Here is a 144179-nt window from a genome sequence, read left to right on the forward strand (position 1 = left end):
TTATCAGAACTGTGAGAAAAGCCATATGTAAGCAACTTTGTGTGTGTTGTGTGTGTGCCTGTGAGTGTGTGCAAATGTATTAACTGGGTTGCAGCCCAGTAAATACTTAAGTCAAAAGGGATAACTCTTAAAATATGCTCAGAGAAAAAAAATTACCATGCTTGTACCTTAATTGGCCAGCAGATACCATATGCAGTGTAGTGCTCACTGCAGCACTGGGGCACTCCAGTCCAGCTGCTGAGCTGGGCTCTCATGCCAGTGGCAGCCTGGAGATGGTGGACATTCAACACTCACTTTGTCTGGCGTCAACGTGAAGCTGGGAAATGATTGCTTTGCTCACCTTGATTTGGGTACACAGATGCACTCGTACTCCAGTTTGGTGGTTGTTTGTATGTATTTGGTATAGATTGCTCTGCCAAAGGAAATCACCTCGTTAGGCAAGAAGGGAAGAACAGAGATGGAAGGGTGGGGAAGAGGAGCAGTAATGTCACTGCTTGACTTGAAGCACCCTGTGCAGGAGTCTGCACTGGAAACCTCCTCTTACCAGGCTGCTCATATGTGAAGTAAAGACAGGTTGACTTTTTTAGAGGCAGCCCAAGGACACAACTTAGAATAGTGGTAATGATGTCATGCTCTTTGGTGAATTCATAATGCATTAAAGACTCTAAAATCATGTTAGGGAAGCTCAAAAACACAAGGCTTTCGAGGACTGGAAGATAAGATATGGAGTGCAAAGGCTGTGTGTTCCCATTCTCTTGCCATTAGGATAAGCACTTGTTTAGCTGTTTGTTAGTCCAGTAATAAACCCTGGATTGTTGGCCGGCCAGTGGGTTGTTATTGTTTTCTATCTTGGATTTTGACCTAGAAAGGATCCTCAGTTTTTCTGTCATCACACATTTTAAATAAATGGTGCTTGACTGCTTGTGTTTTTAGCCTTTTCCATATTCGCAGATGTTTTGCTAAGGAGATGTGTTCTCCTGATGAACAAATTTAAGCCTATTGATAACAGATTTACTTTTCCTTTTTTTAATGCAGGCCAGTCCAGATTTGGGCTTGGCCAGATGATCGAAGCGATGCCAGAGTATCCTGGCCCCATTTGAAGTATCTACCAAATGCTGGGCTTAGTATATATTGTAATGTTGACACAGACTGAATTCCAGTAATTACTCTCAGCTGAGGTAACATGGCTATAAAATGGTTAAGATGGCTGCTGTCAGAGCATATGGGGCTCTCTCCTGACTTGGAGTACATGCCGTTCAGGGCCCTCATGTACCAGTGGCAGAGAGGTACATGAGCAGGAGGTCTCAGTTTGATCAGGGCTGCAGAGCCCCTCTGGCTGAAACCTCCTGCTGTTACCTCCAGCTTGTAAAGAGCGGTTTATGGCAAAATTGGTTGCTCTGAAGTATTCTGCTTTTTGTTTTTTAAAGTGCAAATTTTAAAATTTGGTTGCCAACTCATTTGAAGAGCCCTATGGGCCCACTCACCTTGCTTTATTTTCTGTCCTTTGATATCTGCTACCTTGTTATGCCCACCGTGACTCCAAGGCCAGCAGTCTGCTGAACCATAGAACCTTGCCATATGGCATGGATTTTGGGATAGTTGACAGTGACACTCTCCATTGCAGTGGGGAATAGCTAACAGCAGCAGCTGGAGTTAATGAGTCCTACATCTCCCAGGACCAAGGACAGGAATCCCAGAGCTCAGAGGGTTTTCCTGAAGGTCTGCTGCAATCTTGATGTGTAAGTGAATGGAGGAGATGAAAGCACATCTGGATGGGCTAAGGAATATATAAACACTGGAATTCTAGTACTTATTTCAGTGCTTGTATATTTTCTGTGGGTTTTTACATATCTTTTTAAGATTTTCTTGTTTTTCAAGGTAAGGAAAGATTAGTGGTGCATATGGTTAGATGCACGTCTACTATGATTCTGTTATTGTGTGTGAGACCTTTGAAAATTAAGTGTTCCCTAGGCTGTAGTCTAGGAGGGATTGCTATGCATCAATGCAAGATGGCCCTTGCAGTGAGTTACGCTATTGTTTGTCTCTCACATAGTTGTTATTTCTCTCCTTGCTTGTTTGATTTAATTTGAAACAAAAGCTATTTTGGTTGTAGGCAATTTTGATTTAGGCATTCAGAAGATGGAACAGGATTAGATATGTGGAAAACATCACTGAGAAAATCCTACAAAAACAACATACTGCTTCACCCACCAACCCATCAAAGTCAGGTCTGGTCTCCTCTGTACCTTGACTTACCTGTTAGGAGGACAGATTCTGAACTGGATGATAACAGACACTGATTTTCTTTCCCCTTCAAAATTACTCTCTCCAAACTAAGGTCTGTATATTATAACCAGCACTCCAATCTACAAAGCTAAAGTGATTCTTAGCTGCAAAACTCGTATCTGTGTTCCTGACAATGAGATAATATGTAAGAAGTCACTAATTTCTTTCATCCAGATCTGTTGCATGAAAGCCTCAAGTATGAGGGATATATCTAAACCAGTTGTGGGTCAGATGCTTCTACTGCATATGTATTTTTGTGACAGAATTAGCTTGCTTGCATTATAGTTTGGGAATAAGAGGCTCAGCAGCCTGTAAGCTGAACTTGGCCTCATAGAGTGCCTTTCTGGGAGGCTAGTTTATTCCCTTCATTGTACCTTCCTGTCAAGTGTGATGGGAAATCAATGATGAACAGGAGGACCCTAATCTCCATGGATACTTGTCTCTGCATGGTGTCAAAATCTGAGTTGGCTGTTTATTTTCTCATATTTTACATATGACTAATTTACTTAGGAAGGCAGGGGAAAGAAGAAGGTTATTTGGAATTAAAGTAAAAAATGAGAGAGAGGAAATCTGGCAGTGGTTCTCAACTGGAGCTGCTGGGGGGCTTCCAGAAGCCTGTCCCATACCTGCATCCCCCAAGCTTGTTGTCAGCTCTCACGCTTTGTTCCGTGCTCTGAGCAGAGTCTTGAGGGAACACAGCTGCTGCAGCTGCTCGTAGACCAAAAGGTGACCTTTTGAGTAGCTGAGGAATGATGCATTATTTAGTGCATTCCTGGCTAAAATGGAAATGAAATGTTTCCATGAGCAAAATGATTTGTTTGTCCTTTCACTTGGGTGCATCCTTTTCGCATCACACAGTAGTATGGAGTGCACATCACTCCTCAGGGTTTCTTCTGGGTAAAGCTTTTGATAAGACAGGTATTGCACTTGGAAAACACACTGACTGTTAACTAGAAAGATGCTACAAACCAAATGTAATAGACTTCAGTTTAGAGGTACTAAGTCTGCAAAAAACAACTTCTATTTAAATAATGTGTAGGAGTGAAAGCTTCCTGGTGAAGTGTATGTCTTTAGACTATCAGCTGATACTGGTGAATACCATAACCAGCTGTTATTCAACATGAAGTGTTTTACTTCTTTCAATTAATCAAGAGTCTCTTGGAAGGTGCCATAGCAGGGCATTCATTACAGCGATGTTTAATGAGCAGAATATTTGTCATCTGCATAGACAGAGGCTTCTGTGATAGCCAGGTTCCTGGGCACTCTTTACATCTACTGGGTGAAGGAGGGGAGGCAGATGGGACCAATTTTTCACGATGTCCAACATTAAATTTTCTGCATAGTCTTCCAGACAGATTCAAAGAGGCTGGAACCTATCTTTCCTGCTGACTGTGAATGAAGGCTGTGGTATACTCCGGTACAAGTCCATCTGCTCTTTAACTTTATAAATACCTTTAAAAAAATCTAAGACTCATTTTTCTTTGAAGTTTCCAACACCATTCATGAAGGCTTAAAAGTGGTATTGCTCGTGTGTTTCAGACGAGGAGAGCTGAACTGTCAGAGTAACAACTGACTTGAGAATAGCCAATATTCTCCAAAATATCAGCATGTAGAAGAACCTGGGGAAATATCCTGTGTTTACCAGGCAATTTCACTGAGTTCACCAAACCCCAAAACATAGGAAGGAGAAGAAATCTGTAAAAATGAAGAGATGCCCAGCAGATCATGCTATCTCATTGGAGAACTCAGTGGTAAAAAAATCCTGTAAAATGATAGGTATCTGTTTATGTGGGATTATTTTTAGTAGTAAAAGAATACATAGCGTAAGGCAAGTGAAGAGGGATTCAGTAAATAACTGCAAATGTTTCAGTTGCCTGTTTGGCATTGTCTTAATTGTTACAACAAACAGCATAAGATGGTAAAAAATCTTTTACTCAGGAGATAAACATTTCTACTCAGGAGATAAACTGCCTTTAAAAAGAAAGGAATGAAACCCAGATCTATGATTTCTATAATCCAAATTAATTAAAAGGGACATGACTGGAAAAGAATTAACACCTGACCAGCTTTCAAGACATTTCTCTGGCATGCTCTTACTGACTCCGAGCCCTTATTTTCAACCACGGTGTCTGCTCACCCTATTGCAGCGCCCTTCCAACCAACCTTCCCTGAAGGATCCAGCAGACATGGTCTGAGTGAAGAGATGAGCACAAGCTGATAAGCACTCACTGCAGACTCACACAGTTCGAAGTGATGTGGGATTTAGTCAAACAGCAAAGTACAGGCTTCTACTATGACTCATCTGGTGTAAAACCAGTGCTAAGTATTGTACATAATTAAGACAGCATTATTACAGTGAGATACCACTTCTTTTTTTGGTATGGTTAAAGTTTTGAAAAGGTGTCATGTTTTCAGCCGTCAGAGCTGTGAAGATGAGGAGTTCTGATAGGAGTTCATTCTAAAAGATATCATGGCTACAGTGAGTTTAGACCATAATTTGCACTATTGCTGAAGCTCTACATGTATATTTCAATTCCCTCTGTGAAAAGCTGTAGTTTTTCTGAGAATAAACACAACCTTAAAGTCATGTTCATTAGATAACACTTGCAACACTGGCCTCCTTAAAGTTTTCATAATTTTTATATCCAAAAGTCTTATATTTTATTTTGAGTCACATTTCTTAAAGAGGTGCTACTGGCTTTTCAAGTAACAGACAAAAATTATATTTGCCATTTAATGCAGCAGAAAATGTTAGCAACACTAGTGTCAGTGAGCTATAGATTCAACATTTGCACACTGACTGTCAGCAGGTACAGAAGTATTAGTCAACCAGTGGCTCTACCAATGGGAAAGATTAAGCAAGTAGGTCATTACAGTTTGTGTACTTGCCCCAACTTTTTCCTTCAGAGGTCCATAAATCAACTTTGCTTTTAATGTATGCATGTTCTTGGTTAAAATTTATTGCGGTATAATGCAAACAAATTCAACTTGTTGGTCATTCAAAGGCACATTTGTTCAGGTTACTTGATTCTCATTACTTGGTTATTTGACTAGTTTTCTGTTCATTGATTAGCTGTCTGACTTGTAAGGAAGAGGTGGGAAATCAGACTGTAAGATGGTGATATGGACCATTTTAGGGGACAGAACTTTGAATGAACCCATTTCCACCTGTGTATTCCAGTGGATGCCTTTGAAGTAGGTTTATGCTTGAAAATCCACTGGCTACTTCTTCAACCTAACTTTACCACCTATTCTCTTATAATTTCCTAACATGCTGTTTGTACTCTGTTTCATGCACATCTCCAAGGAATTATCCATATTACTTACAGGAAGTACAGAGTATCAGGAGGAATCCCAGGCAAACAAGTCAGTTGGGTCAAGACGGGTCAAAACTCAAGGGTTTGAGTTAAAAAAAAACCATAATGTTTTTACAAGTCTGAAGATTAAGAATTCCAAGGGCCTTTCTGAAAAAATGATCGTTTAATATAAAACATGGATCAATTCTTGTTTTGTGTGTGCTGCTGTTTTCCGGATGAGTTTCCAATTTATTAGTGAAGCAGTAAATGCTCCTCAGCAACCAACCATTGATGTTTTGAATGGAAATCAAAAGCAGTGTAAGGTTGTTGAAGAAAATGGCTTGAAAGGGAAAGAGTGAAAGATCATACTATTCCTATGAAAGCTGCAAAAGTTTGTGAAGATTACAGCTGAGAGAAAGATGGACCAGAGAGAGGTCAAGGGGTCAAGGAGAAGATATCTGCCTGCAGAGCTTTTTCCTAGCATGGCTTCTTGCAGGCTCACAGCCCAAAACTTTCTAGGTTTGAACTGTTAGGGGCACACAAACAGAGGTGGAATTGTGCATGAGAATGTATTGGCCCCAAATGGAGAGACCCCCAGTTGACTGTGGTTATTACTTGGACTTTGTACAGCTTTGACAGGATTTACACAGCTTCTGGACATGTAAGAGAAATACTGTGCATGCCTATTCTTTGTGTAATAGGGTTTTAATATCTTCTGGGGAGCCAGGGACTTTGCTGTGGGTGCATGCTGGCGTTGCCCTTCTGATACACTGTCTTTCGGCTGATGTGACTTTTATCTTTATTCCAACCATGAACTCACCACAAGCCCAAAGAGAAAAGTATTTGTATTCCACTGTGCACATTGACAGTAATTTTGTGGATGCAGCACAACACTGTAGAAAGAGACAGGTATATGGAGCATTCAGAAGGCATTAATTTCTTCTTACTTTTTTTTTTGAGTAACACTACAAAGGTTATAGTGGGAATAGCAAATGAAAGAACTTGCAGACTTCACGAAAGTCAAAGCCTACAGCTTGTGTTGGATGGGTTTATTTGGCATACATATGTGATTATGAAATGAATTTTAAATTGCTACTGAACTTCATCCCGGATAATGATGCATCCATTCAATTTCCCTTCTCCCTCCAGAACATCCACCATTAACAAACCAACCAGTCGTGATGTTTTACAATCTGCATTTGAACCTACTTCTCAAAACATTGCACACTTCCTTAAGTAGGCAATGACTCAGCTCATTTGCACAGAGATAAGGTCAGTATTGGGACTGAAAAATGGGTCAACAACCCACTTTGGCATTCATCTTCGAAATTAATCAAGAGACAATTGCACTAAAGACTTGTTAAACTGCAACTTCATCTTGCAGAAATGCAACATCAACAGTCAGCTTAAGTGTTTCTGTACAAACAGATATTGTACAGCCTTGATTTTTTTGAGTTGAGCCCATTACAGGGTTTAGGCATATGCCTAAAGATGGAATTAAACGACTAAAGTTAACATGTGCATAAGTGTCTTGTTGTGTATGGGCCCACACACTACATCTGTGTTTGTATTAAGAAGAAAAGCTGTTCTACAAGACATTCAGTCATTTTAAAATGTATTTTTGTTCTGAACTGAAACAGGAAGTTTTACCCTGTAATAAAATTTAGGAAATTTTTAATTCCAAAAATCTTGTTATTGAGCATACTTGAAACATTGTGTGTCAGTAATGTTGAAACGCTTTCTGACATTAAAATTGAAATATTGCATGTCCACATATGTCACTAAAATAGTTAGAACCAACTGCTAACTAAGCATGCTGGGATTGCCTGTGTTGTGTATTACCGCTCCCCAGATACAGAAAAGAGCTGTGATCTGGTCTAGCTTCTTGGCTGAGGTGCAGTGTTCCATGAACACTGTTTTTCAGCCTAGCAGTAAAACGAGGATATTCATTTGTGCACAGTGTAGTGCTGGACCTACTAAACCCTGCTCAGTCCAAACAGATTTAGTTAGGGACATCAACAAGTGTCTTGTACCAAGTCTTTGTTGTGAGTGCTTCAGGAATGTAGGGCATAGACCCTGTGCTTGTGCTTGTAGGTGGTTTGGGTCTTCCTCAGCTTATTGGTTCTGGCTCAGATGTGTCCAAGATGATTCCACACTGTCCAGGAGCCATGATAATTTGGGCACTGAACCCTCATTTGCATCCGATGCTGTACATGACAACTGAGCCCCTCTGGAGCTGAGGACTGCAGCTCTGCAGAAGCCAGGCTGGGTGCAGAACTGAGCTGCAGCTACTCCAGCTTAAGTTGGGTCTTTACAAAAACCCTTAGAGTTCCCTTCCCTGAGTTCCCCAAGCCTGTCCTGCCATAGACATCCCAGTACCTGTGGACTGCAGCCTGGCTTTAAAATTAAAAGCTAAAATGACAAAATCAAAGCTAAACATGTTTTGGTAACTTCTTACTGACTGTTTTACCATAATCAATCGTCATTTTCTTGAAGAAGTTTCAGTATTGTGGAATCAGCATTCACTATAAGGAAACTGACGGATTGGAAAAAATTCAAGCAACTCTGAGAGTGTATATCAAGAATGATAGACAAAGTCTTACCAGACTGAATATATTGTTTGTTCTACCTGTCTCTAGTTACAGTGGCTGTTCAAAAGGGATTAGATAACTATGAATAGTCTCTGAAAACGAATAATACAAATCCTCTGTTTCCCCTGCTCTTCAAGTTAGTCTCTCTTCTCAGCCTCATTGCCTGATGGATTAAGGAGAGTTGATCTCCAGGCCAAGAGCTTTTTTGGGTATATGGGCTTAAGAAGACTGAAGCAATTGCTTTAGAAGGGAATATTTCCATGGCCCAAGCATATTGTACATGTGGTAAAATTTATTCAGACAAATGTTTTATCTAAAATGGCCTTTCTTGTGTAAGTCTCTAGGTACTTATGGCTTTGCTTTGATGTCCTCTCCTTTTCTTTTGGGGTTGAAACAAATGTCTGTGGTCCATAGCCTTTGTGTCCCTATCAGCTTCTGGGTCAGCTGGCCAGCAGAGAAGTTGTCCAATCCCATTTTTGAGAGATGTTCTGTCATCCTTTAAGGTCTCAACTCTAGCAAAACATAAACTAGTAAATTTAGCTGGAACCTGTGAATATCGCCTCTTAAGACAGACCCCTTTGCCCTTGCTTGGCTTCTCTCACTCTTTCTGTAGGAAATTAGGGCAACCCCTAGTACCCAACCAACAGAATTCTTTGGATTCAGATGTGCGTAAGAATAGGAGTGGGAACCTGGATCCTGTGTTCATAGCAGTCATAATGATTATTTTCTTATTTTACTGCAGTTACTACATGTACAGTCATATTTCTGTCTGAAGAAACAGAACGCCTTCACAAACGAGTACAAAAAGATGCATGTTTTCCCAAACCTGAACTTACAAGCTTGTATGTACTTTACTGTCATCTGACACTTATTGTAAGAATATATTTTACATAATTGACAGTGGCAGCCACATATTCTGAGAGAAAAAAGATTGTATTGAACTATATACTGTGTGTCACTGATAACGACTTGCAGCAGTATTTCCATAAAAGTAAAGACTAATTTAGCACTTGAAAGTCAGGCCTCAAAACAAAAATAAAATGCTTTTCTGTTTCTGTACCTTGCTTAGGATTTATCTCACCTCACTGTAGACATCGACAGTGTAGACACATATGGTAGAACCCATCACCCCAAGCTCCCTTTGCAGGCAATACAGGGAGCAGGCACTTTTAGGCCATGATTCATCTGACCTATTTACATGTCTGCTGTAGGAGGAGATGAATCATTGCCTAGACTAGATCTTTGCGGAGGATAAAGGGAGCCTAAGATGGCCAGCACAGATGTAGATGCTTGTAAAGATCTACAGTTTCAATTTAAGCTTGCAGTTTGGAACAACAATTTTCAGAGAAGAGTAAAATTTCCTAAGCCGTGTTTTCCTAGCAGAATGTGTGTATGAATATATACATATATGGTATTTTTCTTTCTGCAACAGAAACATTTGCAATAATATCTTTTGAACACTGGTCCTATATCCCCATCTCCAAATGTTCTACCATCGGAAGAGCTGCCATTTTATTTCTCTCTGCCTCTGCCCCTCTTTCACACATACAGACATGCGTACACATACCGTGTTTCAGAGCTGGACCTCCTGAATTTTCAGCATTAACAAAAAATATATTTCTCTGTATGTGGTAGCCTGTAACAGAGCTGCTGTTACACACAGACAGATATATTAACTTTTTTTTTAAAAAAAAACCAAAGCAAAATATGCAAACAAAATCACCAAATGAAGATTTCTCAAATGTGCTTCTATTTAAAAATAGCAATTTTTTTAGTTTGTTTTTTTTCCTTCTAGAATCTGCTCTACTCTACCTGCAGTCTTGGTGAGGCCGGGCATCATAGGAAGAGGAACATCAATTTTTGGGCGACAAGTACTGATGCAGAGGAAGGGGGAAGACAAGACTTGATCATCTAAGAAAGTGTGCAAGTTCCCAAGTGAAGCTCTGAGAAGACAAGAGAGAGGTAATGTTGTATTATTATGTATAGAAGATCAGAGTTGAGAGGGTCTGGTTTCTGGAGAGTAAGGATGATGTCCTCCCAGGTACTCCTGTGCACATGCTGTACTGTAATGTTCCGGTGCATCTAAACACCTGTCCAGACTGCAAATGGCACGGGGGTAATATTTTAAAAACAGAGGAAGAAATGAAGCCACCCTCTTGCAGAGCTTTACAATGCTCATCTGTTTCCAAGGAGTGCTTGGTGTAGCTAAAGTAGACAAAACATCCCTCCCATCTAAGGCTCTGGCACACAGCACAGCAATCCATTTATGTGGGCACCTGGTTGATCAGTTTGCTTCTGACAGATCTTGGCACACCCTCTCCTCTGGCTGTAAAGCTTTACTGACTTGTGCATTTTGCGGGAATTCTTTTCCCCACAAACTCTTGTCTGGCATGGAAGGACTTGGAACAGAGCTACGCTGGCTCTGGCAACAACAGGAAAGTGCATTTTAGATAACCCTTTAGAGTGCAAGCTTTGTAGCTTTAAGGGCTTTTCTGTGGGGATCGGGAGGAAGGGCTGTCCATTATCCAAAGTCTATTGCTGTGGGAAGGGTGCCCATGACTGCAAAGGTCTTTGGCACAGGCCACGAGCACCTGAAGGCTGCCTCTGAGAAATGGGTATGGGCTCACAGTTCCCCACAGGGTGCAGTGCAGAAACGGCTTCAGGAAGAGAGAGTGCTCTTTCACCGGTCATCCCAGTGCATCATTCATTAAATATAATGCCCTACAGGAAAATCAGGGTTTCGTGTTTTCCATACCCCCTCCTGCATCAACCCTGACGTCAGTAGTTTGGAACTACGGAAGTTAAATTAAGGCCAGTGCAGTCTAATAGGCAAGGGGCAGCAAATGCTAAGAAGCCAAGGTAATGAGAAAATACCTGCCATCTGGAGCTGTCATAAGCACAAATTTACATCACTCCCCACAAAATAAATAAATTACAGCCTGCAGAACATTACTCTCCCTGGGTGCACAGCCCCACTCCTGCTGCTGCCACCAAAAATTTTGGCCTCCTCACTTTCTGCATGATCATTGCTTCTGCTGAAAGCCCCAGGGAGATTTGCTTGGGTGCAGAGAGACACCTGCAACCGCTGGCTCTGCAGCGTAGTGTCTGGAGTGGGATCTGTTCTGCTGCATCCGCATGCTCCAGTCCTTGCTCTGACGGAAAGTTTTCCTCCTGGCTCTGACAGCAGCACAGCCACTTGGGGAAGCACATGACTTCCTTGGGAGACGGTGTTTCTTATTTGTGTTGCAGGCCTCCAGCAGGCATGGCACCGAGGCAATATTTATATCAGTTTTTGTAACATCATCACAGCAGCTGCAATTTTGGGAACTGAAGTGCTGGCTGGAAGTGGGAGAGAGAGGCACAAAGCACAACACACCACATAGAAATGTGGATGGAAGGGGAAAAAAAATGAAAGAAAATCAGCAACCAGTCTCCTCCACAGAAAGCTCATTGTGTTCCCGAGTGCCAGGGGTACCAGTTGCCCTTCAGATGGTTACCGCAGGGTCCATCTGTGTAAAAGTGCCTCAATGGAAATTGAAGCTCAGGATGCCTGTGATGGGACCAGATCTGTGCCCATAGGGTGCTTGTGCTCCTGGGGGAGCAGGACAGGGGAAGGGGAGTCCTTCAGCCAGGCTTGTGCTATGCTCTGAACAGTCTTTGGCAGTCACCTCCTACCCTTCAGCCATGAGAAAACACAATGCAACACTTGTGTGCAGATTCTCAGGCTGCCCCCAAAACTGCTGCAGCCTGGTGCTGCACCTTGGCAATCAGCCCTAGCAGGCTCCTTAGCCCAGCTACAAGGCCATGCTGGTGCAGCCATGCTGCTCACAGGTCCCCAGCTAGGATCTCTGCTTCATGCTCTGCAGGTATCCTGACTTATGTAAAGCTACCTTGCTGTGCCTGGGAAATCCCCAGGGAGGTAGGATGGGGGTCCTGTCTTCCACATGGTTTACTTGCTGCTTCCCATTACAGGAATGTGACCCGATTCTCTCCTTTCCAACCCTCTGGCTTGATTTCAGGTGTGTTCAGCCAATAGAGTTTTGAGGCTTCACTGATGCTATGGGGCTGGAAGTCATAGCTGCCTGAAAGAGAGTAGAGTCCTCTTCACTGTGTCTCCTGTTCCTTCATCTGCTCTGCAATCAAGGCAACTAGTGACCTTGGCAGTTCCCATGTATGTAAGAGGGCCTCTTCACTGCCCATGCATGCCCTTAGTAGGTGGTTTCTACCTCTGCTACCAAACAACAGCGGCTGGCAGAACAGTAGGCCCGAATTCTTCCCTCAACATTGTTTTTTTTCTCCATGCAGCTCCACTAGCCTGTAGACTTTTGTTTCACAGAGGAGGTGTCATACAGTCCCCAGTTACCTTAGAGCTTGGTGGAACTGAAGAAAGTTGTTATGAAGCTAAAATGCTTCCACCAGGAACTGCCCCAGACCCTGTTTGTTAAGTGATGCACATTTTATCATGGGCAAGAGCTGAAGGTAATTTGCCCCAAACACAGCTGTTTGGTGCAAAATACCTTCACTGTCCTGGACTGCACAAGGTTTCTAGAGAAAGCTGCTCCGGGCCACCAATTTGCTCTCCATGTCCATGTTTCCCGCAGTCCTCTGCAAGGGGAACCGTCACTGTGTCTGCCTGAGAGTACTCCGAAATCCAACACCTGGAGTTGCATCGCAGGCACCCTGAGGAAGAGACACCATTAAAGACTGGCGACATGGTAAGCATGGCTTCTTGGATTGTGTCCCTCAGAAAATCCCCTTCAATCTCCTCCTTCATATGCCCTAATGCCATGAGCAGTCCTACTTTGTCTCACATACTGAAACTTCAGTGCCCAAGCTTTTTCCTTAGCCTAAGCACCCTGAAATGCTCCTGCTGAGCAGAACTGGGATAAGACAGGCAGGGAGAGGGAGAGAGGAAGAAAAGACATGCCAGCAGTGGTGGCAGATCCTTGAAGGTGGTGTGGGGAGGGCTTGGCAATCATTTCAGCACTGTCCTATTGCAACAGGAAGGAGGAGGATATACAGAGGTTGCTTAAAAGCTCCCAACTTTCCCCCTGATTCTATTGCAGTGCAGAAATTCTGCAAGGGAGAAGGAAAAAAAAGACTATCTGAAAATAAGGTACTCTTGCTAACTAAAAAAACCCCTTCCTTTAAGAGGTTACTGCTATTAAATAATTGCTGTGTTTTAAATTGCTGTTTTCAGGGACTTTGGGAAGAAGTTGTCTTCTCAGTCATTAATATTTTCTTAGAAGGGTGGCATGGCTTTTTCATTGCTATATCCTTACACTGAAATAGATGTGAAAGCAGTTTTGAGTAGCTCAAAGAAAAGTCTCTGATCAGCCTACATCTAAGATTTCCCTTAAGGACGTTAGTGGGAGAGAAATAAGTGGATAAGTGCTTTTTTCTTTTCCCTTTTTTCCCTTTACCCTTCCTCTCTTCCCCCCCACCCCCCTCTCTTTTTCTCAAAAGTGGATTGTCTGGGTGCAGGAGTTAGCCCTTTAGATATTGGGTGTTGGTGTGCATAGGGACAAAAATACAATTCTCCACTAATCATCCACAGACTGCTGTAGGCTATAGTATTTGGCTTGCCTGCAGTATAACTTATAATGTCATTTTTATTAGGGAAAGGTAGTGTCTGATGCACTTTCTGGAAATATAATTTGCTGGTTTGGATTCAATAATGCTGTTACGGAGGGTGGGAGACTGAATGATTTTCCAGTTCTTTTACCTGAAACTTCCTAATATTTTTAGTGTCCTGCTTCTCCTAGGCAAATTATTCTGTGTTAGACTTCCATCTCCTTCTCCCGCCTGCCCTTCTTCTCTTATTCATGTGTTTTGACAAACACAAAATGCCTTCCAGTCCTTAGAGAGTTGTACTTCATCATTAGACCAATGTTTCTTGCCACTCAGGTTTTATTCTTGTGAGTCTAAAAACATGTAGCTCACTAGCACCCCACACTGCTTTTGGTTTCTCCCATCTTACATGTACCATGCCGGCTCATATTTGCTTTTTCCTTGCACTCTTTCTTTCTTTCATGGTATTACAACATTTTTAAAATAGGATGTCTGAAACAACGAGCACCAGAGAGGAGAAGAAACCTCCTCTGAATGGGAGAAGAGCCCTCCCACCAAACAACTCCAATGATGAAGAAAATGAGGTCCCCGAGGTGGATCCTTTTGGGTTGATACCTAGAGGATTTAATCCTAAAGGTACAGTGTACAATTAAACCACAAGTCTATTTTTATATCTTCCCTACTCACTTTAGCTCAGGTCTGTGAACTAAATCCAAACCACTTTTTTCCTTATATGTTTCTATCTCAGATAGCTTTTCTTGCTGCTCATGAATAAACTTACTAAAAACACCCATGTGCATGAGAATGTTACCACAGGTTATGGGTAGGAAACGTGAGGAGTGGAGAAGCTGAGTGAGCAGTTTTCTGCTTGAACTGTGGGATTGGTTAAAAAAAGGCAAGGGATTTCCCAGTTTGATCACAATCACAGAATCACTTTTAGAACCTGCCAGCTTCAGGCATGGTGGTGGCTGCACTGGGGTGAAGAGGCAGGAGTGTCTCCTCTTAATGGCCCTTCTCATCTATATGGCTCTAAACTGGCCGTGAAACTGCTGCAAAATGTTGTCTGGCAGGGAAAACTTTTGCTAGATGTTCAGCTCACTCACAAAAAAGAACATGAAACTAAAAGGAATACTCATATTTTTATTTGTTCTCCTATGAACTGTTTTATAATTGTTTGGATGGGGAAACAAAATAATATCGTAGTAGAGCATGGACAAACCAAAGTACGTTCTCAATGCCAACTCTTTGAAGTAAACCAGAAAAAAAAATAGGTAAGATTTGGCTCAAAAGAAATCAGGATTAACTCCTGAATGAATCCATAATGAAATGATGTTAAATTGTTTGCCTGTTTGAAATGAACAGCAGAACTTGTTGAATGTCGCAGATCAGGGTAGCCAGATGTAATAATACTTAATGCTCAGAGGGGTCTCTTGATCCAGGGTTGAAAGAGTGCTTAATAAATGTGGACAAGCATTAATTACTGCATTTTACACATTGGGAAGCAGGCAAAGAGATTTTAAGTGACAAGTTGAAAAGAATTATTTCTGTAATCCTAATCATGTGCCTTAACCACACATTCCTCTCCCTCCTCCCCTCCTCCCCCTTTTAATACACACACATTTCTTTAAAAAGCATTCATTTTTTTTTTAAATGCCTTAGCCAACCAGTGGTCATGTTAAGACTGCAGAAAATTTACTTGAACCTATTCAAACAACCCTGTAGCTCTGGGGCAAGTCTGTGTGTTTAAATTACCCCCCTGCAGTACAGGTCCTGGCTAGATGTCGTTTCAAACCAAATATGTTCCCAGAAACTGGAAAAGTGTAAGTGTGGGATACCTTAGAAGGAATGCAGCCTGTAGCTAAAGCCCACCAGTACCAGGAGAAAAATTCCTATTGCTTTTTGATGTGTTTCGCATCAGGCTTTGAATGAAGTATGGTGCTGGTGGGTGGCAGCCTCTTGCTTTTCAAAAATGCAAGTAAACTTAAAAACGTTGGGTCAAGTGAGTTGAGGCAGGAACATGTGCTTAAGGTGATGCTGCTGTTGAGGAAAACATCCCTTGTCCAAAGTGAAGGTTTGTGTGGCCATTGGGTAAACCTGGTTATGGGACTGGTTCAGCTGAAAAACAAATCTGTGCATAACAGGCAAACTCTTATTGTACAGCTGAATCCACTTTGCTGTGCAGTTCTTTCCAATGCTTGTAGCAACGACATGCAAGGAGGGACCTGAAGGGAAGGACTACAGTAGCATTCCTGTTTTGGTGCATGTCAGCTATGACCTAAACCTGGGATACCAGCTGATATAAGTGTGGTCCCTGGAAATACTGTTTGGAGTAGGATGCTTAAGTCACCTGTCAGACCACATTAAAGGTTTATAGCCCAATGGAACTCAGCCTTACATTCAGGAGCTTGGCCCAGAGCACTATCAGTGTTGTATTAGGGGGATAAAGTGTCTGTGGCAGAGTGCAGTAGGGCTCTAGAGCTGTGGACACATCTTTGGAGAGGACTGCTTACGATACCTCCTTCTCCTTCCCTTGCACACCTCTACACTTCTGGGTTGTCAAATTTTTCGGTAGTGATTCCCAGATTTTATTGCCGTAACACACTGAAAAAGCATGTAAATCCTTTTATCTCTTTTATTACAACTGAGGTGTTTTCTAGCCTTTGGACACCTGCTATAAACATCTAAACGTCTGTGTCTTCACCTGTGTCACCTTCAGAGATTGTAGTCAACAGAGAGCCATCCAGCAAGCAGAGGCGAGGGTATAGGCAGTCCAGAGAGTCAATGAATGTCAGTTCCAGGGTCATCTGTACTCTTCCCAGCTACACTGGCTGCAGCAACCAGCCACCAACTGGCCATAATAAGAGGTTACATACCAGGCTCACATCATTTAGATGCCTAAATTTAACTGAATTCTGCCCTTGATCTGTGCAGTGTAGGAGTCTACAGCTGAGCTAGTCACCCTCGTTTCCCTTGACAGCCAACAGAGAGAAACAGGCATTTTTAGGGTGTGATTCATTTGACCTATTTTAACTACTACTCTAGGATGAGGTAAAACCCTGTGCTTGCCTAGCTCTCTGCTGACACCCACTTCTACTCCGCTGAATCACAGCCGAAGAGAGCACGGAGGCTGCCGGGTATGGCTGCCTCCCCAGCCTGGTCAGTGGGCTGCCTGCTGTTGGAGCCGGCTTGCTTGCAGGAGGAGATGCTCAGTTAGGAGGACGTGCAGCCCCCGAGTGCTTCTTCAGCAAGAAGCCTGGGTCTCCTTGAACACGCTTGTGCCCGTGTCCTCCCCCTGGCTCATCCTAGCCAGCTCATCTCACTGCAATGTGTTATGAGGGCGCTCGGTGGGAGTACACAGCCCTGCAGCTCCATGGTCTGCAAGCTCCCCACGCCACCTCCTTTGCAAAGTCCGGTGACTCGCCAGGCAGCCGTGCTTCCCCTGCTAGCAGCATGATAGGCGCCTCCTTTGGAAATTCATGTTTGTTTGTTTGTTTTTGCAATTCGGAGCCCTTCCTCAGGTCCTTCAAGGAAACCAGAAGGCTATTCTTGTTATTTGAAAAACAGCTCAAGCTTGTGCTCATTTATTTCCATGCAAACCTAACATTGCAAAAGCTTTAAGAAAGCATCACATTGCTACCCCTCCTGCAGCAAACCTGCTTGCACTAAACAGTAGATCAGGCTACAGGCAAACCCTCAAATGGACTTGACTTCAAAGTAGGCCTCAATGGCCACTTGTCCCTCACAAACAGATGAGCATTTCCTGGAGCCTTCCTTTGGATCGACTTCCTTTGGATAGCACCCTGGGGATGGTGTTAGCACATCCCAGTACCCTGCTCATGTTTTGTCCTCTGTAATTTCTCTTACTTGTAATTAGCACAGGCTCAGTCACAGGTTATCTTCAGATGGCAAGCTCAACATATATTTTAACACTGAGACTGAAAATGAAAAGTGTTTTCTGCAGATGTGTATGGCTGTGTTCTGACAGGAGCCATGTAAAGTCCTGAGATAAAATAAAGCAAATGCTGAACTGACAGCCCAGGGTGACTTAGCTTTGCAGTTCCTTGAAGGGACAGTTCCCTGAAGGAGCTAAGGTAAGAGGGAAGGGCAGGGTTACTGTTGCCTTTTGTTTTAGAACAAGATGAAAACACAACAAACCCTCAACTCCATTTTTATGCCTCCTTGGAAGGAGGGATTAGCTGAGTCAAATTTTTATTCATAGCTTCACCCCTCACAGAACCCCAAGATACACAGCTTTTTACATGCAGTGCTTTCAGACTGGAAGGGACTGGGAGATGTAAGAGGAGAAACTCTCTCCTTCCCTGCCTTATCTCTGCCTGGGAAATTCCTGTCTCATGTAATTTAATTGTGAGCTTTGTCAGCATTTTTGTGAGTGAGCTTTGGTAAGTTTTGCAGGGATGGAGGCGAAGACATGACCTACTTCATGGGGGGCAATGAGAATGATTTCCGAGCAAAATACATTTAATGTTTCACACAGGTGTCTCTGTAACTTCATTCAGTGCTAAAGCCAGAGGGGTTTTACAGAAGTTACTCCAGAAGCCTCGTGAGTTGAAAAGAGAATAATAATGACATTGCCATGGGACTTTAGACCTGACTCATGATTGAACAGGGTATTCCAGCCTTTCAGCAGATTAGGGTTAGCAGAGGGCAGATGGTTTTGGGTTCAGCTATCCAGGACTTTTCCATGAAAGGTTCCTTATCTTCCTGTGTCCTCAGACATATTCCTCTCCTTCTGTTTCATGAAGGACAGGGCTAGGGAGCTGACAGTGATAATGCCAGCAGGAGCGGAACTTATTCCTATTGCCCTTACTCCTGTCTCCCATTAGCTGCTGCCCAAAGCCCAGGCTGGGTGTCTTGGCTGGGGTAGGAGAAGGACAGTGCTGGTGTCCAGGGAAGGTGCTGCCTGCAGGGCTCTGCCATTTGTCCTCAGCTGGCTGCTCTGCAGTGTCTCCCTGCCTTAAAAGACAGGCAACATGCAAAGCTGTTGTCTGAGCTTCTGTGAAAGGGGTCACATTCACACTGAGGGGCCTCAGTGACTTGAATATCCAACTCATTCAGTGAGCACATCATTCCTGATCACAGTGTACTTAGTAGTAGGTCAAATTAGCCACCATCAGAAGTATACACAGCTCCACCAGCTGCTGTAAATCTGCACCTCTTTTTGCCAGGCATGGGTTTGGCTCTGTCACTGTCACTATAAAATGCAGAAATTAGCTAGTTTCTAATTGTCAGCACCTGGAAAGACAAGCTGAGAGCTGCAAATCTAGCTTTACGTTTCTGTCTCTCTCCTGGTGGTGAGTAGTAATGGTCCTCCTCCTGGCAGAGGTTTCATGATTATGTGCCCAAGCATGTAGGCAGAAGAACGATGTCCAGTTCATTTTCATGTGGTTTCTTGTTATGTTATCCTAGAGAGGATTCCCACTGTGAAGATTCATGGTATGATAAAGTCATGTAGCTTATGGTGACTGCAAGTGCCTTTGGCTATCCCAGTGCCACTCCACACTGGTCATTAGCTGAGTAAACTACTCCTAGCAGTGTTACGCTATAAGCCTTTAGATAGCCCTAATTTGAAGGGAGCAAAGCTTTGCCTGTGCATGTTACAGATACCTACTGCTGCTTGCCTGTAACTCTATGCTGTAATTATATACTATAATGGTATATATAGTTTTCATAAGAAGACACTAATAGCAGTGGAGGTGTACGGAGAAGCTGAGTCTAGACACATCCAGTACACCCAAATCTTATTTAATACAGGCAATCCAAGCTCTCAGCTGAATGCAAGATCATTAACTGCCTCTCAGGCTCCTCAGCACTCAATACCGGTAGCATTTTGCAGACATTAATGTATTTAAGCATCACAAAACCCCTGTGAATTTGCGTTTTAAAAATGGAGGGCTGCAAGAAGGGAAACAAGAAGCCGCAACTGTCAAAGGCCTACTGATTGCACTGGTAAACTTGTGACAGCAAGGCCTAGACTTGCAGAAAGACCATTCCAAAGGACAGATGGAACCAAACTCTCCTTGGGGAAACTCAGCTTCCCATGCCTATCAACCAGTTCTTACTGCGATTGCTTTTGCTGTGCACTAGAAGACTTGTTGCCTCCGTGAAAATGGCAGGTGGACAGAGAAGTGTTAGTCCATAAGTCTCTGCTCATCCAGGGGGATGTAAGCCCCAAACAGATCCAGCGTGCTCTTGTTATGTGGTGTTCCTTCCCCAGAGATGAGGAGGACATGGCCTCTAGTGATGTTGATACCAATACTGACTTTCTAACATACTGACTCTCTAACATACTGACTCCTTCCCCCTCTGTTCATTTACATGTCTCTGCAGATTACCTGCGTGTTGTTGATATTTATATGTTCAAGGACCCCCATGAGATCAACAAGCAGCAGCACCACACTGACAAGTACTACAATCCCAAGCTGATAGTGCGTCGGGGACAGCCTTTCCAAATCCAGATTGACTTCAATCGACCTTACAGGCCAGAGACAGACCAATTCTGGCTGGAGTATTTAATGGGTAAGTGCCTGGCAAAGGCTGTGTCTTATCAGCAAAGGAAGGTTGGTGAGTCTATCATAAACAGGAACATAGCAGTACTTAACGGCTGGGTCTTTTCCTGTTATGATTGATAAACCATAAAAACAGGTTTAACCATAGGCAAGGAAGTGTTTTTCTAAACAGGGTCTGAATCCTTTCTTGAAAAAATCAGCAGAATTTCATGTAAGAGAAGAAGAAGAAGCAGTATTTGGGGGTTTCTGTATAGTAAGAAGTTGTACTTTATTGATCTTTCAAAGTTCTATCTGGTTAATGCTGTGTAGCAACATTGAAAGGTAAGTGGAACACGAAACATCTTTTATTAGTATTTAGGAGATGCAGGGAGGAGGATTCTGATGTTTGAGGTGAGAAAAGTACGAACAGGGATAGCAAAATATTGATTACAAAACAAGGGAAATTATACAGGGTGGAAGAATCTTGCAACTTTGCAGCCTGCATTTACAACCAACTTGGTAACAACAGAGAAGGTTCAAAGACTTTAGCTTTGGACCAGAATCAGAACCATAGAATCATTGAATCACTAAGGTTGTAAAAGCTCTAAGATGTTCAGTCTGACTGTTGACCCAGCACTGCCAAGTTCACCATTAAAGGATGTCCCCAAGTTCCACATCCACGTCTTTTGAATTCTTCTAGGGGTGGCAATTCCACCACTTTCCTGGGCAGCCTGTTCCAATGCCTGACAACCCTTACAGTGAAGATTTTTTCCCTAATATCCAATCTAAACCTCCCCTGGTACAACTTGAGACCACTTCCTCTTGTCCTATTTCTTGTTCCCTGTGAGAAGAGACTAACCACCCCCTCACCTTTTGAGTAGCTGTAGAGAGTGATAAGCTCAGCTCCCCGCTGAGCCTCCTTTTCTCCAGGCTAAACAACACCAGCTCACTCAGCCACTCCTCATCAGACTTGTGCTCCAACCCCTTCACAAGCTCCGTTGCTCTTCTCTGGACACACCCCAGCAACTCAATGTCTTTGGTGTAATGCGGGGCGCAGAACTGAACATAGGAATTGAGTTGCAACCTCACCAGAGCCGAGAGACTTACTCAGGACGATATCAGAAACTTTCTTCATTTGTTGCAGAAGGAGCAAGAAAGCTTTTTCTTCTCACTGTGAGGTCTTCATCAGATACCCATATCCTAATGCATCTGTTGAGTCATTGAAGGTACAGGACTAGAGAAGGGCCTGACCTTACTAGAGAAGGGGAAAAACAAGTGACAGAGTGGAGCTTCCTGATATGCTCCAAAGATGGCCCCACCAAATGCTGCTCCCTACAACACAACTCTGGGAAACCCCCAGTTTCATCTAGAGTGATCTGGTGGTTTCTGTGTTAAGACATCAGTGTTTTCCGTATACACTCTTTAAAGTAGGTTATAATTGATGTTTTAATTTACTTTCCTGTGAGAAGCAGCTCTGAAATTTGTAACATTGATTCTTTTCTGTCGTTGAATTATGATGATGTGGGCATTTATTAGATTTGTTGCTTTTTAAAGCTAGATGGGCGTTTATCTCTTAAACATATGTGCAGTGAAAATGTTACTGTCTGCACAATTTTTTTCATGGGTCTCTTCTTTCTAATTTAAATTAGGGTTGGGAGGCATGTTATGACAGTCCAGTGAATGATTGGCTGAAGAGCCACAAGTGCCTTTAAAAATTTAATATGCATAAATATCATTAGTTCTTTTGGGATTTAATTAAATTCAAGACTGTTCCCTTACTCTTTATATGTTTAAAACAAACAGTTGTATCAAGAAGAAGTGGAAAATGGAACATTTGTTTTTTATTGCACTTCATGCAGTTTGCATTAGTTTTAATCAGATATTCTATACTGGAAGAAGAAAATTAACACTTGTTTTGACACTGTACAGTCCACTTAAGAGAACACATTCATTTTTTTTTTCTGATGCTCTTTCATAATACATTCATCCACTGTTTGTACCTTGAATCTCTAAGCATGGATAAAAGTCCCCTCAGCCTCAGACAGAGTAGGGAAGGGGTTAAATGCAGCCTGAGCCAGGGGAGACTCTGCAACAAACTCATCTCTGAATGATTCCTTTGGGTCAACCCTGAGTCTGTGGTGGAATTCCTCTCCCTGTTCTTCACTGTTATTGTCCTTTCTGTGAAATGAGACCAGTGTCCATGTGTGGTGGCTGACAACTGGCTGCAGGGAAGGGCTGCATATACTGGATAGTGTACAACACTACTGCCCTCCCTCGCTTTTATGTGTTCACTTCTGTGAGCACCACTGCCCTCTTGCTACAAGGACTTTAGCTCACAAAGATTCAACTGGGAGATGTTCAGGCTCCTCTTGTAGGAACTGGTAAACACTCAGTGCTCCACAAAAGTTTCTCTCTGTGAACATGTGGTAAAAATGCAGTATATTTGTTCTCAGAGGCTAGCAACAAAAAGCAAAACAAAAACAGTCCACAATGGGGAAGGAAAATTTAGATATTACGTGCTTGATTCTTGCTACTTCTCCTTTTAGTGGCAAGTCCAATGTTTATTGCTGAGAAGAAAATATTTCTCATACTTAGTTAAGAGCACTGAGTGCTGAAGGTCTTAGTGCTGTGCTGTCAAACCTTTTGTCATGGGAAGACATGGCCATTTTCATCCAGTTTTTTTCTCTTTGTCTTCCTGAAGGGCAAGCATTCACCTCTCCTACTGCCAGCAGCCTGAACACCAGAGCCCAGTCCAAAAACTCTTGCCCAGGCTGTCCGTGAGCAGTGGAGAGAGGCAGGCACCTCCAAGCGTAGTTTAACCCTGCTGTTTTAAAATGGGATGAACTCTCTTCTGCTTCCTCTATTGACTCTCTACCATAGACTAGGCTCTGACTTTAAGAACACTAAAGGCCGGGGAGGTGAATCCTGCCCTTTGGCACTGTCAGGCAGAAGCTACTCCTAGGGAGCTGCTCAGGCAACAGCTGTACAGCAGAGGCAACTTGAGCTCAGAGAAGCTTTTTGTGCTGAAAGTATACCTCCTAAGAAAGTGCTGAGTTTGAGAGATTAAAGTGATGGACACACAGAAATATTGCCAGGTTGTTGTAAAATGACCTTTCCAAGGAGCTCTCTGTGTGTCTGAGCAGTAGATTTCAAATGGTGCAGCAGAACTGTAGAATAGAATAAACTATATTGCAGGGGCCTCCAGAGGTCTCATCTCTAGCCCTTGCTCAAAGCAGGTCCAGCTTGATCCAGTGTCTTTGGGCCTTGCCCTAGGGACAGGTTTTCAGTAGCTCCAAGGATGAGGATGTTACCCCAGGCAGTGTGGACCAGGCTGCCCAGAACTGTAGAATATTGTGAGTGGTTCGAGATTCTATTTTCATAAGGCACACAGATACTCTGTGGGGATGGCTGGCCTTGGTTCCCAGGGAATTCAGTTGGAGCTTGGAAAATTCAAAGTCCATTTTTGCAGGGCTTTTCCTACAGTGCGGGCTGTTTATACAACAGTGTTGTATGAAGCTATTCAGAAATTATTAGTTCCCAGCCCTGGGAAATTTCCTAACATTGACGCTAATCCATCATAGAATTTTTATCCATTAAATACTAATTTTGCTCCTGAAAAATGTGACAATGGTAATGAATTGATTCTCTGTGTGTGCGCAGAACTATTCTATTTCCGTTACTCTGTAAAATTTACTTTTCCTTCTCTTTTTTTTGCTCCTATTTTTGCTTCTTTTACATCATTAAAAAGATGATTAATGAAGCAAGAAAAGCAAGTAGAGACTGCTTAGATCTTCTAATTGATAATGAATCAAGGGTCCCTGGGACAAATGATTCTTGCATCATGTAAAACTAGGTCTGAAACACTCACAGAACAACCTTTAATAACAATCTTTTTTAATCCACAGTCCATTTAAACACCATTCACACAGAGGTTAGAATTCATGGGTTAAATTGTTTAAGCAAATATATATGTGTTTGTAAATATATAAATATGTTTGTAATATATATATATGTTTGTAAATATATAAATAATTCACCCAATATCTTGAAAGTCACTTTTACAGATATTCTCCTGTGATGGTTCTTTATGACTAAAGTTGTTCTTGCTTTAACAGACTGTTTTCTGTAGAGTCATCATTGGTGAAATTGACTGAAATGCTAACATGTGAATTATTATAATTCAGTTTTGCACATAATCCTTCATTAAATTAGGACCATACTTGCCTGCCAAAGTATGGAAAACAATAAATGTGCCAAAAAATCCACATGGAAAAATATCCACTTATAAAGAGTAATTGGATGTTATTCCAGTTCTTGTGCTGAACCACAGCCCTGCTGCAGTACCTATGGTTTGAGAGCTGCTCCATCACCACATAGTTCCTACCTTGCCATCCACTTCCTGGCTTTTAGAAGAGGAAAGGTGAGCATCACCACCTGGGTGATACTCATTTTATTGGTCTGGGGTTGAGATGAAAGAGCCACAAGTGTAGTTGATGTGCTTACATCTAGTTCCCCCCAGTGGGAACAATTTCAGTTTACTTGGAACCCCAGTGAGCCCAGAGCAGCCCATGGACCCCCTCACCCATCTTGGTCTCTCCAGACTACTGTCTTTGTGGTGATGGGAATACTTTGTGCTTCTCCTAGCTTTCCCTGATGCAGGCTTAGCCAGGCTGAGCATGGCTCCCTCACCTGGGGTAGCCAGTTTGTCATGAGCGCCGCAAAGTTTCCTCCAGCACTGCTGCGCTGGCAGGGATTTCTCTGAAAAGCAGATGTATTATTAGATGGGCTTATACAGCCTTCAATCTTGCTTTTAGTAGTAGTTTACAGTATGTGGCTGTAAATCTTTAAGAGGCTGATAAGTTTATACAGTGCATCCTGACTCTAATGATATATTTTCCCACATCCTCATAAATTGTTGTCTATTTGGATTTTCCTTAAATGGCTTCATAAATCTATATATGTTGGTCTAGCCCTTAATATTATTATGGACATTTTATTCATTGACATACTTCTGGAACAATCATAAATTCCAGTTCCCCAGGTTACTATCACCTTTCTACATGTGTGCATGTGTGGACACCCACACATCCATCCATATGCTCTCATCAGGCTTCAATAAATCATTGGCTTTGGGCCTGAGATGAGAGCAGAGACTTACTGCTCCTTTTTCCAAAGTCTTCCCAGGTCTGCTCCAGAAGGATAGTTATAAACACAGAAAAGCAGCTAAGAACACAAAGATGTCAGAATTGATCCTGGAGCATGGCTTGTTTAGGTGACACCAAATTCCCACTTATGGTCAGAGGGACAGCTGAGTTCAATTAAATAACCAGGGGTCAAATTCAAGATATACACACCAGTATCAGTGGAACTCTTCATACTGTCCTACAGTGTCCACAGCCTTTCCCTGTTTTCACAGCAGAGTTGGGCCAAGTGTTATTCCAGGGTTATTGAGGTTTTAATGATTTTGTCAGGCAATAATTCTGCCTTAGTGGAAAGTGTTGCTACCCCTGCTGTCACCTGTCCTCCTCAGCAGCTCTGTGGCAGGGCATGTGGTAGCGGAGGGGCTGGAACATGAGATGATCCCCAGCACCTGGAATGGGATGTCGAGCTGAGTTCTGCCTCTGGGTAAAAGTTACTCTTTGGAAAATTTTGGATCCTGACATTTTTAGGAACCTTTTTTTCACCACACAGGAGTAACTAACTGGTGCAGGAGTCAAACTGCGTTGGTGTTGATACTTAATGCTGAGAGTTTAATGAATCACTAGATCTCTGTTTCACAAAGAACTACAAAAAATTGAGCAGAGATACAGAAACACCTGATGGTCTAAACTTGAAGTCCCATTTTGTGGGAGAAAAAAATAATTTATTAGCAGTGGAACACATTTCCTAGAGATTGACTCTAGGCAGATAAGAGACCTGTTTGCCAGCTCTTAGCAAGTAACAAACCCAAACACTTTCTGAACAAAGGTATTGGGGTATTTTTTTCCTCCTCTCTGGACTTCCCAGTCAGGCCACAGAGGAGCAGAGAGGAGGGAGTCCCTCGGTGCTCTATGAATGCAGTATTTCATGCCAAGCAGTCTTTATTATGCTCACATTTGCACTGCTGCAGCAGCATCAAGTGGCACATAAAATCTAGCTGTATTTTTTAATTGTTTTAATAGCTAAGGTGCGTGACTCCAATGTCTGTTCTACAACTGTAAAGTACTAGAAATATCCACTCCTGGGACAGAGTGACCAGATGTTAAGGATTTCTAACTGGAGCTGTGAGCAAAACTTATTTCAAGATATTTGGGTTTCCTACATTTCCAAGTTTTATATAGCGTTTCTGAAGGCAATAGAATTTGAGAGTGGGAGGAACCCAGACGGGATGTTAAAACAGTGACTTAGACACTACTGTCTTTTACAAAAAGATTGTTTCTTCTTGTTGTTTGTTTTGATTGTTTGGAATTTTATTAAAGCACCCCTCCTGTTTCTTTTTTCTTTGTTTTACTTTTTGTTTCCTGTCATGGTTCCCATATACTAACACCCATCTCCAGGCTGCTTGCTACAATAAGTATTAACTCTGCTACACAGCTATTGTACTTGTGGCTTCCAGCTCAAACGTATTTGTCAACCTGTCATAATTATTATGAATTCCAGGGCTGGCATTGAAATAGATTCTTTACCCTTTATATGAAAGAGTATATTGAAACAAAAAAAATCAACCTACAGGAAAATTGTTAATTATTGTGTGCAATGTGTCCCAAAGGGAGACAGATTCCTTGACTCTATCCCAAAAGGGAGACAGATTCCTTGACTCCTTGAAAAGCTAATCTTCTAAGGGGGGTTCCTAAAAAGACTACTGAGAAATAGCTTTGTTCATCTCCCTCCCTTCTAAGGTAACCCACGTCCATCAGAGAGGAGTGCTTGTGTTTTGATAGCTGAAGTTGCTGCACCTATCTCACCATCTCTCTGTTGATGTAAATCCCTCTCTGGTGTGGCAATTTTATCCAGAATTTAACGCAGCTTACCTCCATGCCTGATGGGCCCAGAGCTGACGTGCTAGGAAGCTAAGGCATATGTTGAAAATAACTCACTTTGAATGCCTGTGTGTGACCACAGTTCTGTGTTTTAGACAGCACATTATTTTGCTGCTATATAAATAGACTTCGGCAAATTTAACAAACATTGCATTTTGTTCTTTGCCTCTGTCAATTGTCTGTGTGTGGTAGGGGACATCCCATACATGCCCACATCCACACAGGCTTCATTCATGGTCCCTTTTGCCACATAGACCTTTACTCATGTTTTTTATTTATTTTATGAGCTCCTTTAATAGTGACAGCAGCTATTTTGCTCCTCTTTTTCTGGGTGCCTGGAAACCCCAGGAAGTGTAGAGTTGAGCTGAGCTGCAACTGAAGTGAGAAGGAGCTTTAGGAGACCAGCTTGGATAGTTACAGAAACCAAGGTGGGATAAGAAAGGGTAAGAAAGAAGTATCAAAAGAGTTGCAGACCTGTGCACTGTGCGTGAGGGGAAATAGATTTGGTTGCGTTGTTAAACCTTCCATACAAGGGAGGTTTCTGTAAAAATAATATCTTCTGACAGTGTTGTGGCTCAGTACCTAGCACTGAAATGCAGAGAGTTGTAGGCCCAAGAAAGAGGGTCACTGTGAGTTCTCTCCTGTCCTCTTCTGCTTTGACAACAGGACAGTCAGCAGCCCCCGTATCAGCATGATATCTTCTAAGCTGCAAAAGGAGCCTATAAAAAAGTCAACCAGCACAGCAATCTCCAGGCTTTTTGAGTTCTCAGGCTAGATTTTCCCATTTCCATGTGCTGTTATAGCGAGCAGACAGGGGCATCCCAACAGCGTGATGTCACACAACGACTTCGTCTGTCACAGAGCAATTGGCTGTGAAATGTCCTCATGTGAGGGCCAGAGCCTCCTACACCCAAAGAAAACGTGAGCACTGGGGAGTGAGACAACCACAAAGAACTGGCTGTGGAACATAGTTCAGGCTGCCAACTCCTGGAGCAAACCAGAGCCGGAGAGATCCTGAGCCAGCTGATGCTGCTGGCAGAATGTCAGCACCCTCCTGTCAGCATAAAAACAGTTTATCTTGTCTACAAGGCTCCTGGACCTGACATGCACCCAAACACCCTCCAACCTCTCTGTGGGTTGGGTTAGCACCAGAGACCCTGCAGAGAGTAGTCTGTCAGGCATTCACAGGCTTTTGGTAATGAGTCTTTGGATAACATCGAATCTTCTGTGGAGACTAAACCAGAGAATGAAATCACCACTGCATGTTATTCCTTCAGAGAAAGGGCCAACATTACAGATATCCCAACTATGAGCCAAAGTTGGCTCTACTTTTCCACTGCAGCCAGAAATGTGTTCTCAAGATGTAGATAACAGTCAAATGCCCAGGCCAACCTGAGAATCCTTGCCTACAAAGTTGATAAATATAGTGCTGAACCTACATAAGGATTATTTTGCCAGCAACCTTACCATGTAATGCCAAAGTTACTCAGCTTTACAGCACTCTAGTGTCAAGACAGCATATGTGTGTATATGAGACTAGTGTGGCTGATGCTGTCAGATGTCTAGATGTGTGTTTACAATTCAGCTCTGTAAGCTTGTGTCAGAAGCAACAATTCCCTTACTCTTCCATTTGCAAACCATATTCTTCCATTTGCATTCTGGTTTTTGTTTCAGAAGATTAGGGAACCCGTCCTCTCTTCAAACAAAACATTGGAAATTACTCACTGTGCTCTGGAAGGCTTTGCCTGTCTTTCCAAACTTCCTTGTGAGTTCAGGATTTATGCAATCATTAGCAAGCACCAAACTCTGATCATCTGTCAGAAGCAAACAGTGTTCTCTTGTATTTACTATTTACAATATCTGTGAAGTGTCCTGACTTCTAGGATATCCCTTCCCTGGCATCTCTGCTATGCCTGTAGGGATGTAGGCAATACCCCAGAGCACCTTCTCCTCATGGGTGAGTAAGAAAATACAGTGACCTCTTACTGTGTGGGAGCAGCTCTGTGAGGCTCTGGGCTGAAAGGAACTTGCATACTCCTCAACAGCAACTACAGGTGCTTCCTTGTCAAGCAACAGGTATATGAGGGTGTCTTGTGGCTTTGCTTGCAAGAAGGACCTTTATTTGGAAGAGAAAATGGCATTTCACATGTCGAGGTTTCAGAAAAAGTGAGAATACCAGAGTCTCAGTACTTCACTGAACCTGCTTATGAGGTGACAGTGCCAGTGCTTCCATAAGGATGTCTTGAAAAGGTTTCATGGCCTCTTTGAGATCCTATCTGGTTCCTATAAGCAGATTTAATGGGGAGTGATTCTGCAGCCTCCCCATGTACGTGGTGTACACAGACATGGTGGTGCAAAGCCACCACCACAGCATGACTTCTTCTGTCCCCAGTAGGCTGCTACACTGACATGCGTTAGGAACTAACGATGTCAGTTCCTAATCACATTAAAATATTCATCTCTTCCCCCTCCCACCCTTCTGAAGGAGGTAAGGGAGGTATTTTTAAAAGTGGTACTTCTTAACGGTTTTCAAAGATATCAGCTCTACTACTTGGTTTGCTCTGCTGCTTTGTTTGCCTGGACTGTTATTTTTAGAAAAAGATTGTGTCAAAACTAGAAGCAAAATATTAACTGTAGAGGCATGATGGGTCATACCCAGTTGTGCTACAAAGAACAAGAATGTGTTCAGCTCTCAGATCGCAATTGTTAGCAGGCACAGGATTCGCATTTCTGTTACCTCTGTAGGCTCTTCTCTCTAGACTGGCTTTCCTTTGATGGCTTATATTTGAAGTGTCCAGTGCTCTATCTTCTCGTATTTTCTATTGATTTTGCTCTCTTGTTCTAGTCCTTTATTCTCCTGTGGGTCTTTTCCTTCCATTGCGTCCCTCACCAATCTGAATGAGTTTCATGTGTTACAGCATCCCTGGCCAGCAGGGCTATTTATGTGCACTGAATATCTGCAAAATGGAAATACATGTGCTCTGAATAATCTCTTGGATGAAGCACAGTAGCCCCAGATTTCTCAGAAACATAAATCTCATGGCAGCTTGCGAGCTTCAGATTCAAAGCTGGAGTTGTCCTTTCCTAAATGTACCAGTGTTCAAGTCTGGGATTATCTCTACATCAGCAGTATAAAAATAAGCAAGCAAGAAAATCAACGCCCTTGTAAGTTTAATTTTGAAGTTCTTAAATAGTAGGAATGAAAAATATAGAAGTCTGTCCCTCTGTCTGCCATCGTTGCTTTTCATTACCCTATTTTTGAATGAGAGAATCTTACTTTCAGCCTAAAATATGAAATGAAAAATAGATTTGAGAATGAGATAGGGAACTCAGCCTTCTCACAAGTGTCTCTTCTGTCTGTGCTGTTGGTTGGCTTCCAGATACAGTTTGGCTCTACCTCAGTCTGAAAGGGTGGAGCCTCACACAACTTTGAATCCTGGCAGTGTAGATGTTTGCATATAGTTGGCAGAGTAAAATAGGCTTCTCTGGGGGGTTTGTTGTCTTACTGTGAGGTAGACTATCATGTGTGTTACTTTGAAGGTCTGTCATACTTTGGGACCCATTTCTAGCAGAGAAAGTTTGGCAATTCAGCACAGATACGGTGATTTATATTCTGGTCATCCAGAGCTGATTCCCACTACGTCCATGAGGAGGGGGTGGTTGGGGGGAACTGAGTGCTGGGTGTCTGCAGGTAGACTCACTTGTGTTTCCTCTGTTTGTGTGGACTTCGTGAAAGCGTGCTTGGTCCCTGCTTGTCAGCACAGTAGTGCAGTGAGAAGAACAAGGTTTTGCTCTGCTAAAGAGCCCCAAAGTGGATGTCTGTGCCCCAGAGGGCGCTTGCATGCTAGTAACAAGGGTGCTGGGTGCATCTGAACTGGGGAAGAGGCTCTTACCTAAACTCCTAAACTTAACAGTCTGGCTGACACCAAGCTGCTGGAGGGCAGTTTGCTGCACTAGTATAAACAATGGTGAGCAAGAAAAGCCTTGGATAGCCCCTGCTCACGGTGCCAGGGCTACACTTCTGACAGTGTTTGAACCAGCAAGACTGAAGCTTGCTGGAGTGAGATGGTGTCTGCACAGGCTGCCTGTGGGGAGGTGTGGCTGTACTGCCAAGTGACCAAGCGCTGTGTTAGGCAATGAGGGAGGTAGGTGATTTCTGCCCACACAAACTTGCCAACTCCACTGAAAATAAGGACAAAGGGACAAAGGACTGCTAGGGAGTTTAGAAAAAATGTTAAAACGAGGCAAACCTCTTCACTTCTCTCCCCAGGTCGCTATCCACAACAAAACAAAGGCACCTACATCCCAATCATAGTAGGTAATGTGCTGAAACCAGGTGAGTGGGGAGCCAAGATTACTCACAGGGAGAACAACTCCATTCGCTTGTCCATCATGTCCTCTGCCACCTGCATCATTGGAAAGTTCCGCCTGTATGTTGCTGTCTGGACTCCCTTTGCCATCCTTCGGACACGCAGAAACCCTGCAACCGACACGTACATCCTGTTCAATCCCTGGTGCCAGCGTAAGTACCTTACCAAGGGTTCACACTTTCTGCTGCTGAGCTCATCAGGTTTTGGGAGGGGGTGGTCCAGGAAGGACAGCTCAGTACTAAGGAGTTTGGAGACATGACAGTTTGGGTCTGGAAATTTTACATGAACTCTGCCAAGAGTCAAGAGTTTAAGGCTGGAGAATAGCCCTGTGTGAGCAGGGCTCCAGGCTGGAGACCAGTGCCTGTGCTGTATCTGCACTCTGCAGTTTTATGAGGCCAAGCCTGTGTTTACCAGTTTGGGCTCCATTTGTTATAGTAAACATACCCCAAGGCTTCACTCTGACTTGAATAGGCAACAACATGAGCCTCCTGCCTGCCTGTGTGTGCTTTAAACTGACAAGTCAATATGGGCATATCTTTTTTGAGGATTTGGTGTAGAGCAAGATGTGGCAGCCTCCCATACTTTGTTGACTTACATCATAGATTGCCACACTTAGGACTGAACATCTGCAGCCAAATTGCAGGAATTCAATGGGAGCTGCTCCTCCTGCACAGGCTGGGTGGAGTCAACTTGCTGTGGCATCACTGATAGTACCTTCCTACTGCTACATGACATTTGCCCTTATAACTTCCCCTTTATTGGTGACTAATTAGCAACCATGGCCTCTGTGAGGAACAGAACATTTTGCAAATGAGCCATTTTTTACAGTACAGTGGGTTGAAGAACAATTAATTTTTTTGAAATCTTCCAGGATCATGGGAAAAACATCAGGCCTTATGCTGACAAGATTGTATTTTACCCAATGAACTCCATGTGTGGCTTTAAGGAGAGGGCAAGAAAGACCAGAGAGGTTTGATTCAGCCTTCTTACAGGCTGTAGCACTGTGTCTCAGCTTCTGACACTTGTAAGGCTCCAAGTCATATGTATTGCAATATATTTAGCTCACCAGCTAACTTTAATATTCTTCTGCCACCTTTCCTCCATCTTTCAATTTTTTACCAGAATATTTGCATCAAATAATCCCATACCAAACAAGGGCCATCCTACCAAGTGACAAATAAATTTAGCATTATAAATAGAGTCCATTACATGGAATGATTTGTGCTGCATTCATTACTTGCCCCTAGTCCAAGGGAATAGAAGCAATAATTAGCTTATGCATTATTTAAGAACATATATGTTAATGCTGAATAAAGAGGAGTTAGTTAAGTGGGAACAGGAGAGAAGGGCAGGGCCCAGTGTGCCATGACACTGTAAGATATTCCTGAAAGCAGTGTAGAGGTAAGATACCTTAGAGCAGCATGCTGACAGTTTGTTCTGGGAGAGGAGGGAGAGTGTGCAACAGAAAGAGAGGAATCACTGCCAAATTATGATCCACTGTGAGGAGACAAAACTGCTCAAGGTTTGTGTTGGCATCATCAGCCTCTCACAGCTTCAGCCAGGGAGGTGCAATTTTCCACCTCAATGTAGAGCATCACTTGGTTGTAGTCCCGGATGTTGTAAACAGTCAGTTTGTTAGCCTGTATGGTGATTCTGCAGTGGTTCAGCACCTCTTTGGAAAGGGATAAACCCCAAAGATAAAGCTTCTTAAATTGCCTCAGTTTGCCTCATGATTAGCAGACAACCAGCTAGGGCTGCATGCAGCCTTATATGGAGAAAAGATGTGGTGTGTGGGGGTTGGCTACCCCACTGTGGTCTGACTGAGACCACACAGGCTGATTTGAGGTGTTTGTCAGATGTAAAAAAAGGGAAAATCAATCCCTACTTCCATCTCCTTCCCCACCAGCTCTGTGTGCTGAGTGATCCACCTCTGTCCATGGCACACAGGCACTTCGCTCTCCTATGCCCTCCCTCCTTCACCTGAGCTGAATGGGGCCAAAAGCCAGCAAGGTTAAAACAAGGGAGCAAACCCAAAGGGAGCAAGATGTGCAGCAGTTGCTTCCAGCGGCAGACGTTGCCAAGGCCAGTGGAAAAACTCTGCTTTAGGAAAGCAAAACAGAGTCTCTCGGTAGCAAGGACTGCTGTGTGACCCCAGATCCAGGGGAGGCAAGTCAGGGACCACATTTTCATCTGCAGCTTACATTTTAAGGTGTGTCTCAAAGGCTTCAGGTGCTATCCCTTGCTGACTATTGTAGTTTTTATTTCCCGCATGTTTCATTTCGATTTGGATTTATTCTCATTTCTTGTTCCTACTTTTACTCCTAGGTAGTTTGGGCTAATTAGCTCCTATATCTGCCTTTTTCCCCTTTCCTTGTGTTAGAAAATCAAGGACTGTTTCTCCACGCTTTATCCTCTGGCTGGAAAAGATTTTTCAGTGTAATGACAAAAAGGTAAAAAAATTCAGGCAGTTAAAGCACAGAGAAAACAATAGTTTGAAAATCTTCTAGACTAGTTTGCTGGGTTAATAGCCAAGCAGAAAAGTCTGAGTGAAAAGCCTCATTAAAAAGAGAGAAGACTGATGCCAGAAATGAATGGGGATTGTTATAGCAGGGAGCAGAGTACAGGCTCAACTGCCTAGTGCAGCTTTCCAACTCATCATTTTGGAGAAACATCAATATGTCGGTATGAGCTTTTCTTTAAGACAGAAGCATTTGTGCCCTTTCTTATTACTTCTTTTCTCACTATAGTTCAGGTTTGACATATCTTCCCAGACAGGGATGTTGGGGTTTTTTCTGCTGTTTCAGAATAAGTTTGAATACCAAGTCAAGCTACAGAGTACTTTGCTTCCAAAACCATCAGATGCTTTTATATTTTAATCCCCTTAGCTACATTTAAGGTTGATCACCAAGAATACCTTAAAGATGCAGGGCTTGATCCTGAAAAATTAAATACACTGGCCCCAAACCTCAGTGAAATTTTCATTACTTAATAAGCAACATAAAGTCTGGGAGGAAAGGCAGCATTCTTTCTTCAGCCAACTGACATAGTTGGATAAAACAAATGTGCTTTTGGGCATGCAGAGCCCTCTTCAGTTGAGGAACAGAAGATACAAATGGCAAGTAGTTAAGAATAACTTCTTCAAGTTTAACTAAACTCTTGGCAATATCAGACTACATGAAAGCAGAGAAGAACTCCTTTGATCTGGATACTGCAAGCGCTTTCCAAGGAGATACTGAGTCCCAGCAACTTTCTGCTGGGGAACATTTAGTGCTTATCAGGAAAAGACCTTGTGTTGACTTCTGGGGCTCTTTCACAGGTGGAGATGTATAGTGTAGCTAAGTTGCAGACTCTGTGGGTCCCTCACCCAAGTCTCATGCAAAATGTATTGTATTTAAGCAATTAAATATATTGCAACTTTATTGAGTCAGTTGCACATTTCTTGTGCTTAAATGTCCTAATACTGTTTAAGGATTAGTAACATGTGGTTGACTTTTGGACTCCTCTCACGTTACTGGTCATCCAAATTTGGCCTAATAATATTTTCTTGCATTTATAGCTAAATCTTAAATTTGATCTCTTGTGTCATAGATTCCACGTGGGCAAAATTCACACAGAGCTTCATCCTTTTGCTACATTAACCTAGGCAAGCACTATCCAAGGCAGCAAAATAATCTTGATCCTGGGTAGAGTGTTTTTTTGTAGATAACTGTGTTTAGCTCTTGCAGCTCTGGGTTTGCCACAGCACTGTCCTCTTCCCGGCATGATCCCTGGCAGGTTTGTGTTTCCACTGAGGCCCAGCCTTGCATGCCTGGATTCCTATGGGAGCATGTTGAAGGGAGGCTGGGAGCCCAGGGCAAGGCTGCTGCTTTCACCTCTACCCATCTGCTGGTGCTGCTGTGCTCAGCCGTCGCTGTCTGCATGAAGAAATGGCTTTTCCAACTCCAGAGGGTTGCCGTTCTGGGATTGGTGTCCTACCATACTGGGTTGAGTCCTCTCATGTTCATTCACTTTCCCAAATTGAAAGGATTGCTCTGCATTCCTCATATCAGTAGCCAGTGTTCAGTAGGAATCCTCACCTGCAGTGATGTCTTCGTGTGAAGTGTATTTTCACCTTACCCAAGTTCAAATAGAGAAGCATAGAAGCTAATTTGCTTCTTTGTAGCATTGCTAGTGTCTTAGTAAATTCCCAGGATAAAAGAAGTGAGTAAAAAAAACTCTTAAACTTATAAAGAACAACAAACAAACCTAGCACATTTCCATGGAATTCTTCTGTTTGTCAGATGTGAGCCTCCACTTGCACAAAATAATTAGGAGTTGTACTATGTAGAGCATACTTAGCATCAAAGTAGTCACAAATGCCTCATATTTTCTTCTAAACAGTCTCAGGGGTAGTGAAAGCTGTCAAAAATCAAAGCAGCTGGCATCTCTGTGAAACACAGAAGACCTTTTTACCTTATCAAAAACACAAATATTTAAAATAATCGACAGAGAAGTTAATCAATTTTCATCTGATTTAGCAAAGATCATGCAGTCTCAAAATAACATAAGCATCTCAATTGATACCAACGAGATCAATGTTGATATTTTTAATCCCCTAAAGAAAACAACAGCTGTCAAGAAGGCATATGCACACACTCCACTGAATGTGTAACTGCATAGAAGAAGGTGTTAGCTCTAGTTCTTTAAATGCATTCTCTGTGCTATTTGTATGGACAAGTTTTAATAAAATCCAAAGCTCAGTGAGAGAATGCAAATAATCATTCAGTGAACAAATCAGGCAGATCCACCCTAATGAAACAGAACCTAGATGATCTGTAACATCTGCAATATTTGTTAGTAGGATCCTATGGAGAACTTATTGGACCAGAAAAAAGGCCATACTTGCATAAATGACTGCAGTTGTCAAGTTTTAACACTCTCTTTCACCTCATAGACTCTGAATATAATATACCCTTGATCATCCACTGGGCACCTAGGTTGACTAGGTCATGGGTAGTGACAAACCCGTAAAGAAAATTCTTAACGACCTAGCCTTTAGAAACCAGGTGAATACCACCACCCTGCCAAATATAAGAGTGGGTCTCAGACCTGCCTGCCTCAGGTAAAGCTCCATAAAACCTGCTATTCCTCTGCTTGCTCAGAGTCAGTCAGAGCCTGTACAGCAGCTGTCAAAAGCATAAAGAAAGCTGTGATCTCCTCAAACACACTAAAGGCTTCTTGTATTTAATACCTGCTTCTCTATCGCTCTTTGCCCATCGGTGAAGAGATCTTTATGTTACACATCTATGCATACTTCCTTATGTATGTATAGATATAGAAATATAAATATATCTTCAGAGAAAAAAACCCTTCCAGCAGGGTCAGGTGTGTAGATTGGCAAAGCCCTTCACCTAGCTCAAGCCTATGTGAGTTTTGCCTTTAATTTTTTTTGGAAGGCTTAGATTTTAGCTTATTTTCGGCCAAATTGCAGGTTTATGGGTAAATGAAGACGCTTTTGGGAATGACGTTTACAAGGAAGTACAAATCTGATTTGCATTTCAACAAAATACAACAAATCAATAGGCTTTTAAAAGTTAAATGATCCTCTAGTAATTTGTAGTGGGATGCTGAAGAAATCTACTATAGCAGTAGTGAGTGGTAGCTTTGTACTTGCTCATATCAAACTGTCAGAAGTTATTGCTTCCCTTTAATTTGCTATCTGGTACCACATTACTGATTTCCTCAAATTAATTAATTCCCATGCTATTAAATGTTAAGCTGTATCTCAGTCTCAAAATACAAGCATTGGCACAGGAAAGAAATCTTCAAGTATTCTAGCATCACAGAATCATGACCTGTGTGATACTTACCTGTGAATGTCTGAATAGTTTCACATCATTCAGGGTTCATTATGAATGTTAATAATGAGTCATTTATGTATGTGAATCATGTTTGCAGGTTGAAGATCCATGCATACGCTCTTGACTTTTGATATAAGTCCAATCTAGAATATACCCTTTGTATACGTGTTGATAAAGATCTCTTCCAATTACTTCCAGTTTTCATTTGGACACTTGAATTTCTCCTCATATTAGCTGGTCAGTCCAGCTACGTGGGGGAGGGATACTCCAGTCAATAACTAATGTACGGAAAAAGCAACCAAACCCTTCTGTTAATATGATACAGAAACCTAATTCTGGTTTGTTTTTTTTTTTTAGTGCACTGCAGATTTTTCTTTAGAACTCTTGACTTGAGCGGTTTTCCATTAACATTAATAAGTTTGAAATTGTTCTTTGATCTGTTTGTACAGATGCAGAATTGCGTCAAGGTGCTCCAGCTCTTAAATTAGTTGCACACAATAATCATAACATTCTTGATAAGATGTGACATTTTAACCATACTTTACAGATCCTTAGAAAGCAAGCAGGAGTTGTCAGCATTTTTCCATCTTGCACGCTTTTAAGTTGTGTATCATATTCCTAACTAGGGTCACTATCTCCTTATTCTTGTACTCTCTTGAAGCAAGTAACGCTTTGTTTGATGGAACAGGGGTACTTTTTGTCAAAGATGACTGTATGATATGCTAAGATGTTTTATCTGTCCTATATGAAAATTAAGCACCTGTGCTAACATTTATTTTTGGTAAACTGATGCAGAGGATGCCGTGTATCTGGATGATGAGAAAGAAAGGGAAGAATATGTCCTGAATGATGTTGGTATTGTTTTCCATGGAAATGTTGAAGATGTAAAATCAAGAAGCTGGAGTTATGGTCAGGTAAGCTATTTAGACCTTCTCTGGCTGCTCCCAGTAGGATATCAAGTGAGTTTAATTGACACCAGACAGTGGTTGAGACTGTGGGCTCTGGAGTGCATTACTGGTCTCTGCTTCAGAAAGATAAGGGTTATAATTTTAAAATTGTATGAAGTGTGTATATTCCTAATCCAGAAAAACAATGTTATTATTGCTGATATTTAAAGACCTTGTTTTAGGGGCCTATTTCAGATACTAAGAGGCTGCCTGTTGAAAGTTATAATCATTAGCTGAGGTTTCCACAGTACAGCAGTATTTCTGCTGGTGCATTATTGCTGCTTCAGGATCAAATAGATTTGTGAAAAGTAGAGTTGTTTGGGTTTGATGTTTTTCTTTTTATTTTTCAACAATAGGTTGTATTGCTTTTTGACTTTTTGTTTTAGTTTTAGCAGCTTGGTGGAAATAATTCTGATCTTCACGGAGGTCAGCTAGTTACAGGATTCCTATGACAAACTAGGAACCTCTCCCTTTGCTGCCTGGACTGGACAACATCAATGTGCAATGGCCTCTTGCAGTCTGGGGGAAACAACCCCTACTAGGCTGGTATGGGGTATTGGTGTGCCTTCAACAGCATAGAATCGTAGAACAATTTGGGTTGGAGGGGATTTTAAAGGTCATCTAGTTCCACCATCCTGACACAGACAGGGACACCTTCCAGTAGATCAGGTGCTCAGCGTCCTGTCCTACCTGGCCTGGAACACTTCCAGGGATGTGGCATCCACAACTTCTCTGGGCAACTTGTTCCAGCATTTTACCACCCTTGTTGTTAGAAATTGTTTCCTTATATCTAATTTAAATCATCCCTCTTTTACTTCAGAAACAACTACTCCTTGTCTCAGACTTATCTATTTTACCTCAACTTTCTTGTAAGAACTAACCAGCCTGAAAATCCCTATGGGATGAAAGATTTAAGTTTTCGTGTGAGAATGGGAAAAAGGCATTACCAAGCAGGATCAAAACGAGAGCAAAGATAACCCTAACTGTCACTCAGAGGGGCTCCAGTGGACCGATATTGGACATGGTAAACTCTGCTCATCTCACTTCCTGGATTTTCCCAACGGCATAATTAAGAAAATATTGACCTTAATATTCCTTAACACTGTCGTGATAGATTCATTGAGTTTTTGTGGCACCTCCTTAGCACAACCTTACACAAGGGGTGTTAGCCCTTGCTTTCTTTCCCTCAGCTAGATACAATCTCAAAGCTTGAGCTGAATGGATTGCCCTGGAGAGCTCTTTGAACTCCATCTCTCTTGTTTCCTTATTTAAGGGTACAATTTCATCTTTTTTCCTGCGGCAGCACAGCCCTAGGGAGTTCCTGCCTTTGCACCAATCTTTAGTTTTGTCAGTGCTGTTGTTTGCAGAGTCTGTCTTCCTGACTGAGATAAAAACAACCCTTAAATAAGGAGTGGGAAGAAGTTCCATAAGCTGATAGAACCAGATCCTCGGGCCAAAGCTGGGCATGCATTTAAGTTGACCAAAAATGCCCCCTCCTGGCCCTTCCTTCCCCCTGCAAGCACTTGTGCAGCAGTGCAGTGACTCAGACTGGAGAGCTGATCTAGCTGAATAAGCATCTGGTTGATTTTTTTTTCCCTGGGTTATTTCTTGGGCTCTCTCTGTTCCTAGATTTGGGATTCACTCCTTGACAGATGTAAGGGGGAGGGAGAGAGGGGCATGAGTGGCTGGAGGAGGAAAGTGCTGCTTAAACCACATACTGGATTTATGTCCTAAGATGCTAAATTTATGGCCTATGGTGGCTTGGCCCAAAGTGCTTATATTCTGCAAATCTGGCACCTTCCTGACACAAACAGTGGCCTATCTTGAGAAACTGCATTATTTGTTTGGTTTTGCTAGGAGGTAGTTTTCTCTGGGAGGTTAGGACTCCTCCATAGTCCTTTGCCATGTACTTTCATTCCTGTGTTGGCTGAAATTAGAGGACCTGATTTCCACCGTGTGCTGTGGTGCACCTTTTGCTATTGTTTGCCCTTGTGAAAGCTGAGTGTGGCAGATGCATCTCAGCAAGCCCAAGCCAAGAGCTTCAATTAGATCATTTTGTATGGGTGTAATAGACATCAATCTGCAAAGCAACTGAGAAATATTCTTCTGGTCACCTTACTTTCAGTGAAATGAAGATCACGATGGTCCCGATCTTACCCTGCTCATTTTGAACCATTAAAAACATGTATCTCTCTCATTTTTGGCGATCCTAGATGTTAAGAATAAGAGCATTGCTGTGAGTGAGTAAAAGTGCTAGCAGCAAGGCCTGTATTATGGATATATCATACAAGTATGCTTTTTATATTTGTGATATATAGCCCTTTACATGTAAGTAAAATGCATAAGGCCACATTAAGGTGAAAAGTATATGGTCATATATAAAAATACAGATAGACTTGTGCATGGTAATGGTCTTAGACTAAAAAATTGCTTTGAACAGTGACAGCTGGAAGCTTTAACTCAACTTGTAAATTAAAAAGGAACATACAGTTCAAAACTGGGTTACTAGTGGGAGATGATTCTCACAGCTGCTTTCTGCAATGAGCAGTGTCAACATGAAAGGAGGAAAGGCAAGAAAAATGGACTGAGGAAGAAAAACCAACCCAACAGTTGAAACATGGCTGTAATGAATGAAGATGGAGGTGTTCCTTGTAACATGATTGCGATCCCTTCTAAGAAACTGTAAATAGCCAGTCACTCAGAAAATTCCACAGAGGATTCAGGGAAAATATGGCTTTGGAAGAAATCTAGACACATAGGAATTCTCTAGCTGAAAAACTTCAGAAGTTGGATTGCTATACTGATCATTTAATGTTGATTTTTTTATTTGTGAGAAGAATAACATAAAGCAGGTGGGCACAAAGTTCTGTTTCCATTGTGACTTCTCTCATGTTCACACATTGATCTGCTTTAGCTTTGAAACCCACTGTGCCAATGTAATTTTATGGCACATGCATTTGTCCCGGTCAGACCACGGGCAACAAGATCACATCTGCCTGCAACTGCCTATGAGAACACAGCCCTAATTCAGCCAGTGCAAAAGGTGATACAGCCCCTCTTACTTTGATTTAAATGGAAGGTCATCTATTAGAAACAGATTAGCATGAAGGAGTCCAGCATGACTAAGTGCATTGCTCTGTAACACAAGGCACTTCTGTGTGAAGACAGAACTCCTTTGCTTGTGTGATTTCTCATGCCTTATTGTCCATCTGCAGTCTTTCCCAAGTGGCTCTGCCAAAGTTCTTTGGTCTTGACATTGATTTATTTTGTATGGAACAAGTAGTGCCCATGCCTGGCCCAGGTTCACTCCCCTGTCTTGTCTTCCTGCTGCTACTCTAGTTCCTCTGACATTTCAGAGGTGTTCAGCCTTACAACTGCTATGTTTCTATTCCACTCCCCTCTAGACAGTACTTTCATGCCAAGAGTGAGAGCAGGAAACTGATTTAGTTTGATTTAATGTTTTTAAATCCCTGAATAGTCAAAAAGGGAAAAACTGGCTTTAGTGTTAAGGCTACTCTGCATCCTAAGCTACTGCAACAGTGTAAGGCAGCTAGACTTTGCAGCTTGTCCTCTTTCTTCTGTTCATCCAGTTATTTCACAAGTATTCATGTTGTTTTGTAAATGCTAAGGCGGAAGGCAGCAACCCTGATAGCAATTTATTTCCTCTTTATTCTTTCTGTGTATGCTGGCAAGATTGACAGTGTCTCATAAACTGTACATGAGAAAGGTTTTATTTGCAGGGTAAACTTCTTATTGATTTAACTCTAGTCTGATTACTTGAAGTGCAGAAAGCAGATTTTGATCTTGGCGAAAGTGATAAATCATTGGGCCAGACCTGAAGAAAAGTGAGCCTGAAGCAGGAAAAATGGTTATGAGGGTCCTAATCTGTTTTTCCCTTGGGAAGGAGGGTCTCCAAAACACAGTCATTCAACCAATATTATTTACATCACATTCAGTGGAGTGGACTGGAAAGTCTATTGTGCAATTATGAAGTTTCCCAGGAATGATTAGAAGTAGATCTCTGAGAAACACTAATCCCTCTTTCCCTATTCCCAAACACCATGAATTCAGTTTGGCTTAGACTATAAGGCATTACTCACTAGTGAATGCCTGCTTCAGAGAAAAATGCCTGCTTCAGTGCTAGTGTGGGTGATGATGAGAGAGATATGCTGCCTTGGGGGACATTTGCTGAAAATGATCCATACAGCAGTGGTACCTTGAGCAATAAGACCCATGTAGGCTCAAGGCAGAGGCAAAGAAAAGGACTTCCTTTGGCCAGGAAATGGCTGAAGGTGGTGGAACATAATGGTGCTTCCTCTTTCTTGGCTTATTCCAGAGTTCAGCTGCTGTCTGGAATGTCACCACTATCCCTCCCATCTTCCTTGCAGTATCAGCAGGAATCTTTATTCCTTGGAGCTTCCTTTTCAGCTCTCTGACCTCGCTCTTCATTCTCTTCTGCCTTTCCCCAGGTTGCCAAATTAGCAGCTTGGTCTGGGCTCTTGCTCGCTTTCTTCAGGATGCAAAACTCAGGTCAGCCTCATCTGCCAAGGAGTCCTAAGCCAGGCAGGAGACAGTTACAAAATCTATCAGCATTAGGAGTATCATGAGAGCAAAAATCATATTAGTATGAATGATATCTTTCAGGATGCAAGCATAGAACGTAAAATCTAACATGGCAAGAGGACAAGCTTCATGGAGTTCCTATCACAGCCTTGAATGTTAATATAAGTTTGTGTATCTAGAAGATAGTTGTTTTATTAATGTGCATTTCCCTGCCTCGTACCGTTTACCAGGGGACAGAGGTATTTTCCTTTGCTATGCAGTTTCTCCTAAGGAAAATGAAATACATTGCAGGGCAAGTCCTGTGACAAATGGTTTCTGGTCTATTTAGGCACCTCTGCCCTCAATTCATTCTTGTGCTTGTTCATGCTGGATCGAAAAAACCCGTACCTTTTCATTCTATTTTTGAAGAAGACTGCTTTAGGTCACTTGGTGTTTTTGACGTCTAAGTTTTGTAGATCAGGATTAATCTATATAATCAGCTTTTATCTTGTCAGTTTTAAACAGACTTAAAAAATAACTTTAAAAGGTAAGTGTCTTCAAACTAACACTGGCAAACCACTTATTGTTCAACTTCTCAGCAATGCACTGGCTGTGTCAGAGAAGTCCTGAAATTAACAGGTTTCAAATCTGTGAAGGACATGAAGTCCTTCCCAAGTAGACCAGCTTCTTGTAGTTATTATTACAATATCCTCCTATTATATACTTGTTAGCACTTAAAATTTTATGCCCTGTCAGAAAGGCTGTGTTGTCATTTCAACCTTCTGGAAACTGGACTGAGGTTGAATTGAAAATTACACTCTCTTCCCTTACAGCCTCTCACATTTTTTTTTTCCACACATGGGTGATTATTCTAGAAGAAAACTTGTATTGTGAAACGTAGAAATTTGACTTGACCAGCTAATTTTGAAGCTGATTACCTATTACAACGACAGGAGAAAATAACCTTGCCTGTGCCTCCCAGAATTTTACCTCTGTTTCCCATTTTATTTTCTTTTATCTAGTTTGAAGAAAACATTCTGGATGCTTGCCTGTTCCTGATGGATAAGGCAGAACTGGAGCTCTCTGGGCGTGGAAACCCAATCAAAATCTGTCGTGTTGCCTCCGCAGTGGTATGTAATGGATGCATAATATGTGTCAGAAGTGAGGCCAGGTCGATTTAACTGGCCCTCATGCCCTGATGTGCTCACTCCAACATACAACAAATCAATTGTCCATTCTGGAGTCTGGCATCTTATTTTGCTCCACTAAAGCTGAAGCAATTTATGTTGGCTCATGACCTTTTCCTGAGAATGGTGCCTCAGTGTGGGAAAGGCACTTTTAGACCTTGCACTCCAGACATAAGTATTTCTTGTGACACTATGCTCATTTTCCAGTAGCTGATATAATTGAGAAAGCTATTTCTGCTATGGACAATAAGGTGGCCTGATGGGTGGAATTTTGGCCGGGGAACTGAGAGACTTTATGTGGACTCCAGTGCTAACCTCAGTGGGGTCTGCAATGGTGGGTGTCTGATTTAAGCCCCAAATGACCTAATTAGGCTGAGAACAAACATATATGTGTGCTACTTTGGCCCCAGAAGAAAACACTGTGAGAACTGTCCTCTTAAACATGGGGTCCATAAAACATGCCACATTCAGAACAAAAGTACCTAAAATAATCAAGGAGAAGACAGAAGACTTTCCAGACCTCCTTTCTTTCCAGTTGCTAGGCATCAGAAATCACGCTGTGGGTGCAAGAGCAGTCCCATCCCTAATATTCAATATGCTAGGCTCATCCAGAATGTGGAAGACAAAGGCTGAGTCCTCTCCTTTGTCTTATTCGAGGTCTGAACTGATGCTTTCTGCTTCCCAGAATAATACTCTAGTCATTGAGCTAGTTAATTAGATGTTCTCTCAAGCCAGCTACTAAAATAGACTGTCCACAAAACGTGGCTGCTGGAGATGGATGATCCTTTAACCCATTTGTTATAGCATTTGCCCAGGCTTTAAGAAAATGAGCTCTTTGTCTTAGATGACATTGAAGGGGGATCTCCAGCCTCTCAATCTTGCATAGCATCACGTTACATACAATAGCTTCAGCAAGAAGTATTGAGAACACCTCCACTTCTCTTTCTCTTTTAACATTTTAGTTATTTCACTCCAGACACTAGAAATATGGTTTCAGACCTCCAGATAGAGGTAAGAATTGAATGTGGTTCCTTCATCTCTGGGCTAGAAGATATAAAAGGTCCCTCATGTAGGGACCATGGAGGCCCTCAAGACAGAATAGCATGAAGTTTAAGAACCCAAAGAGGGCTTGGATATTAGTTAAGTTTTGAGCCACTGAATCATTTTAGAGAGGTAGAGAAGCTCACCATTGGAAATCCAGGAGCCTATGTACTTTAGGTCTATACTGCAGAATTAGGCCATAGCTGGGTTGGGGGTGTGGTCATCTGAAATCTGGACCTGAGTAAGAAGTGGTCAGGAGGTGCTAAAGTTCAGCCTGTGTTCCCTACCCTCACTCTTGCTCAAGTTGAAATGTGGTAGAGCTGAGCTAGTCTGAGGACATTCTCCCATGCTGGATTCCTTCTGAGGCTTCCTTGTGTTGCAAAGCAGGTAGAGTCCTTATCTTCTTCCATCCTTTACAGCCATGGGAGAGCCAGAAGATCAACATGTTGCCCTGTCCTTCAAGATTTCTTTTCTTGGCATGTTTCCCACACCAGTGAGATGGGCACAACCTCTTAATCCTTTGGTTATGACTCTGAATACTTATCTTTTTTCAGTCCCAGAGTTCACAGGAAGTCGATTTTCTAATTATAAAACAGTAGTTAATGCAGCCAAAAGCTTTCAAATGAGAATTGTGATTTATTTGGCTGGTGTGTAGCTGTTCCGCATTTGCATAATTAAAAGGTACAGAGCGAATGAGCTTTTTGCACAGCCTCAACTGGTTTGGTTCAAATTGCAGCTAGGAGATGTATTGCTCGTTAATGCCTATCAGTATAGCCATTAGTCAGCAAAACTCTCTGCTTTGTATAATCTTACCAGAGGAAAACTTACACAGCAAATTCCTTCCTGTTTTCATGTGTGCTGGACCAAAAGAGTTAGTTTCTACTCTAAAAATAACAGTGAACTGGTTTTCCTCTCAGTCTGCTGCAAATCAGGAGTGATTTTATTAAAATATGGACTGATATGGAAAGAAAACCAAATGATGTTAGGAAAGAATACAGCTTATCAGTGTATAACTGATTGTGTTTATTTAAAATACATATCAGTAAGCACATTTAATGTAAATAAAACTTACTAAACAGGCAACATGAATACTCAGTGTGGTGATTTAATTTCAGCATTATTTTTAAGTGTCTGACCTTCATTCAAAATTGTTCAGTGATGGAGAATCCAAGGTCCTTAGCAAGATTCTTTATCCCCTACCTTCATAATGAAATATTTTTATCTTACTTCTAGCATAAACTGGCTATGTTCAGTCTCTCCTATCGTATCTGTCTGCTGAGTTAAGGAGCTTTTTATTATTCAGTCTCTGACATCCCTAACGCTCGTTTTCTTTGACTTTAGATCAACTCCAGGGACGATAATGGTGTGATTGCTGGATCCTGGAACAATTCATATGATTATGGTGTTGCACCTTCAGCCTGGACAGGAAGTGTGGACATTCTCTTGGAGTATTACAGTTCTAAGCAACCTGTGCGATACGGCCAGTGCTGGGTCTTTGCTGGTGTCTTCAACACATGTAGGTATCAGTGAGAAAATCTCCATGCTGCCATGCAATTCTTACTTAACAGAGTTCTTAGGTAAAACTAACTAAAATATTTCCTGACTCTGTGTTGTTCAGGAATAAATAGCACAGAGGCTTAAAAATACATGGCTAAAATAGATGGTCTTCAGATAAAACTTTGCTGTGTACTTCAGTTCAGCTGCTCTTCCACACAAACCTGTTAACTATTTCTGGGTTCAGTAAAATGTATTCAGTGACTCACAAGGGTAAGTTTGTGAGAGAGAAAGTTAAGTCTTTTGGTATGGTCCACATTTCTGTCAGGAAATCTTAGATGAACAGGGTGCTTGTCATCTAGACCTAAAACATTAAATTACTATCCAATATGGGATATGCAATCGTGTTTCTGCTGCAGAAAGGCCAAATCTCACCTACTGAGGATTGTTCCTAGAAAAATTGAGATGAACTGTCCCTACACCTGTCTACTGAGCACTGTTAACATTTTCTACAGAGTTTATGAGCCAGAAGAATGAAGAAAATGCTGACCTAGTTTATTAATTGTCTAGCACTACAAGGTTAAGTCTAAACAGAGTTGGTCAAACTAGAGTTCTAGTGTTTCTGCAGAGTGTTGCGGGTCATAAAACCTAGTGAGGAAAGTGGCATTGAATTGGTCCCATTTTTTTACTATCTAGCACTTTCTAACAACATCATCTGCTAATACACAGGACACACTGCAGCGTATTAGCAGTCAGGAAAGACTCTCAGAGTGTAGCAAATGTGCTTTATACAGGTAATAGGGACCAGACATTAGAAGCAATGCTTATGTCAAACATCAGTATAAAGCCAGTTAAACCGTTCCTATGCCTGTGGTATAGGCCAGTAGAAGAAGCTGAACAGAGACTAAAAGTAAGTGTCTTAAGCTGAGATGATCATCCTGAGAAGCACTTACAATATATGCATTTAAGCATCAGACTGTGGGGAAGACCATATCAGCGTGTTGCAGGGAGACACAATGTGTATTTCTGCAGGCTTGGAGCCTACATTGCATGAAGTACTTTTCAGCCACAGCTGAAGCCAAGATTTGGTCCATGTCTTTAAGATGTGAAAAGGAAATTACAGAAAATTTCTCTGTGAAACCTTTCCCTTTTTTATGTACCTTAATACTGTCACATGTTGCTTTCTCAAGGAATCACATTATACTTCTCTTCACATTATACTTTTATAAAAAATGAGGGCAATTAATCACCCATCTTCCACAGGAAATGTGAAAATTGAATAATGAATGATAAGTTGAAAGAGTGGTTCTTCACCCCCAGGCAGCTTTGGGCATCTCTGTGTTTTCACTTTATTTTTGCCTGTTCTGTATGTGTTTCATTTTGTACATAGTTTTCCTCCTGTCTGGATAACTAAATTTCATAACTCATTCTGGTTACCTGAGGTGGTTCAAAAACTATTCAAAGGAGTAAGGACCTCAGAAATAAAGCTGTCTTCTGACCACCTAGCCTTCTGCTGGCACACGCTTCTCACAGCTGCAGTGGGGGATGGAGTTTCAGATTTCTCTGCTTTGCACAGAATCATAGAACGATCTGGGTTGGAAGGGACCTTAAAGATCATCTAGTCCCAGCTTCCCTGCTGTTAGCAGGAACACCTTCCACTAGACCAGGTTGCTCAAAGCTCCAACCAGCCTGGGTTTGAACACTTCCAGAGATGAGGCATCCACAACTTCCCTGGGCAACCTGTTCCAGTGCCTCACCACTCTCATAGTGAAGAGTTTCTTTCTCATATCCAATCTAAACCCCACCTCTCTCAGTTTAAAGCCATTCCCCCTTGTCCTATCACTACATGACCTTGTAAAAAGTTTGTCTCCAGCTCTCTTACAGGCCCCCTCTATGTACTGCAAGGTGCTATAAGGTCTCCCCAGAGCCTTCTCTTCTCCAGGCAGAACAGCCCAACTCTCTCAGTTTTGTCTTCATAGGATAGGTACTCCAGCCCTCTGATCATCTTCGTGGCCCTGCTCTGGACTTGCTTCAACAGGTCTGTGACCTTCTTATGTTGGGTACCTCAGGGCTGGATGCAGCACTCCAGGTGGGGTCTCATGAGAGCAGAGTAGAGGGGCAGAATCACCACCCTCAACCTCTTGGCCACATTGCTTTTGATGTAGCCCAGGATACAGTTGGCTTTCTGGACTGCAGGCACACATTACCTGGTTGTGTTGAGCTTCTTGTCAACTAGCACCCCCAAGTCCTTCTCCTCAGGGCCACTCTCAGTCACTTCTCCCCATTGCTTGGGATTGCCTTGACCCGTGTGCAGGACTTTACACTTGGCGTTGTAGAACTTCATGAGGTTCACACAGGCCCACCTCTCAAGCCTCTCAAGATCCCTCTGGATGCCATCCCTTCCCTCCAGTGTGTCAACTGCACTACACAACTTGGGGTCATCAGCAAACTTGCCAACAGTGCACTCAATCCCACTGTCTCTGTCACTGACAAAGATGTTAAATGGCACCAACACCTGAGGAATGTCACTCGTTACCGATCTCCACTTGGACATTGAACCATTGACAGCCACTTCTTGAGTGCAATCATCCAGTCAATTCTTTATCCACCAATTGGTCCATCCATTAAATCCATGTTTCTCCAATTCAGAGACAAGGATGTTGCATGGGACAATGTCAGCTGTTTTCTGCAAGTCCAGATTCTTTCATGTATTTGAAGAGGCTCCTGTTTTGATTTGGGAAGGTGCTGGCAGGTGCTGTGTCCTTCACACATGAAATGCTTAATTTTATTCCTGGAGCAGTGGGATAATGAGCAATCACCCACATCCAAAGAACCTGAGAGATATCTACTTCCTTCACTGTCTGAGGCTACGTGGTCTGTACTTGATGCTCCTCAGCCTCTGCACAACATAATGGGTTTAAAAAGGCTCATGCAAATGTTTCCTATGGAGGAATTCCTCGCAGTGGCTTCCATGGCCCACTTTGTCTTCTCTGCCTGTTGCCTTATCTGGATTTCTATAGATCACAGACAGACACAAACACCAGTTCTCCCACCTTCCCCCTGCAATGGCCCTGAATCACCACTACGCAATATTTTGCCTGCAGGCCACTGTGAAACTGGGGCGATGCAGCAGAGGCCTGGAGCCTGCTGTGTTAAATGGAGAGGCGTATTTATCTGGGGTGAAACTAGACTTGGTTTGCTGACTAAGTTAGTCAAGTCAGAGATCTGGCACTTTGTACTGCTGCAAGGATTGCTGAAGTACAAAGTTTGTCGAGACTTATGAAATGGAAATGTCCAGTGGCTAATCTGATGATAGCCACTGATATATCCAGCTGCTGATCACTACAGAGAGGACAGCGAAGGTCCAAACGGTCATGTGCAACTAACAGGGTTGTTTTGAGGTGATTTTGAGTCTCCCTCAGCTGCCAATGTTTTATTATTGTGACCAGTCCAGCTTTCCAAGGTTACTATAATGTACGCTCTGGATATTCATCCGTTAAAAATGCTAAAACATTCGAGAAATGGTCATTAATCTTGAAATTGTCAGACAAATTATTTTCAATGAGCCCTGATGGCTCATGCACTGGAAGCCTTGGAGGGCACTTGAATTAAGTTTAATCAATAGGTACATATGGTATTGGATGCATCCAGGTAATTTGTCATCCAGGAACTTGAAATGAATGTGCAGTGTTACACTTTATTGGGAGTCACAGTAGTGACACTAATGAATATACAAAACCCAGCAGTAGCAGGAAGAGCTGTTCAACTTTGCAGCATTGGAACTATTTTTAAATGGGATTTTCAATAAAAATCTTTCCCCTTAAAAAAAAAAAAAAAAAGAAGAGGGGAAAAAAACCCAACAGACATCCTCTGTTTTCTGCAGAACCATGTTGGCTCCTAAATTGGAAAAAAAGGAACTTTTTTTGGCTGAGAAACAAAATATGTCATCTGGAGAAGCTGAGATGATGTGTCACCCTGCAACCCTACTCCCCTCTCAGGGCTGTGCTCCATGCCTATTTATCAGGCAGGGTGCACACAAAGATAGAAACCTACTGATGCACTACTGCAGACTGCAGACATAGCTGTAGCATTTCCACATTTCCCAAATCTACCACTTGTCAAATTGTGAGAAGAGTCACCAGTGTTACATTGTGATGGTCTGAGATTTAGGGCCAGGGGCTTTTTTCTTTGGTCCTCCTTTTAAGATCCTTTATGGGAAGGGACTGTTAGCTCTCAAATACTATTATTTAACATTCAATATTAATTATGAATTATATAATGCATTTTATTCAGACGCTCAAGCTCTGTCATTTCAGTTGCAAACAATGCAGCTTTTCACCATTGCTAGCACTAATTTTCTGCTTTATTCTTTGTGTACTCCTGATCCCTCCTGTCAGCAGATGTGAAACAAGAAAACTCCAAATCAATCAAAAGGAGATACTTTCTGTTAATTTTCTTTTTAGCATAATCTCATGATTCTCCTGAGTTACTCATACTAAGAGACCTGACATATTTTGCATTTCTTGCAAGTTCAGACTTGTTTTTCTTTGTACCACATTTGGTCATGCAGTTGACCCACTGCACCAGCTTTGTCCTGAAAGGCTGCAGTGTTGTTGCTATGGAAGGCTGCTTTAAAACTATTGGTAATTAGCTGCTTAGGTTATAACCATTGTACCACCACATACCCTGAATGCTCATCATTTTGGGACCAAATAAAATATTTACCAAGTGCTATATAAAGACAGATAGGAGGAATTATTTGGGTTGTTTTGACTGTGTTTTCCCATTTTATTCTAGTTATTAATAGTTTCTGTCCTCTCATCCTGTCATCCATGAACACAGCCTTCATATTTGTCCTCCTCATCGCACTTTTGTCTTTGCCACAGTCCTGAGATGCTTGGGGATACCTGCAAGACTCATCACCAACTACTCTTCTGCCCATGATAATAATGCCAATTTACGGTTGGACTTCTTCCTGGATGAGGAAGGAAAAGTGGACACCAAACTTACAAAAGACTCTGTCTGGTGAGTCTTCCTGGAAAATGCCTTTAATGTGTCAATGATATAAGTAGTAAAAAACATGATGGCAATGCCTATGTTTTATTTATTTCTCTGTGCATTGAAGAACACTGCTAGCTTATGTAAAACAGAATGAATGGATTGTTAGTGGGCTGACTAATATGAAGTGCTTGTTGAGTAAGCAAACCCTGGGGGATCCTGCTAGTACTGTTACCATACAGTGTACATTTAAGCACACCAGAGGAGAGCTGGAATGGGCTGGTGTTCCTTCGGGCCAAGCTATTTCTAAAAATGGAAAGGGGTACGATGGGCACTTCCATCCTTCTGGAGCCAGGCTCAAAGGTGTACCTCAATCTATATGGAAAAATATTCTTCTTGTTTTGCCTGTTCCCAGTTTCCACATTTATAGACTGGTTTTACATTGTGTACATGCAATTGTTGTTGCATAGGTACCTTCCAAAATAAATCCAGTTCAGCTGAAAAAGTGAAACAAGTTAAGGTATCGTACAAGATACTGAAATTCTATCACCAGATTTATAAGAAGAAAACTCCCTAGGACCAATAAATAGAGTTTACACATTCTTTTGCAGAAGGCAGTCCTCTAACTGGCTTTTCAAATTCTTACTGTCTGTTGTCTGACAGGAGAAGTGTAGCATTTATTGATTATATGCTCTGTGTGGGTTATTGGCCCTCAAGCCCCTCCTCCTCAGAGTGAAGCAGTGAATATGACCTCTATATTCTTATATTCAGGAGATACTCATCCTATTCAATGTTAATATACTTGATTTGTGTCAATGATATCTTCAGTCATTAGCATAGCTGCTCATCAGCATGCTTCATTAATCTATGGAAGTCTTTATATTAAAACTGTAATAAACCCATTATGTGGTGGAGGAAATGACTGAACCTGTTATTGTAACCTCTTTTATGTGATTTCCATAATCAAGAGGAAATCTAAGGAAAACAATTAAGTTCATTTACATCTGAAGCTTGTATCACAGCATCATAGAGTAGTTGAGACTGGAAGGGACCCATGGAAGTCATACAGTCCTGCTCACAGCAGGATTAGCTAGAGCTGGTTGCTTAGGGCCATATCTAGTTGGGCTTTGAGTATCTCCAAGGATGGATACTTCACAACTTCTCTGGGAAACTGATGCCAGGGCTCAACCATTCTCACAGTAAAAAAGTTTTTCCTGATCTTCAGACAAAATTTTCTGTGTTTCAATATGTGCCTGTTGCTTCTTGTCCTGTCACTGGGCTGCTGAGAAGAGTCTGGCTCTGTCTTCTTTCCCTCAACTCCCTAATCCAGCATTTATATGCATGGATAAGGTCCTATTGACCCTGTCATCTTCAGGCTGAACAGTCTCAGCTGCTTTACCTTCTCCTTGTGTGCAGTCTCTGTTGTATCAGCTATTGCTTCCAGTTTTCTATGTCAGCAAATTTGCTGAGGGTGCAGTGGGTCTTGTAATCCAAGTCATTAATGAAGCTGTTAAATAGTACTGGACCCTGTATTGACCTCTGGGGTACACAATGTCTAGGCTCCAGCTGGAGTTCACACCACTAATCACAACCTTCTGATCCCAGCAGTTCAGCCAGTTTTCAATGTATTTTACTGTCCACTTGTCTAGCCTATAGTTCAAGGGTTGGTCTATGAGAATGTTCTAGAAGACAGTGCTAAAGTCAAAAGGATCAATCTCCACGCATTCTTCTCCCCTTGTCCTTTCAGTCATTCACTTCATCAGTGAAAGCTATCAGGTTTGTCAGGCACAGCTGACAAACCTGGCTGCCTGTAAATCCATGCTGACTACTGCCAATTACCTAGTCCTTAATATGTTTGGAAATGTTTTCCAGAACTTGCTCTATAACCTTGCCAGGGCTCAAGGTGAAGCTCACAAGTCTGTAGCTCCCTGGATACTCCTTCTTCCCTTTCTCGAAGAATGGAGTGATATTCGTTTCCTTCCAGTCCTCAGGAACCTCCTCCAATTGCGATGATCTTTCAAAGATAGATATGAGTTGTCTTACAGTGACATTGGCCAGCTCCCTCAGCATTTTTGGGTTCATTCCATCAGATGCATTGGACTTGTGTGTATCCAGTGTGTTTAACTAGTTCTAACTTGTTACTCATCTACAGATGGTAAGTTTTTGTTACTCCGAGCTTTCACATTGGTTGTGGGGGCTGTGATTGCTGAAGGCAAACCTTAGCAGTAAAAACCAAGGTAAAGAAGACATTGAATATTTTGGTCTTCTCTTAATGCTTTGTCAGCAGGTCACCTGCCCTGTTCAGCAGCAGCCCTGCATTTTCTGTAGTCTTCCTTTTGATACTGATGTACTTGTCTTTCTTACTGCTGTTCACGTTTCTTGGCATACTCTGTTTGATCTGTATTTTGGCTTTCCTAAAGCTGTCCCTGCATGCTCAAACAGTGACTCTGTATTCCTTCTGGTCACTTCCCCCTCTTTCTTAGCACCTTTTTTTTAAATGTTTGAGTTTAACTGGGACCACCTTGTGGACTTGTACCACTTTTGGTTGATTTCCTGCACACAAGGATGGATGATTCCTAAGCTTGGAGGAGATGACCCTTGAAAAACAACCAGCTCTCCTGGATCCATCTTCTACCCAGAACTGCCTCCCATGGGATTCTTCCAAGCAAGACCTTAAACAGGTCTTAGCCTATTCTCCTGAAATCCAGAGCTGTGGTCCTGCTATTTGCCTTGTTTCCTCCTCTTAGGATCCTTTACATCTGGTCTATGAGACAGCAGGACCTCAGTACGTCTCATGGGGCTAGTCCTTCTATGGCTCAGAGAGCTGAAACCTCCTCTGCCTATAAATGGTGTGAAACAAGACTTAGTGACTGGCTGCTTCACTGCTCAGTCCATACACACCCAGTAAGGGATCATTGCTATGCTTCAGAATTTTCACTGTCTCATCTCTTCTTCTCTCCTTCTCCTAACCTAGTGTATATAACACCTCTCACTCACTTTCGACATTTCCTTTTACTTCCCTACATCTCTTTTTCCCAGTTGTTTCCTAAGACTTCTTAATTCAATCCTGTTTTTTCAATTCTTTTGGGACAGGGTCAGATCATCCACAATCATCCTAGCTCCACTGAAATCCATACGCACCTTTACACTAGCATTTCATCCTCTCATCCCACATTTGCTTTTCTTTGGCTTGAATACTTTTTGAACCACCTTGTTCATCCTTTTATCCACTAGATGCATTTATTAGTACATGGTGCACATAACCCTTTGGGCACAACTTAATATATATACCTCTTTTCATTTCTCCTCTGTGTCCTTTCTTTTCATTACTCTGTAACACTCCATGGTAGCCCACATGCCGACTTTTATTGGCTTGTGTCTTAACCTTGATTTTATTTTTAATGTCTATTTTATTTCTTTTTTTAAGAGGACAAGCTCAAGGTATTTATAATGGTTTTTTTAAATGCATTTCTCAATTTTACTTATAATCTCCTGAAAACTGGAAGCAAAGCTCTTTTTCTCTATTAATATATCATTTCTATTGTACTTGTACTCCAGCCTTGTACTGCTGAAGCGGATCTATCTTCAGGTTTTAAATACTCTCAGACTTCAGGGATATTTGGAGCCAGAATTTTTAGTCCAATCAATCTCAGTGTGGGGCTCCCTCTGAATGTTATTTGACATTTATTTATTTTTATTAAAAATCATTTTCTCCCTCAGGATAGGAAACAACAACACCACCAACAAAACACGTATACAAAATTACACAGACTTTGCAAAAAGTTATTTTTATAAAGCTGGCCGGATTTGGGCCCATCAGTACTGTCTCTGTCCCCTTACTTTGTTCTTCTTGTCTTTCTTAATGATGATATAAAGACACTTATAGAATATTTCTTTTGGATGGGAATCAAGACTCTCTCCTACTGTGAGGTCCAAGTAGATCGACATCAGTACCTCAACAGAAACTTGCTTGATGTCACCCCACCCATGCCCAGGCCTGTGCAGAAAGCCTTTCTGAGACCTCTGCTTTCCTATTCACTTCCAGATACCTTTGCTCTAATTTCTCAACAATGTTATCAGTGCCCCTCTCGACCTCAATGCCTGAACCTGTTAGCTAGTAAAAGGACAGCAGCTTTTTCCAGCATGTGCCTGTCCCATAAACAGTATGAACTGCCCTTCTTGAACTGTCTTCCAGGCATAAAACCCACCTGGTCATCTTTTATTAATTTCCCCATTGCTTTGTTTAGTCTATTTGTAATTATCTCTGTAAATATTTAATGGTCACTACATTGATCTGTATTGCCATTCTTGCTTTCTTTAATGTCTCAGGCTTGCTGTAGAATACAAGAATTACAGGATCAGTTTAACAAATTATGGTTGCAGAGCCACCTCTTCAGCTATGCTCACTTCTACTAAAGAAGTTTCTGCTACGTTTTGGAGAAGCAAATGTCCCCTCATCCCTACTCTTCTTAATGTTGACTGTTTTACAAGAAATGTCTTTCTGTCCATTCACATTTGATATCCTAAAGTTTGTTATTTGCATGGCAGCAGACCTAAAGAAATTGCCATTCTGTTGTGTCCAGCACTACACCAACAGAAACCAGAAAGAAAGGTCCTGTCCCTAAGATGAATATAGAAAAAAATATAGAAAAAGCTGCATTGCCTAATTACAGAATTGAAGTAGATCTGCCATTTTCCATGCTGTTAAACCCAACCCCTTGCTTTTATCATCTTTCCCTTCTGCTCTTCAGGTTCTTCTTTTGCAGAACACAAAGCCAAAGACACATCTGACTGATTCAAAGTGAACCAGTAAAGGCTTCGCAGCAGGGATTGGCTTTCTCACATGTTGGCATAGCAGTATTCAAATACTCACCTACCATGAAGTACCATCCCATCCTCTGGTAGCCCTCAGCAAAGCTCTGTGAGCATGATTCAGCACTGCCTGCTCTCAGCAGCATCAAAAATTCTCTGTGTGTGTGTCATTTTCCTTGAATAATTCCTTTTTCTGTAGTGCTGCTTCATTAACTCTCCTAACTGACAAGTTTTACCCTGATCCAAGCTTTCATTTCCACTTTGAAATGCCTTGTTAGACAAGCCTCAGATCCTTCTGACTCCATGGCTGGTTTTCACGTATTATTAATGACATGGTCAGAGTTTAACAATCCACATTTTGGTTGCTAATATCATTGCGTGTACTAGGGGCTATATCAGCAGCTGTACAGATGTAATTTTATTCAGAACTGCTGTAGGATATATATAATTTGCAAGCAAAATTGTGCCTTTCTCTATTCCTTCCTTCTTTTATTTTTTTGCAGTAGTAAAATTCAAACCCTTTGTTGGCTTTACTACAAGACCCTTTTCCTAGATCTTCTTGCTTGTGTTCTCCCTTGAGCACCAGTATCATTGCAGAAAGTTACTGTTTCATCTTTGAAACATCCTGGGTAGACTGTGATGGTGCTGTGGTGCTTTTTTCTTTTCCTGAGCACCCAGCCAGGTGAGAGCATTTCAAGCCTGAGCACCTAGATGAACCACTTTCAGAATTTCACCTTTCAGCATACTGTCCTGGGCCCTAAAGGTAAGACTTGGCCCACAGTGGTTCTAGGTGGGTTTTATGAAAAACTATGTGTTTCAGGACAATGCCCTCATTGGCAAGACACACTGGGAAAACCTTATAAGGAACACACAGTGAGAATAGTCTTAGAAAGGCTATGCATGGTCTTTTTCTCAACCAACATGGAAAAACTAAGCATGGTTTTTTTGAGCTGTGAAAACTGCACACTGCACGTCATGGAGTAAGAGATGCCCAAGCTTCGGTCTTAATAATTATAAACCAGACTGTGCTTCATTGGCTTGAAGATTCGAAGTTTGCAGGCAGATTGAAGTGGAGGTGTCTGGCTGGAAAAGGATTCTGGTTTGTGTAGCTCTACATCTACCCCAACAGTCTCCAAACACTGGCATATTTTCTGAGACATTCACATTCAGAACACATTAGAAGATGTAAAAAAGCTTCTTCAACTTGCAGTGAAGAAACTACAGTGAAGGATTGTGAATTTCAGATTTTTACCAATAGGTATCAATCTTTTAGACCTAAAAACCTGTTCTCTTACAAGAGTCAACTAGTTTGTCCTTGAATTGGCAAACTTTGTTATTGAAAAAATGGCAGGGCATAAATACACAAGTTTGTTTGGTCTGTATGCTTCTTTTCAATAATTTAATATTTTGGTCCCATCTCTTGTCTAAGGAATTATCATTGCTGGAATGAAGCTTGGATGACCAGACCTGATCTTCCTGTTGGTTTTGGAGGATGGCAGGTTGTTGACGGGACACCTCAAGAAACCAGTGATGGTAATATTGTTGAAGCCCTCCTTAGCTCACTTTCTAATGTTTGGGTTCTTTGTGGCAAACAATGAGCTGATGATAGCTGAGCCAGTGGCACCATATGGCCAGTGACAACATCTTGAACCAGATTAACCACAGTCACCTGTGCTTAGAGCCTTATCCTGATATGTTTTGAGCTCTAAAAGAAATCTGTCCTTATTATAACACTGATCATGATGCATGGGCATAAAGTCCTGCATGACAAAGGTCCTGCTTGGTACAGAAGAGATGTTATCCTGTTGCCAAAGATGGCTTCAAAAATTTTAGAGCACCTATACAAGATCCTGATCAAATTAGTTCTCCTTCATTTTATGCAGCCCTAGCTAAACTTCCTGAGCAGACAGTAGTCAGGAGAGAAAAAGTGAAAAGCCACTGCTATTTCTTCCCAGTCCTTAATTTTCCAGGCCTTAAAATACATGCTTCGCAAATTTGCAGTGAGATCTTTCTCAGCCTGTGGTGTAACTGAGTCCTCCCAAAAGTATCTGCTTTAACCGAAATCAGCTATAAGTGTGTTTCAAACACTTGAGACTTACAGTGGACTTTATGGTGCCATTAAAGGTACTGAACCATGAGGCCGTTCCACACTTGAGTATGTGCTGTCTAGAGGGCTGGTAACAGAAATTAAGCTTCTTGTTTCTTGATCATAGTTCCTGTAAACTATTAAAAGAGTAAGCTAAACCCCAAGAATTCCTTTTCTTTGAGAATATATAGCATTTTGATGTGTTTTTAATTAATTTAGTCTCTGATATTATCTCTCTTCTCCCCATAGGTATGTACAGGTGTGGTCCAGCTTCAGTTCAAGCCATTAAACATGGTCATGTTTGCTTCCAATTTGATGCTCCTTTTGTCTATGCTGAGGTATATACATGAAAATTTTTATTGCAATGAATGACATCAGTGAGACCGAAGTGAGACAGAAGATAGGGCTCCACCACCATTTATGGATTGAGAAGTTACTTCATGTATGCTTCATATGACAGAACAATCTCATCATTATATTTTGACATGCAGGCCAGTAGGTGTGATATGGCTCTAATGAATGACAGAGATTTCTCTGATCTCTGCTCACCAATGTAATAAGCAGAAAAAGCTACTCTGACACAATTGGAACTTCAGGCTATGGTCATTTTTCCTTCCAAGGTTCAGCTATGCTGGCAAATGGGTTACTAGCTCTAGCTGCTCATCTCTGTTCACCACGTTCCTTTTGGCTGCTATGGGTAATGGAGAGTTCACACAGGTGATCTGACTCACAGATCTGAGAGGGTAATATCTCAGTAAGGAGCTAGAGAGCCTGGTCTGGAGTTTTAACCTCTTGCATCACCAGAGATGGTGTGCCTAGAATTACAGCAGCTGCAGGACATGTTTCTCTCTAATTGAATTGTATATAGCTTAGGACAGAAAAGAATAAAGTTATTTTATCTATTAAGCATTACCCTCTTTATTTCTAAAGCTTCTTGGTACAAGAAATGTGTAATCATGTTCCCCAAATTTATATCTCTCTAGCCTACTCCACTTTACACTCTCTGTTCTTCTGAAACTGTGGATAGTAAAATGCATCTTAGCATAGGACTACTTTTAAACATGAAACTTCAATGTGGGTAACCAATGAACTGTCAAGTCAACGTGTCATTGTTTTGAGGTGAGATAGGCTAACATCTGTACCTCTCTCTACTTCCACGTATCTCAATCTTTTTTCATTTAATTTCATAGGTGAATAGTGACATTATTTTCTCAAGAATGGAGAAAAATGGAACCCAAGTGATAGAAAAAATTGACACAACCCATATTGGGCAGTTGATTGTGACCAAGGAAGTTGGAGGTGACGGAATGGTGGAGATTACTGAGGAGTACAAGTTCCGAGAAGGTAACCTGAAATGGGGTAGGACTATACCAGTGTACATGTACCTTGGTCAGATCTTGCATGATGGATTTGCAAACGTCTGGCACCAAGGGATCTTCATGAGAAGGTGCGAAAGTGCCCTCTGGAACTCTTAATTTGTAAGTCCATCCCAGAAACACCGTGGACGCCTTGATCATAAGGCACAAAGAGAGCACAAACTTTGCCACTCAGAAATGCTTTGTACTGAGTAAGCTGTTGTCATGGAGCAACTCAAAGCATTCAAAACAATTCAAGGTTTTCTTTTCTGTACAGCTGTTTAGACACTTCTTACTCAGGCCAGATGTTTGCAAAGAGTAAATCAATGTGGCCATATTGATAGGAATTCAGCTGCACCAATTTGTCCAACATGGCTTAAATACCAACTCACTTGGAAGCTGTGAAGTTCTCTTAATAATAACATTACCCCAGGAAGGTTCACTGTCCTCATTCAGTCATTTCAGCTACTACAATTTATGGAAAATGCACCCTTCTGAACAGTAGGTGGGCTAATGCAGTATTCCTGTTTCTTTTCTAAATCTGATTTTCATTTATTTCTAGGCTCAGATGAGGAGAGACTGGCTCTTGAGACTGCTGTGATGTATGGAGTTAAAAAGCAAACTACCCGAGATACCACGTATCAGCCACAAACAGATATTGACATGGACTTCCAAGTGCAAAAGGCAGTCCTTGGCAATGACTTTAAAGTCACTATAACTTTCAGGAACAGAAGTCGCAACTCCTACACTGCTACTACCTACCTTTCAGGCAACATAGTGTTTTATACAGGAGTCCTAAAAAGTGAATTCAAGAAGCACTCTTTCAGTGCAAAACTGGAACCCTCTTCATGTAAGCCTTGCATAGTTGTTTTCAAAACTGCTAGCTTTTTTTCTGTCTTATTGACTGTCACCAATGCTTTTACCCATGGTAGAGGCAATTCTAGTAGCTAGAGGTAGGATATTGTATTTGGTATCAGAAGGTTCTACTCCTAGCTCTGGCCCATATGTCGTGGTCATTTAGAGCTGAGGCTGTTTTCTTCAGGTTATTGCTCTCTTACACCAAGCCTCATGTCTGGGAATTGTTTATTTTTCTTATTTAGTAAAAAAAAAAAAGCAAAGGAGCACAGATATTAAGCTGCAAGTTGTTGTTTTTCATACTTTTATTCTCCTAACAGCATCTTAGCAGGAGAAGGAGAAGGTCTGGTTCTACAGGGTATCATATACAGAGACAAAAAAGTGAATACTTCATCTTACCTGGTAGAAGCTGACAAGCTCTGAGTAGATTCAAGTGGATATCTGGCTTTGGAGGACTAGGTGGTTCAGGATTTTGTATTTACAGTGATCTATAAAGTTTATATGTAACTAAAATGTGTCATTATAGAGGAGGGACATCTGTCAGCTGGGGAGGAAGAACACCAGAGGTGAGTTATCTTTACAGAGACAGCATTTACTTTTCCTAGTGCCCTCTGAACTGCAGTAGGGACAGCCTGCCTCCCCCTTCTCATCAGAAAAGTGGTTCCTGGCAGGCTAGCTCAGGAAGCTGAAAGCAGTATTTTGCACTCCTCAAAGTAGGGGAGCGGGACGTTCTCCTTTTTTAATTTGCACATAACTAACCTATTTCCTGTCAGCTGTCACAGCTCCAGTCAGAAAACAGCAAGGACTGAAGTCCTATCAAGCAGGCTGGCTGTAGATCCTTGGTTTCTCTAGCAACAAGTGACTGCCAATCAATTGTTCTCCTGACAGGCTTGTGTCCTTGGTCAGTGCCTTCAGATCAGCAGAAGTGATGAAAATGTCCTCTTATGAGGCTAAGTCAGAGGATCTTCCACTTGAGTTTGCTGCTGAGACTGTCAGGAGCAATGATTTTTCCTTCTTGACACTGCTACTGGGCAAAAGCAATCTTTCTGAGCACAGCAGGAGTGGCGGGACTTTGGGAGCCCGAAGGATGGGCCTCCTGATCTGGGTCTACTGCTGGATCACAGCAACCCTAGCTGACCTCTGACCTTTCTCATCTGTCTTGTCGACCTCATCCCAGCCCAAGGGACACTGTGAGCCCTCTTTCCTCAGTTTTCCTTGGAGTTTTGTCTCAGTGAGAAGCCTCCATGGGACCACAGTTCCTGGCATGCCTTGAAAAAAATATCCTCTTTCTTCCTCACTTTGAGCATCATCTAAAACTGCATGTTTTATTTGAAGCCAATTAATCTCCATAAAGTAGAAGTCCACTTTATAGGGATCTACAGGTGAAGGTTAATAAAACATCTACCTCCGATCTGTAACAAAACTCCGACAGCTGCTCACTGGTTCTTCTTAGCTCCCTGGGTCATTTGCATGGGTTCTGGAAATGATCACTGGGTTGTTCCGACACAGCCTATCAAAACACAGTGGTTTATAGTGGTTTATAGTAGCTTACATCAGTTACTAAATATTTGATCTGAAATACTTCAAAACTTTGGGAGATTTGGCCAGGTACAGTAAAAAAATAATTTTCAATGGTCTTGGCTAAATGCTGTACCACTTCTTTGATGAGGAAAAATTCAGTCATCTTGTAGGAGAGGTGCAAATATCTACTACACTTTCTGGCTGTGATTTGTGCTTAGTTCCAGGACTTATTTATGTCTGCTCTTGCATCAAAAGTCTGTGTAACGTATTATTATCTAAAATACAGCTTCTGCAGTGCTTTGAGGCTCACCTATCTCCTCTTTGCAAGAAATTAAATGAATAGATGTTTAAGCATTCACTTAGCCCCTTAATTCATTTTTTCTAAGTTAAGTAAATGGTTTGTAAAAAGCTTCTTGAAATCATGCTGGAAACTCTGAATTGAATGATGGCGAGTGAACGCAGACTGGAAAGAGGCACCTGAGAGAACAGAACATGGATTTTTATGCATATGTACCAAGAGCACGTCCCCATCACTGCTTCTGGCCAATGAGACATTTTTTAAGGTATTCCCACCTTTCAAGGTGGAAATTAGCTTATACCTGAGCTACAGTCATTGACTTGTGGGGCACTTTGTCCTGCAATAGGACAAAAACCCCTCACAAATTACACCATCTCTGAAGGTGATACATGAAACTCAAGCATGAATTCTTTCTCCTTTGCCTCAGAAAGGAGTACGTGTGCAATCAGGAATAATGTCTGACCAGATGGGCAGTGCGAAGGGAGGCAGCATGGTTATTTCCAAGTGTATGAGAACATTCTGTCAGGGGTGTAATGGGAGAATACCTTCTGAGGCACTCAATCAGGATTTGTAGGCTTTGTTCATGGCAAGAAGCATGTGTGTATATATATATATGCTTTATATATACAGATATATATATGTAACAAAAACATTACAATACAATAAAGATGTGTCAAAGGCATTCTTCCAGCACATGCTGCTGAAAGTATGAAGACAATAAGTTTTCAAACAGGAAACGAATAAACGATTTTCAGAATAATGATTAAAAGAATCGTGTGGGTTGAAAATCTCTTTGAGGATTTGAATAGCTTAAACCTTCCAGTGCCTTCAAAGGTGCTCTCGCATCTACTCAGTTATATTTAGTTTTCTCTGGTTTTTTTTGAAAGGCTGTAAGGCTCAATACTGTGTTTTCCTTGGGTTTCCCAGGTGCAGTAAGTGGTACTGGCAACTTACCAGCACAACCAGTGCTAAGGAAATGAAAGTCTATTCTTTTTTTTCCTGTTGTGATTAAATTTAAACAGAAAAGGTTGTCTTTTCTTCCACTGCAAAGTAAATCTCTCTTAGATTGTAACTAATTTGTTTACTTATTTACTTCTCAGAAGAGAAATACCTTGCCTGATTTATAATTTACAGTTAAGGGCATTATGGGAAATTCTTTTACACAAGATAAAGAGTGAGAGGGAGGGAGCAGGAGCACATCAAGTAAATTTAAGGCTGGCCTAGTAAATCCAGGTCAGGTGGTCATCAAGGGAATAGCTTTGAAACCAAATCAAGGAACTGGTTTTGATGTGAGCAGATCAAAAGAGTAAAAAGGGGTGAATGTCATTTACCCAACTGAGTTCAATTATCTCAGTGTTTACAGTGTATGTCACAAATACAATACAAATAACAGACAACAGTAATCATCGTAGGTAACAGATGGGAGATCTCAATGTGTTTACTAGGGTTATAATGAATGTTTATAGAGACAAGAGCTTCACGTCTATATATTCTGCCTGGTCACTTTGTTAGCAGATCTGCCTCTCTGCATCACATTCTCACACCATTGTTGGCCTGGGAATTGCAGTTCAATATAGTTAAAATTAATGATTCCCTGCATATCAACTGTCTAGCCTATGGGGACTTGTTCCTTCCAATAATTTTTGTCAGGGAGCACGTGAAAGCTCTCTGGAGGGCATGCTAGTGACAGGAAGATCTTCTTGCTAAATTTTGCAGACGAGTCCAGTGTAGAACAAAGGCAGATATGCAGAGATGCCCTGGAGAGCAAGTGGTCTCTCATCTAGCCTGCATGGGCTCACAACCCCCAGTTGCTGCTCTGGTGGCATCTCTGTTCCAGGAATAGAGGCAAAAGAAGCACAGGAATGAAGTGAAAAAGCAAACATTTACAGGAGTTACGTTTAAAAGCTGTTTTGGGCCTTTATGCCCAGTGGATATGTATTACCAGTCTTCCTTCTCACTTATTTTGTAGTAGTGCCTAGAAACTTTCAACAGTGACCTGATCCCACGCTGAGGGTACTGGGCAGAGGCTGAGTATAAACCCTGTATAAACCTTTTTTCCAAGGCATTTACATAACTAGCACTGGCCATGATGGGGAGGAGCAATTAGTGATTAGACTGCTTCAGATGCCTTTTTTCTTTCCTGTTTCTCCCCTCAGCTAGCTCTTTCGATGTTGTGATCAAATCCAGTGAGTACATGAGTGATCTGCTGGAGCAAGCCTCCTTTCATTTCTTTGTGACTGCACGGATCAATGAAACGGGGAAGGTTCTGGCCATGCAGAAGGCGACCATCCTGGAAATTCCCACCCTGCGGATCAAGGTAGCTCAAGGTTGTGGTGGAAGTGAATGACCACCATGTTGCACGCAGGCTATTCTCTACAAGGTTGTCACATTGACTTCTGGGATGGGGGAGTGTATGTGTGTGTGTGTGTGTGCACATTAGACTGTCAGTCTAACGTGGACCTTATAAAACAGCATCTGCCTGGAGTATATGAGGGTTTATAGGTATGTTATATATTGTATTGAGTATCCCTGCATTGAAGACGGAGGCTGACAGCAGCACTGGCAGTAAAGAGCTGAAATGATCTCAGTGGAGGAAGGAGGGGAAAAGATCTGAAAAAGCTGGAGAAACTCTAAGAGAGAGAACTCACTCAAGTCACTCAAGTCTTTAACTACTTCAAAAGTCTATTATATTTAAAGCACATAGAACAGAGGCCTCTTGCTGAAGAATGAAGAATGCTGCAGTTAAAGTGATTTTGCTTGGAGAGCTTCTGCAGGTATTGTGGAAAGTTTCTCCAAACTTGGATGGGCAGCATTGATTAGGGACAATGCTTTTTGGATTTCAGTGCTTTGCTGCCGCTCTGTGAATGTCAGTGGTGTTCCCTGAAAGCTGAAGCATTTCTACATGGTACCTATGAAAATGTAGAAGTGTAATGATTGTGATAGGACAAGGAGCCTATGTTGCACAGCAAAGACAGGGTTGAGACTTAGACTTCTCAATGTATAACTGAGCATGCAAACAAATTGTCTAATTTTCAAAAGCACCAAGCCTTCATCTGCTTTGAGTGTTGGAAACTGGATCTGCTTTTTTCAAATACTAAAAAGAAATTAAAATACCTATTCAGGAAGCATGAATGAGTGACCTTGTAAGAAATCTAAGTTTATGTACCTTTTCCCCTCTACATATTTATTTGAACCAATGTTCAGGTTTCCATGTAATAATGTATGTAGGAACTGCAGCTTCCTGCAGAAAAAGGCTTTTAAAAATGTAGATCAAAATTACAGTGAAGTTTGCAAAAAAATCCATTCCATTTTGTGGTCTTCAGAAATGTCACAGTGTTCTGATCAGATAATTTTATTTTAAAACAAAATATTTTTGGTCTACTGAGCATTCTAGAGAGGAGGTAAACAAGACAGACAAACGCTACTTCAAATAACTGTCTTCAATAGCCATATTTTAAATTTAAATATTCAATTCAATACTTAAACAGAACATCTTATACAGCATTTCAAATTTCAGCTTCCAAATAGTTTATCCTCCCTGCTGATATGTAGGAAGGATGTTTAGTATATAGGATAGGCTGTTGTCCAAGAACCATGTTTTCTCGTAAAAGTGAGTTTGTGTCTTCACTCTTTCTTTGTGATGTGTGAAAATATGCTGGAATTTTAATAGCTGAATTGTTTTAATTGTGTGTGTGCATGTGTATATATCTGTGTATTGATAGAGGAAACTTAGCTTTATTGCTTTTTAAAGAAATCTGAGAAAGTTTATCTCCCAAGTTTTCTTGTCAGATTTCTTCATTGAATGTGACTGACAGACTAGATTTCTTAATGTGAGAGTGAGAGAGAAGAATGAAAAAATGTATTTCCCCTCACATCTTTGAATACACCTTTGAGCTTTCTCTGTTGGTCTAAGGAGATTGTCAGACTTAAGAGCTGAAGAAATTACACCACATTCTAATATAACTTGAGAGCAGATTACAAAAATCAGCTCGGCAAATAGGTATCATGGTCTCAGTTGCATGTGTGGGACTTCAAGATGATTTTGAATCCCCTCCAAGTAACAGTGCTCTTAAATGGTCAGTTGAAACAAGGAGGATGTAAGATCTCTAATCGGACTAGGACTGATGCCAATGATGTCATTTGCAAATTCAGGTGCCCAAATGCTGTTGAGAGCTTAGCTGTATCCCCTCCTTTACTCCAGTCAGTGTATTAGTATTTGGTGCACAGTGATCCCTTAGACCAGAGTCTTTGCAGCTTTTTGCAGCTGTCATACTCCTATAAAAGAGCAATTTAAATTTATTGACAAGATACTTGTTCTTCTTAGTTGCCTTTCTCAAGGCCCTTCAAATCAGTTCATGGACCATGAACTGGGCTGACAGATCTGCCAGCCACCAGCTGAAAACCCATGCCTGAGCAAAACAAGCACACATATTCTGTGAGAAGTGCTGTATTTCCATGGGGAAAAAAACCCAAATCCCTACTCATGGAGCCTTTGTTTAAAACCACATTCATTTGGAGATGTTTTCCAGACAGCTGTACTACCGGCACTGATCCAAAGGGACAGACAGATCCCTTCAGCTATGTACTGTAATACGCAAGGAAGTCAATGTGATCACTGTTCATTAGTCTCACAGTTTAATATTTTCCAGAGCAAAATGTGTTGCTTTTTTGCTTCCATAGGCGTTTGGAGGAAAACTGGCCCTCGTGTCTCTGTAGAGAACACATGCAGGGTTAGAAACCCTTCAGAGCATGAGAAGAGGTTACAAAGCAAGGGAAAGATGGGCACAACACTTTTGAGAGGTGCAGGCAATGTAGCCTGGTGTTTCTAATTTAGGATAGTAAGACCTGCCCTTCTTTTCTGGAGCATATGTCCTGAGCAGATCATGCTCTTCAGTGCTGGTGGGGAGCCTGAGCAGACCATGAACTTCAGTGCTTCAGGTCTCTTCATTTCAGTGGGGAGCCTGAGGAGTGGGGTAGAGTCTGGGAGAGAGGCCCCCTTAGCTGGACTCACCCTCTGCTGGACATCAGCTCCAGAACTGTCAACATGTAGACTTCTGGTTTTCTATGGAAATGAGGGCCTGCCTCCTGACTGCCATGTAGCTTAGGGAAAATTGCAGTGGGTAGAAAAATGTGCAATGGTACCTGTGAGCTCATGCAACAATTTTCTTCTGACTAGTCTTTTTTGCCTCATGCTGTTTTGCTGGGTGCTCCATTGCCCTTCCTCTTCTGCCTTGCAAGTACTGCGTATTTAACCCTGCAGATTTCACTATGGGACATTTTGTTACTATCAGTTTGTGGAGAATTGTAATTTCCTTGTCTTGCAGACCAAAGGTGAGCTGGTAGCTGGTAAAGAAATGTCCGTGATTGTGGAATTCACCAATCCTCTGAAACAAACCTTGGAGAACGTCACACTCCGCCTCGAGGGACCTGGTGTTCTGAGAACGACAAAAAAGGAGTTCAGGTAGGGAAGAAAGCACAACTAGCTGGGAATTCATCCCCTGCTTACTCATGGGAGGAAGTTCACGAGACATCTAACTAATGCTGTGCTGAGTTATTTAATTCAAACACTCTCTCTGTACTTTAAAATTCAATGCACAGGGGAGCTATAGGCCTCAATAGTTGAAAGAGGTCAGGTTGTCCAGAAAAACAGCATTTCTTCTGTTCAGTACCATGGTTGGAGGAAAGGTAGTGATTGTGGGTAGTTGCTAGTGCAGCTGAAGTTTACTTTTTCGCTGTATTGCATTATTTTTAGCACTTGACAATAGCACCTACAAGCCGCTATCACAGCCGCTATCCTACACATGAAGTGTTTACTGCCACTCGCTCAGTATGTGCAAATCAAGTCCTGTGCTGCTTTTCAAAAAGGGCTTTTCTCTGCTCATGTTAATCATGATTATACAAGATGTTCAGGTACCTCAGATGATCTTTTCAAGCTTATGTCAAGATACAAAATGTGCGCTGGATGCAAAGCCTGCTGGCATAGCCGTGGTGTGTATGTGAGCACACAGCTGCCCCCCAGTAGCACCACTGCACAGGGCTGCCCTGGCACAGAGGAGCATTCCCAGCACAGGGTGCTCCCAGGCCTGAGGAAAAGGGAAACCACATTCATTTTTCTCAGTCACACCACATGCTGACACCGTGGTACCTGTATACTAAGCAAGTTGTTTCCTAAATTCTCTCTCCATTTGAGTGTTATAAGCTTAGCCAGTTCCAGGGTATATAATGGAGATCCTTGGAAAATTTTGCAGCCATTTGCTTTGGGCAGCCAAAGCAGTGTTATCTGTCATTACCTGAGCTGATGGTCCCCAGGTGTGTGCAAAATGAGTTTGAAAAATTGCCTGTGTTCAGGAGCTGCATAAATTGTCAGCATCCTCTGCAGCTGGTAGGGGAGGTCTGGGCCTGACTGCACGTGGGACAGGAATAAAAAGATCAAAACCAGCCTCCAGAGTGGAGCTGATAGAAAAATGACTGTGAAAGGGCATCATACTGTGCTTGCTTTGTGCACATGGTATGTCACAGGCACTGCTGAACATGACTCAGCACGGTCCACAGGAGTTACACAAGTTGAAGCAATAGCCTTCACTGCTGCCCAGCCATTCCCGCCCCCCTTGTTGTTCTGCATCCTTCTCAATCCAAAACCTGATGTGGGCTGCTCTCATTTTCAAGGATGCAAAAATTGTCAGGAGCATCAAAGGCACAGGAGTTAGGAAGAAAAATGACTCATGGAACAGACGTCATTTTCCTTTGTCACCATGTTTTCCTCTTTTCAGTAATGCCCTTAGCATCATTTAAAATGGAAATGGATCAACTTAGTCATTTTAAGATTTAACTTCTCTCAGATGAATGTAGGATGCAGGTGATACACACAGAGGACAGAGCAGGGGGCAGTTGTAGTTTATTTAAATAATAATCACATTTGTCTCCGTGCATTCAAAGTGATAAATGGTTCTGGTGTGGTGATGGCTCAGCATATTATGCAGAACCATTCATCACTGAGTTCTCTCCCAGGAAAAATCAGATCAGGGTGGCTTTACTCCATTTGCAGGGAGAATTAAACACATTCTAGGCTTTCCCCATGCTTCCATCACTTCCCTGTTTATCAGGGACTGTCATATATGGAATGTAGCTTATTCCAGTTCTTTGTGGGGATAAGGCTTTTGACCTCTGTATTTTTAAGGTAGCTTTTCTGTATCACTTGTGACTCCACAAAACATGTCGCATGTGATCCAGCAGATACCACATTATTCTGGGAATGTAGTAGCCTGGGGGCTTCAATTTTGACCATTCATAAAATCTATGTATAGATATAGATATTAATATTTAGCTATTAGCCTCAGACAAATGAGGAGCATGACATGAAAAAGCCTTTGGCAGCAGCAATCCCTACACGGGGCACAGTCTTTGCATGACAAATGAGAACTAACCAGGCCATGAGGGATAGTGTTAAAAGGATTATAGCCAAGCATGCTTTCACACTAGCAGGTAAGTCATGTTGAGTGTTTCTACACATCAAAGCTCAGCTAGTATTAGCATTTGTAGAGAGAAGCAAGTTTTTTTAGAAATAGGACAGTAGAGAGACAGGAAAAGGTGGGTTTGGTTTCCCAGCACAGCTGTTGTCTTCCCGCACACATACACACACACACACACACACGCACATATATATATATAAGTATATATATACACAGAGAGGATAGCACCATAAAACAAGGATAGAAGTGCCACCCTCTCTCACTGAAGCACTGTAAAAATGCAGCCCAAAAACCTTCATCCCTAGAGAATCTGGCCCCCCGCAACTGCTCAAGAAGTGTAGTCTGCACAGCAGACTTGCGTAATATCTTCTTCACTTTCCATACAGATAATCCCTTGCAGATAATTCCCATAAAATCTACATCTTAAAATATATTTAACCTTCTGCAGCAATTGAAGTCACTGCATTTTCATGCTACCGTTTTACTGGGCATCTGGTGGATGCAGGCAGGCCAGCCAAGGGGAACAGAATACCTCTCATTAATAACAAAGATGAAGAGAGGATAAACACCTTCTGGAAGCAGTCTGCACATGCTCTTACCAAAAATATGATCTTCCTTTACTTTTTTTCCCTAAAACTGGGTACATGCCCCAAGGTACCTATGAGTATATATGTAAAATGCAGTGCAGTGCCATGCTAAGCTAACCTCCAAGGAGCTAGAATACCTCTCGTTTTACCAGGGGCAGACTTCACTGAGACAAATATTCAGGTGGGAGGATTCCAGGCTAGCTCATTTAGAGCTAATTAAGGTTTCTTGTCTTGTGGCAGCTTGTGCTGAGACTGGGCAGTCATTTCTGTCCTGACCCTGGCATAGGATATGGAACCTGAGAACCAAATCCTATCAGATAAGAATTTTAAACAGTGACTGAGGTATAGGCTTACTTTGCTCTCACTTTGTTCAGTTGTTTGCATAATACTATAGTTGTATGAGATGAGAACACTGCCTAAATTTATAATCCTCTTATTTAATGATGAGGAAAAGAACATTCATTTTAATAAAGAGCTCCCCACAACACTACCTTCTGCACTGGTTCCTTTGGAGCAGTTGTATCCTGACACCCCCCAAACACAATCAATCAATCAATATCAGCCTTCAAAATCCTTGCACAGAACTTAATGAAGGCACTGAGAACACACAAAACCCCAGTACTTGAGGCTCTCCATGCATCTTAATCATAGCAAAAAATAGAAAACCAAAAGCAGTGCAGAATACAGTTGCTTTATAGTATGAGTTATCAAGAGTCATACATAACGTAAAATGTAAAATGCAAGAGTAACTGTTAACAGCAGGAGTCCCAAGAACACTTTTGCTTACTTGTAAGGACTTGAAGGAGTCATCTGAAGTGGCCAGTGAGGAGATCTGTTGATATTACAGCTGGCACAGGGTGGTTCAGAGCAGGAGCTGGCAGAGGGGTTCAACATCTCATCAGTGCTGCATTAGGCTTGCATGGAAATGCCCTGAACACTTCATAAAAAGAATTTGTTTAACCATTTAAGGAATCAGCAACAGGTTATAGGCTATAAAAAACAGAAAAAAATGGAATTATAAAATGGAAAAATATATGTTAGATATAAAGAAGGTCATTCTGAAGATGATGAAGAGACAGAAGTGACAGGAGGCAGAAGAAAATGGATTAATTTTGGAAATTTAAAGTTAGCCTGGAGGAAAGGCTAGAAAAGGCTTTGACAGAGTCAGTTATGAGAGGAATAGAAGACAGAGGGAGTAATTTATTGGACATTTATGAGACTGAGTGAAACATAAAAAAATTTGGGACGTGTTATACTATCCACCTTAAGCTTCTCTGTTGTGTGGCATGTTGAGAGCACTGGCCAACTGATCACAATATTGTAACTTTTCTTTTTTTCTGCAGGAGTATCCCAATGAATTCTACATTGACCTGGGAAGTAAAATGCATCCCAATGCGACCAGGGTTGCGAAAGCTGATTGCAAGCCTGAATTGTGATGCTTTGAGGCATGTGTATGGTGAGCTGAATGTCCAGATTCAGAAACCATGAACCAAGGTGCTGCCTTCTTCTCCCATTTAGCTGTATTTCAAAATATCATGGTAAGGGCGTAGCAGAGGAAGAGATGTAAATTTGCTTGGTGTTATATTGGTCATCCTTGCATTGAAAAAAAATTGATATAGAAAACTAATTGGCAAGGCTGGGGAGAGCATGAAAAAGCACCTGGATAGTGAATGATTTAAAATGTAATTAAAGGCAATTCTAGGTCATATTATTCCTATAGTTCACCTGTATTTATGGTCTTTTGCATTACTGCTTCAAGAGAATTTGAAAAGCTCCATTCAGCTCCATTCAGGTTTTAATTAAGGCCTGATATTTCACTGAAAAGGGAATAAAAAAAAAAGAACCCAGTATTATAAATGCTTAGACTGAATTACACAACATTATGGTAGATCATTCAGGCTGCAATAGAAACAGGTATTTCTAGCTAAAGGGTCTGCTTTATCTTACAATGTAATGATGTTCAGGTTCATAGAGAGCTGGCTTTGCTGGAAGTATCTCAGGATGTGTTATCTCCAGAATATTCTCAGCCTCTTGTTTCCTCTTGCAGCTTCCCTATGCTTTTTCTCCTACTCTTTCATGTGTGCAGCCACCCACACATACTCACTTCTGTATTCCATACCCTCATCCCACCCCGTGTGCTGTTGATATGCTGTTCCTCTTCTTTGCTTGGTGAAAATCCCTGCTCAGAATTCATCACACCAAACTTGCATTTCCTGGTGTATATGTGATACATATACTCTTGTGTATGATGTGTTCTCTCTTCTTCACCCTTTTCTGTCTTTTTTGCTCTCCTGAACCCACCCTGTAAACCCATTTCCCCTCATGAGCGTGTACTGGGGGTGTTCATCACCCCAGAGCAGTTCAGATTGGTAAATGAGGTGAAGAAGAGAGGAGTGGAGGGGGGGCCCGAGAGTCTTCTCCTGCCAGTCCCACAACCCTAACAAATATCCTGCACTGGAGCTGGGGGTGAGTTTAAACTAAAAATCTGGAGAGGAGTTTAGATTAAAAAGTGCCTGAAAGTTCCTAGGAATCATGGCTACTTCAAAGTGAAGTCCTGTTACAAGAGTAACCCCAGAAATACATAGCTCAACTGGAAAAGGAATAAAGATGTATCCTGAGAGTCAGAAATTCCAGAAGCTGGATCTGCTTCCTGCCTTTCTCATGGCATATTCCTCTGTGAGGTGCAGGGGGGCCTCCTAAGGCATCGCTCCTCCCTTGAGGACCTTCTTGCCCAGAAGCTTCTCTTAATCTGTCATTTCCAGTAGTTTTCCATTCAGAGTACTGCTCCATACTAAGCCATGTACCCCATTATGCTAGGGCACCAGGGGTGGGGGTGGGTGTTCATTTCTCATCTTCCCTAAAATACTTTTTGGGATCTTTTTCCCACGAGACAAAGGTGCAACTACTCTCCACTGGGCACAGTCTGTAAGAGCATATCCTGTACTAACAGCACGGGTGAGCTAACTGAATTTCTAAAGAAGTCAAAAGGAACCTCTTGCTCTTTAAACACTGGGGGGTTATTGTACCATTTGGTGGTCTCAGTGAAAAGCTCCCTTGTTGCCACACATTGCCCACATTGCCTCCTGCAAAACCTGTGACCAGCTGTTAAAAATAAGCAAGTCCTGGAGGGGGGAGAACTGCAGGCTGTTATTTTACTAAAGTGTGTGGAACAAAGCAAAAATTCATAACACCTCGTATACTCAGGGAGTACCCTTGGATCCAGGAAAATCAGACTTTTTGGGGCTTTCATGTCAGGCCTGGGCACACTCTCATTTTATACAGCTTATGTGACCACATTAGAAACTTCGCAATGTCGAAGCCTCCCATATAAGTCCTCTGGGGTACAAGAGACTATTGTAAGTGCAAGGTGACAATCTATATTAAGTAATTATGCAGTTTTACCAGGGTCTACATCTTCTAATAAAATTATCCATTTGCTCTTGCATATAAACCTGCTTTCCATTCCAAACATTTTATAAATACAGTGTAATAAGAATTTAAAATAAAGTGTATCTGTTTGCACTTTTGTCTTGTGTTCTGTATTTTGAACAAATACTTCTTCCACCTAGTAGCACTATAGATACCAGCTGCTGCATTTTAATTGTAAAAATTAGAAAATTCACTTCTGAGCCATGCTAATAAAAGTGCTTTCTTTGCTGGTAATGAGAAAAACCTATATTTATTTAAATGTAAAAAAAAATTACAGGTTCAATTTAACCATTTTCCTTTGGTTTTCCTTCCATTTCAACAACTGACTACCTAATGCATTGGAAAAGGTGATAGTTTCCAGAGCATATCACTAGTGCCAGCAAAGAGAATCCCTAGATTTCTCTGGAAATTGCTTTAACAGGTCAGAGCCCATTAAGAGGCTAGTTTGCCCCTAATGAAACCTTACCTAATCCCAATTCTAAAGTGACATTTGCCAAGAAACGGGAAGTATTTTTATTCATAGTTTATAGAGGGGTATATTAAAACAAAAAGAAGTGATGGCTGGGAATAGAGACCAGGGATGTCAACAGACCTTGGCATCATCAACCTGCTCACTCTGTACAGAGTAGCTCACAAAAACCTAAGGACAAAATAAAGATAGCCTCTAAGATTTCAGCCTCTCATCAGCCTATGCATGGACTGTCACATGAATCATAAGCCAAACGTGCCTGAAGAATCAGTGAGTGCTTGTATCAGGGGTTAATTATGCTAATACTTTTGGTCTGTGTTTGGCCTTGCCACCTGTGAAAGTTAGTTACTCTTTCCCTGCCAAGTTATGGGAAAACAAGCACTGATAAACGGGAAAGTTGTCCTTGAAGAAAGCTTCTTGTATAAACTGTTTTAATTGTTGTTCTGTGATTGGCTAATTGTCCTCCAAGGTCACTTGAAGGAGAATTTGAGGAGGAGGAGGATGAAGTAGTGCCCCCAGACTCAATTAAGAAAGACCCCCCAAAAGTGCGTGAGGGGATTTCCAAAGTTCTCATGCGTGCGCAGAAGAGATGCACTTACATAACTGGGAGGTGGGACTGAGGACCTCTGGCTGGGCAGTGCTGGCCACACCTGGGAGGTTGTGGTCACTCAGTTAATTGTATAAAAGCAGATAGTGCTTTCTTGGTGGGGGCTAGCTTTACTTCAAGGACAATGTTGCCTTTTGGCGGGGATGCCCGCCAGTTTGTGAACTTACTGACTCTCCAAGGATGCAGCTTCTGCTATGGGTAATTATAGGCATGCTAGGTTGGTAAGATAACTTTATGGGCAATAGCTGGGTAACTGGGGAGGTCATGCTGGGGGTTTATTTCTCTCCTCCTTCCTCCCTTTTGGGTTTGTTCGTTTTGTTGGCCACCTCTTGGTAATAAATATTGGTTTTTGTTAAGCTTTTAACGGTGTCATGGTCTCAAGATTCAGTATGTCTCGAACCCTCCCTAATACAGTGCTGTGATTGCACTTTATGTACACATAGGACATAATCAATCAATAATAAGGTCAGATTGTCAACTTCAGATCTGGAGGAGCTTCGAACATGAAGAAGTTTCTGATTTCAAACTCTTCAGCTGAGGGTCTTTTTTGAGTTGGCTGAACTTGTGTCCTCAGTACAACCATCACATCTCAGAGATGCACTGGGGAGGAAACAGTCCAAAACCAAGCTCCTTTCCTCCACAGATCCCACAGTCCAGCAGGTCAGAGAAGCCAAATACAAAAAAGTCTGTGTGCATTCCGGAAAGCACACTTCATTTGTTATCAACTTGTTGCATCCAAGCTGCAAGGCAGGTTGCTTCAGTACCCATCAGTTTCTGACATTCAAAATCTTGTTATGATCAAAAGAAAGCACACATTACAGGCACACCTAGGAAGAATATATTGTTACCCTTGCTAAAAATAGTCTAATCAAAGAATTATTATTAGATGAAATAATTAGGATAGAATTATATTCTTATATTTTTATTACAATGATACCAACAAGTACAGTTGAAATTATGTCAAGTAAAACTGGTACATATAAACTTTCTAGCATACTCCTCTTTCTCTGCCTTTTTCTGCAACACTATACTGCCCCTATGATGTCTTCAGTCTGGGCGGGGGCCTGTGTAACAGCAAGTCACCCACCAGTGTCCCAGGTTCTCCACCAAGCAATTGTTCTCCACCCAGCAATTGTTCTCCACACAGCAATTTGCATGTGTTGGGTATACATTGTTTGTTCTCCTTTGTTACACTTAGGATTAGTCCTACCTACCTGCTAATGTTGCACCCTTTGACAACCAGTAATTAACCACTGGTGAGCTATTTGTAATCTGCAGCCTCCAGCAGCATCCAACACCTACACTGTCAGGGCCCCTGTTATCACACCATCCTAGTGAACTTTCAGGCTGCATTTTATTTTGCAGTCATAAATAGTTCATTCTACACAGAATAAGTACTTGCTATTGCCATCTACTAGTTACAAAAAGTACATACAACAACAAACATTTCACCGTGCAATTGGATAAAGCAATGTAAAAATTAAAACAAAGTCAGTAGTAGATACCAGGTCATTACATAATTGCTCTTACAGCTAAAAAGCCTAACAAGTCCCAGTGTCTGTGATGGTAGCTTATCATCAAGCTGTGACCTTTCACAAGCAATAGCAGTATCTGATTTGTGGACCAAAATAAGAGAATGTGACTGAGCATTGGCTTTTCTAGTGACTAGTACTACCAGTGATAATTGGTTTGAACTGAAACTAATCAATAAATGCTCTGCCAAATGGGTGACACACCTGGCCCCTAGCAGTTTTCTGCTGCTGGGGACTTGATTTCCTGCTATACGCTTTCCTCAGCATATTGCTTTCATGTTTGTCCTTGTTTTTCCCCAGGAGAGGGCTGTGGCTGCTGGTGCTACCCTCTGAACTTGAGTGATGGCGCAATAGAGGAAGATGACCAGATCAGAGGGTGTGGGAACACCATCAGAGCTTGTTCAAACCAAAATTAATAGCCCTGTTATGAAACAGGAAAGTCAAAAGTATACTGTGAGTGTTGATGGAAGTAGAGGGATTGTCTTGTATATTGAAGTTGGCACGATTGTGATGCCGAATTTGTGCCCCAAAAAAGACGCAGAAGAACTGCTCAGAGACAAAGTTTTAGTCTTTAAGCAACGAGGTACTTATTCAAGCAACGTTGGGGAACTCCCAGCTTGCGCTGGACAAAGAGTTCCAAAGCAGGCAGTGAACAGCTGGACTATTTATACAATTCTTGTGAGAGATTACATCATTTGACATGAATATTCATAGTATTGCAGCATCTAGTTTTAATATTCATAACAGGTGGAGTTAGGGCGGAGTCAGGGGCGTGGTCTTCATTTTGGGGAGAATCTCGGTGGTACATCCGGTTACTTTGGCCTCTTTCTTACTCCTCTCCCTCAGTAAACTTTTGAACTTCCTCTAATTTGGCTGACTCCAACCTGTATTTGGCAGGGATTTCTTGATATTTGGCAAGAGTTTCTGGACCCTGGCCCTCCTTTTTCCTCTTATCTTCCTGTGTTCTTTCCATATATCTATTTATATGTATGTTAGCATTTTTAATGTTCTGTTATTTCCTTACTTTATGTTCTCTTTGTGTCAGTGTGTCATATTTATGTATGTATTATTTTCTGTTAGTCCTTGAGTTTTAGTTCTTCATTTCTTCGCTCAGGGTATGCATTCAGAGTTAACTCTTCAGGCCTTGTTTTGCTACACTACATTAACTTTACAGGCCTTGCTCTGTTTCAATAGCTGATAATGAGTAAAGATGAGATATGAATGTTAGAGAAATGTATATTTGAGTAGTTCCTGTAATGCAAGACAGTGACTGAGAGAAGCTGAGAGGCTTTGACATGCAGGTGAAAGGGATTTACTCAGTGCTTAAAGGCAAAGTTGAAAAGCTTGAGTTGAGTATTGAAGAAAGAAAACAAGGACTGCAAGCTAAAGAGGTAAAAGATGGCCAAAATGATGCAAAGGGAAGACTCTTGGTGGAGAGAGGTGGGAGGAAGAGAAAGCTGTAAGAGAGGAAGGCCTCAAGGCTGTTTTGCCTACCGTAGAGAACTGACAGGAGACACTAGCAGTGGTGGCAAAAGGCAGACCTCCTGGCCATCACTGGGGCTGGACCTGTGCTGGCTGAACAGGCGTTCGCCCCCTCCATAGATTGGTGAGCAAGCCCGTGCTGAGGGCCTCGGATAGGCTCAGGAGCAAGCTTCATCCGCAAGGCTGGCAAGTCATGGGGAAGGGAAAGTCAGAAGCTGGATTGGGTGATGGAAAACTCGGCACTATGAGTCAGTCAGAAGTTGAAAACCAACTGCACAGTTGAGTGTGCACTCTGAGGAGATCCAGGCTGGACTCAGCCTTTTCCTCAAGTCACCCGCAGCCCAACTCACACGTGGTTATGCTCATGTGATCTCCGCAGTATTAGTATGGGAATTATTACCCAGGGGCTCCTTGTTACTGCTCACAGAACTCCTACTTGGGTTTTGGCTAACACAGAGTTGACACTAGGGCCTGATACAGCACCATTAGGTCAAAGCTAGGGCTACACGCAGGCAGAACATGATGAACAGGAAGGGGTAGAGGTCATTATGCAGCTGCTATCAACTGCAGCTTGCTGTGTCCTGCAGCCACAATCCTGGCGTATTGATTGCATGACAGTTTCTTCAGAATCCGCTAACTTACGGGAAAAGTGTAGATCAAATGTCCAAGCTGTAAGTTATAAATACATGAGCTTACCCAAAAATCTTTTGAGGCAGATCTAACAGCAACCAGACTGCTGAGGCTTTTGTGCTGACAGGTGTGATACAGGGGACACCCAAAAGGTGATGGAAGAGGAACAATGAGCACTCTCACTGTCAACTAGGTAACTGTTTTGCTTATTGCTGCATGAGTTGTGAGTTATGAATTAGAGAACTGAGAGTTTGAAACATCACAAATTACGTGATGAATCAGTGAATTGGCATGTTAGACCAGTTTGTACAAAGTCTGAAGTGTCTGTTTTCTTTCCTAGTGTGCTCATAAATTAAAGTTTAAATTACATCAGCCTGTAAATTTGAGCAATCCAAATGCCTCATGACACCTAACTGAAGAAGTGGGAAACAACGAGTCTAGTTAAAGCTGTAGTAGAAATGAGTGGTGTTGCAGATGCAAGTATTTTGCTTATGCTATAGGAGCATCCTGGTTGGGCATAAATGCAACGTAGACTCTCCATTTGGTAGCTTTGATGGCTTTTTCTTTTGTGACTTTTAATGGCTTTGTTAGATATTAGCATCTATCACCTGCTTTGCAAGGAGATCCCCCGGTGTGCTAGCAAGAGATATAATGAAACATCTTATACTTATTTTGAATCTCATTCTCCCACTGACCTCCTTTGACATTATGTACCTCTGCTACTGGGAGAAACAGGAAGAACTTCAATCTATAACATGTGATCTATAATTTCATAGATTTCTGTACTGTGTTTCCCCCAAATCACATATTTTTCAGATCTAGAAGTCGTAGCTCAGCCACAGAAACTCTTCCATGCTTGTTTCTCTCCTCTAAACACCTCCCAATGTTATGTCACTGCAAGTATCATCTAAAGCCAATACAGCTGTTTTAAGCATCTGTATTTTGAAAGGACACTGCTAATGAGTGAATGGCCTACCTGTGCAGGGCGAATGTTGGTCTCTTGGGATCCAGATTCATTAGGTTAAACCTGGACTCAGCTGCAGCTGAAACAGATTCAAAACCTGCCCTGTTTACAAGTTCTGTACAGTAAAGGTTGAACACTTTTTGTGCTTTTGCATGCATAGTTTCATGAAATCCTCTACTCTGTCCTACAACCACCACTGTGACTGCCCTTGAAAAGACTATGGATCACCTTTCTACAACAGTTTACTGATAATAAGTAGGGCATTAACATTTGAAAACCAACTAATTTTTTCATCACTATGTAGATTCACAGGGTTCTGAGGTGCTCTTTAATGTTATCTGCATGCTGCTCTTCTTCAAAGTACATATGTCTCAGAGTCTCAGTGGTTATGTGGTGCTCTTCATGTTGTTTTATCTGACTACAAAATTCCTCTGTTTGAAAATAACCTGCAAAATAATAGTGGAATTCTGCTGTGAACTTCAGACAACTGTACAGAAAAAACCTCACATAGTAAGGGGTAGATCTAATGAACCGTAGCTCAGTTTTAATATTCTTTAGCTACATTTGCATTAGTCAGTTTTACAGGAGCAGATCTGTAGAGTAAAGCAGCTGGTGTTGAGTACCTAATAGCTACACTGTATTTTGGAGGGTTTAGAGTAGGCTTGTCCATCTCTGGTCTGAATGGCTATGAGCGCTTCGAGAGCCTTTGATGCACTCTTCAATTCCCCCTCAGAAAAAACTGAGCCTAAAAAATGTGTACTCTGCGATCTCTGTGACATGAACTAAAACACTGTAAGCTGTTGTTTCATAAACATGTTCCTAGTCAGAAGATGTGAGGGATGGTCAAGATCTCAGCATCTGTGACAGCTGCATGGCAAAGATCTGCTTGGGCAATGCAATCTGAGAGCACTGAAACATTCAGTTTTTCCCTGTGTAGGTGTAATGGTACAAAAGTACTCACACCACTGCTGTGGTGTGCACTCCTATAGGAGGCACAAGTAGGCTGTCCACTGTAAGCCATAGTCAAAGTGCACCTCCAGAAGTATGAATACTTAATCCAGTTTTAAGGAAAAGATTATCTAGTCTTCCGCTGGTCTGTTTTCTTATCAGCAGGAATTGCTGGTGCTCTATATAGAGTGGCACACTGATCCCATGTGATCCTCAGAAGTATCTTTATGCTAATCTAGCTGTATCCGTGCCTGTACCAAGATACATGCTTTGGGAACTGGTCTTCTTTTAACCAAATGCAGTGTTCTTCACTAGTGATGCACACAGGCTCCAAATCCCCTTTGCAGCTGTAAAAGTTTGCCCTGCTGTTTGCTTAAAAGTTTTTTGGGTTTATTGTCCTTTATAAAACAAACAACTTGAGCTAATTTAGGGACTGTTATAAGATGATGTTCCAAAGCCTTTGCTGCCTAAACATTTTAATTTGTAGGAAGACATTTTCCCTACTAAGTTAAGCTTTGCACAGGGCCATTATAAACCCCACTGCAACATGCTGATGAATTATTTTCTGCATTGCAACTGGTTAAGTTAGGTAGCCACAGTTTTTGCAATATAAAACAATACTTTGTGCTCCAATCAGCTAGTTCTGGAGAACTTTTAAGTAATAAAACCTATTCCCAAAGCTCTGTTGACCTCATCAGCATTACTGGTGCCTAAGAAAAAAAATACCTTTGCATTCAGAGACACTGAGCATCAGGGAATTGTCACCATCAAATTGCAAACTAACTTGCATTGGTTACAACTGAAGGTGAGAGGTTTGGTGAATGGGAAAAGCCCTCATTTTGAGGAAAAGGGGGAAAAGAAGCAGATTTCAGACTGGGGTGTGTCAGAAATATAAGAAAGTAAAATCTTAAGTGTCTTATTGCTGTCTTTCTAAGGAAGTTGTGTAACATCAGGAGGTTTTTGTAAGACTTTAGTTTTTCTGGGAAATGGCATTTATTTTGTTCAGCTTTTTGTTAGCTGAACTTCTAAAACTGCACCGATCAAATGGACCAGATCATGACACTGCATTCATCTTTGCAGTTCTTCAGCTCCTTACTACTGCAGACAAAGATGCCACCTGCTTCTCTTTCCATCATCATGTTTTTCACAGCTTCCTCCATCTGTGGTTTGCCACTTTAGTGTGGCCCTGAGGCCACTCCAGTATTATACAGCCGGTGCCATGTTTACTCTGGAGCACAGTAGGTTGAGGGCATCCTGTGTGATAGTGCACCTACGTACAACGCCTCACATGTTTTACAGCTATTGTTAGAGAAGCATGGCCTCAATGCTTCTTAGAAGATCTTTCTCAGTGCCTTTTTATTAGAGATCCATTTCTGACTGTCACCATATGCTAACCTATATTCCCAAACAGATCAACCAATTTTTAAAGTTTCAAAAACAGTTAGTTGTTGACATGTCTGTTTCTTATACCTGGCAGTTTGGCTGTTACAACCTTTAGGGCACAATGTTGAGAATCTCTACATATGATTTTTACGTATTAGACATTGATTGCCAGAGAACAAATACAACAACTAGGGACAATAGTGAGGGAGAGGGGCAGGAGGGGCTGTATCTAGAATAGCACAGATATGCCAGCAGGCAAAGTGGTCATGTCGTTTTCTTTCTGACATCTGTAATTCCTGTCACCAAGTAGATCTTGGTTCCTTTATGTCACTGCTCAAAGAAACAGCGGCTAAATGCCTCTCTTCCTGGAACAGGAAAGGGACTCATGGTTCACACCCCTGCTTGTGTAACAAGAACATCTCTGTTACCTTCTGTGCTGTTCAGTCCATCCTTTTGTCAAAATGCTGTAGTAAATGCTTCAACATTACACATTTCAACTGGGATATGATGAAAAACTCTGTCTTTCTCTCCAGTCTTATGGAAATCCCTGGCAAGTTATCCACCCTGGCATTATCGTTCTCCTTGGTCAAAGCTGGGGCTCCTAGTACTCAGGAGAGTTGCTAGGCAGCTGCCAGGACAAAAACTCTGATATCAGGAATTTATTGGATTCATATTTCTGGATATTGGTGTGGGGATTAGCTTCAATGGCTCTACAGTCATTGGAGGTACCCAGATTCCTCTAGAGAGGTATTTCCCTCTCCTGGGAAGGGCTGGTTGGGATCATTGCAGCCAGAAGTGAGTAGTGTGTTAGAGCAGTGTGAATTTATTCTATCATATCTTCTGTACTGAACACAGAAGGGATATTACTTGAGCTCTGAGCAAAAACTGCCAAGAGAGAACATTCTGGCTTTTAGAGCAAGAGCAGCACCATACAATTAATAAGAAGCACATGTAACAGTACCAATGGTATCACATCTCAGTGGGCCAATCTAGACTGAAAAGTAAGGGGGAGTTATTATTCTTCTTTTGTCTATGTAACTGCCTTTCCTTGACAAGAAAAATTTTACATAGCTTTTCTTTACCTGGTTTTTGTGATTCTTATTAGGTCTTTGTTTGGGAACTCCTATATCAGATTGTGTAATTTCTACTTCTGATTTTTTTTCTGGGTTTTCTGCTTCTGATCTGGTTTTACCATCATGTCAAAGAAACTGATGAGAACCTGACTTGTGCCTGCTGATCAGGGTGTCACTCCACAGTTTACTCAGCGGGTTGATTTGTCAAATAAGGTGCTGCTTGATCAGACCTTGAACAATTATGCAGTTATGAAAAGCAGCATTTAATGGTATTGGAAGAAAGAATGAACTAAGACCTCATAGAATAAAAATAAGTATGGGGATGAAAAGTGTTGCATTTCACTTATCTGCTTTGGTGGCACTGCACTCTGCAGTGTTGTGCCCATCTGTATATCTCCTACTGTCCCAAAGGTTCTGATGCTATGAACATTCAACAGAAGCACAGTAAACAGCATTTTTCCAAGCTGTACTGCAAGCTTGAAAATAAAATAATACACATGGGGAAACACCAAATAATTAAAAGGCAACAGTGTTTTTCCTCTTCCTTTTTATTTTCCATACTTCATTAATTTTGATGTATATTGTTGATGTCTGGCTGGGTTGCAGTAGATCTATTTATTGCAATTCACCCTAATAAAGGACATGGGCAATGAAGTCCACTCCAGGAACGGCACTAGTCTTCCTAGTGTACACTAGAAAAGATAAACAGTAACACAAAGAGGAGCTGGTAAATCTTCTTCAGAAGTCTGGCTGTTGCTTCTCTTGTTGTCACATATATTGACTTTAGGGGATTTCCAAAAATTAACCAGAAAATCAAGGGGAATAGTGGGAATAAAATCAGAGAACCTGAACAGGAACCATAGCTCCACACTGTAGGAATTGACTAAACCCACTCCTGAAGTGAGAGAAAGGGGGAAACATTTCTGATGATCAGTCATTTGCCAAGGGGGCAATGATGCCAACCAGACAGAGCTGGAAGGTGATTCAGGATAAATTAGCTCTGCAGTTGACTTTTGGGCATCCTTGTACAAGTCTGCTCTCTATTTTATGTCCTGGTTTTACAACAGGGAAGGGTTCATACTTTTTGCAAGCACTGATTGGAGCCAAGGACCAATGCTGGGCCATAGACTCCAGAAAGTGATCCTCAGAATGACCACTGCTGTCTTTATTTTTACAAAAACTTCACACTTTCAGGGAAACAAAAAAATGGGAAGAAATGATAAGAATAAGCAAACTTTTATAGTATAGGGTAATTCTTACTCAGCTTCAAATGAAAAACCAAGTGACGATCGGAAAGTTATATATTGAGGTTTTTTTCCCAAAGACTGAACATGAACTGTGGATTTTTAAAAAAAAATAGAAACATGGTATTACTAGTCCAGATTGTTATAAATCCTATATGTAACACAGAAGTAGATAGAGGAATTAAAGTTGTTCCACATGTAACAGCTTCAGCAACAAATGTCCCAGATGGTTGCTTTTGGTGAGGGCTGATTTGTGGTGCGGTACAGGGCTGTTTTTTAAGGTACTGAGTAAAAAGTTCTTGGCTCCTGCTGTCTTCAGTGAAAGCACATGGTCCCTCCCAGGAAGAGATGTGTCTTACCAGAACACATACAAAAGCATTGATAATGTGCCAACTTCTAAAAGAATCAATATTAACTATGTTTTGTTGTGTTGTAAAGACAGGTTAAAGTAATACCAAAAGCAGCTGTTGTGTCAGAGTTGGACTGGTTTACATCACGTCTTGGTTTGGCTTTGTGCTCTTTATTGACTAAGAGGTTTTTTGATTGCAACAAGATCTACTTTTAATTAGCCCAGTTTGGATGCTTGTACCCTGAGTTTTTGATACTTTTAATTTGATACTAGTGCAAATACTGAACATGCTATAGCTGTGTCATCTTTGACTTAGAAATTTCTCTTGAGAAGTACATCAATTGAGAATTTTTGTGTGACAAGTGCAGTAGAACAACATCCCCATCCTCCAGCCAGGTTTTCTCATTTTATCAGAGACCAACATTTTTTCTACTGCATCACCCTTGAAAATGCTTTTCACCTTTTCACCTTACAAAATGACCTTTTTTGTAAGTCATTTTAAGTGTATCATTACACTGAAGGCTGGTCCAGAGTCGCTCAGAGTGATATGGAGCAGCACAGTAATACAATTTTTGGCACCTTATAAGAACATCCAGTCGTGTTTTGACGCCTTTCATTCAAAATTAGCTCTATCTCCGTAAAAGCTTGTTTCATTCTATTGCTACAATCTTGATGGTTTTCTATTGCCTTTGAGTCATTCACTTCAGCTGATATTGATTCTAAAGCATTACCAATTGTTTTGCCTTTAAACTAACCCACTGATTTTTTTAAATATTAGCATGTATACAGGCTGCTGATGTGAAAATGAATCAACTTTGTGGTAAAGTACATTATGTATCCTGTAGCTTGAATGTTAGCCTGGTCCCTTGGAGGTTTGACAGGAAGGTTTGTAATACCTTTGAGGTCTGAGCCTCGGTCTGTTTGACTCAGTAGCCTTGAGTACATTACTGAGCTCCCAAACTGAGTACATTTCTGAGTTTCCCAACTCAGAAATCAGGCACTGAGATGTAAAGGTGAGAGCACCAGAAGCCCAAGGTGCAATGCTTCTCACTTGCTGTTTCTCCATCGCCAAAACTCTTTCCCTGCCTTTGTTTTATCTTAGAAAGTCTTTCAAGTCATTCCAGTTAAATGCTTGGACCATGTATCCATGGTCCATGCTTAGACCTTGGCACATCAACCAGAGTGCCCTCAAGGTCTCCACACACAAGCATTACACACATATTACACACATACACATGCACGCTCGTATTCAGGCATCTTTGAAGCACTCAGATGTGAAAGTGTAAAGGGCTATTCAAGAGCTACTGTTAAGAAATAATCTAATTTAGCACATGGCAATAATCAGGCTATGTGCTCATAAAAGCAGTAACAGGATCTGACCTCTTACTACAGGGTTACTTTTTTTCTGGTAACTCCAGTCTATACCATGACCTTTGCTGACCATTCTTCCTCTTTCTCTGCAGTGCACTTGCTGCAGAAGTCCCTGCCATCTCTCCGTGTGGCCCCAAGGGTATGCTTAAACACCCCTTGCATGAGAATTATCATCTGGGATGGAGCCCTTTGGGTTTGGTTCTCATTTGCTGAATTCCCTCTGCTAGTGAATGTAATATGCAGAATTCTTGCCTGTGTTTTAAAGACCTGCTTACATCTTAAAAATAACTTCTTAGGAAACAATTCTCCTTTACCTTCTCCCCTAAGCCAGACAACTCACTCATGTCTTGAGTTATATATATCTTTTTTCCTCATGCTTTCCTAATAATGGCAGTGGTATTTTTTGGGGAAAAGCTTCTTGCTTGTCAACAATTCCTCCTCTCCTGCAGCTAATTTCCTCACTGGGATCACAATTCTCTGCAATATCTTCATTGATTTCTTCTGGAACTGTTAATAAAACTTAGTTCTTTATACATAAGGATCTGTAAATGTAAACTGTCAGGATTTTAGAAAGTGACTAGCGATTTTTGCAAGTTCAAACTGAGATGCTGTAAGAAAGCTTATTTTTCCTCTGCCTTCTGAAACTAGGTTTTGCCCTCTAAAGTGGTTCAGGTTGGATGCCCATAATGAAGTGACCAGAAAAATGGATGCCTGCTACCCAGTAACCACCACTTGCTATGTGCCCTATGAGCCCGAGCGTGGAGCTTCATGTCCAGCACAGCACAATGGAAAAACCCACAGCTGTCTCTACCAAGGCTGTGCCTCCAGTCCCCTCTGCTGCTTACACAATTGCTGTATGAGTCTTTCCAAGGCTACCACCCCAACCTGCCCCCCCCCCACACATACACCTTCTCATCCTCCCATACAAAGCCTTCAACACTTAACTTTCAGCTGGTGAACCTGCTAGCAAGGTTCCCAAACAGATGGCAAGTCTCGCGCATAAGACAAATTTCTATTTCTAGCCCCATTTTGCAGAACACAAGAGCTCTGGAAGAGACTTGCTCACAGCCTTGCAGTGAAATCATCAAGCTGCGATGAGCAGATGGATGCTCGGACCTCCCCAAGCACCTTCCTCCAGTCTTAAGGCCAGGGTGGGACTCTCCTTCTTGACAAGAGCTCTTCTGCTCTTTGAACCACTTCTGTCAAGCCACCCCAGGAGCTCAGGACTTCGGGTGAGCCTGTGGTCATGCCTTTAAAAACCAAGTGGCCACAGACCATGAGAGATTAATTTTCAGGTTGTGTCTGACTGTCAGTCATGGGTTTCATAACCCTGCATTAGACTGCAAACGTGCAGCATAAAGGAATAAAGAGCGACCAGAGAGTACGAGTACGTGTGCTCCTAAGTGGAGAGCTGGTGAAGAGTAGATTTTTTTGGCTTTTCTTCTGTTTTAATGTGGCCGTCTGACACACTGAAAGGGTCTTACTGTGAGGAACAGTGGTCTCCTTCCCTTTCAGAAGGGGAAAGTTTGTGGACACTGTTCAGCAAAGTGGCAGCTTCATGCTGTCTCCAGTGCCTGGAAAGTTGTTTTGCTTGTGAAGTTGAGCAGGTGATGGTCAACTTTGACAGCCAGGTTGGAAACCAGTGAGAGGAGGTCCTTGCTCCAAGGTGTCACTAAGAAGTGGATATCCTTAGCCTCTCTGTACAGCCTAAATGGAGTGAGAGAAAGGGAAATGCCACACCAGAGCCGAGAGAGACTGTCCTACAGACCAATTGAGTCAACTTCCAATTCTTCAGGCAGAGAGCATGGTAATGTCAATTTGGAAAGGAGGGTGGATTTAGAGCTGCAGGTGCAAGAATCTGTTGAGAGAGCTTAGAACTGAGCTGTTAGAGACCTCCCGGGTAGGCAAGAAACACACTGTTGACTGCTTTGGCCACCACAGGTGAATGGGTCTATTGGTTAGACAATCTGAGTGTGGCAACTGTTCCTCTGTGTGCAAAAGCAACACACCTGTATTATGGTGGTTTAGAAGCAGGTGTCTCGTGGGAGTGGATCCTTCACAAACGAGTTTTTCGTAGGCTGTTTTAATAAATCAAGAAAGAAAGCATATTCTGACCAGCAATTCCTTGTTATTATTTCAGCTAACTGTGAACTCTGCTACTATTTTGGCTCAGCCACCTGCTCACAAAGCTTAGTTTGTTGCTAAGTGTCAAAATACCCTAAATCAGAACTGATGTCTCAGCTAGCAACCAAGCAGCAGTAACACTAATGAGTCTGCAACATGATTTACATGCAGGATCTCAGTGCCTGCTACTATAAGAAGAGGAGCTATCGAGACTAGTAGGTCTGTATGAGCTTAGACATAAAAATCTATCACAATTGAGGTCACTTTCTGAAAAAAAACCATATTGAAACGTATTCAGGGGATTCAGAACATTTTAGTATCATATTTCCCCTTCCTGAATTACTGAAACTTTAAATTTATGCTACATAAGAAGCCTTAAGTGAATATTTTTCATACATGATACAGAAATAGGTTTTGGATGTTGTAGGGCTTTTTGTTTTTCTGAGTTTGACTAGAAATCAGTATTTTTATGTCAGACAAATAAAAGCTACATGTAATTTTTAAGTACTTGACTCTAGAAGCATTATGGTCAGCAGGTCAGAATTAAGCTATCAGGATGTTTGGATTATGGCAGCATGCTACTTTGTTCCTACTTTCATTGCTCTGGTTGATTCTGGGTATCCTCTAGTCAACAACGATTATTTGCAAAGCTCATTAACATTGCTGGAAAATGTTCATATGTGCAAGAGATGAGGCTCCAAACATCCGAATATTCATCAGCAGTGACTCAGAGACCAGAAGACATTAACTCATAACAACACAAACCGTGATACTGATGCTCCCAAACACAATTTGAAGTCTGGGATGGTTGGGGGAATTCATTACATAAAATAGCTATGGTGGGCCACAGCTGCTGACGGTTGAGCAGTGGGCCCGGTAGGGAGCATGGGACATCTGCAGACCCTCACCTGGGGTTCCTTTTCCTGGTGACAGTTGATAAACGCACAGGAAACGTTGGCATTCAGTTTTGACCGTCACTCTTTGAAAGCACACAGGGAAAACTGAGGGGAAAAAAAAGTGGATAATAATCTCTTTCCCTTTCTTTCCCTTGTTAAACCAGCAGGCTTGACCCAGCAGGCTGCCAAACAGTACAGGCCTACTTTTCTTCTTCTCTCTCTGCCCCAGTGGGAACCATCAATACCTCAAACTGTGCCATGGTGGGAGACCTGCCTGGCAAGTCAGCTGCTTGGCAGCTACGAGGTTGCAGGCATTTGCAACCAAGAGGCCCAATTCAGAGAGGCTGGCAGAGCTGCTGGAGACTGGCAGGATCAGGGCAGAAGGGTCAGAGAGTCTCAGTTTGGGAAGGAGGAATAACAGCTCAGAGCAGAGGAGAGTAATTTGCAGCACCCAGAATTAGCTTACTGGTACTTAAGCAGAGGTAAAACTAGATCTGATAGGCACACTTGATGCTTCAGTTTTAAAACTACGTCTGGTTCAGTAAAGCATGAGAGCACTTGATAATGTGTACATATGAAGTAATCAGAGACATGCCAACAGATGAAGCATGTTCATCCTGGACACTCTGCAGAAACACACATAAGTACCTTTTTGGCATGATGCACAGGAACATAGCTTTATATACAGCCATCAGTGAAATAAAGAATATTAGTAATGCCAACTATCTTAGCCATAAAAAACCTTATTCAAAGAACAGGAAACTAAATAAAATACATATACTGCCTCCTTTCTCCATCACCACATGATGTACAGCACAAAGGTATTTAAAACAGCTATAATTGGGTAGAGTCTAGCCTGAAAGTGTTCAGAAAGGACATAATTACAATAATCAATGCAATAATATGAGATGAGACCTTGTATTATTACTAGACCTGCACCTTGATTCAAAACGTTCTTCCCTAAAACAGTGCCCTGAAATTTAAGTTGTTTTGCTTTCTGAGGCTATGGTTGAGAAGATATGAAGCAGCATTTCCTCCATCATTGCTCCATTTCAGATGATGAAGTCTGACCCTGTCAGACCCACTCACAGCCTCACATGTTCTGATGAGGAGCTGGAGAAGTGCATGGATTTATTCACTGGACCACCATTCTCTCATAACAAAGTTAGTGCTACCCACATCCATTAGACAGAGTTTTAAACACCATACAGAAAAACAACTGCCTAAAATTTTCATGAACTGAGGTATTGGTCCTTGAGACATAAATGGAAAGAGAATCAGAGGTGCGCTAGCGACAATGAGTCATGGGTTTAAAGGGATATTGCGAGGTAAATATTTCTTTTGAGCCTTCCTCATTTTATTTCCAGTACAACAACTTGTCTTGATGCACCTGTAAAAATCTGCAGGGCTAGACCCCTGCTTGGCAAACGCCAGCTAAGCACTCCAAGCCACCATTCCCTGTTTCACTCTTTTAAACAGGCAGGAGAGCCTCCTTGTTGCTCTCCATCAGGCTCTGACCCAGTCAGATTGGTGAGCTGTAGTGAGTCACCACTAACCTGGTGTAATAGGACAGTGTTCAAGCTCTGAGGAATGAGGGAGGTGAGGCATTCACTGCACAGACCTAAATGGTCACACCAGGACTGAGACCACAACGCTACCTTTAATGTAAAGGATATTGCTGCACCAGTCAATAGGTGTTCAGGTTTTCTGGCTGGGCATGCCATAAATCTGGTTTCAGCGATGGCAGAAGGGCAACCACCTACCAGGAGTTTCTCCAAAGATCGGAGAACATGTAGACATTATGGCCCATAAGGGTCCATTTTAAGGAAGGGCTTCCACACTGCAGCATGAGGTGTCCCTGCAAACACTCTCCTCATGGCTTCAGCTTGTAGCAAAACAAGAAATACTTCAATAAGGGTCTGAGAGAGTGAATTAGATGTAAAGCTACCTAGGATTCCAGAAATGTCTGTATGAAGATATATACAGGTATTCCTGCAATTGTCTAATCAGCTACCCACCAATGATGGAGGCTGTATGAAGTAGCCAAACTGCCTGGTTTCCTGCTCACTCTTATGATGGACCATCTACATGAAAGGAACCAAACCTACATTTGGAAGTGTTGGCTGGGGAGAGGTATCTTTGGATGTCTCGGTCAGTCAACAGTAAGAATCTTCTAAAGATGAGGTGATGTGAGATCCCCTAGCCCCAGAGCAATGAGAGTGCCAACAAGACAGTTGCAGCTAACGTTTTCTTTGTGCCCTGCAACTGCTGGAGGGACCTACCTACCATTACAAGTGCACAGATCTTTAGAAATATCTCATGGCATCCATGCAGGCCTTAATAATGAACAAATTTCATTATTTTGGAGTTCTGTGATAATTCAAGGGAAAATATTTTGTCACACCCTTTGCACAATTCCCAGCACCATTGTATTCTTCAAAACCTTGTGCTTATCTGTGTGAATGTCCAGTTGTGTCCAGTTCAACAAATGATTCATTGAACAGCATCACCTGTGTGCCAGGCACCACTAACATTGTGTAGCACAGAAGCCTGAGTGCTGTTGGATCATCAATCATGATCAAGGGACCCTGAGGCACTCTAGAGCAGTCAGGTTGTAGCTGTGAGGGGAACATGAGATTTACAAGGCTGCTACTTGGGTTAAGCTGTGAAGACTCTGCTACAATTTGCACAGGTCTCCAGATGATGCTCAGAAGATGATAGTAAGTAGAAAAGCACATTATCTAGGGCTGCTGGACAGGCCTTAAAATCTAGGAGGTATATGAGAGAGGAATTTGTATTCTGTTATACTGGTGCTTGGCTAGTCCTTCCCCTCACCACATTCAGCCTTGACCAAGCCAGAAGCTCGGTTAAGAGCTGATACAACATACTTGGTTGAGATAGAAGGTCACATCACATTTGATTGATTGGATGATTCAAGCAGATTCTGTCCCTCTTAACATGGACTTTCATGTGTCAGGAAAATAAGTCCAGATCGTGGCAAACTGCCATGTGTGTCCTCCAAGATGACACTGGAGCACTTTTTAAGGGCAGCTGGTCATCACAGCTTAGAGGTACATCTCTTGCTTCAGACAATGAAGAGTCCAAAAGAGAAGTAACATTTTTTCTCATAGAGAGAGAATTTCAGTGAGAGAGGCTGGCAAATCCAGCCAGGTTGGTGGAGCAGGGACAGAATAGTCTGCCATGTGAAAAGAGAGGTGACAGAGAAAGGAAAACTATAAGAAAGGATGGAGATGGAAATGATAGAAAGAGAAAGAGGCATCTCAAGGGCAGGCAGTAGCGTAGGTGTTACTAGTCATGGTGCAGAGTGATATAGGAGGTTATAGAGACAGAGGACTCTGCTGATGTATGCAAAGATAACACGTGCTTCTTGACCAATGTGGGGATCACAGTGATGTAGGTTTTCAGGCTCACTACTAACTTGGCACAGTTTGGGTGAAGGATCTGGATGTCCTCAGGCAGACTACTGGCCTCCTCCAACCTGGCATCAAGTTTATCTCCAAGGTAGGCAGCACTGAGATACTCCAAGGATACCTTGTACGTGACCAGTATGGTCAAGGTGGGCAAATAAATTTCCTGCACCCATCAGTGTTGTCCCACTGGGTGATGGAGTGGTGATCACCACTGGAGAGAATAGCATGCCCCACTGGTGGTCCAGGCATAGATGGAGTATGTCATACCTCCTGCATGCTATAGTGGCCACTCGAGACATCTTTAACAGCCACAACACGTGACTTGGGCAGTCAGTGTACGGTTTTGCAGATCTCTGCAAAATTCACCTTGCCTTGAACCCAGAAGAGGGCATGAATACACACACTTACTTCCCAAAGTACAGACCACAAGAACCTCTGAAGGCAACCTTTCACATCCAGATAGCAGTGGGCCTATGTAGATGCTTCTGCAGATGCAGGGTGCTCTAGCATGTAGCAACAAAGATATAGATTCCTCCATATTCTATCTCCAGTGGGTGACCAGTGACAGTGATCCACAGACGCCTAAGGATTGTATACGACCAGGGCAAATGTATACGATATTTTCTACTGATATCTCTCTGCCATGGCCTTTCTGAGCTGGAGGCTTCTATGTCTATTTAACAACCTCCAACAGTTATCAAATGCTTACCTCAATGTTTAATGAATTCATATAAACCATCTAAGGAGCTTCAGTTTCCTTTGGTAAAGAGTCCTCCAGGTCCAGTCACTGCTGCATTAAGAACTGCCCCTACTTCTTCATTTGACTCTGGCTACCACCTGTTTCTTTGGTGCCCCCTCACATCTCTCAGCTATGGTCTGAGTGATGGATGTGTAAAGCTGTCAAGACACAGTGGGTGTCAGCCATCTAATGCCAGGCAGGCATCATCCAGATGCCGTGTCCTAATGCAGTGGTAGCAGTGGGTGTGCTGAGGGGCAGCACCCAGGCTCAGTACTAGAGGGATCTAGTATCTCTATTATCAACAGCTAGTCAATGAAGGTGATTGTCCCACTCTACTCTGCACTGGGGCAGCCTCACCTCAAGTCCTGTGTGCAGTTTTGGGGGCCACAATGTAAGAAAGATATTAAGCTATTACAGAGTGTCCAGAGGAAGGCTATAAAGATGATGAAGGGTCTTTAGGGGAAGCCAGATGAAGAGTGGCTGAGGACAATTAATCTGTTCAGCGTGGAGAAGAGAGGACTGAGGGGAGACTCATTGTAGTCTACAGCTTCCTCACAAGGGGAAGCAGAGGGGCAGGCACTGATCTTTGTTCTCTGGTGACCAGTGACAGGAACCAAGGGAATGGCATGAAGTTTTGTCAGGGGAGGTTTACGGTAGATGTTGAATAAAATTTCCTCACCTTAGGTGGCTGGGCACTGGAACAGGGGAAGTGGTCACAGCACCAAACTTGTCTTGAGTTCAAGAAGTGTTTGGACAACACTCTCAGGCATATGGTGTGATTCTTGAGGCTGTTCTGAGCAGGGCTAAGAGTTGGACTTTGATGATCCTTATGGATCCCTTCCAATTCCGGATGTTCCATGATTCTGATTCTATGATCTTTCCAGAGGTGGTGCAGCATAGGGCAGGTGCCTCCTCAGCAGGTGTATCTTGTGATGTGCGGTGTGGATGCACTTGGGACAGAGAGCTCGTGAGGGGTGAGGACACTGACAGAGTGGTGTCAGTGAGCAGCCCTGTGTAGAACAGTGCCAAGATGGTTATGCTGAGCCCATAGTCATTTAGTTCACTATTCCCTGCCTGTCAACAGTCACATATTATCTTTCATCCTCTATTGAAACAGCTGGTTCCTGGGCTTAGGGCCTCCTTCCATGAAATGTATTTCGTTCAATGTCCAGCACTGCCATGTTGTGGTCCTTGACTTCTTGCTGGAAGATGAGTGAAGTTGCGAGGCTTGACCACTGAATGGGAATTCAGCATAGATTAAGGGTAGGGGGAAAGGGGGAAGCATTTGAAAATGTTGATGTCACAGCCCTCCCTTCTTCTCTTTTCACTCCAGCTCTCTAAAAAAACATTAATCTAAAAATAATATAATAGAGAAGCCTTCCACATAGACTTATGAAACAATCTTTGCTCAAGAGCTGCAAGATATCATCAGCTTGTGGAGCCTGTCAGCAGGTCAGCTCTGTGACAGAAGTTTATTAACAGGGCTGACAAGGTTGTGCCAGTCTGTCTGTGCCAGCAGCAAATCACAAGATTTCTAATTCAAAACATTAACAACAGTCCCTGTTCCTTGTTTTTATTTGTACGACTGATTGAGGGCACTGTAAATCTGTAAGTGAGCAGTCCAAGGACTTGTGTTGGAGTCTGGGGGTCAGTCTCAGAGGGGAACAGCTTTATAAGTATGTGCACTGCCCGTGATTCCCTTCGTTTGCTGAGATAGAAGCTCCGAAAAAAGGAGCATGTGAGGTAATACACAAGAGAAGAAGGTTACCCATGAGTTACCGGTATTCTTAAGCTCTCTTGCCTCTAGAGAATGGCACTCTTGGAAATACACAGCTGTCATGCAGACCTTATCAGATAAAAGGCAGTTTGCCTGGAAAAAAAATTGCTTTATTTACTGAATTCTGATGCTTTGTACCAGATGACTCATTGTCACACTTCTTTCCCCTCTTCTCACTGAACTGGAATCATGTAGCAAGTTACTTTCATCCATTGTGGCTTGCTGATAAGATGAAAGGACTAATTTTAAACTTTTAAACTAGAGTTTTCCTATCCTATCAGAGATTGGGATCATTAAATTTTTCTCTCTGGTCAGCTGGTTGGCATTTGGAGCCATTTAGTATTAGTGACCCCAGACCTAAAATTTAAATATTTTATAGAGTTCTTTGCATTGGTTCTGGGACCCTCAAGGAGGGGGGATGAAGGTCGTTTGAAGTCACCAGCTCTGTTTGTTGGATTTTAGCCAAGGACATTTGCATAAATATCCTCTTTGGGTATGGTATTTAAAAGTCACTCAAATTACAGTTTTCCCCATTGTTTCCTAGAGTCTGATCTAGCTCTCTATGAAACTGGCAAGAGAATTATTTGATTTGAATTAGAATTGGATAAAAACTCAGAATACAATGGACCAGCTATTCATTTTGCATGAAGTCGAGACAGTACAACTGGCTTCAATAAAGATGTGCCAATTTACAGCATGTGAGGAACTGACAATATACTGTTCCTTAACAGCTAAAAAAATGCACTAACTTTACAATCACAGGCTGATGTTGCGATTTGGGTGTCAAAACATTTTGATTTGAGCCATTTGAGGCAACAGGTGGAGTGAATAATGAAAACCAAGTAAATAGATTTCCTTAATAGAAGTTCTACCTCTATTATTCTTTCATATGAAGTGTCAAAATCCCAAATTTTTGCATATGAGACATTTTGGTGTGTGCTAAGTCAAAAGCAATGCAATCTAGTACAGACCTTCTAGTAGAGCACATCCTCCAGCTTTTAGACCAGAAGCAGTAATATAAGTATATTTGGCAGATTATGAAAGCTAGGCAGACGAATAGACCAAGCCCTTAATTACATGTCCTGGAGAATTTCTGGATCCTGTTAAATTGCTTTATTCTATTTTTACTAAATGAGAAAAAGGTCCACATGTGGGAGGCTCAATTTGTAGAGGAATAAGAGAAGATTAAGACAAGAGCATTATTTTATTACATATATCTGTTTTCCTTATAAAAAAGGTAATCAGTTAAATTAATCACTTTAATTATACAGACCCATTATACTAGCTTTTGATCCTGTTAAATAATGACACGACACTTATGAGGTAAAATTCACCTAAAAAAAGTCATCACGGTGTCCATTTGGGCTCAAAAGGGTGGCTGCAGCTGGTGCAAAGCAGGATTTTATGTGGATAGAATTAGGATAAAAAAAATTGATTTTAACCAACCATAAGGACCACACCAACCAAGAAATTATCACACTCCTTAAGGGAACAGAAGTGCAGTCACCCCCCACGGGAAGAGAATTATACTTTGTTTCTCAATAAAGCTGAATTTCAGCAAGATTCAATAATTAAACTGCTTGCTTTAACAGTCAGGATATTTGCAGTCAAATGAATGTTTCTTCCTGCTTAATTGATAGGAAGGCACATTTGCATTCAGTGCTTGCCTAAATCACAGCCACATCAGGCAGGTTTTTACTTAGAGGCCAAAGACTGGAGATGAATCTGAGCACTCAATAGAAGCTAGAGGTCAAACCTCACCACCTGCACTAGTGTTGAACTTCAGTGCCTGTTCCTCCAATCTCCACAGTGAGCCCTACTTGTCACTAACTATTCTCATCAACTGAAGGGAAATTTTGAGACAGAAATGGCAACTCCTTCAAAGTTATGTGTTTTACAGGCAGCTTATCTGTGTTAAGTTGTGCTGGTATATGTTGAAGAAAACATTTGCCTTGGGCTCTGAGCCAATTTAATTGCAGTTATTAGTGCCTGGACAAGCTGTCACAGGGAATGGGCCACTGTCACATGAGAGCTGTGTGTCACCAGCATGTTATGAGGAGTTACACAGAATGAGGGGTTGGAGGCATTTGAGATTGCTTAGGATTCACCCTGAATTTACAGCATTTTGCTAGTGATCCAAAGGCAATTTCTGTGATGATCCTTTCCTCCAGGTTTTAGGAATTAAAAACAGAGCTGGTCATTTGCACTGGCCTCTCCCCCCCCATCATCATCAAATCTGTGAGCTGTCACCCACTGGTATCTTCCGGAATACAAAGAAGCTGGTCCCAAAGGGGACACTGAGTGCAATGCCAAACACTGTCTGGGGCTAGCTGGCATCCCTGGCCACTGCCTGCAGCACCCCAAGCTCCTGGTGCCAAACAGAGCCTCTGGTTAAAGCCCTTCCTGCACCACACAACAGAGCTGATCATCCCACTGCTAACCACAAAGCAGGTGTGACAAGCCAGAAGGAGAGGAGGGAGGAGAGGTGAAATAGCAAAGGCTGGGAAAAGAAGGGAATCTGAGGAGAGAGAAAGAGAAGAGGAAGGAGCCAATTATTACAGCATTTCAGTGGATTGGTAAGGAGGAGAATAACTGTGTCTGGGAAGAATTACATTTGCTCACTCCTTTCAAAATCAAGACTTGTAAACTAAAGTGAAGAAAATAATTGGGGAAAACAAGATGCAGGTGCAGAGCAGGAGGCAATGCATGGCTGGTAATGAGGAAGAGGATTTTTCTTCATCACGCAGAGGAAATGCCAGGGTAACAAGGGAAGCAGATGCTGCTTTCTGGCAGCTTGAGTGAAAGGTAATGTCAGGGAAGTCAGGAGGGGACAAGACTTGCCACTTTTTGTTTTTTTAGTCCCCATAATGGCCCTTTTTATCAGATTACAAGATTATTTGAACTGGAGAAAAGAGTGAAAATGGATGTCTTGTTGCTTATACATGAAGAAGAGCAGGGCAGCAGCTAAGTGGAGCAACTCTAATGGATCCCAACTGGAGACAGAAACAGACCAGTGGGAAGAGAAATGCCAAATGTTCTCCCACAGCTTGTGTACCAGCAAAATTCCTCCTCACCTTCTCAAGATCCCTTGAAAATTTGAAGCACTGGAAAACTATTTTCTGTAAGATAAACAAGGAGACTAGTTCCTAAATGGAAATCTTTATGGAAACAGACTATAGACAGCTGCTTAAGGGATTGTTTTCTTTAAAACTCCAAATTTATTATAAGATTATATGAAGGAATTTTAAGTTGGATGTTACCAAAAGAAGGCTGTTCTGCAGCCCCTGAGGGAACAGAGGATTAGATATTAGCCAAGCTGCTGCTGCAAAGCACCACTGTGATGCCTACTGGACCCATGGCTGGAAGAGCCATCAGCTCTTGACAGTGACAGCTAATTTGTAGTTGCAAATTCAGACTGATGTTGTCATGGTGGTCCAGCTGCATGAGTTTCCACACAGGCTCAAGGCAGCCGCACACACAGAGGTGGCAATTACTTTTGTATGCAAGTCATCCAAAGCTTTTTTTTGTGGCAAAACTTATAATGGAAAGCTTACTGTGGAGCTGCCTGTGTTCTCTCTCTGGGATACTTGTGATTCTGCTGTGTTCAAGGGCAAACTCACTAATCTCCCAATCACCATAACCCACAAGGGTGATGGCTGAGACCTCAACTTTAGGAAAGAGCAGCACGCACTGGTTGGACACAAATCAGATGAATCCTCAGGCCATGGAGGACTGACATTACCTGCAGACATCAGGATTACCTGGCGAAAAGAAGAGCAATGTAATTGAAAAGGGGCGGCTGTAGAGGCATAACTCATCTTACAATGCAGTGTCTTTGTGTCTAGTCTGGGCCTTAATGCATGCCTGTGTCTAGCACTGTCCTCAGTGGAGCTCTTGGTGCATGGGTACACGCTTGCGAAGAAGCCAGTTCTGAAAGTAATCAAAGTTAAATCAAGTCTGATACTTGACAAGGTTAAAAAACAAAACAAAACAAAAAACACAAAACCACAAACAAACAAACAATCCTCCCCAACCAAACCAACCCAAAAAAACCCCCAAAAAACACCAAAAAACCCCAAAAAACCAGAGGAGACAAAATGAGAAAATGCACCCATGTAAGTGTTCTTTTAAAGACACCGTAGATCAGACAATACACTATTAGGCTTGCCAACATCAAGGCTTGACATGAGTCATAAACTTTGACTGTATGGATTGATTACATTAACAGGATGAAGCCACAATACTTCTTAGAGGAGCATTTTATATTTCAAGGCCAACTGAAAGGTACAGTGTGGCCTTCTCCAAGAAGGAAATATCACCACCCTGACTGCATCTTCCAGCAGTCATCAAGACATTACTACAACAGGTTGGCAACACCACCTGCACCAGCAGCAGCTAGAATATGACTCAATGATTCCTGCAGTCACTCTCTCCCTCCTACATAATTTTCATTCACGGCCTTATTTCTTTTCTTCTGTATGTTGCTTTTTGTGCTTGTTAGCTAATAACCAGCTAAGTCAAAGTCACCTTTTATCATATGTGATCCAAAAAACATCCTAAAAGTAATACCTGTAGCAGTGAAACATAGTTAGAAGCTTGCCGGTTTCTGAAGCAGCTGCAATGAATCTGTGTTTTTCCAGACAGGTTGCTAGGAAAAAAATTAGTGCGGAAGACAGTAATCTTTGAGATGGGATTTGGTCTGGTTTTTTCACTTTGTTTGTGGTTTGCATGTTGTCTCTTTAAACGATCAACCAGAATGAGTAGCCACTCCCATAGGTCAGGAAGGATTCACAACTCTTCCTCTATCACAAAGTAGGACAGTGTAAGACCAACCCTACATTCACTCACAATACAAGAACATTTAAATTTTCCCCTCTAATTGGTAAGGGAGAAGAAAAAAAAGATGTTCATACAATAAAATTTACTGCCTTATATATCAAGTGCTTTAGCCACTTGCCTCTCCCTTTTTGTGTCTTCAATAAGAAACTCAAAAGTTCTTTAATGGTGGCTGTTACTACAAAAACAAACCAACAATCATTTGCTATAAACCCCTGATTTAAAGCTGATTGTTTAATCTTGCAGCAGTAAACCCAAGCCTTTACACGAGATGTAAACCTAATTCTTTCTTTAGTCCAGGACACTCCTTTATCTTCAAAATATGCATCAAAGGGCAAAATTTAGCCTGGAGTAGCTCTTCTTTTATGATCTTCCATGCAAATATTACTTTTCTATCTCCTGAGGCCATCCAGATATCCTGAAGAAATTAGGGACAAAGATAGAGCAATTCTCAACTCAAGCGATTAAGTCAGATTGATGGAAACCCAGGATCAATTAAGAGCATTTCCTTCCTAACTCTCTGAGCTCCTGGTGGGCTCAGGTCTGGGACAGGAATGAGCCACTACCCACATCTTTAATCGCAACTCCTGAGAGATGGTGTGTGTGTTGTCTGCTGCATTGTATAGGGTATGTCTCCCAGTTACAAAAGTCCAGACTAGTTTTCTCCTAAGTTTATCAGACTAATTCAGATCACACTAATTTAGATCTCACTCCAAAGAAAAAAAGAGTGCACCCATGTGTGCCATGACTTTACACTATTTTCTTCCCTTTAAGAAAAAACAGTATGTTAACAATTCAGCTGCTGCAAATTTCACTTAGTGTCTGAAATAACCAGAATGTATTTCAAAATAAATTCTTTACTTCTGCCGTAACTTTCCCCAGACCTGAAGAATAATGAACAGTTTTATGTCCCCCACTGGCTCTGTGGGTCCTCAGTGGAATTCTTCTTTCCAGCTTTCCAAGTTCAGTCACTTTCTCAAGATGTAATTTCAAGCTAATAAGACTAATAGTTCTGTGCCTAGCAGTCCTCCACAGTCAAGAACCTGGAACAGGATACACAGGAGAGATATCTGGTTTGGGTTTGTTGGGGGAGCAGATTTTGCCTCTTGTGACAAGTGTCATCATAGAATTTTCTTAAGTTAGTGAAACTGCTCCAGGAATTTATTACACTGCTGACTTCTAAGTCTGTGCATCGACAGAATCTGCACCCTTATACACTTTGAGGATCTCATTACATTAATGAGATAATTGTTTGACCTTCACTAATGAAGTGAACATTCTGCTGCTCTCACTACTGTCCTTTCTGTATGATGCTTCCAGATCTATGGTGGGAAAACAGATTCTCTTGGGCTAACAACTGGCTGACAGGTCAGGTAAAAAGGTTTCTGGTGGATGGGGTAACATCAGGCTGGCAACCATTCACTAGTGGGGTTCTGCAGCGCTCCATTTAGGGCAAGTGTTCCTGAACGTTTTCATAAATAACTTGCATATATAACTTGAAAGTATAATAAGTTTGCTGATGATACTAAGCTGGGAGGAGTGTTGACTCTCTTTAAGGCAGAGAGGGCCCCTCATGAAGACCTCAACAAATTAGAGGGCTGAGCAATCACCAACCATATGAAGTTCAGCAAGGGAAAGTGCCAGATTCTACATCTGGGATGGGGCAACCCTGGATGTTCGTACAGACTGGGGAATGAGATGCTGGAAAGCAGTGCCGCGGAAAGGGAACTGGGAGTCCTGGTCAATGGCAAGTGTAATAGGAGTCAGCAGTGCCCTGGCAGCCAGGAGGGCCAACCGTGTCCTGGGGGGAATCAGGAAAACACTGCCAACTTGTCAAGGGAGGGGATTGTCCCGCTCTGCTCTACACTGGTGAGGCTTCACTAGTTTTGGGCACCACAATATAAGATATAAAGCTACTAGGGAGTGTCTAAAGGAGGGCAATGAAGATGGTGAAGGGCCTTGAGGGGAAGCCGTATGAGGAGTGGCTGAGGTTACTTGGTCTGTTCAGCCTGGAGAAGGTCATAAATATTGGAAGAAAAGCACAAGAGAGAAAGGGGCATAAGTAAACAAAACCCACTATTTTAAAGTAAATTTCTGGGTGAGAAAAAAACAAACAAACAACATAGAGAAGAAAACCAGAAATATTATTTCTTGATGGTGGATTCTTACTGTACAAGGGAAAACAAGACTACTCCCACAATGGATCAGAAAGAACCAGCTCCATCTACTATTCTTCCAACAATCTGAAATTGGGGATGAAGAAAGTAAAAGAAAGAACCAGGATGATATCCATGGAGATCTGGTTTTTAAGCCCAGAAGCTGCAAAGCCAAGAAATACAAGGTTAAATGTAGGCCAGCTGCAGAGCTGGAGGGGTCCCCAGTGAGCAGAACATGGGCTAGGATTTGAAAAACCTGATAGCACTTCAGATTTATCTTCCACTTCACAGTGCTGCATTTTAGTCTCACTGATGTGAAATAGAAATCTTTCTTACCTACCAAAACAAGCAGTAAGAGAGAAAGTTATTTAGCTCTCTGGAGATGCTGGTGTGGTTTGCTGCCAGTAAGACAACTGAACACCAAGAAGGAAAGGCCAGCTAGGTTTTCATTTTATCTGGGATTTCTCTGCTTGAATAGAGCTGGCAAAGCTCCTACAACTTACAGCTCTTGAGCCCAAATATACTTTCAATGCCAGACTTGAGTCACACCAAAGCTGGTGGGAATGTGGTCACCTGAGCAGATACTGAGAGGAAACAAGCCATAAGGTGATGCTGGTGCTAATAGTGCCCAGCTGCCTGCAACCCAGCACTGTGCCTGCATCAAAGGCTTCTAGCAAAAGGTATGCTAATCAATAAAATTTACAACTTAATTATTTGGAAAAGTAATAGATAAACTATATACCTTACTGCATAAAATATATAATTTAATTCTATTTTTTAACTAGGAAGTCCAGCATGAAGATTATTTTGACTGTCCAAAGGAGCCAGGCAAGTCGACTCCCCTTCTCAACCATGTCCCAGAAACACAAAGACACATCTAATGTTCCTAACAAGACTGAGGGGAGGGAGAGTTTCCTTAGTCATCCACAGAGAGGAGACAATGACATTTCCTCTGTTGTCTCTTCACAGAGTGGGAGGGAGGAGCTGGCTGCATCTGATTTGGGGCCTCCTGACAATCACGACAAACAGCCCTTGCTGGCTGTCATCATCTCATCAGCAGCAACACTGAAACCACCAGCATCTCCCCTGCGTCTCTCATCCGGCACAGTCCCTCACTGGACACACACCACCAAGGCTCCCAACCATTGGAGGCCACCTGTACCCCCACATTTAGCAACAGCAGCCATACAAGCACATCTAGCAACCTGTTTAACTAGCATTAAACTGCAGAAATTAGCAAGAGAAAGAAAAAATATGGATTTTCTAGAAGGTTTTTGGGAGCACCATATATCCAGTACAATCAGGGCCAGAAGATTCCTAAAAAAAACGGATGATAACTTTATGACACAGGTCTTAAGGGAGCCAACTTGAAAAGATGTCCTCCTTGATCTGCTTCTTGTCAACAGAGTGCCTCTCCTGAGCAAAGTGGAGACTGGAGGTTGTCTTGGCCACGGTGACCATAAAGGGATAAAGTTTAAAATCTCTGTTGACAGGAAGAAAAGTGCCAGAAAAACCTCAGCTCTGGACATGAGGAGAGCAGACTTTAGGCTGCTCAGGGAATTAGTAAGTAAGGTCCCCTGGGTGCTGCAGTCCATCAGTGCTGGCCACTTTTCAAAACCACCTCCCAAGGCACTCAAGCAGGCAATTCCCAAATGTTGGAACTCAAGCAGGTGAGGCAGAAGGTTGGCTTGGCTGAGCAGGGATCTTCTCTTGGAAATAAGGCAAAAAAGGAAGTTGTATGCCCAATGGAAGCAAGGTCAAGTGACATGGGAAGAATTCAGAGATGCTGCTTGCACTGTAGGGAGAAAATTCATGCAGCCAAAGCTCAACTGGAGTTGAAGCTGCCAGAAATGTGGGGGACAATAAAAAGAGTTTTTTCAAATACATTAATGGCAATAGGCAGTATAGAAATATCATCTCATTCCAGGATGAGGATATCATCCTTTTCCAAGAAGGAGGACCCCAGAAACTACAGGTCTGTCAGTCTCACTTCAGTGCCTGGTAAAGTTATGGAGAAGATTATTCTGGGAAGCATTGAAAAACAATGAAAGACAACATTGTTATCAGTCACAGCCAGCATGGCTTCATGAGAGGAAAGTCCTGCTTATCAAACCTGATTTCCTTTTATGACAAGGTAAGGTAACTAGGTGATCAAGAGGCAGTTGATGTAATCTGTTAGGATTTCAGTAAAGTGTTCAATACTGTCCTTACAGGGCTCCATCATGAGCCCTGTGCTCTTCAACATCTTCATAAATGACTTGGATGCAGGACTGGAAAGGATATAAGCACGTCTGACACAAAACTGGGAGGAGCTGTTGACTCCCTCAAAGGCAGTGAGGCCCTGCAGAGAGACTTCAACAAATTAGAGGGCTGAGCAATCACCAACCGTATAAAGTTCAACAAGGGAAAGTGCCAGATTCTGCACCCGGGATGGGGCAACCCTGGATGTACAAACAGACTGGGGAATGAGATGCTGGAGAGCAGTGCCACAGAAAGGGACCTGGGGGTCCTGGTCGATGGCAAGTGTAATATGAGTGAGCAGTGCCCTGGCAGCCAGGAGGGCCAACCATGTCTGGGGAGGCACCATGAAAAGCATCCCCAGCCAGCCAAGGGAGGGGATTGTCCCACTCTGCTCTGCACTGGGGTGGCCTCACCTTGAATATTGTGGTAGTTTTGGGCACCACAATATAAGAAAGATATTAAGCTATTGGGGAGTGTCCAAAGGAGGGCAATGAAGACGGTGAAGGGCCTTGAGGGAAAGCCATATGAGGAGCAGCTGAGGTCACTTGGTCTGTTCAGCCTGGAGAAGAGGAGACTGAGGGGAGACCTCATTGCAGTCTACAAATTCTGTGTGAAGGGAAGCAAAGGGGTGGGCACTGATCTCTTCTTTCTGGTGACCAGTGACAGAACCTGAGGGAATGGCCTGAAGTTATGTCAGGGAAGGTTTAGTTTGGATATTAGAAAAAGGTTCTCTACCCAGAGGGTGGTTGGGCACTGGAACAGGCTCCCCAGGGAAGTGGTCACAGCATCAACCTGCCAGAGTTCAAGCAGCTTTTGAATGATACTCTCAGGCATGTGGTGTGACTCTTGGGGATAGTTCTGTGCAGGGCTGAGTTGGACTTGATAATCCTTATGGGTTCCTTTCAACTTGTCATGTTCTCTGATTCTGATTTAAGCTGCTTGTCCAGTTTTCTCTGATTTTCCTAAGTTTGTCTTTTCATTCACAAATTTCTAGTATAGACAGAAGAGGGTTTCCCATTCTGTTTTTCTTGTAAAAGCACAGCACCTTGGTAAGTAGGCAGTCTTTTTCTTTAAATAAGAGCATAGATTGTTGCTGATGTGAAGCATATTAAAAGCAGAGGGATGTGTTAAAACAATTGCACTGTAGAATTCTTAGAATTAAACAATGTCCTTGTCAAAATATTTATGAGAAGAAACTTAAATAATCACATTATATGCTTCCATGCCTTGAGTTTTGAGATAGGGCATTTTAAAATAAAGAGACCAAACCACAACACCACCTTAAAATCCTGTACCAACAAGAAACCCCAGTGTCAATGTAAAGACTCGTTTTTCTAAGATTCCTTGTCAGATTAACCACAGACTTTATACACGCAAAAATTCTGCTCTGGCTAGAGAAAATATTTGAAAATTTGCAAGTAGAAAGCAGCTTTTTTTTCCCAGAAAATCAGAAAAAGGAGGCTTAGCATGTAAAGCTAGGTGTAATCTTCACAATGGAATCACTGGAATATTCTTAACATATAAAATATTTTAGGTTTTAAACTCTACACCTTGTAGTCTCACTCTATTGGATTTATAGAGTATCAGACTGCTAGGCTTCCTATTGTTTTTCCAGATACTTTTTTTCTGCTTCAAGACGTTCTATTGGAAGATGGCAGAATCCAAACCCAGATGTAGTAGTTGAACACCTGCCTCACTTTTGAGATGAATGGTGTTTCATCCTCTAATGCACTCAGTGCCAACTGGTGTAAGATACTCTCCAAGTGCTCACACCCAACCTCCAATCTCTCAGCAGCTTCATCATGGGGAGACGAGGGCATTAGGTGTGGCAATGGGCTGGTGGGCCTGCAATAGCCTTTACCTGCTGGCATGAAGGTCTTGCTGGCAAAACGTATGCCCAGCCACAACCACTGCTACGAGCTGTGGCAAATGGTTCTGCTTTCGTTTTCAGAGAGAAGCACAGTCCCACCCAGTTCTTCCCAACACTTTGTATTGCCTTGGGGCTTCTGGTCTTGGCTGGCTTCTTCAACCTACTCATCTGGTTAGAGACTTCCCTTTATCAGGAAGGCAGAAATAGCACCTGTTACCTTACAATGTGAAAACCAGTTTCTTGTTACTTTGGTGGAAGCTTGGAGGAGGTGAAATCCATGGCCTTCTCTGCCGAGGTTGAAGGTGAGTTTTCAGAGTGTGGATGCTTAGCAGGAGAAGGAGAGGTCTGTTGAAGACTTGCCCAAGAGGTTCACAGGTATGCAAACCCAAAATATTGCCATTTCCTTGAGTATCATTTCTTAGGCTGATCAGTGTAGCCCCTCCTTTTGGTAACAGCAATTCTTGGTTGCATTTTTTCCCAATAGACAGAGTGCTTGGATGCCAGTAACTTCATTATATGTATCGTGTTGCAACACAACACACTGCTTCAGTTCTTGTACAATGTTCAGCACTTTCATGAATTATATCAACTCTGGAAGAGCCTGATCCTGCTCTTATTGAAGTCAATGACAGGACTTTTCCACGAAACCCGATACACACTCACTGTCTTTTTAATCACTCCTCGGAAAGCAATGAAAATATCAAGTGGTAGGAGTCAGGCGAGAGGAAGGTGTTGTGCTGACTCTGCAGCAGCCAGTTCTTGAGATCAGCCCCAGCATCAAAGCGAAATGCAGCCGGAATTGACAGTCTGGTGGGGTTTGTCCTCCCCTCCCATTTCTAACATAAGATCCAATTGATCTGCTGTCCAGTACCTGCTACTGGGAATACATGTTCATTAAGGGTAGAACTGATCTCACTGTGATGTATGGCATGTCCTGCTCTACCTAGTGCTGTGCACCTAAATTTCCCTTAACTGTTCTTTCTTCCCCTGCTCAGCCTGGTAATCTCAGCTGAAGAATTCCCCTCAAGAACAAAACAACCTGTGAATTGCAGGCAACCCAATTATGATGCCAGAGCAGGAATTTGCTAGTGAATTTCCCAGATACTTTCATTAATTTCCTTTGTTTGTTTTTTTTTTAACTTTTTGGGGAAATCAGTGGGAGAAACACTGGAAAATTTGCACACACCTCATACACTTATAAGTAAAAGTAATCCCCTGGATATGTTCACTGATATGTTTAACAGTTTGTGTAGCAAATCACTAGCTGTTGGAATATGTAATTATATGTTAACATGCCTAATAGGGTAAAAAATAACATTGAGTCAATAATTGGAGTATAGAATGCTTTACTTCCTTGCTTCCCTGCAGATTGAAGACAGCTTATGCACCTTTATCTGTCTAAGTTAAAAAAGTGAAATAAAGTGACCTTTTAAGAGTCCTTCAGCAGCTTGGCTCTTGTGTCATTCTAGTTCTTCCAACAATCAGATAGTCTCTCGAACAATGTTATTTCCTGGTCAGGGGGCTATAGAGCAAGCTACAGTTTCTCACATAACCTGCTTCTTGGGATCCTGAAACTCGTACTGCACCAGCAATGCTTTTCCCTGATGACAATTCAAAGCCTAGAGAGCTTTGTTTTTTTACCCTATTTAAAAATAAATACATGTTAGTTATAGGACAAAAGTAAAAAAATCTCCATTCTACTGTGCTGTGCAGTTCTGCTGCTTGGCATGGGCAGAGGGTTCAATGCACTGTTGCTGTGAGCAATGGGGAGGGCTGAAAAGGAAAAATCAATGCCATTTCTTGTTCAATTAAGTTCATTGTGATTCAGAACCACCTCCTCACACTGCAGAGCCTGCAAGAGATCAGTGCTGCAATCACTACCTTTTAACAGCTTGCTTTCTCCGTCTGGACTGCACAAGCCACTCACTGGCTGGGCATCACACTTTGCTCTGAGAAAAAGAAAAAATGGGGGAAAAAATAACATCCTTATGGGACCCTCTGAAATACATTGTCATGAATCATGGGTCTTCAGGTGGGCATGTCACAAAGGGGAAGAGAGGGCAGTTCCCTCAATGAGTCATTTTATTTAGATGTCAGAACTACCACTGTCTTTTTAACCTTCAGCAAAAAGTTTGCTCTCCTTGCTGCCTCGACGAGAAATATCTGCAATACATATCTTGCTGTTTGGTCTTGCTCAGTGCGTTGGTCTGTCTCAAAGACTTTTGGAAGTGAATAGAAAGATTCTGGGGACTCCGCTGGTCTACAGATAGGATCGGCCCAAGAATCACAAGTTAGTAATCACAGCTATCAAGAGGTCATGACAAAGGATTTTTAGGGCCCTCCCACCCTGTTCCCCACTTCCGCTATTCTAAGATAACTGTAAAAAAAAGTATGTCTTTGCAGTAGAATGGGGTAATCTGGAGATTTCCTAATCCCAAGGCTCAGCCTGCTGAAGATACCAAGGTGTATCTTCATGGTGCAGGATGCCCCTCAATGCCACCACGTGCACCAGCACCCCACAGGCCTGCTCAGCGCCTCGAGAAAGAGGAGACCAGGATGCTTGTGAGCATGTCTCACTCTAGTGACGGGACAGACAAACTACAGCAGCCTGCCACTTCCCAGTCTGCCTCTAATGGCTACTGCCTATTCCCCAGCTGGAGGAGGCTTGTCCAAGGCCCTTGGGGTTCAGTCCCCAAATTACTAGGGTCTAGCAGATCAAACAGTTCAATACAAAACCCAAAGACGAGAATGATCACAGATGGCACAGGCAAAGAACAATATGAGAAAGAGAAGTAACTCCTTAATGTTAGTAGGCAGAGGCCTTTGATGCTCACCAAGGTGGTTTTAGATCCTGGATACATATAAGCTAATGGCAATGGCTAAGTGATGCATGAAATGTCTTAGTTCACAGCTATCCACATCCCTTTTCAGCTTTTTTATTGCACTGCTAGATCATGCTCAGGAGCAAGACAAATCCTCAAGGAGGCTGATGGTTGTTTGGTTGCTCCAAGTACTTATGAACAGCCACCGTGGAACTGCTCTTGACTTTTCCAGCTGCAATCACCTGCATGGCAGCTGACACATAAAAGTGATATTTGAGTTAATTGTGCCAATTGTGGCATGCACAAAACAAATGTGGCCCAAATGCGGGCTCTGAAGAAAGATGGGTTTTAATGAATATATACTTCTCTGCTCAGTTCCCAGTTCACATCAGGAAGAAGCTTTCTACTCAGACTCATCAGATTTATCTCTGATCTTTGCTGTTTTCAGTGTCATAAATATGTTTCTAAAGCTAATAATGGAGAAGGAGGGGGATGAAAAAGTTGCATGTCCCTCAGCATCTCTGCAAATCAGACTGCAGATGCATGTACAGATTCATCCTGCATTTCCTTGTCACAGAGTCCTTTTCACCTTTGTACACATTCTTCCTCTCATATTTCATCCTTCCTAGGAAAGCGAGATCTCACTTGAAGTTCTTGCAATGCCCGTGTGAGTGGCAGAACATCTGTCCTGGCAATGTTCTCATCAACCCACAATTAATTAACATATTGGTTTCCTGCTCCCTAAATCCTCAAGTTCCCCTGAAACTTTGGTTTTCATGACTAAGGACTGATGAAGAAAAATTTGAAATGTAGAAGCAGTATCTTCCTATGACAGCTGGAAATCTGATATGGCTTGTTCTTTAAATATATATTTATGCTTTTTTTTCTAGAACAAATCATATTGACTGTTATAAAGAAAACTCAGAGTGGTATTTCAGTTATTGAAGTCCTACTGTAACTGAAGGTTAATAGCTGCTGTGGCAGTAGATACTCTATAAATCAATGGCAGAAACACGTGAATCAGAATATCACCCCACTGAGGTACATCCCATCTCACTGTGGTCAATAGAAATTGTGCTGCCAATGTCCGTGGAAGCAGGAAATGTTCACAAGTCAGCAACTTTTAATACTAGTTATTGATACATATTGAGGATATAGGGTTTATGCATCCAGTTTGTGTTCTGACAACTGCACTGTTACTCTGGCATCAAAGCTTGGTTCTGAACCAAGATCCAGAACTTGGTTACTGGCATTTGCAATCAGAGAAGCCTAATGCCATGGGAGTGCATTCAAGGTTATTATCATGCACTCAGGATGACAAGTATCCTGGCCAAGGTATCTATTAAGGAGGTCAGAGAGTGATCAACAGCTCTGGCATAATACATACAGCTCATCACAAGCCTTCCAATTCCTTATGGGGTGTGGATTTCACCACAATGAATCAATCACCAGAACAACCTCCACAAGGATGTGGTGGAGTCCCCAGCACTGGAGGTTTCCAAGACATGACTGGACAGGGTGTTAGATAATCTCATCTAGATTCCCTTTTCTATGTAAGGTTGGACCAGATGATCTCTGGAGGTCCCTTCCAACATGTGTTGTCCTATGGTTCTGTGTTCTATGACAATAGTAATTCTGAATGCCAGGAAATCCACCAATACAAGCCTTTTCACAGCTGTTTTCCAAGTCTATATACTTCTCTCAAGCCTACGATGAAAAGTGTACAACACTTCCCATCAAAGCTAAAAAAAAAACCCTAAGACTGGCCTTAGGCTTCTGCTTCTTGAAGGAAAATTTCAGTGGTAAGGATGCCAAGGACTCATACTGCTTTCTTCTGAGCCTGCTTTACTGAAACCATGCTACTCTTCTGAAACATCCACAGGCATCTTAAGCAAATCATGTGTTGCAAACATAATTGTAGTGGGTGTGAACTCCATCTGGCTAGAGCAGCGCAGGCTCACGTACCTACCTCAGCCCACCTGGGCTCAGTAGCAATGCCAGTGCCACAGTCCAGTATAAAGGGGTCATGCTCATAAGATGCAGCTTTGGGTGAACACACAGGCACCTTCCTAAAAATAAATCCCTGAGGAATGCAGTTAAATGCAAACACTACTCTTTCTATAATAGACATCACTTTCCTTACTGGATTGGCTGGCACAAGCTGATCGTGGTCAAGTGATGTCTTGGTTTTTGAAGACTGCTTTTTAAAAGAAAAAAGTACTGAAGAATGAACAGAGAGATTGATTTTTTCAAATGAACCTAGAGAAGTCTGGTGTTCTGGTCTTTCCCTTTGAAAGTCCCAGAAGCTGAGTCTGAAGATTACATTATTCTAATACTTTTCTAAGTTAATATCAGATCATTTTTTCTGTGTCAAATATCTTAGCCAGCATTTTCTATTTTTTTTAAAGATTCAGTATTGAGCAATAATGTCCCTTTTACATCCACACAGCTACATACTTTTTTCTTTCATAATTTTGTATTTGGAACCAGAGCACCAGTTTTATTTATTTTAAAAATACATTTTCACAGACATCAAATGACAATGATCTTCATGGTCAATGTTGAAGTGCCATTTAAGCACTAATTTCTAGACAGATGTGGGACAAATTCTGGTCTTGGATGCTTAGCTAAAGTCAGACACATCCAGCCAGTAACGAAACCAGATGTCTAATGAACTAGACCACCCAAAAAAAGCTTTAGAAGTCTGGCTGTTATCAAAAGGTATTTCTTTAATCCCACCTGTCACATTTTCAGTATGTTCTCATATTTTTTCTGCTTAAATATAATCTTGGAGGATCATACTTTGAATAGCTACTCATTTATCAGCTAGGTTTTATATTTGCATGTATTTTTCCGACTGGCCACCTTCCTCTGGGGAAGGTAGCAGCTGAAGACCGGGAACCACAGCACAAACAAGGAAAGCCAGCTCCGCGGGACTGTAAAAAGCTGGCACTCTGTCCCTCCTTCCTGGGAGACCTCTGAGACAGGAGGGTACAGGGACACAAGTCACTGGCTCCAGTTTCCTATCAGCTTCACCAGGGCCGGGTCTCCAGCTGACGGTGAGGGAGAGAAAAAGCAAACGGTCACCTCCTGGTAGAGGCGGTGTTACTGCAGGATGAGCTAAGAGTGAATACATTTCTCTACACCCATGGGAGGGACTTTTAAATATCACTGTGATCACTGGACCCTCCCCTCCAACCTGAGCCGATGCTTAGAATAAATCAGTCTCTGACTGACAGCACTAAAGATTTCGGTTTTATCCCTATTACTAGCCTGTAAACATGAAGGATGAAGCCCGTGGTGTGAGCTGTTTGAAGAGATATTTTGCATTATTAAAAAAAAAAAAAAAAAAAGGATGAAGGGGAAAATAATTGCTGAGATGCAGACAGCTTTGCCAGGGAAAGCAGCTCTCTGTTACCTTGAGCCGGCTGCCTCTTTTGAGGTTCAGCCATGACAGTCAGCCAGCCGAAAGCTAAATGAGAAACACATCCTCTAAACGCGGTGGGTCCCCTTGTGGTAGATGATTTCGATGGAGCTGAGCTGGATTTAAATCAGCTGCCCAGCACACTGCTCTGTGCCCGCCAGCAATAGCACAGGGCTGCCTACCCGAAAATTCACCCAGCCCCTTGGGCACACGGCGCAGCCCACACCGCACTCGCCGCTATCTCTGACAGAGCTATATCTGGCCAGCAGCCGTGGGCTCTGTCCGTCTGCCTCCGCCGCGGCAGAAATCACACACAGCCACGGGACGACGCGGCTGCCAACCCTAACGAGCGGAGCATGAGGCTGCTGCCCGGATGGAGCCCTTTTTCTTAAAAACAAGGGCAAAATCGTGCTGATGAGCTAATCGTCCTAACAGCGACTGAGCAGGGCACCGGTCAGACACTCCTCTCCTTTAATACAGTCAGATGTCTCTTACAGATGGGCTGATATTCAAGCACCTTCTAAAACATGACTCCTTCTAATACCATGTTGGTGAAAAAATAAAGAGAAAAATAAAGGAAAAAAAAAAAGGACATTTTGATAAACAACTGTCCCCACTTCATTCTGCTCCCCAGGTCCCAGTGGAGCTGAGAGTGCTGCTATTTGAGATGGGCTGAAACCGCTGGCTTCTGTTCAGAATCTATAGTGCAATGGGCCCCTTCCTGGGGCAGGGAAGGTGGTAGGGCTGGAGCCAGGCTTGAATTTCAGACAGAGCTGGACTGTCCCAATAGTCAAGAACATTTAGAGGAATTTGGCCAGGCCCTTTTCTCCTCTGTAATTGATGCCTCTAGCTGTGAGATGTCTTTTTGTTGTTGCTTGGCCAGAAATCCCTGTAAAATGCCCATTCGTATGAGATTTGTGGCCATATTGCCAGGGGCTCTAGTCATTTCGGCAGTGATGGACATATCAAAAGCCAGATATTAAACTCTTCCTGATCGTGCATTGGAAACTGCCCCAAAGTTCGTTCCAAAGCAGATTTGCAGAGTGTAATGTTCAACACAAGCCTCTTGGAGCCAGTCCAACCTTTAACCTGAAGTTATAGCTTGTCTGCCCTCAGAAAAAAAAAAGGAGCAGACAAAATGTAGCAGATACGAATCTACAAATAATCCAGTACAGTTATCAATTGGGCAGAGGAGTGAAATGAGAAATTCCTCTTGCTGCAACCTCCACAACCTGGTGCTCCTGCAAAGGCGCCTTGTCTGTCTTAACAGCAAATGCAGCCACAAATGGTCAAGCTGCCAAGAACTGGTAAGTCCAGTGTTTATATCCATGTACCTCAACCCACACTCCTTTCACCCTCTTCCTTTTTTATGCTGATAGTGCACCAATTATGAGACATGAAAGACCTTTTGGGCTATCTAACACATCCCTCCTGGGAAAAGGGCAGGGCTCCACATTTTGATATCTGCTTCAGTCTCTCTGTTGCGTTACAAAATCACCCATCACCAGAGCAGCAAAGGGCTGGGTAAAAGCGGTTTGCCTTAGCTCCAGCTTAAACTCAAAACTTTTCTTCCTTTGAAAGAGAACTTTGTGCACAGTGCAAAGCTTAGCCTTAGCCTCCTCGCCACTGCCAATGTCTTCAGGAGTGCGTAAAAGACAACCCTACTCTGGGCTGCAGCTTTATGGTGAAGTGAATGGAAGGGCAAGCTGCCAGGGGACACAGCCCCACACCCTGTGCCTTGCACTTCATTCACCACCATATGCCCAGATGCTGAGCTGGCTCTGGGAGCTGGCTGAAAATGAACTTTTTTTATTTTTTAATTCCTCAGGTTAGTATTCAGCCAGCTCTGTCCTCTAACTCATCTCTCTGTCCATAGTGGAGATCTATAAATAGGAAGGAAAGGTGGAACAAAAAGAAATAATGGGAAGGTGCAGGGGAGACAAGCCACCTTTTTTCATCTGTGGGCCCAAGCTGAGGGCCAGTGTAGTTACCCAACATTATCTCTGCTTTTGAGTTGGGAAAACAGTGGTTGGAGTTTCATGATGGCTTTTGAGAGGATGCACTTGCAGGCTGCCACTGCACACATTAGGTAGACCTAAAGAGGCAGTGGCATTCACCAGCACTATTTTGTGAATGGAGCTCTCAGCAAGGAAGCTTTTCCTCTTGCCCTCCAGTTTCCCTCTTTTCAGTTGCACTGTCATTTAACTCCATGCAATCCCTGTCCTTGCCGCGTGGGCCTCAGGCATTTGCAGCCCGTGAGGATCATGGGGACCCAGCCTTGCAGCTGCTATCTCTCTGTCATTCAGGTCTGAGTACTGACATGTGTGGTTTGTAAAAGAGAGGGACCAACCAGCAGCCCAGCTGGTCCAGGGTCCTGTAGCACTGCCGACACTGTGGGACTGCAGAGAAGGGGGGATCTGGGACTGGGAGGAGTGGAGGCAAACAGTAGTTCTCGGTCCAACCAGCCCCACATGGCTCCTGGAAATGCTACAGATGGCCGGTGAAGGTCAGTGCCGAGCCAGGGGCAAAAACTCCGCGGTGGAAGAGCCACAGGAGAAGGCTGTAGGATGGAGTTTTGTCTGATTAAGTAGCACTGGGAGAAGCCCATGCCAGCACCTTGAAGTCCCTCTCGTGCTGATGGAGGGGATAGCCTCGAGAAGGGTCCTATGAGGGTGCCAGGCTGACTAAGAAACCCCAGCACAAGCCTTGTCCCCTGCAGAGCTCAATGGAGCCTCGGCCAGCCCCATACCCTTCACCCAGCCCCACACACCTGTAGCCTGTCCCCAGAGGATAGGGTGCGATGGCTGTGTGCGATGGTCCCAGCTGCAGACCAGCCCTACCACGACTCCCCAGGGCTGCCCCACGCGTGACCCCTTTCCCCGCGCCACCCTCTGCGGTGCCACAGCCGGGCTGCTGCCGCCGGGATTGAGCACCGGCAGTAAGGCCGGGAGAGACGGGCATCCCCCCTCCGCACCCCCCAGACCTCAGCCTGGGGGTGACGTCATGGTGGGGGAGGGGCGGGCAGGGGGAGGGGACCCCCGCACCTTCCTTTCCCCCTCCGTGCTGCGCAGCGCGGGGGCCGGGCCGGCCAGCCCCGACGAGGCGGCCCCGGGGGCGGAGGGGGTTCTGCCGTGCTATCCCCACCCCCGGGGGGGTGGCTCCTCCGTCTGCGTGTGCGTGTCTATGTGTGTGCGTGTGTATGTGTGTGTGTGTGTGTGTGTGTGTGTGCGTGCGTGTGTCCCCCCTCCCGACCCCGCATCTCTCCCGCCCCAGGGGGACGGTCCCTGCTACCGCCCCCGTCTTCACCACACGGGGCAGGAGGAACGCGGGGAGGGGAATTTCTCGGCGATTAATGGGGCGGGGGGACACGGGGAGAGCGGGTAAATCCAGCCTGTGATGCCTATAAATGGCGTTTCTCTTCCAAGGTGCACATATATATTAAAAAAAAAAAAAAAAAAAAAAAAAAAGGAGGAAGGGGGGAAAAAACCCGGCCGGTGTCATCCCCCCACGTCAGGGCCGGTGGTGGGCGTGAGGCTGTACTTCCTCCGCCCCCTCCTAATGGAGCGAACCATTCCCAGCCAGCCTTCCTCGCCCTCTCCCGCTGCCTCCCTCTTCCTCTCCTTCTCCTCTTGTCTCCCCCCCTTGTCTGCAAAGTCCTCCGCTGCTCGGAACTTGTTGGCAATGTCTATTTTTCAGCTTTCCCCCACGTTCTCCAAAGTAACTATTTAAAGATCTGCAGCCGCAAATGGTTTTACTAAATGTAGGATGGGACTTAAGTTGAACGGCAGTTATATTTCTCTGATCCTTGCTGTACAGATAGGTAAGTGGACTGCCAAATTCCGTGTCAAGTTGTGCGCACCCAAGCCCGGCTGATGCATGCAGGAGCGGAATGTCGGGATAACCTGCGCGGAGGGCCGCGGTGCGGGGCGGCGGCGGCGGCGGGACCCCCGCTCCGCGTTCTCCGCTGCCCGCGTTCCCTTCGCGGTGGCAGCCTCGCCCGCCGTTCGGCACGCTGTCAAGGCAGGGGAGTCCGCAGGAACCGATTTCTGATTCCTCTGAAATCACTTTTGTTGTTCGTTTTCCTGAATCGGTGCATGCTCACTCATACTTTGCTTTTTATTCCCCCTACTCCTCATTTTTTTCCCTCCTGTTCTCTCCGTCCCCACGAACGGTTGTATTTGTATTTGTATCATGGTTTTCGGATATCCCCTGCATTCCTTCCCACTTACAATTTGGTAACTCCTCGAGATACAGAAAAATAAGAACCGGCATAAAATGACTTGCGAGAGATATAGGTGGAAAGTTTTTTTGCAGAAAATCAGGGGGACAAGCGAAGGGCTCCCTTTGGCACCTTGAAGCTCTTCCCATTTGCAGAGCAGCCTAAAATCAAACAAAACCCGTCACTAACTTTAGGAAAAAAAAAATCCTTCGAAATGCAGGGATTAAGCAAATAAAAAATATTTTAAAAAAATTGCGGAGTCCCACTGCCCAATCGTTAATTTTGTGCTCGGAGAAGCACTGTCAAAAACCGAACGGGTCCAAAAAATTTCTATATATTCTGTTACTTAAAATAGAACAGATTTCCTTCCATGCCACTATGTGTTTTTGTGTGCTCGTTGCTGGTTTTGTTTAATATCTTGGGGTTTTCGATGCAGTTGCTCTCGGGTTGCTCTGCTCTCGATGTTGGTTTGCTCTCAGGTTCATTTTACACAACATTTCTTTGCTGAAATTTTTTTGAGTTACGGACATTAAATAATATCTAAGTTAATAACTACTTTGGTCCTATACAGGAAGATTTTAAAGATTATATATGAATATGTATATATATATATTATATGTGAATATATATATGAATATCCCGAACATGATCCAAAACTGGGCTTTAAGGAAAGGGGGATTAAAGCGTATCTTTTGTTACCTGGACTGTGAGGTGTGAAGAGCCCTTTGAAAATATTTGCAAAGGAATTCTGATACAATTTAAAAAAAAATGCTCGGCATTGCTATTTAGAGATCCTTTTGCTCGGTCACTCTCCTCTCCATAAAACCTCTGCAGCATTTTGTGAGTACCAAAGAAAGAAGAGGAGGGAAAAAAAGGGAGAAGGGGGGAAGAGAATTAAAAAGAGAGGCAAAATCCCTTGAACATTTCCTCAAGTAGAAAAGAAAAAAAAAATTTGCAATGAAATGTTGACCTCTGGGAAACGTGGTTAAATGATGCAAACCCCTCCATTCGTATTGCCATTCTATTTTAAATGAGGTTGAACTCTTCAGAAGGCCATTTTTTGTACTGTCAGAGAAAGAAGGGGGAAGGCTTTATTTGGATGTTATTCTTGATTTCAGTTCTTGCATTTTTTGTTTGTGTGTTGGTTCATTCGTTTGGAAGAGGAGGATGATTTTCTTTCTTATGTGTTTATTTGGTTCAAATGAGAAAGGATTTTATTGACGGTGAAATTTCAAAAGGCAGCTAGAGTCGCTGGGAAACGCCGTTCCCGGGCTGGAGTGAGCATGAGCAGTCATTCGGAAAGTTACCCCAAAATACTGCTGCACACCGCGGGGATGGTGGCGGTGCGGTGGCTTTGCGGTGCCCTGGGAGGGGACAGCTTTGAAGCTCGTGCAGGGCTTTTCTCCTCTCTGCTCCTCCTTCAGTATTTCGAGTAACCTTCCCCCTCCCTCCTCTCCACACACACCCCCCCTCCCCGAAATCAGCTTCTGGTTGTCGGTGTGGGGTTTGCAAAGGGCCTGTCGCCTTTGCCCCGTCCCCGGTAGCGGCTCGTCTGAAATGGATGTTCGGCTCGTTCCCAAAACGTCTATGCACCGGGGCTTATTTAAAAAAAAAAAAAAAAAGAACATTTATTTATTTATTTAAGGAGAGAGGATTGGAGCTGTCCGAAATCCCTAACATTCTGGGAGGTGACCGGGCTGGGGGGGTGGGAGGGAGCGGAGACTCAGTCTCGGTGGAAGGGACAGGAGGGATGGACCAGTTGCAGGATGGGGGACCGGCTTTTGGGAGGGGGCTCAATCCGTCACGGAGGGCTCCTGCGGTCCTTCTGCATTGTACATTGCTGCACACTCTTATCTCGGAGTGGGGGCGGGGGTGTGGAAGGTCGTGGCCACGGCAAGACACAAACGACCTAGTTCAAGAGAAATCTCACTGTCTTTTAACCAGACAGGAGCCTTGTCTATCCGCTTTTGGTTTTTTTAAAAAATTATTTATGGTGTTTAGGGCGTCTTTGGACCGGGGGTATCCTGTGCGGAGGGAGCGGCGTGGGCAGACAGGGCCAGGCTGCCCCCTCGGGAGCGAGGGATGCTGGGCTCGCCAGCGGTCCCCAACCTGACCCTCTCCCACACCCACCCTGGCCCGGGGCAAGGCTTCGAACCCCGTATTTTCAGCGCAGCCCGACACGTTCTGGGAGAAATTCGCGGCAACTCCCCCTCCCCTTTCCCGCTGTAGCTGCCGGAGCGGGATGCCGCGGGTTTTATAGGACATGGTTTTACCCTCGGGATGGTCCTCGGTTCTTCTCTATTTGTTTGCCTGGCTTTTTTTTCCTATCGTAGCCAATGTCTGGAGCCTGCTGGAGGTTTGATATGACGACTGGTGCTGGTGTGTGTGTGTGTAGAGGGGAGTGGCCACCAAGTCATGTTAGCGATGAATCAAACAGCAAGAGGGGGATTTGGGTTGAAACAGTCTCTTTTGGAGTCAGCCATTTAGCTTATGGCTGGTACTCGGCAAGGAAACACACACACACCCCGTCACAGCCATGCCCTGGGGACAGGGGGCTGGGGGAGACCCCCACCCCAATACCCGACGGTGTGGGCGGCAGGGCGCTCCTCCGCAAAGGAGGGGGCAGTCCCCTCCCGCCCCCGCTGGCCGCAGCGACATCCCCCAGGCCTAGGGACACCACGGCGTCCCCAGCTCCTGTCACGGGCAGGAGAGCTGTTGTGGGCCAGCCCCCTCGCCGTTCCCGGGTAGCCCAGCCTGCACACGGCAGGAGTCATCTCACGCACCCCATAACTCATTTTTTTCACCGTCTGCAGGCGGTTGTTCTTGTGTTGATTACTGTTGTATTGAACCGCGCGCCCTTTCCTAGAGCCATCCCGAGGGATGCCCGGGGCAGCGGGTTTGGGGGAACAGGGCTCACCCAGGCCCCGTCCCACACAAGCATGGCCAGGCTGACGCCCCTGCAGGTGCCTGCGTGACTTCGTGGTCCCTTCTTTGCGTGTCTCTGTCGTAGCTCTTTCTAGTGATATTTTTTTTAATTTTGTTTTTCCCCGCTGCGCCTTGCACGGTATTTGCCCTGCGACCTGGGCGATGGGGAGCGTGTGCTTGCGCCTGCTGCTTCAAGGCAGAATTTTCTAACAAAGGATCAAGTCCGGGGAGAAGCAGGCAGCGCATCTTCACCTCCCCTCCTCCTCGCCATTCAAATTAAAAAAATAAAAAAAGGGGGGGGGATTTAAAAATTACTGAATTCAACACTGCTAAGCCACGGGCACCGAACCCCTCCATACTGAAAAAGCACAGGGCGAAAAGCCCCTGGCTCACCTCCTCGATTGCCCAATGGCGACCCTGGCTCGGTCCCACCGCCCCTCTCCTGCCCCAGGTCGCGCCTTTAGCAATGCAATAGGGGGCGGGGAGGGAGAGCGGAATAAAGGGGGGGAAGAGGTGAGTGGGGGGTGGCGGGGCGGAGGGACTGGGGCGGACGGGGGGCCGGCGGTGCTGACCTGTACCACTGCCCCCCCAGCGTACCTGGTGCAGGCAGTGAGAGCGGCGGGGCGGTGCGATGCGGTCTTTAGGGGCTTCTCGGACTGTTTGCTGCGGCTGGGCGATAACATGGCCAACTACCCGCAGGACCTGGACGACAAGAGAAATCTCCAAACGATCTGCGCGTAGGTCTTTCCTCTCTTCTTCGGGGCCGCGGGGGGAGAATGGGACTAGGGGGTCACCCTGGGCTGGGCAAGGGGGGCGAAGCTGGATGGTGGGGGGAGTGAGGGAAGGAATAGAAGTAACGCGGGGTTTATGTTTTGGGGCTGGATTCTGTGCCCCAGGGTCCCCCCAAGCGCACTGCCATGGGGACAGGCCGGGCTTGGGGAATAGTGAAGTCTGGAGGGAATTTTTACAATGTCTTTTTTATTTTTTGCTTCCGTGATTCTGGAGTGGTTTGTTTGGGGCTTCCCCCTGCTACCCTCCTTCGTGTATTTTTTCCTTCCCCTGCTTTGCACTGGGGTGCTGACATCAGGTGCATGAGGAGCGTTATCCCTTTCCTTATTGCTACCCTCGGGACACACTCTCACTGGCAGGCTCCAGGGTTCCCCCGAGTGCGGAAGGCAGAGGCAGGCCCGGGGGAGGCAGCCTACTCTGGCTGGGGATAGCCGGCGCTGGGGAGGCGATTCCTCGGAAAGCAAAACGTAATTAAAAAGAGCCCAGCCATGATATGAATCACCCAGCGGCAGAGGGGTGCCGTCCCAGCGGCGCCTCTCCTCTGCCACCTCCGTGGCCCCGGGAAAGCCCATTTCCCTCCCGGTTTCGCCCTGCTCCCGGCACAAAGGGCAACAGGAGGAAGGGGCAAGATAAAGGGGAATAATAATAATAATAATAACAATAATAATAATAATAATAAAACTACTACTAATATAGTGATGATGATGAAAACAACAACACAAATAATAAAGGGAGAAAAAGAGCTCGCCTTGCAAAATTGGCAGCAGCTCCTTCCCAATTCCTCTCCGAAGCTGGAGGAACTAGGACAGCTGTAGGAGCCCTTACATTTGGGGTAATTCTCCCCAGAGCTCGGGGCAACAGTGAGACCTAAACCTAGGACAGCTGCCGGGGGCCTTGGAGCCGCCAGCTTCAGTCTCGCCCGCCGCTCTGCGGGTCTGCAGGGAGGCAGAAACGGGAATTTTCGATATGTCGGGGGGGGGGGGGGAACAAAAAAAAAAAATCAACCAACCAAAAAAAACCAAAAAAAAAAAGAGGCTGCAGCACAGGGCGCAGGGTATTCTCCCGTATCCCCGTTGCTGTCCTCCAGCAAAAACTCTTCCTGTCAAAAAAACAACGAACAAAAAAAGAGAAAAAATTCATATCTAGAAATGAGATAATGTGCTTAGAGAGAAATACGTTTAAAATATTTTTTTTCTGATTTTGCTGCACAAAAATAAAAAAAAACGAAAGACATGAAATGGGAAGAAGGAAAGGAAAGGAAAGGAAAGGAAAGGAAAGGAAAGGAAAGGAAAGGAAAGGAAAGGAAAGGAAAGGAAAGGAAAGGAAAGGAAAGGAAAGGAAAGGAAAGGAAAGGAAAGGAAAGGAAAGGAAAGGAAAGGAAAGGAGGAAAGGAAAAAGGGAAAGGAAAAAGGGAAAGGAAAAAAGGAAAGGAAAAAAGGAAAGGAAAATGATAAGAGACTCTATAACACTTCTCTCTTCCTACCTAGAGATTTCTGAGTCAAACACCTACTAAGGCTGGCACCTCACTGTAAATGCTGGGCTGCGGTTTACCTTACCTACATCAGAAATAAATACCCAGAGGCAGCAGCGTCCTGATATGATGTCCTTTTGCCCTGCAGTGCCAGACCAGAGGTGGTTCTGCCCTGTAAAAAGTACCTATTTTCCAAGAAAGGTCCTTTTCCCGACCACGTCCCACCACCCGATTGCCTTCACCCCGTGCCGGGATGTGTATTGAAAGAAGATGGTGAAAGATTTAATTTTCCTTTGGGAGATGCAATTACAGCAGAAATACTGCAGGAGAGGCACACTCTCAGACTCTGGCTTCTCAGTATCTCATTATTTATTACAAATGTAGCAAACATTGGGAGTCTACAACCAGCTTAGAGTGCTCATAAATTAGAGGCTGTAGGACTACTTTGGGGGGAGAAAAAAAGGAAAAGAAAGAAAATCGAGATCCAGATTTGCAGACGTCTGCCTTGAGGCATGGGGGAAATAGGAGGCAGAGGGTAGATTCGGGGTGATTTTCGATAACACAAACGTGGAGAGAAAAGGTCCTCCCTCCCCCTCCTCAGGTGGGGCCATGGGACGGGTCCTGTCCTGGCGACAAAAACCGGTCCAGTTCCCGTGAAGAAGGGAATTGAAAGGAAAAGGGAAAACGTGAGGGAATTGCTGGAAAATATCCTGAGGAAAGATAATCCCTTCTATGTCTATAAAGCCCTGGCCATGCATGAGGGCTCCCTCCCGCCGCCCTGCTGCGGGTCGGTGCGAGGCACCCGGGAGGGACCAAGAGGAGAAGATGCTCCTTTTCTCCTTCTCCTATTCCTTCTTCTTCTCAGTCTCCTCCTCTCTTCCTGCCTCTGCAGTAAGGGCTCGCTCCCGCCCCGGGGGATCCCTCCGGAGGGTTTCTAACGCCGCACTGGGACCCTCCAGGATACCGCCTCCTGCCTGGGAAAAGCAGTGCCTTTCCCACCCCCGCCTGCCCGCTCCCACCGGTGACGAAAAACCCTCGAGACGAGCCCGGTGGGCTTCTAAGCTAGCTTCTGCCAGCCGAGGGGTCCACGTCCTCTCCCCACTTCAGTCAAAGACCCCTCCGCCAGGAACCCAGCCAAGCAATTCTTGCACCACCCCGCTCGGGCTGGTGCCGAAGGCGGGGTTGGGGAGGGGGGGGACACCCGAAACCACAGCCAGCGGCTCCTCCCCGCCGGGCGCCAGCCTCCCTTCAAGGCATGCCCCGCTCAGCTCAGCCGTCGGGAGGTGGGGGCGGCGGCCCGAGGGGGCGGCCCCCTCCCCGGGAAGGTGGGCGCGTGCCTGTTCTGATGCCGGCTGCTCTCCCCTCCTGCAGGTACTGGGATGATTTCCACGCCTGCACCCTCACAGCGCTCACTGACTGCCAGGAAGGAGCGACAGACCTCTGGGAGAAACTGAGACGGGAATCCAAAAACCTCGATTTCCAAGGCAGCTTATTTGAACTGTGCGGAGGCGGCAGCGGCGCGGCACCGTCCCTCCTCCCGCCGGCCTTGCCCCTGCTCCTTGCGGCTCTGTGGGCCGCCCTAGTGACCTGGCTGCCTTTCTAGGGGGGCGAGCACACTCACACCCACACCTTCTCCATGTGCTGGATCTATAGAGGAAGTGTCCATCCGTTGCTTTGGGGACGTTGTGCTTTTCTGTGGTTGATGATGATGATGATGGTGGTGGTGGTGGCTGATGATGGTGAAACACCCATGTAGGACTGTGGAAGCGTTCTCCCTTTATTTTTTTGTGTTTTATTTGCCAAATGTTACCAAACAGGCAGCGGCGGGCAGCCCAAATCGGACCTCAGCTTTACTAACGCTTCGAATCAAAAATAGAAACAAAAAATAAAGAAACAAACTCGAGCCCTCGTTGCGCAAAAGCAATCTCAGGAACGGCTCTGGGCCACCTACTGCTAAGGCTGTAACCGGCCGGGTACCTCCCGGCGAGCCACGGGCTCCGCTAAAAATGTGGCAGTGTGCGAGGCGAGAACAAAAACCGCAGACAGAAAAAGGCACTGGCGATAAATCCAAGGTAGATGTCCACGTGTGAAGCATATGGTGAATAATTCACAATCTCTCATCTTTCCTCCACAGTCGCTTGTTTTTTTTGGTCATTCCACTGCAAAAAAATTTAAAAAATAAATAAAAAAGAACATTTTTCCTCAAGGGGAAAAGAGCGAGAGAGGGAGAGAAAGAGAGGGAAACGAACAGTTAAGAAAGGAAGGAAGGAAGGAGCAAGCAAAAGAAAGACGTGTCTAAATGCCCGGAGGAGTGAAGGGATGCTGCTAACATCTCTGAGAGTTTACCTTTACTTGCTGTTCGAAGGCATCTTTCCGAATTCACTGCCTTTAATTTTTTCCTCCTCTTTGTTTTAGATGTTACACATACCAGTAAAATACCTGAATATCCAACCGTAGAGATCACAAAAAGGGGGCTTAAATGTAAACCTAAAGGAAAAAAAAAAAAACAGAACAACAACAGCGAAATGATTTTGAAAAAAAAAAAAGAGTCTTGATTTTAAAAGAGATGAAATATGTAATTTAAACAAAAGTTTATTATAAAGTCAATTCAGCAAAAAAAAAACCAAACAAAAAAAGATTTGCTACAAAGTATAGACAGAAGTATAAAATAAAAATTATTGTTTGAAATGAGGGTGTCGTCCTTTTTATAAAATATGCCTAGAATATCTTGGAAAGGACAGGGCTTTTAAGGCAAGGAAGTCTAAATCCTGAACTCATCCCTTGACGAACATGGCAATTTCAGTTCAAACAAGGACAGGGTGGCTGAGTCGCTTAGTCGGAGCCTTTCCGCTTTTTTTTTTTTCTTTTCTTTCTTTTTCCCCCCCTTCATTTCTCTCTTAAAAATACGCTGCAAATCCTCCCACCCTCCTCCTCCTCTCGAAGCCGCGAACCGCAGCACCCTCGTTTCCCGGGACTGGCGAAGGGAGCCCCCCGCAGAGGAGGGGGCGGACGGCGCGGCTCTCCCGCGGGCGCGGAGCCGTGCAGAGCCCCGACGGAGGGAAGGCAGCAACCACCATTAAGGAGGAGGCTGCCGAGCCGGAGCCGGGGCGCAGAGGAGCCCTTTCATAATTAATAAGGCAGCTCAGCCGAAGAAGCAAGGGGAAGGGGGGGACGGGGTATTGATTTCGCAGCAGAAGCTGCTCTAACCTCGGCTATTTATAGGTGCCCGATGCCTTTATAAAGAAATGCACATCAAAGAGTAAACACGTCCTTTTTACTTATAAAGCAAGAGCCCAGCTGGCGACCGGGGGTGGGTGGGTGGGCGAGTGGGTGATGGGGAGGTAGGGGCTACGAGTTGGTGCGAGGTGATTTATTCTAGTGGGGAGCCGATGCCTGTGCAATAGCTCTCTTTACCAATGTGTAGGGTGGCAGGGACTCTCCTTCGCCCCATCTCCCCTCCCTTCCCAAGGTCCGCAATGTAATGTGTAAGCAATAGCAAATGTAACAGTTCATAAATCAAACAGTGGGTCGCAAGCCAATCTGCATTTCCCAAACGAATTGAATCCCAGCAACGAATGTGCTCAGGAACTGGAGCCAGGCGCCTTTACCACTGGAAGCAATGTTGATTTTTTAATGATAAAATACATTATGCGTGTGTTAGGGGGGCTTTGCAGAGCTCAGCCTCGCTTCGTCAGACACAGGTCTGCTGGAATTTCGTTTTCTTTTGGCCTCCCGCTAGACTCAGTCCCCACCACCACCAAAGAAAAAGGAAAACCCTGGAGAGCAGAGCTTTGTTTAAATGGTTTGGGTTATTTTCCTTCCCCACAGAGGATATAGACCTAAATTGATTTTTCTGTGCACATATCTGTATTCATGAGGTCAGGCGCTGCTGTTATGGTTTCCTGTAGCACGAAATGACAGATGCCGAGGAGAGACGGAAGAGAGAGCCCTTGCTGGGGTACGGGGAGTTGCGCAGCCTGTTGGCTACGCCGGCCGGGCTCCGGGGACCCTTGCCGGCGGCAGCCCCGCTCCGCCCCGGGGTGCCCGGGCGCACGTCCCGCCCGCTGCCGGCATTCCCGACGCCGCCCCCGCCTTCCCGGCTGCTGGACGGTGCCCGTCCGTCGGAGAAAGGTGGAAGGGAGGCTCCCAGCTTTCCCTCTCACCCCTCAGAAGAAAACTGAAACGCCATAATAAGGGGGCGATTTCCAGCTCATTAGAGGACTCGAGTTATCTTCGCGTGAGGTTCAGTTACTAATGGATAATCTCTCCGTAATTAGCACATCCCCCAATTAGCCCTCCATCGAGGAGGATAATAAACGGTGGCAAGCCGGTGAAAAACAGCCCAGCGGGTTGAGAAGGAGCCCTGTGGTCTTGCCCGGGCCCCTTCCCTCCCCTCCTGCCTCCCCCTGGACTCTCCTGTCTGGGGCCTCTAATTGTCGGGTGCCACCGGGCCTCCCGGGCTAGCCTAGCAGCACCCCGGGATTTCCCGCACAGACAGCAGGAAGTGTACCAAACCCCGGTCCCGCCGGCTCAGCTCCTCCTGGGCAACCGGCAAGCGAGGCTCTCCCCGAACACTAGCAATCAACAAACTCCCCCTCACCTTCCCCCGTTCATTTTATAAGAGCCCCTCAATGCGCGAGGCATTGGTTGTTCCCTTTCCTGCCCCTTTCAGGGGTTCTTTCTGAAGCCTGCGAGCAATAGTCGATTTTATTTTTATTTTTATTTTTATTTTTGCCCCCAGGGGTGGTTGCTCTGCCTTGCCTTGTTGTGTGGCCAAGGAAACATGAGCCGTCCGCCAAGTCCCAGAAAGGGACTGAGTGTACTGGATTTGCCTCCTGCCGCCTTGCACCTGTAGGGTTTGTAAGGGCTGCGGGGGAAGGCTGGGGTGTCGCTTGCCAGGCTGGTCCCACTGCCCCAAGCAGCAGCTGCTGTAGCAAGAGCTGGAAGAGGTTCAAACTTCTGAACATCCCTTCTTAACTCCTGGGCAAACGTGAGGTGGTGAACTAGAGAGGGGGAAAAAATGCAACAGAAAAGTATTTAAATGTTGACAGAGACCACAGTAAAATTATCGCCTACTAAAAAAAAAAAAAAAAAAGCACACACACACACAAAAGCATAAATGCAGATCAACAGGGGAAAAACCCATAGCCGGAACAAAAAAACAAGCCAGTGCATTTCTAGCTGGCTGGATAATCGGGAAGCCTTGCAGCCATTGCGGCTCTGCCTGCCCTAATTCCTGTCCCCAGCTCCGACTGAGCAACCGCAGCCCCGCAGTCCCCGGAGAGCCGCGGGGAGCTGGCTCCTTCCCCGGCAGCGCTGGATGCACCCGTGCTTGGCAGGCGGCTGTTCACCTCCTGCCTCCCCCTTTTAGCAGCCTGGCTGAGCCCTGGAGGCAGGGCTGCGCCTTGCCCCTGCCGGGGCTGCCCTCTGCCACGGCGAGACCGTGCCAGCACTGGGCTGAGGTGGTGGTGGTGGTCGATTCTTTTTGCTTTATAGGGGGAAAAAAATAAAAAGTCCTTTCCCATCTGTTCAAAGGCTGTAACAGGGAGATGGAGCAGGCCTGTGGTGGGAGAAAAAGCTTGAGCACAAATATACAGAACTGAGGAAAACCTATATATGAATGGTAGTGAAGGCAGACTGGTTGGTGCTTACAGAGGGAGCAGGGGGAGGTATGGTATAAAAGTAAGCTGCAGTACTCACTTCACAGGACTTTCTGGTGACTATGTCTATGTTTCAGAGGCAGCAGCCAGATACTGTTGGTCCCTGGTTCATTTGCACAGTCTAGGGAGGAGTGGATTGGTGACTCTTCCAGCCCACTTCCTCTTCAGGACCCTTTTTAAATCTGTGCCATTGCTGTCCTACCCAGTGAAACCCAGCAGATTCTGTGAAGGGCTGACAACCTAAGGAGAAAGAGGCCAGTTCAGCCTTCCTATTCATCAGGGCTGATTAATTAATGATTAGTGCCATTAGGTGTACTACAGCAGTGCCTGAGGGCCCCAATTAAAGGAAAGTGAGCTTGTTAAATCCAGAAAGCCAGATTCTCCCTCTGTTACTCCTGCCTGATGCAGAGGTAGTGTCCCCAGGGTGGGCAGCAAGAATAACCCCGGCTTTCTAGGTATGCAGCCTCTGTGCCTTTCCCCCTCACTCCTCCCACTTTTCCCTCTCCTTCACCTTAGCTGCAGATCCTGCCTACAGGGTGCTGCAGAGAGAGGCTAGTGCAGGAGTTGGCTACCAGGACTCGCAGGAGGAGGTGGCAAATCAGGTTATTTTTCTGAGCCACTTCATTTTTCATCACGAGTGGGTTTGGGTGGTTTTTTTTGGTTTATTGGTTTTTTTGGTAGGTTTTTTTTTTGGCAGGGTTGGGGGCAGGCAAAGTGATAAGGACTGCAGAGGAGTCTGTTACAAAATCAGATACGATTTTAGCTGTCTGAAAGAGTTCCTTTAGGCTACAGGCAGCTGATGATCAATGGTGCTGCTGGCAAATGTGCTTCCAGCTGGCTGCTGCCTCTCTTGAGGGACAGTTTCAACCCAAGGCTCATTGCAATCGTGATACCACAAGGGGCTTTCATTTACTTTGGGCTAAGGATCTTCTGCTGCCCAGTTCCACCAGCGCGAAGAAAAGCTGGAGGTGATGTGGGAGAGTGACAACAGCACTGTTATTGGTGAGTTATTGGTTGTTCCTTTCCCCTCAGATTCCCATGGTGGGTCTGTGTAAAAGATTTCGCTCAAAGCCCCATACTCCTGAACTGTGGGTTTGCTAACAGATGGGCAGATTGTGCTAGCATAGGCTTTGCCTTTCAGGAGTTACTGAAAAAATAGGTTTAAGTGCTTTAAATTATCAGAAACCCAGCCTGTGGCCTGTGGCCTAGCTTTTTAAGCTTTATTGTTTGTTTTATTTTGTTTGTTTGCTTATCTCCAAAGCTGATATAAAACAAAGACTGAAACAGCCTCCCGAAGGTCAAGGTGAGACTGACCATCATCTGAGTGCTGATATTCACCAGCAGCAATAAATCCTTGTTCCCAGGTGCTGGAAGTCTCTTCAGCTAGAAAAACAACATTACTGCAGGGGCAAACTCCCGGCCTTTACACAGCCATTCTTTGGGAAAAAGTATCGCCTGAAGTCAATATGCATTCTGCCTAGGTAAGGATTTTGTATGCTCGGTTTTACCTGAAACAGGAATGTTATTCAAATATGAACTCCAGGTTCATGCTACCAAAATACAAAGTGCTTGCCTGTGCATCATGCTTTGCACCTTCAGGTTTCTTGGCTATCATACCAGTTTATTAAGGACTGTGAAAAACTTACTAAATCTCTCAAGCATCAAAGATCAAATCTGCAGGGCACCTTTTTTGCTGTGAAGCAGCCTCAAGAGTGGATGGGCAGTGTGTCCTTCAATACCACTTTAATACCACCATTTTTTTTAACACTTTGGAAACTACTGGATATTCAAATTGACGGAGGGAACAAAAAAACCAAACCTCAGTCAACCAAACTAGAAAAAAAAAAAAAGAGACATAAGAAAGCATAAGAAGGAAGCAACCACTTATATTGATAGGAGTTGTTTTAAACAGATTTATCCTACCTTAAACCATCTATTTTGCTGCAGGCACTGTCGATAAGTTTCCTTTAGGTACATGGTATAATTCTGCCAAATACACCTCTTCAAGAGTCAAATCATGTGTCTAGTATAGCGTCTCTCTTTGTCAGAACTTCTAATAGTAGTGTCATAAGTACAAGAAGTTTTACAGTACATTGCCAGTTTGGTGTTTATGCTTCTTTTAATGCATTGTGTTTTCACTGGATAGTGTAGGAGGTTTTTTCCATTCCTGTGCTCCCTTGGGGCACTTTCAATTTTCCAGTCCCCTGGCACAAGCTGCCTTTTGCAAAGGAACAATTCCTGTAAAGCCATTGCCTCATTTTGTTTCCCATATTCTAAGAAATCCTTAAATTATGTTGTCAAATAAAAAATCCAGAACATATTTCGTTGGCATGGAACACTGGTCACATTAGTTTTGCAACGCCTCATTGAAGGACCCAATATGTCAGAAAATTGTCCTAAGCTTTGTTTTTTATTGAGGCTTAATAGGTGCCCTTGTCCCTTTTACTAGATCTGTGATGCAAGGCTTGGCTTTATTCTGTTGCCAAGACATTTCATTTGATCTTTTTCACCTTTACTTCTAGTGTCTATTGAATGGGAGTAGCACTTTGAGACATTTGATGGGTGAAAAATGCTATATGAGGAGGTAGGCATTATTAATTAGAACAATCATTTTATCTTTTAGCTTTCATCAGAAGAAAAATGCCTGGACTGAAGTGACAACAACAAATAATAGGTAAAGGATGCTTCCCTGTGGCTTCATAGATCTGCTGTGTAACAGAAAACAATCAGCCCTGGGTGCCCAAGAGCTGTGGTTCACATCTCCCCCTGAAGAAGCCCCATCTTAAAGGATGGTGTAGCATACCACCCTAATGCAGATGCTGCTTTGCAGGCATTTCTGGCTGTGAATTTCAGGCTGTGCCCTTGGCTAAGCTGTTGAGGACAAGTTGCAATACCTGCCCTTCTTGAAGAGATCCCAGTCCATTTTCAGCCATGTCTCTCACTTCTTGCAAGCTCCTTGTTTTGCTGTGCATCAAAGGTTCATTTAATTATCTTCCCTCTCTTTTCTTTAGGTGTTGGTGATTTGCACTCTCTCCACCTAAATCAGATATCTGGCACATCAATACCTAGAAGGCTTAGGAGAAGAAGAAAACATCAATATTTCACTGAACACACAAAGTCGCACAACTCCCCACAACTCCCAGTCTCCATTTTAATGTCCACCGTGGTTAGTTTGTTTTGGTCTTTTTCTGTCAGATGACTGATTTCAGTTTCTCTTTGAATCCCATCTGTGTGAATAGCTTGTTTTTCTCCCTAGCAAGTGTTAACAAGGAACTGCAAGGATTTTGTTCAGGCTCACCAGTCAGGCAACCCTGAGGTGGCTGACTTCTAGGAAAAGCCACAGCAGGAACAAGCGAGAGCCAGCCTACGCACCAGGCACAGCTTTTGCTGGTCTTTAGTTTATGTTCCAACTCGTGCTCGTGTTAAATGAATCGCCGTTAGCAACTGCGATACAGACAAACACAAGGAAGAACAAGCTGGACGCTTTATCACGGAGCTACGCTTGGAAGTGATGGCCCATTGTAACGCAGACTCACCCACCACAGTGGAGCTGTTCCAGCTCACGGCAATTTGGGACTCGCTGCGCTCACTTTAGCCCATGCTCTGAAGTTCCTGATCTTATCCTTTATGTGAACTAGATCATGCAAATGGGGGCACCGGAGTCGCAGGGAAGTTGAGTAGAGTTCCGCACGAGCACTGGTGTGAGAAGGAGCAGCAATTAGCTCTAAACTCACTCTGCCGGCCTGTCGTTTCCGAGCTCTGCCCCTGCTGCTCTGTAACTGGAAGACTTTCGCTCTAGAAGATGGGGAGAAGAACATTTTGCTCATGCTCATATTAATCAAGTCGTCTTATGAGCTACTGAATCTGTGAAATTGTATCTCCCGTGGAGTTCAGTGGTAATGACTGTCTCTGATGTGGACTCTCTGGTGTCTAATAATACAGTTTTGTTTCTGCAGTGGATGCACTCCTAGCATTTTTTCTCCTCTGTCTTCCTGCTTCCACAGCACTTGTAGGCAGTTTAAACCTTTGAAACTTCTTTCCCCTGTCAAGTTTGATCAAACTCAGCTCACAAGCTCAAAAAATTATTTAGGAGGGACTGACTGGCACTTGCACAAGACAGTGTGATCTCATAAGCTTCCTTTCCTTGGGAAACTAGGCTACCAACCTAGCAACGGGGGAAAAAAATGCCATCCTGCTAGCAAAAAGGACCTAAACACTTGGAGGAAAGAGGAGAGATGGGAAAGTGAAGCTGTTTTGAAGGGAAAAAAATAACTGCCTTGTGGTTGCAGAGCTCTCGCACACTTAAAGGGCCAACCTTGGAGACACATGCTGGAGAAAATGTTCTCCAGGAGATGATAAATTCTCTCGTGAAAATTGGTAAGGGAGAGAAATCACCTGGACTCATCATATCACCAGGCATGCTAAATGGATATCTATATGGTAAGAATTGTCCCCAGTGGTACCTGTTTCTCTCTGTGGACTAGAGGAAGCCACAGATACAACTAGCATGCAACTCATGTGCCTGCAGTATCTAAAACAAGGTGGATCCTACCCCAAAGGGAATGGTCTTCTTACCACTCTGTCCTTCAGACCAAAGTTTTCCATGGTGCTGCTGCAGGTTTTGTTACTTCATGTACTAGGTTTGTATGTTAGAAAAGCTGTTGTATGTCTTAATAGCTGCAGATGCATGCATGGTTTTACTGGGCATTTATTAGCACTTATCCTCTTTGCACTAAAACCTTTCTTGTTCTTGTACCTTATGGAATAAAATTCTTTAAGTGAGCTTTAATGATTCTATGATTCTACTTCTTTACAAATTAGGAGCTGTTATTCTGCTTTTATTTGCTATCACATAATACTTGAGGCTGTCAAAAGTATTATAGTGCATACTCATATAAATTGATATTTAATTTCAGTAATTATAATGTCACTAATTGTATTTTTGCACCTGATGCAATTACTGACATCCAACTCTTTAGATCTACTTTGTTCTTTCTAGATTTAGGCATTCCTTACTCTTTAATCTTCCCTGCCTACAGTAAATTGTATGCACAATGAAACTTGGAAATAAAAGCTCAGACCTTCCCATCAATTGCTGTGTGCCAAATGCATGGGATAGTTTAAAACTGTGTGTGTACTTAGAGTGCAGGATACACTCAAAACGCCATTGCCTATTTATATGTCTTTTTTATGAGGCTTAGAGTGGGTTGTGTTATCCAAATATTGCACAGTGCTTAACTACTTGTACTGGCCTATTGCTAAAGGTTTTCCAATTTTTAGGAGGCTTTTTTTGCTTGTAGCCTTTCACTTAAAATTACTCCAGGGCTGCTCTGGCAGCCCCTTGCATCTGGTTTCTCAATACTCTTTTCCTCATGGCCTTGCACTGGTGCATTCGTTATGTTGTATTCCCTGGGAAGGGGTTTGCTTCCTATACCTCAGCCATCCTCTTGTCCTCTTCTCCTCTATCTCATTGCATTGCTGTTGAGTCATATGTAATTCATAGTCTGCACTGAAGTTCCCACACAGTCTCCACTTGGTGCCTTCATACCAATGACTGCATATCAGAACAAATATTACATATAATGAGTAAATAATAGTAATTTTAATATTGGATAAGCAATACCTAATTACAGACAAGTACAAGGCTTATCAGCCAATTAACGTGCAACATTTGTACTTAATTAAGCATAATCCAGTCAGTGCCGGTGTTGTCATCAGACAAAGATCACTGAAAGGCAATTTGAGCAGGCTTTAATGAAGGGTGTAATTTTACTAGGGGGTGGTTGTCGGTACAACTGTTATCCCTTGTTGCACTGGAGCAGACACCCAGGAGAGGATGGTCACCTGAGGACTCCCGACTTCATCTCGTCTTGGTTGGCTACAGTTTTCCTTTTAACCTTGAACTTGATGTATGCCATCAGCTACAAAACACATGAATAAAGTATATGCTTTGTGTCTTTCAACCTGCCTCAACTTTCTTTGTGTTAAAGCACAAAGTAAAAAACTCATTTGAGCCATGGAATTCCTGCTCTGTTGCAGCAGAGTTTGAGGACAGTGATCCCTCTTCTTAAAGAAGCCATTGGTCTCTAGGTTATAGTCCACACGGAAACTTGTTTTGGTTCAATTTCATTAATAGAAAACCTTTAGTGGGCAGTACATCTCTATTATTATTGCCACATGTCAATATTATTGCCCCATGACACTTCAATCGTCCCTAGTTGAAGACAGACTGCTGGGATTATTAGCCAGATCAGCTGCTGCAGCTACAACTATCAAATGAAATAAAGGAGGCAGAGGAGCAGTCTCCTTGTTTTTAAGGTAATTAGTGATGGAGAAGATTTATGGTCACTGCGCTTATCGACTGTTTAATTTATTGAGCAAATAGCCCTGTGACAGAAACAAATGTAAGCTGAGTAGAAGTATTCCAGTGAAAGATCAGGCTGGAAAATGTCTTTCAAAGAGTAACTGGCAAATGTTCCATGGGGACACAAGACTTTATCTTGCAAACATATTGTTCATCACTTACTTTTCTAGTAGCTAATGGCATCCTGCATGTCATATAATCCTGAGTTTGATCAGGCAACCATGGGCTACCGGGGACTCCTGATAAGGTTTTAAGGCTTTAATGCATGCAAAAGACTAAACTTTCTCCTCAGAAGTGACTAGGCATCTCAGAGGGCTAAACTACAGAGTCCTAATCATTATAGATGCAGAGAAAATAAGGATCTAGGACTATTATGGATCATTAATAATTACTATCAAGATGTCTTATAAAATATAGGTGCAAAGAGATCTCATTCCTCAATCTACAGAGCTGCAATGCAACATCACTCTATTTCAGATTTAGGGGAAGGAATGACAGGCCACCAGCTCCAGCCCTTCAGGCTGTGGTCTGGCATGGTGTGACAGATGGAAACAGGGGGCAGATGTCTCCTCTCATGGCATTTCCCATGTCCCTTCCTACCAGTCCTGAAGGCTAAGATGGATGGAGCATCACTGGAAGCTCGCTCAGCAGCTGGTGCCTACCTGTGAGGAAAAAATGACATTTTGAAGCCAGGCATTTAGCAGGCTGGGATTTAAAAACACGAAGGGGTTATTGCAGGAAGTTCACAGGCACATATACAATGTGGAAAAGATGTCACAAGATTATCGATTAGGCTATGTCATTAGCCAAGGGTGACATGTATTTTGGTGGATGATTGCCAAGTGGAATGACCATCTGTGTCAAATCAAATTAAACTGGCCATCAGTACACTTGTCAGCTAAAAATAAAAAAAAAAATCAAGGAAGAAAGACTTTATTTTCTGAACTATCAGTTCACTTTTGCAGCCCTGAAAACCTGGGCTCACCACCAAACAGATGGGGAGTACATACTTAACTTGCAGTATTCAGGCCAACTCTATGAGAAAAAAAGGCATTACTCTCAATGCAAAATATCCTACCTCATTTACAGAAAAACCCCAAACCAAAACAAAAAAGCTAAGCATTATTTTAGCAAAAGAAAAACCTGTTTCTGAGGGGTTTCTAATTTTCTTTAACAAAGATGAAGAACGTAATTTTACGTCTATCCTTAATGAATAAAAAACCATCTCCCACCTGCTCCTTCTTTGACTGGAGTTATTTCAACCATCTCTACCTGAAAATGTCTTTTTCTGTGGGGAATGAAACTGCAGGATGAGAGGCCTAGTCCCTGTGCCCTGTGCCAGCCTAGTCCCTCAAGCCTCATAATGTTGTTTATTGGTTTGGTTAAGAAGAGGTGCTATGGAAAGACTGCATAGTTTGTTTTTCTGCCTGAAAGACAGGATTTTCCTATTATCTCTTGGCCTGAGTAGCTGTGTATGGTGGTCTCTCGTCTCATGCAGTGAGGACTCCCGATCCTATTTCAGTCTGCTGAAATCACCGCCTTTTCCTTGAGTGCTACAATTAAAGCAGCTGAATGAGTTTGCATATGTCAGCCAAATTTCCTTCAGTGATATTTAAACTAATGTGATTTATCTCACAGTTGCTGTGGATTAATGCACAGGATCAACTCCTGCCGTTCACCTTACGCCTGGTAATAGGCATTAAGTTGTTCCCACATGATGCTTTGTCTGAGCCCTCAATCCCCAAGGAAGCAGCCCCAGCTGCTGCACTGAAGCCAGTGTGTTGCCTGTCTTGTCCGATATTACCTGGCTAAGAGTGGCCAGGTTGGACACCTCTGGAAAAAAACAAATATTAGCTATGACACCGACTGCCTTTCCTACAGATCACATCCTATTCTACTGAAGTTTAAATCCTGAAACTTATGATTATCTTCTTTTTAGTCTTCTTCTTTCATTTTTCAGGATTAAATTTTCTCAGTCCAGATATCCTTTTCCATCCTGGAAATGTCTTCCTCATTAATATCTCCAACCAAAGGAGGATATATATATATATATATATGACACCACTGAGAAATGTGGGCTATCTGATCTTGGCCACCAGCTGTTTGGGTGCTGTTTGGGCACTGCTGGCTTTCCACAGGCTTTCCAGGGGTTTACTGAAGTCTCAAATTAGACCTTAGATGAAAATAGTAAAAAAAAAAGGGGATCAACAGGTCTGAATGGAAACTGCTGACCTAGGTCACACTGAACCCCTGATATTCTCCTCTCTATTTTGAGTGAGCACATTTATTGACTCCTTTGATTCTCTTGGCTTTGAAGGTCTATCATTTTGGTGGCCTGTGTGGGAAATTGATGTTCTGATAACACAGATCCCATCAGTGGAATGCACAGGGATGAACTCACTGTCACAAATCAAATCCTTAATAGCAACCAGCTTCTTACATCTGTAAGTATTTGCTTTAGGGCTAAAACATTTCACACTTGGTGCAAACCCACATGTAGTTGGAAAAGTATAGGCAGCATTTCCACAAATACCCAGTGGCAGTGTTAGATTTGTGCCAGCTCTGAGGACGAAAGCCTCTCCTCTGCAGAAGAGCAGTGCAACAGCAGCATGCTTTTTAACCTAGGAGGATTTAGGGAGTGTGAGAATTACAAGAGTAATTCTCTGAAACAATACAGAAATATACTTCTGGAAGAGTACAGTGAAACGTATTTTCACATAATGTCCATGAATATTTGCTGAAATTGGATTTTGAATTGACTAACACAAAGAGTCAGATAAAACACCTAGCTCTTTGTGCCGATCCCATCCAGTCAGACAAACACAAATGTATAATTGAACTAGCATTGGTTCATGCAGTTTGAACTACAAATATACTTAAATGCTTGCAAAGCAATTAACAGAAAAATACTGCTGGGTTAGATGAGGGAATTTCATTTACAATAAGCTATTCATATGACAAATGATTAATTCAAAATTAGTCTACACCATCCAATCATGAAGTGTGGGGGTTTTCTAGGGAATCAAAAAAGAAGAGAAAGGAAATAATTCTCATTACACTTATGGCAAGAAGACTGTGAATGATGATGCAGTCAAAAACTTTACATGTTTCTGTACAGTAAAAACTAGTCTCACCTTTTCCCTCTGCTCTTTCACAATTTAAAATTCACTTGCTTTTAAAAGTTCAAGCCTGTCATATAGTTAATCCTCACTGAGAGCTAGTGTAGATGACATGTTTGAAAATAATTGGTCATAGGAATAAGAAACTTATCAGTGCTGAAATTCACTGGCTTCTTTTAGAGAAAACATTCTCTAGAAGACATTCCCTACAAGACAGGAAATTTGTTTACTTATTCTACTCTTGCGAGTGGATTTAGTAAAACACAGCTCAAAACAGCTCAGTTATAATTTGACTTGAAAATGAGCTTTTTTTTTTATTGCCAGCTTTTATTATCTACCACTATTCAAGCTTTCTACTGTCTTAGTAACACAGGACCACTGATGAAAATCTGTGTCAATTGACCAGTCTTGCTGCCACCTCAGCATTACTAGTCAAATTTCTCTAAATTAGAAGAATGATGATTGAATATTCAAGCACTCAAAAGTTTGAAAAGTTGAGGAAAAATTATAAACTATAACTTTATGTTAAAATACAGGCTTAATTTATGTGGTGGCATGTGATATTTTCAAAAAAGTGTTGTCCATATACACCATTATTCAATATTTGTTTGACAGAAAATAAAATACACAGCACACATGACAAAACACCCAACAGAAGATTATTTAATTTTCTCCTCAATGTTTCTAACACACTCTTGCTTTAGGAACTCAAGGAGCCAACTCTGACCCCAGCTGAGGGGAAGGGATGAAATCTCCGCTTTCTCCTTATGGTCTTGGTTCTTCTGTGTAAAGTTAGTGGGTCTGTGGATCTGGATGAGGGAGCTGCTGCATTCTGGGGCCTTTTTCTGTTACCTGTATAAGTTTCCTGAGAGAGGAGATGTGCAGGATGATATACATGGCACAGGAAATGAAAAATATCTGCTGGAGAGTAAAAAAGTGTTCCTAGATATTACAGTTCTCTGACCAGTCCTCTGTCTTTTAAGCACCATCTATATCTTGATTCAGTTCTATAAGTAAGTAAATGCTTTAATCTCTCTGTGTTTTCTTCCCTTTCTACACTGCTTTTGTAATGCTGTCAAAAAAAGCAGTCAAGCTTTGGGGATATTGGGAAAGCAGGGTAACACAGGCACAGATGCATCTGCTGCCACTATCCCTGTGAGGCCCCAGAAGCTTTTACAGCTCAGACAATTATCACAAGTTTGGCTGTTGCCAAAGCTTCTCTATTCATGATTTACAGTATTTCAAATGAGAAATACATCCAAAACCCCATAATATCCTCCAGGATATAGGCACACAAGGATCAAAGATCAGTGACTTATAGGTAACCATGAAAGCAAACCTTTCCAGAGATGCTGCTATGCAGAACAGCACATAAACCCAGTTGAAACGTCTGACACATATAAAAGTTTGCAGGAAAGAGTCCCAGGCGCTGATAGAAATGCTACAGCCAAATCCCTTCTCTGAACATCTATTCATAAAAGTAGGTCCCCAGCTGCATGAATCATTGCCCCAGGAAGTGAAAAATGCATTGCAGAGATTCGATCTGAGTAGGCTGTTGCTCAGTCTCTTGGTTTCATTCAATGCTGTTAAAAATGCCCTACTGCATCCTGGAGGTAGTGGATGAAAGAAAACCTGTGCCTATCATTTCCACATTAGTTGTTTATGAGTTTGAAACATATAGAGATTTTTCTGAGTTTATGTGTATATGGGCATGAATATATAGATCTGAGATTAGCTTGGGTGGTTAGAGCACAGTGCTAATAATGTGGGTTTGATCCCTGTAGGGCCCATTCACTTAAAAGTCAGACTTGATGATCCTTGTGGGTCCCTTTCAACTCAGAATATTCTGTGATCTTTGTATGCATATTTCTACGTATACACACATAGACCTATGTAGTATGCATTACAGACATGGGCCAAGTTTGTTATAAAAATTATAAGCAACAATTAAAGAGGGTCATGAGACACTGGAACAGATTGCCCAGAAAAGCTGTGTATGCTCCATCCCTAGGAACTGTTGAAGGCCAGGCTGGATGGGACTTTAAGCAACCTGGTCTAGCAAGGAAGGTGTCCTTGCTCACGGAAGGGGGATTGAAACTAGATGATCTTTAAGGTCCCTTCCAAACCCAACCATCCTATGACTCTATGATATGACTCTATGAACTATGGGACTCTCTATGAGCATGAGTAATGCCAAGTAAATGTCAGCAATGACAGTGCTGACACATTGATGAAAATAAAGGTTTCTGTCACTGAGCTGGACTTTCAAGTATCTACCTGACTATCTGTCTAGTTGTCTATCTAAATATACACAAATTAAATAGGTCAACAAGTTTCTTGCAAACCCTAATAGTTTTGACATGGCAAGCATGCACCAGACAAATGCCTGTCAGGATAGTTCCTGATGGAAACTATATGTTTTGTAGTCAGCGCGTGAGAACACAATGCAATGGATTAGAAAGTGTACTACGTGCATCCTGTATATGTGTATCAAATGTAAGTATTCTACAAAGAGTGACTTATAATGTTAGGATTCTTCTTGCTAGACAACTAGACCTCACGGGTAATTTTTTGTCTAGCAATATAGCATGGTTCAACAGTTTTGATGCTTGCTACTCTGACATCTCTGATGGTGAGCTGAGTGTCTATCCAGACAGGTCAGAAGAAGAGATAGACCTTAGAAAAAAAGCCAGACACAGCCCTGCTCCCTGCGGGTGGGTGTTTTTAGGCCACTGCTCTACCCCATATACTAGTTATTCTGCTGCTCCTTACTTCAGAGATGCAGGTTATGGAGATGGGGAAGGGACAGAAGGATTTCACCTCCTGTTCTTTTGAGTTTGTTATCTCTGTTACTCACCACATTCCCCTAGAGGATAGCTAATGGTGATCTTCTCCTGCAAACAATGCAAGATGTATACTGGACCTCAAAGTCCATCAGGATAGGCTTTACTCCTCAGACAACAGATCACCTACCATGGCACCTCAGGACAGCCCTTCCAACCATTTTCACTTCCTCAAGATATTTTGCCTTTCTACCAGAGCAGCCACAATATTTGTAGTTGGTGAAAGACAGTGTAAAGAGCTGCTGACACCTGCAGATGGCTACATAAGTTATGGCACAGAGCAAATTAATCAGAGAGATATGCACAGCAGATTTTATTTTCCCATCTGTGAGATGCATATTGGGCTCCACATTTCTGTAGAAGAAAACGTTAGAACTATCCACTGTCTCTGGAAAATTGCTGAATGACAGCATGGGGAATAGGGTGTTTCTCATTGACAGGGCTGTCTACTGAATAAGAACTAGCTCCAGTCAGTGTTACCTGGGATAAACAAGAGTAGACGAGTTGACTATGTATGTGTTCACACCTCCATGGTGAGATATAGCTCCCGGGCCCTGGTGCAGGGAAAAAAAAGGGGTTCTCCACTCCAGTTGTACACTCATACCCTTCCACCTTCAGCCCAGCACTTGAGCCTCCCCAGTCCTGAGGCCGCTGTGCAGCGGAATATCTCACACCTGAGAGATGTGCAGCCACTGTGGACACCTTATGCTAATCTGGTAAAAATCAAGAGTTCCTCAGAGTAACTGTGGTGCTTCAGTTCCTTACCACTCAACTATCTTGCCAGCATGACTGCAACGTGCTCGAGCTGCTCTTCAAGGGTCTCATTTCTCAGAACTGCAGAGAAGAGAGTGCAAAGACTTTGTTGTCCCAAAGTAGATGAACTCATCTTCCACAAGTGAGTCCTCTGAAAAGAACCAGACCATGTTACCTCAGATACTCAGATTAAATTACCACTTTGCGGAAGCCCTGATAACTTCAGCACCTACACGTGTGAGCACACACATACACACCAGCCATTCTGCATAGGATTGTGTGTCCACATGCATACGTACATAGAGCTGGTGCATACATCTACACATTGGCACACTATGAATAGCTGCATCTACATGTCATCTCATACTTAAATGAGCAGTTTTTAGTACGCAGACGTAGGTGTGGGTAGTATGTGTGTCTCCCTCCCACGGGCATTTGTAACTGTGTGTCTGTCTTTGCACGCATGCACAGCCCATATCTGCATAAAAAGGCTAGAAGTTGGCATTGGTAGCATTCTGCTCTTCCTGAAGGAAGAGCTGATGTGTCTAATAGCTCCAACAGAAGCAGGAGTGGGCAGCTCGTCCCAGCAGCACACTGCAGTTTCCTAGGTAACTGAACTTGAAATAAGGTGATGTCTGGAGCTCTGTTTTATCAAATCAATTTGCTGAAGGTGCATACATTGGGGGAAAAAACCCTCGTGTAAGATCCTACTCACTGTAAAAGCCAACAATATACCACTTATTTATTTTGGTAGTTGAGGAGTTTGTTGCCTTTTAATGATCGGCAATGACATTTTCCCATTGAAGCCATCTGTGCGGGTAGGGATGTGTAGAAAATATGACTGTGCATGTTATGCATTATTTACACAAGGCCACAGCTATGTGCTCTGCAGACAAACGAAGAAAAGACAGAGCCTTGCCCTGAGGAGGCTGCATGATGAGCAGAGGTCCCATCTTGCCTGTTTCTGGTACCTCACTTTACCAATATAAGCAGCCCAAGTACAGCAGCCAGACTGACACAGGGTAAGTTTCCTCTTCTGTTGTAGAGTTCCCAAATGATGGTGAGCCACATGGTTGGGGCCACAAAAATATTTGTGTACTTACCTAGAGTGTCTGGGTGAATCTGAGATCAGTGGGAGGGAGACCAATATCCGTAGGAAAACGAGACATAGTTTCTTTGGGTATACCTCTGCCCAGAAAACTAAAATGAGGTGAGGGCATGTGCCTAGAATCCAGAGCACATTTGCCTCCACTGTTGAATTACATCCATCATGATCTTGGCTTGTGCCAGGTAGCACTCAGTCAAGCAATTCTTAAGCACTGCCTGGTCATGGCATGGGCCAAACAACAAATGATACAGAGTGTGCCACTTTGGTATGTCCTCCTACACTGTCCCCCAGAATTATTTCTCCTTGTCCTCAGTCCTCTCACACTAGTCCTCAAATCATTCTGAACTCAGCATGATCCAGTTAAAAAGCCCCTGTCTAGAAGGAGCTGATTTCTGCCATTTTTTGATTAGACGAGACAGCTACACTTGTCATAGCAGGATCATGGAAGCAAACGACATGGTTATTCCTGTGGCAGCCTAAGAGTGATGGCGTTGAGCAAGAGTGGTGGAGTCTCTCACTACCTGCTTTTAGACTGTGGGAAATGGACGTGAGGCTTCCACAAGCCTATTGGTCAAGTAGGGACAAAATAACACAGCTAAACATTGTTTACAAGCAAGTGTTCAGCCAGACTGACTTATCCACTCGAAGTCTGATGCTAAACTGTCCTGGGTCTGTGAGGGAGGGACTGCTCTTAGCAAACTTGGCCCAAGACCAGAGATCCTGCCCATCTGGGTTCAAGCATCCCTGTTTGTAACCCTTGTGAGGAATGAGAGGCTCTACATCATGGGTGTGGATGCAGAGGATGCTGAACACATCCCACCATTTCCTCAACCAAGGATCTTCCACAGAAACTGCATCAAACAAAGCAGCAGTAGGCTGGAACCACACCTGTCCAGCAATCCACTGTGTCACAAGCTGGGAACAACCTCCTTTCCATACCCAGCACATACCTGGGGTGAACAGCATGACTTTTCTTGGGTGAATACTGGAAGAGTTTACCCTTTCCCTTTCCCTTACCCTTGCCCTTCCTCTCCCCTCTCCCTCTCCCTCTCCCTCTCCCTCTCCCTCTTCCTCTCCCTCTTCCTCTCCCTTTCCCTCTCTCTTTCCCTCTCACTCTCCCTCCCCCTCCTCCCTCTCTCTTTCCCTCTCCCTCTCCCTCCCTCTCCCTTTTCCCTTTCCCTTTCCCTTTTCCCTTTCCCTTTCTCTTTCCCTTTCCCTTTCCCTTTCCCTTTCCCTTTCCCTTTCCCTTTCCCTTTCCCTTTCCCTTTCCCTTTCCCTTTCCCTTTCCCTTTCCCTTTCCCTTTCCCTTTTCCCTTTATCTTTCTCTTTTCTCTTATTTTTATTTCCCCCAAAAATTAAATTTCACAATTTGAATTGACATATCCCATCAGCTATGGTCTAAAACATCTTTGTGCAAGTGAATGTCTTGACATCGTTTGTTGCAGGACCTGGGGCATTGAGTTTCTGCCAGTGCTTCCAATGCAGATACACTTTACCCTTCAGGCAATAACCTACCAATATAGCTAGCCAGTAAAGAGCAGGGTAGCCCAGCACTCTTTAGTGTGGTCAGTCAGCAGCCTTGCACAGAGCAACCTGTGCTCCCCTGAAAGCATCCTTTGCTTGCCGGCTGGGTGCTGAGAGCAGCAGTAGGCACTACATCGCCTGCCTGTACAGCACAGGCAGCAAACAGCAAGAACACAGTGACCTGTTCCAGGAAAGACAATATGACTCCATCTCAACCTCATCCTGAGACCATTTAAGTGCTACTGAGGGAGGAGGAAGAAAACCTTGTAGCCTTGTAGAAGGTATGAGTCTGAGGTGACCATGGTCAGGTAAGGAGAGGACCTATTTTGTGAGGATGCCCCGCAGAGCAGTTGTGAGGATGGCAGTTTGTCCAACAGCCTCCAACTCTCCACCCCATCCCAAGCTAGCTGCTGATCCCATGCTGCTTGTACCTGATCAGAAGGTGTCAGAGACTAGTAGTCTCCAGAGGTGGCATCTCACTTCTCTGCTGGGATGGGATTGATCTGACATGGCCAGCCATGCTTCTGGAAGCTCCAGCCCAAAGGAGGTAGCTGTTCCCTTCCAGCTGGGCCTGAGGAAACAGCAAAAGCACCAAAGCATCATCTTCTACAGGCTGCAAAAGCAGAAGCAGTACTCACTTAACCAGAAACTACTAACTTGGGGGTGAAGCCTGCAGACCCCAGTTTTCAGAGCTTGAGGATGTCTTGGTGCATCAAGCATACGGCAGGACAGAGGAGACTGGTGGATGTGCAACAGGCATGTGGCCTCCCCATTGGACACAGTTCATGCTACGGCCTGTGCCTACTAAATTGTGGTCCCATTTAGGGGTGACGCTGTAAACCACCACAGCCCACATGATGCTTCTGGCCTTGGGGGCACCAGACAGCTCTGGGAATGTTTGTTACTATTATTAACACAGACATGGTGTCTGTGCCC

The 144179-nt window shown here is 43.2% G+C and overlaps 2 protein-coding genes and 1 long non-coding RNA gene across 3 annotated transcripts; all 3 read left to right on the top strand.

Moving 5' to 3' along the window:
* The first annotated feature begins 13222 nt into the window (after window positions 1–13222).
* Window positions 13223–74314, top strand: F13A1 (coagulation factor XIII A chain). Its single transcript, XM_051799067.1, has 15 exons — window positions 13223–13289; window positions 14232–14380; window positions 20093–20281; window positions 31540–31791; window positions 38275–38393; window positions 43991–44098; window positions 46538–46712; window positions 51577–51715; window positions 57930–58033; window positions 58836–58924; window positions 59777–59930; window positions 60504–60791; window positions 64772–64932; window positions 67940–68076; window positions 72015–74314. Exons 2-15 carry the CDS (start codon window positions 14233–14235, stop codon window positions 72157–72159), a joined length of 2208 nt encoding a protein of 735 aa, XP_051655027.1. The 5' UTR covers window positions 13223–13289; window position 14232; the 3' UTR covers window positions 72160–74314.
* Window positions 74315–115949: 41635 nt separating this feature from the next.
* On the top strand, window positions 115950–124560 carry NRN1 (neuritin 1). Its single transcript, XM_051799115.1, has 3 exons — window positions 115950–116288; window positions 120205–120349; window positions 123244–124560. The coding sequence occupies exons 1-3, from the start codon at window positions 116234–116236 to the stop codon at window positions 123473–123475; spliced, it is 432 nt and encodes a 143-aa protein (XP_051655075.1). The 5' UTR covers window positions 115950–116233; the 3' UTR covers window positions 123476–124560.
* Window positions 124561–127343: 2783 nt separating this feature from the next.
* On the top strand, window positions 127344–132321 carry LOC127476325 (uncharacterized). Its single transcript, XR_007906558.1, has 3 exons — window positions 127344–129013; window positions 130156–130206; window positions 130544–132321. It is a non-coding gene; the product is annotated as an uncharacterized LOC127476325 (long non-coding RNA).
* The last annotated feature ends 11858 nt before the right edge of the window (window positions 132322–144179 follow it).

The sequence above is a fragment of the Manacus candei genome, unplaced genomic scaffold, assembly GCF_025592945.1.
Source record: "Manacus candei isolate 608988 ecotype Guabito, Panama unplaced genomic scaffold, ASM2559294v1 h1tg000049l, whole genome shotgun sequence".
NCBI lineage: Eukaryota > Metazoa > Chordata > Aves > Passeriformes > Pipridae > Manacus > Manacus candei.

Excerpts from the sequence above, each read along its gene's own strand:
- F13A1 (XM_051799067.1), top strand. The coding sequence starts at position 14,233 with ATGTCTGAAACAACGAGCACCAGAGAGGAGAAGAAACCTCCTCTGAAT. Across the intron at positions 31,792-38,274 it reads GTTCAATCCCTGGTGCCAGC|AGGATGCCGTGTATCTGGAT; the intron begins GTAAGTACCTTA and ends AAACTGATGCAG. Across the intron at positions 59,931-60,503 it reads GGAGTACAAGTTCCGAGAAG|GCTCAGATGAGGAGAGACTG; the intron begins GTAACCTGAAAT and ends ATTTATTTCTAG.
- NRN1 (XM_051799115.1), top strand. The coding sequence starts at position 116,234 with ATGGGACTTAAGTTGAACGGCAGTTATATTTCTCTGATCCTTGCTGTA. Across the intron at positions 116,289-120,204 it reads GATCCTTGCTGTACAGATAG|CGTACCTGGTGCAGGCAGTG; the intron begins GTAAGTGGACTG and ends CTGCCCCCCCAG. Across the intron at positions 120,350-123,243 it reads AATCTCCAAACGATCTGCGC|GTACTGGGATGATTTCCACG; the intron begins GTAGGTCTTTCC and ends CCCCTCCTGCAG.